This window comes from Myxine glutinosa, chromosome 8 (genome assembly GCF_964187855.1).
Source record: "Myxine glutinosa chromosome 8, kmMyxGlut1.1, whole genome shotgun sequence".
NCBI classification, from domain to species: domain Eukaryota; kingdom Metazoa; phylum Chordata; class Myxini; order Myxiniformes; family Myxinidae; genus Myxine; species Myxine glutinosa.
In genome coordinates this window covers 107,828,964-107,973,142 of record NC_136268.1, presented here as the reverse complement: position 1 = coordinate 107,973,142, position 144,179 = coordinate 107,828,964, and the positions used below count along the sequence as shown (strand labels likewise).

General features: G+C 42.9%; 1 protein-coding gene across 1 annotated transcript; it reads right to left on the bottom strand.

Moving 5' to 3' along the window:
* Positions 1–45,684: 45,684 nt before the first annotated feature.
* Positions 45,685–95,262, bottom strand: LOC144893316 (B-cell receptor CD22-like). The gene is made up of 6 exons (XM_078783658.1): positions 95,108–95,262; positions 93,724–93,866; positions 55,285–55,551; positions 54,304–54,633; positions 46,941–47,207; positions 45,685–46,290 (listed from the first exon to the last, which is right to left on the bottom strand). The coding sequence occupies exons 2-6, from the start codon at positions 93,806–93,808 to the stop codon at positions 45,911–45,913; spliced, it is 1,329 nt and encodes a 442-aa protein (XP_078639784.1). The 5' UTR covers positions 93,809–93,866; positions 95,108–95,262; the 3' UTR covers positions 45,685–45,910.
* Between the last annotated feature and the right edge of the window lie 48,917 nt (positions 95,263–144,179).

Here is a 144,179-nt window from a genome sequence, read left to right as displayed (position 1 = left end):
GCTCATGCGTGCCTCTCCTTCCTCCACTCGTCTCTCCTCAGGTGGGGTGAGTCGCGTGCTCTCCAAGGACTCATCTCCTTCCTCAACTCGTCTCAGGTGCGTCGCGTGCTCTCCAAGGACTCATCTCTCGTGGGGGCGTCCCGCCGCGGGTTATATAGGCCACACCCTCGAACCTTCGCGAACCTCCCCGATCGTTCGCTCTCCGCCCTCTCCAGCCAAACCCCTCGTGCTTGGTTGGTCGGCAAGGGCTCTCCTGGCTCCACCCTCTGATGACGAGGTGGAGACACGCCTTTCCTCTCCGAGGTACAGCACATGGCAATAGCGGCAAATGCAGAAAACCGCCCAATGCAGTTGGCAATGGAGGCTTTGCAGAAACCCGCCCAATGCAGTTGGCAATGGAGGCTTTGGGATATGGAAGGGAACTATCTTATGTCATCTGATGCAATGCAGTGTCAACTAGTGGGAACAGAGCCTTAAAGTACATAGAATAAGGAGATAACTATTTAGAAGGATATATGATTTGCTACGTGCATGTATATGGATTAACTAGGACGACCTTTGACCTTTACACGACGGAAGGTGATATTTACAACAAGATTCATGACACTTACAACAATAAAAAAAAACACAGGATTCTCAAATCTGCAACAATATATATATATATGTGTGTGTGTATGTGTGTGTGTGTGTGTGTGTGTGTGTGTGTGTGTGTGTATATATATATACTGTATATATATATGTGTGTGTCTGCGTGTGTGTGTGTGTGTGTGTGTGTGTGTGTGTGTGTGTGTATATATATGTGTGTGTGTGTGTATGTGTTTATATGTGTGTGTGTGTGTGTATGTGTTTATATATGTGTGTGTGTGTGTATATGTGTGTATGTGTATGTGTGTGTGTGTGTGTTTGTATATATATATATATATATATATATATATATATATATATATATATATATATATATATATATATATATATATATATATAGTATATATATATATATATATATATATATATATATATATATGTGTGTGTGTGTGTCTGCATGTGCATATATATATATATGCATATATATATATATGTGTGTGTGTGTCTGCATGTGTGTCTGCATGTGTGTGGGTGTGTGTGTGTGTGTGTATGTGTGTGGTGTGTGTGTGTGTGTGTGTGTGTGTGTGTGTGTGTGTGTGTGTGTGTGTATGCATCCTGGAAGTGAAGGTAATCCTGTTTGAGCTGGCATTCATTCCAGCGAGGGGTTGGAGAGGAGTGAGGGTTGGAGAGGAGTGAGGGGTTGGAGAGGAGTGTGGGTTGGAGAGGAGCGAGGGGTTTGAGAGGCTCTAGGGGTTGGAGAGGAGCTTGGGGATGGAGAGGAGCTAGGGGTTGGAGAGGAGCGAGGGGTTGGAGAGGAGCGAGGGGTTGGAGAGGAGCGAGGGGTTGGAGAGGAGCGAGGGGTTGGAGAAGAGCGAGGGGTTGGAGACGAGCGAGGGGTTGGAGACGAGCGAGGGGTTGGAGACGAGCGAGGAGTTGGAGACGAGCGAGGGGTTGGAGAGGAGTGAGGGGTTGGAGAGGAGTGAGGGTTGGAGAGGAGCGAGGGATTGGAGAGGAGCGAGGAATTGGAGAGGAGCGAGGGGTTGGAGACGAGCGAGGAGTTGGAGACGAGCGAGGGGTTGGAGAGGAGTGAGGGGTTGGAGAGGAGTGAGGGTTGGAGAGGAGCGAGGGATTGGAGAGGAGCGGGGGGTTGGAGAGGAGTGAGGAGTTGGAGAGTGAGGATTCCCATGGGTGACCCCACTAGTCTATCAATATTGTTGAAATGAAGATCAAATAGCTGAATGTTGAAATATGTTGAAAAAGTCAAAACTTTACTTGGGGTGTACTTACTTTTTCCACATGCGAAATTTGCATTTATGTTTATTTAAATTATACAATGGACTACAAAATGTAAATGTTTCATGATATTTGTGATATTATGTCAACTTTATCTATCAATATTGTTGAAATGAAGATCAAATAGCTGTATGTTGAAATATGTTGAAAAAGTCAAAACGTTACATGGTGTGTACTTACTTTTTCACGTGACTGTAAATATAAAAGGTAACAATCCTCACTGGGTATAAATATAAAAGGTAAGAATCCTCACTGGTTATAAATATAAAAGGTAAGAATCCTCACTGGGAAATAAATGTAAAAGCTACGAATTCTCACTCGGTATAAATATAAAAGGTAAGAATCTTCACTGGGTATAAATATATAAGATAAGAATCCTCACTGGGTGTAAATATAAAAGGTAAGAATCCTCACTGGATATAAATATAAAAGGTAAGAATCCTCACAGGATATAAATATAAAAGGTAAGAATCCTCACTGGGTAGAAATATAAAAGGTAAGAATCCTCACTGGGTATAAATAGAAAAGATAAGAATCCTCACTGGGTATAAATATAAAAGGTAAGAATCCTCACTGGGTATAAATATATAAGATAAGAATCCTCACTGGGTGTAAATATAAAAGGTAAGAATCCTCACTGGATATAAATATAAAAGGTAAGAATCCTCACTGGATATAAATATAAAAGGTAAGAATCCTCACTGGGTATAAATATAAAAGGTAAGAATCCTCACTGGGTATAAATATAAAAGGTAAGAATCCTCACTGGGTAGAAATATAAAAGGTAAGAATCCTCACTGGGTATAAATATAAAAGGTAAGAATCCTCACTGGGTATAAATATAAAAGGTAAGAATCCTCACTGGGTATAAATATAAAAGGTAAGAATCCTCACTGGGTAGAAATATAAAAGGTAAGAATCCTCACTGGGTATAAATATAAAAGATAAGAATCCTCACTGGGTATAAATATAAAAGGTAAGAATCCTCACTGGGTATAAATATAAAAGGTAAGAATCCTCACTGGGTAGAAATATAAAAGGTAAGAATCCTCACTGGGTAGAAATATAAAAGGTAAGAATCCTCACTGGGTATAAATATAAAAGCTACGAATTCTCACTCGGTATAAATATAAAAGGTAAGAATCCTCACTGGGTAGAAATATAAAAGGTAAGAATCCTCACTGGGTATAAATATAAAAGCTACGAATTCTCACTCGGTATAAATATAAAAGGTAAGAATCCTCACTGGGTATAAATATAAAAGGTAAGAATCCTCACTGGTTATAAATATAAAAGGTGAGAATCCTCACTGGGTATAAATATAAAAGCTATGAATTCTCACTCGGTATAAATATAAAAGGTAAGAATCCTCACTGGATATAAAGATATAAGTTAAGAATCCTCACTGGGTATGAATATAAAAGGTAAGAATCCTCATTGGGTATAAAGATATCAGTTAAGAATCCTCACTGGGTATAAAGATATAAGATAAGAATCCTCACTGGGTATAAATATAAAAGGTAAGAATCCTCACTGGGTATGAATATAAAAGGTAAGAATCCTCACTGGGTATGAATATAAAAGGTAAGAATCCTCACTGGGTATAAAGATATCAGTTAAGAATCCTCACTGGGTATAAAGATATAAGATAAGAATCCTCACTGGATATAAAGATATGATAAGAATCCTCACTGGGTATAAAGATATAAGATAAGAATCCTCACTGGGTATGAATATAAAAGGTAAGAATCCTCACTGTGTATAAATATAAAAGGTAAGAATCCTCACTGGGTATAAATATAAAAGGTAAGAATCCTCACTGGGTAGAAATATAAAAGGTAAGAATCCTCACTGGGTATAAATATAAAAGATAAGAATCCTCACTGGGTATAAATGTAAAAGGTAAGAATCCTCACTGGGTAGAAATATAAAAGGTAAGAATCCTCACTGGGTATAAATATAAAAGCTACGAATTCTCACTCGGTATAAATATAAAAGGTAAGAATCCTCACTGGGTATAAATATAAAAGGTAAGAATCCTCACTGGTTATAAATATAAAAGGTGAGAATCCTCACTGGGTATAAATATAAAAGGTAAGAATCCTCACTGGATATAAAGATATAAGTTAAGAATCCTCACTGGGTATGAATATAAAAGGTAAGAATCCTCATTGGGTATAAAGATATCAGTTAAGAATCCTCACTGGGTATAAAGATATAAGATAAGAATCCTCACTGGGTATAAATATAAAAGGTAAGAATCCTCACTGGGTATGAATATAAAAGGTAAGAATCCTCACTGGGTTTGAATATAAAAGGTAAGAATCCTCACTGGGTATAAATATATCAGTTAAGAATCCTCACTGGGTATAAAGATATAAGATAAGAATCCTCACTGGATATAAAGATATGATAAGAATCCTCACTGGGTATAAAGATATAAGATAAGAATCCTCACTGGGTATGAATATAAAAGGTAAGAATCCTCACTTGGTATAAAGATATCAGTTTAGAATCCTCACTAGGTATAAAGATATAAGATAAGAATCCTCACTGGGTATAAATATAAAAGGTAAGAATCCTCACTGGGTATAAATATAAAAGGTAAGAATCCTCACTGGATATGAAGATATAAGTTAAGAATCCTCACTGGGTATAAAGATATAAGATAAGAATCCTCACTGGGTATGAATATAAAAGGTAAGAATCCTCACTGTGTATAAATATAAAAGGTAAGAATCCTCACTGGGTATAAATATAAAAGCTACGATTCTCACTCAGTATAAATATAAAAGGTAAGAATCCTCACTGGATATAAAGATATAAGTTAAGAATCCTCACTGGGTATGAATATAAAAGGTAAGAATCCTCACTGGGTATAAAGATATAAGATAAGAATCCTCACTGGGTATAAATATAAAAGGTAAGAATCCTCACTGGGTATGAATATAAAAGGTAAGAATCCTCACTGGGTATAAAGATATCAGTTAAGAATCCTCACTGGGTATAAAGATATAAGATAAGAATCCTCACTGGATATAAAGAAATGATAAGAATCCTCACTGGGTATAAAGATATAAGATAAAAATCCTCACTGGGTATGAATATAAAAGGTAAGAATCCTCACTTGGTATAAAGATATCAGTTTAGAATCCTCACTAGGTATAAAGATATAAGATAAGAATCCTCACTGGGTATAAATATAAAAGGTAAGAATCCTCACTGGGTATAAATATAAAAGGTAAGAATCCTCACTGGATATGAAGATATAAGTTAAGAATCCTCACTGGGTATAAAGATATAAGATAAGAATCCTCACTGGGTATGAATATAAAAGGTAAGAATCCTCACTGTGTATAAATATAAAAGGTAAGAATCCTCACTGGGTATAAATATAAAAGCTACGATTCTCACTCGGTATAAATATAAAAGGTAAGAATCCTCACTGGATATAAAGATATAAGTTAAGAATCCTCACTGGGTATGAATATAAAAGGTAAGAATCCTCACTGTGTATAAATATAAAAGGTAAGAATCCTCACTGGGTATGAATATAAAAGGTAAGAATCCTCACTGTGTATAAATATAAAAGGTAAGAATCCTCACTGGGTATAAATATAAACGCTACGATTCTCACTCGGTATAAATATAAAAGGTAAGAATCCTCACTGGGTATGAATATAAAAGGTAAGAATCCTCACTTGGTACAAATATAAAAGGTAAGAATCCTCACTCTGTATAATTAGAGAGTTCACAGAACACCTTATTCCACGCATTCTTGAGAAAAAGGATATGGAAAGGGTGTTTTCAAGTCGTGATCTTCGTTTTGGAGCACAATCTATATTTGCGAGCATGATTTATCATTTCTGTTTGAATCTCGAAGATAAGTGTGGCAAATTTAACTGATGAAGACGGTGCAAAGTTTTGCCCAAGTACAACTAAATGAGAGTTTTTGGAAGTGGAAAAAGGCGATTTATCTTCCACAGTGTTCCCATACATAATTCAATAATTGATGGTCGTGGATGCACATTTTTTTACACCACCTTATTGAACTCGATTACATTAGTTCTTCCTGCCTGTTGTTTGCGTGTTGATTGGCATCCCTAAAACAGTAAGTTTCCTGTTTACAATGACTGTACACCGCTCCTTTCCTATGCCATCTCCAGGCATTGCAAAACGTCATTGCCGGGCACCGAAGGGGGCTCGGCAGTGACACACGCTGAAAGGGAGTATTCAGTTTTCACTCTGGTTGTTTTCTTGTTTGTTTGTTGAACACCACACCTTTCCTATGCCATCTCCAGGCATTGCAAATCGTCATTGCCGGGCACCGAAGGGGGCTCGGCAGTGACACACGCTGAAAGGGAGTACTCAGTTTTCACTCTGGTTGTTTTCTTGTTTGTTTGTTGAACACCACACCTTTCCTATGCCATCTCTAGGCATTGCAAATCGTCATTGCTGGGCACCGAAGGGGGCTCGGCAGTGACGCACGCTGAAAGGGAGTACTCAGTTTTCACTCTGGTTGTTTTCTTGTTTGTTTGTTGAACACCACACCTTTCCTATGCCATCTCCAGGCATTGCAAATCATCATTGCCGGGCACCGAAGGGGGCTCGGCAGTGACACACGCTGAAAGGGAGTACTCAGTTTTCACTCTGGTTGTTTGTTGAACACCACACCTTTCCTATGCCATCTCCAGGCATTGCAAATCGTCATTGCTGGGCACCGAAGGGGGCTCGGCAGTGACGCACGCTGAAAGGGAGTACTCAGTTTTCACTCTGGTTGTTTTCTTGTTGTACATCGCACCTTTCCGATGCCATCTCCAGGCATTGCAAATCGTCATTGCCGGGCACCGAAGGGGGCTCGGCAGTGACGCACGCTGAAAGGGAGTACTCAGTTTTCACTCTGGTTGTTTTCCTGTTTTCTTTCTTTCTTGTTTTCTTGCTTTCTTGTTGTACACCGCACCTTTCCTATGCCATCTCCAGGCATTGCAAATCGTCATTACCGGGCACCGAAGGGGGCTCGGCAGTGACGCACGCTGAAAGGGAGTACTCAGTTTTCACGCTGGTTGTTTGTTTGTTTCTTGCTTTCTTGTTTGTTACTTGCAAAATCGAAGATTTTTCAAGTATATGGGTCGGTTGTGTTTGTGGTTCTGTCTGTCTGTTTGTCTGTCTGTTTGTTTGTTTGTCACCGGCCTGCAGGTCACAATTTTCAACCAAACTTCACCAAATGGTAGAGTTGGTCAAAAGCCAGAAGGCGCTTGTTTTTGGGGTCAATATGTCAAAAGGTCAACATAGGCCAAAGGTCACCAACTTTGCTAAATTTCTAAAATCCTCAATCTTCATCCAATTGACTTGAAATTTGAAGAGGACTTGCACATCTGGTCACTGAATTCAACCACCAAGTATTCTTGAGGTCAACATAGGCCAAAAGGTCAACATAGGCCAAATTTCTAAAATCCTCAATTTTCATCCAATTGACTTGAAATTTGAAGAGGACATGCATATCTGGTCATTGAATTCAGCCACAGATTATATTTTAGGTGAACATAGGCCAAAAGGTCAACATAGGCCAAAAGGTCAACATAGGCCAAATTTCTAAAATCCTCAATTTTCATCCAATTGACTTAAAATTTGAAGAGGACTTGCATATCTGGTCACTGAATTCAACCACCAAGTATTCTTGAGGTCAACATATGTGAAAAGGTCAACATAGGCCAAAAGGTCAACATAGGCCAAATTTCTAAAATCCTCAATTTTCATCCAATTGACTTGAAATTTGAAGAGGACTTGCATATCTGGTCAATGAATTCAACCACAAATTATATTTTTGGTGAACATTGGTCAAAAGGTTGGTCAAAATAGGCCAAATTTCTAAAATCCTCAATTTTCATCCAATTGACTTGAAATTTGAAGAGGACTTGCATATCTGGTCACTGAATTCAACCACCAAATATATTTGAGGTCAACATAGGCCAAAAGGTCAACATGGGCCACATTTCTAAAATCCTCAATTTTCATCTGATTGACTTGAAATTTGAAGAGGACTTGCATATCTGATCACTGAATTCAACCACACATTATATTTTCGGTGAACATAGGCCAAAAGGTCAACATTGGCCAAATTCCTAAAATCCTCATTTTTCATCTGAAAAATCGTCACTTTTCATCCTGTTGACCCGGGGCTTTGATCAAGATTGTAAATTTTAATCTTCATGAAATGGACAATTTTCTGTATCAATGGACAACTTTGGGGGGGTGGGGTGGGGGTGGGGGAGGGCGGATTTTGCAAGTATCGTGATACGCATGACGTCTTCTTGTTTGTCTGTTTGTTTGTTTGTCAGCGGGCTACAGGTCACATTTTTCAACCGATCTTCACGAAACTTCCCCAAATGGTAGATGTTGGTCAAAAGCAAGAAGCCTATTGTTTTTGGGGTCAATAGGTCAAAAGGTCAACATAGGCCAAAGGTCACCAACTTTGCTGAATTTCTAAAATCCTCACTTTTCATCCAATTGACTTGAAATTTGAAGAGGACTTGCATACCTGGTCACTGAATTCAACCACCAAGTATTTTTGAGGTCAGCATAGGCCAAATGGTCAACATAGGCCAAATTTCTAAAATCCTCAATTTTCATCCGATTGACTTGAAATTTGCAGAGGACTTGCATATCCTGTTACTGAATTCAACCACCAAGTATTTTTGAGGTCACCAGAGGCCAAAAGGTCAACATAGGCCAAATTTTTAATATCCTCAATTTTCATGTGATTGACTTGAAAATTGAACAGCATTTGCACATTGAGTCACAAAATAGGGAAACTAACTATTTTTGAGGTCAAAAGGTCAAAGGTCAACGCAAGGTCAACCTTCCAAAATCATCATTTTTCATCTGAAAAATCGTCACTTTTCGTCCTGTTGACCCGAGCTATGGTCAAGATTGTAAATTTTAATCTTCATGAAATGGACAATTTGCTGTATCATTGGAAAACTTTTTTGGGGGGTGGGGGAGGAGCGGTAGATTTTTCAAGTATCGTGCTACGCATGCTATCTTCGTGCTATCTTCTTGTTTGTCTGTTTGTTTGTCACCAGCCTACAGGTCACAATTTTCAACCGATCTTCACAAAACTTCACCAAATGGTAGAGTTGGTCAAAAGCAAGAAGCCTATTGTTCTTGGGGTCAATAGGTCAAAAGGTCAACATAGGCCAAAGGTCACCAACTTTGGTCAAATTTCTAAAATCCTCAATGTTCATCCAATTGACTTGAAATTTGAAGAGGACTTGCATGTCTCGTCACTGAATTCAACCACCAAGTATTTTTGAGGTCAACATAGGCCAAAAGGTCAACATAGGCCAAATTTCTAAAATCCTCAATTTTCATTTGATTGACTTGAAATTTGAAGAGGACTTGCATGTCTGGTCACTGAATTCAAGCACAAATTATATTTTAGGTGAACATAGGCCAAAAGGTCAACACAGGCCAAAAGGTCAACATAGGCCAAATTTCTAAAATCCTCATTTTTCATCCAATTGACTTGAAATTTGAAGAGGACTTGCATATCTGGTCACTGAATTCAACCACCAAGTATATTTGAGGTCAACATAGGCCAAAAGGTCAACATGGGCCACATTTCTAAAATCCTCAATTTTCATTTGATTGACTTGAAATTTGAAGAGGACTTGCATGTCTGGTCACTGAATTCAAGCACAAATTATATTTTAGGTGAACATAGGCCAAAAGGTCAACACAGGCCAAAAGGTCAACATAGGCCAAATTTCTAAAATCCTCATTTTTCATCCAATTGACTTGAAATTTGAAGAGGACTTGCATATCTGGTCACTGAATTCAACCACAAATTATATTTTAGATGAACATAGGCCAAAAGGTCAACATAGGCCAAATTTCTAAAATCCTAATTTTTCATCTGAAAAATCGTCACTCTTCATCCTGTTGACCCGGGGCTTTGATCAAGATCGTAAATTTTAATCTTCATGAAATGGACAATTTGCTGTATCAATGGACAACTTTTGGGGAGGAGGGAGGTGGGGGAGGGCGGATTTTGCAAGTATCGTGCTACGCATGATGTCTTCTTGTTTTCTTGTTTGTTTGTCCGGATGATATCTCAGCCATCCTTTGAGCTAGGAAGCTGAAATTTCGGCACAGTAGTGAGCAAGTCCTTTTCCAAAAACGGTATTTTTGTTTTTGAATAATCAATTAATTGAGGAGTTATTTAATTATTCGCGATTAATTAAGTCCTTATTTTAAAAACAACAACAAAAAAACACCTTTAGAGGCCATTTTCCCCGCAAAGCGGGGGTTGGCCTTTTTCGGGCACCGTGGTTGTTGTTGTTTTTGTTGGTCCCCTTTTTGAAGCAGTTTTACGGCCAGATGCCCTTCCTGCCGCCAACCCTTTTTGTCGCCTTTTACGACAAACAGGGAATTACCAGTGAACTGGTACTCAATTTGCCGACCACGGAAGGATGACAGGCTCAGTCAACCCCCCTGGCGTTAATTCAGCGATCGACCGGGATTCGAACCCAGGATCCTAGGATCCGAAGCTGGCACCCTAGCCGCTAGCCCAACACCAGAGCTTCCTTATTTAATTAATCAAATTTCCTTTCTCGTCTGACCATTAACTCAGGCACCTTTTGAGTTAGGAAGCTGATATTTGGACATGCCAATGACCAGTTGATTTGGCTGCAAAGGCTATTTTTGATTTATTCATTAATCAATTAATCGATAAATTATTTAATTATTCGATTAATGACAAAAACTTTTTTTTTTTAAAGTTACAGATTCTGATGAAATGGTGGTGGTTTATTTGTTCTCTGACAGAATTGATTAATAATTTAATTTTTTATGATTATTATTTATTTATTTTCATTAATAATCATTTATTTATTTTCTTTCTCATTTGGCCAATATCTCAGGCACCTTTTGAGCTGGGAAGCTAATATTTGGACATGACAGTGACCAAGTGATGTGGCTATCAAGGATATTTTTGATTTATTGATAAATCATTTAATCGATTATTTATTTATTGATTAATCGATTAATTATTTATTGATTAATCAATTGATTATTTCATTTTTTATTAATGAGTTATTTAATTAAATTTCTAAAAGATACATCTTCGGATGAAGCACTAGTGGTTTAGTTATGCTATTAGCCAATTGATTAAGAAAATATTTTGTGATAATCTTTTATGGATTTTAATTATACAATGAATCAATCAACAAGTACACATACATTCAAAGTACACCGCCCCATGCCAAATAATTAAATATGCTGCAGCGCGGCATTGACGGGGCGCCTCCGGCGCCCGGCAATACCGCAGTGCAGCTCATTGAGGCTGCATTGGGAGGGAGAGGTGTACACTAATTGATTGATTAATTGTATAATTAAAATCAATAAAAGATTATCACAAAATATTTTCATAATCAATTGGCTAATCGCATAACTAAACCACTAGTGCTTCATCCGAAGATGTATCTTTTAGAAATTTAATTAAATAAGTCATTTATAAAAAATTAAATAATTAATTGATTACTCAATAAATAATTAATCGATTAATCAATAAATAATTAATAGATGAAATGATTAATCAATAAATCAAAAATATCCTTGATAGCCAGATCACTTGGTCACTCATGTCCAAATATTAGCTTCCCAGCTCAAAAGGTGCCTGAGATATTGGCCAAATGAGAAAGAAAATAAATAAATGATTAATAATGAAAATAAATAAATAATAATCATAAAAAAATTAAATTATTAATCAATTTGGTCAGAGAACACATAAACTACCACTATTTCATCAGAATCTGTAACTTAAAAAAAAAAATTTTTTTTTGACATTAATCGAATAATTAAATAATTAATCGATTAATTGATTAATTAATAAATCAAAAATATCCTTTGCAGCCAAATCACCTGGTCATTGCCATGTCCAAATATCAGCTTCCTAACTCAAAAGGTGCCTGAGTTAATGGTCAGAAGAGAAAGGAAATTTGATTAATTAAATAAGTACTTAATTAATCGCTAATAATTAAATAACTCCTCAATTTATTGATTAATCAAAAAAAAAAAAAAACGTTTTTGAAAAAGCACTTTCTCACTATTGTGCCAAAATTTCAGCTTCCTTGCTCAAAGGATGGCTGAGATATCGCCCGGACAAACAAACAAGAAAACAAGAAAACAAGTACACATACATTCAAAGTACACCGCCCCCATGCCAAATAATTAAATATCCTTCAGCGCGGCATTGACGGGGCGCCTCTGGCGCCCGGCAATACCGCAGTGCAGCTCATAGAGGCTCCATTGGGAGGGAGAGGTGTACACTAATTGATTGATTAATTGTATAATTAAAATCAATAAAAGATTATCACAAAATATTTTCTTAATCAATTGGCTAATAGCATAACGAAACCACTGGTGCTTCATCCAAAGATGTATCTTTTAGAAATTTAATTAAATAAGTCATTAATAAAAAAATAATTAATTAATTGATTACTCAGTAAATAATTAATCGATTAATCAATAAATAATTAAGCGATTAAATGATTAATCAATAAATCAAAAATATCCTTGATCGCCACATCACTTGGTCACTGTCATGTCCAAATATTAGCTTCCCAGCTCAAAAGGTGCCTGAGATATTGGCCAAATGAGAAAGAAAATAAATAAATGATTAATAATGAAAATAAATAAATAATAATCATTAAAAAATTCAATTATTAATCAATTCGGTTACAGAACACATAAACTACCACCATTTCATCAGAATCTGTAATTGATTGTTTTTTGTTTTTTTTAGTAATTAATCGAATAATTAAATAATTAATCGATTAATTGATTAATTGATTAATCAATAAATCAAAAATATCCTTGATAGCCACATCACTTGGTCACTCATGTCCAAATATTAGCTTCCGAACTCAAAAGGTGCCTGAGATATTGGCCAAATGAGAAAGAAAATAAATAAATGATTAATAATGAAAATCAATAAACAATAGTCATTAAAAAATTAAATTATTAATCAATTCGCTCAGAGAACACACAAACCACCATCATTTCATCAGAATCTGTAACTTAAAAAAAAAAAGTTTTTTGTCATTAATCGAATAATTAAATAATTAATCGATTAATTGATTAATTAATAAATCAAAAACAGCCTTTGCAGCCAAATCATTTGGTCATTGGCATGTCCATTTTTCAGCTTCCTAACTCAAAAGGTGCCTGAGTTAATGGTACGAAGAGAAAGGAAATTTAATTAATTAAATAAGTACTTAATTAATCGCTAATAATTAAATAACTCCTCAATTAATTGATTAATCAAAAAACAAAAAATACTGTTTTTGAAAAAGGACTTGCTCACTACTGTGCCGAAATTTTAGCTTCCTATCTCAAAGGATGGCTGAGATATCGCCCGGACAAACAAACAAGAAAACAAGAAAACAACCAAGAGCCAGAGTGAAAACTGAGTACTCTCTTTCAGCGTGCGTCACTGCCGAGCCCCCTTCGGTGCCCGGTCATGACGATTTGCAATGCCTGGAGGTGGCATAGGAAAGGAGCGGTGTACAACAACCAGAGTGAAAACTGAGTACTCTCTTTCAGCGTGCGTCACTGCCGAGCCCCCTTCGGTGCCCAGCAATGACGATTTTCAATGCCTGGAGAATGCATAGGAAAGGAGCGGTGTACAATTAGTGTACACCTCTCCCTCCCAATGCAGCCTCAATGAGCTGCACTGCGGTATTGCCGGGCGCCGGAGGCGTCCCGGCAATGCCGCGCTGTAGGATATTTAATTATTTGGCATGGGGGCGGTGTACTTTGAATGTATTGTACACCGCTCCTTTCCTATGCCATCTCCAGGCATTGCAAATCGTCATTGCTGGGCACCGAAGGGGGCTCGGCAGTGACGCACGCTGAAAGAGAGTACTCAGTTTTCACTCTGGTTGTTGTACACCGCTCCTTTCCTATGCCATCTCCAGGCATTGCAAATCGTCATTGCCGGGCACCAAAAGGTGGCTCGGCAGTGACGCACGCTGAAAGAGAGTACTCAGTTTTCACTCTGGTTTCTTGTTTTCTTTCTTGTTTTCTTGTTGTACACCGCTCCTTTCCTATGCCACCTCCAGGCATTGCAAATCGTCATTGCCGGGCACCGAAGGGGGCTCGGCAGTGACGCACGCTGAAAGAGAGTACTCAGTTTTCACTCTGGTTGTACACCGCTCCTTTCCTATGCCACCTCCAGGCATTGCAAATCGTCATTGCCGGGCACCGAAGGGGGCTTGGCAGTGACGCACGCTGAAAGAGAGTACTCAGTTTTCACTCTGGTTTCTTGTTTGTTGTACACCGCTCCTTTCCTATGCCATCTCCAGGCATTGCAAATCGTCATTGCCGGGCACCAAAGGGGGCTCGGCAGTGACGCACGCTGAAAGAGAGTACTCAGTTTTCACTCTGGTTGTTTGTTTTCTTGGTTGTCCGGGCGATATCTCAGCCATCCTTTGAGCTAGGAAGCTGAAATTTCGGCACAGTAGTGAGCAAGTCCTTTGTCAAATACGGTATTTTTTGTTTTTTGAATAATCAATTAATTGAGGAGTTATTTAATTATTAGCGTTTAATTAAGTACTTATTTAATTAATTAAATTTCATTTCTCTTCTGACCATTATTAACTCAGGCACCTTTTGAATTAGGAAGCTGATATTTGGACATGCCAATGACCAGGTGATTTGGCTGCAAAGGATATTTTTGATTTATTAATTAATCAATTAATCGATTAATTATTTAATTATTCGATTAATGACAAAAAAATTTTTTTTTTTAAAGTTACAGATTCTGATGAAATAGTGGTAGTTTATGTGTTCTCTGACCAAATTGATTAATAATTTAATTTTTTTATGATTATTATTTATTTATTTTCATTATTAATCATTTATTTATTTTCTTTCTCATTTGGCCAATATCTCAGGCACCTTTTGAGCTGGGAAGCTAATATTTGGACATGAGTGACCAAGTGATGTGGCTATCAAGGATATTTTTGATTTATTGATTAATCATTTCATCTATTAATTATTTATTGATTAATCGATTAATTATTTATTGAGTAATCAATTAATTATTTAATTTTTTATAAATGACTTATTTAATTAAATTTCTAAAAGATACATCTTCGGATGAAGCACTAGTGGTTTAGTTATGCGATTAGCCAATTGATTATGAAAATATTTTGTGATAATCTTTTATTGATTTTAATTATACAATTAATCAATCAATTAGTGTACACGTCTCCCTCCCAATGCAGCCTCAATGAGCTGCACTGCGGTATTGCCGGGCGCCTGAGGCGCCCCGGCAATGCCGCGCTGCAGCATATTTAATTATTTGGCATGGGGCGGTGTACTTTGAATGTATGTGTACTTGTTTGTTTTCTTGTTTCCTTGGTTGTCCGGACGATATCTCAGCCATCCTTTGAGCTAGGAAGCTGAAATTTCGGCACAATAGTGAGCAAGTCCTTTGTCAAAAACGGTATTTTTTGTTTTTTGATTAATCAATTAATTGAGGAGTTATTTAATTATTAGCGTTTAATTAAGTACTTATTTAATTAATTAAATTTCATTTCTCTTCTGACCATTATTAACTCAGGCACCTTTTGAGTTAGGAAGCTGATATTTGGACATGCCAATGACCAGGTGATTTGGCTGCAAAGGATATTTTTGATTTATTAATTAATCAATTAATCGATTAATTATTTAATTATTCGATTAATGACAAAAAATTTTTTTTTTTTAAAGTTACAGATTCTGATGAAATAGTGGTAGTTTATGTGTTCTCTGACCAAATTGATTAATAATTTAATTTTTTTATGATTATTATTTATTTATTTTCATTATTAATCATTTATTTATTTTCTTTCTCATTTGGCCAATATCTCAGGCACCTTTTGAGCTGGGAAGCTAATATTTGGACATGAGTGACCAAGTGATGTGGCTATCAAAGATATTTTTGATTTATTGATTAATCATTTCATCTATTAATTATTTATTTATTAATCGATTAATTATTTATTGAGTAATCAATTAATTATTTAATTTTTTATAAATGACTTATTTAATTACATTTCTAAAAGATACATCTTCGGATGAAGCACTAGTGGTTTAGTTATGCGATTAGCCAATTGATTATGAAAATATTTTGTGATAATCTTTTATTGATTTTAATTATACAATTAATCAATCAATTAGTGTACACCTCTCCCTCCCAATGCAGCCTCAATGAGCTGCACTGCGGTATTGCCGGGCGCCTGAGGCGCCCCGGCAATGCCGCGCTGCAGCATATTTAATTATTTGGCATGGGGCGGTGTACTTTGAATGTATGTGTACTTGTTGTACACCGCTCCTTTCCTATGCCATCTCCAGGCATTGCAAATCGTCATTGCCGGGCACCAAAGGGGGCTCGGCAGTGACGCACGCTGAAAGAGAGTACTCAGTTTTCACTCTGGTTTCTTGTTTGTTTTCTTGTTTGTTTGTCCGGACGATATCTCAGCCATCCTTTGAGCTAGGAAGCTGAAATTTCGGCACAATAGTGAGCAAGTCCTTTGTCAAAAACGGTATTTTTTTTTTTTGATTAATCAATAAATTGAGGAGTTATTTAATTATTAGCGATTAATTAAGTACTTATTTAATTAATCAAATTTCCTTTCTCTTCTGACCATTAACTAGGCACCTTTTGAGTTAGGAAGCTGATATTTGGACATGCCAATGACCAGGTGATTTGGCTGCAAAGGATATTTTTGATTTATTAATTAATCAATTAATCGATCAATTATTTAATTATTTGATCAATGACAAAAAAAAATTTTTTTTTTAAGTTACAGATTCTGATGAAATAGTGGTAGTTTATGTGTTCTCTGACCAAATTGATTAATAATTTAATTTTTTTATGATTATTATTTATTTATTTTCATTATTAATCATTTATTTATTTTCTTTCTCATTTGGCCAATATCTCAGGCACCTTTTGAGCTGGGAAGCTAATATTTGGACATGAGTGACCAAGTGATGTGGCTATCAAGGATATTTTTGATTTATTGATTAATCATTTAATCGATGAATTATTTATTGATTAATCGATTAATTATTTATTGAGTAATCAATTAATTATTTAATTTTTTATAAATGACATTTAATTAAATTTCTAAAAGATACATCTTCGGATGAAGCACTAGTGGTTTAGTTATGCTATTAGCCAATTGATTATGAAAATATTTTGTGATAATCTTTTATTGATTTTAATTATACAATTAATCAATCAATTAGTGTACACCTCTCCCTCCCAATGCAGCCTCAATGAGCTGCACTGCGGTATTGCCGGGCGCCGGAGGCGCCCCGGCAATGCCGCGCTGTTGGATATTTAATTATTTGGCATGGGGGCGGTGTACTTTGAATGTATGTGTACTTGTTTCTTGTTTGTTTTCTTGTTTTCTTGGTTGTCCGGACGATATCTCAGCCATCCTTTGAGCTAGGAAGCTGAAATTTCGGCACAGTAGTGAGCAAGTCCTTTATCAAATACGGTATTTTTTGTTTTTTGAATAATCAATTAATTGAGGAGTTATTTAATTATTAGCGTTTAATTAAGTACTTATTTAATTAATTAAATTTCATTTATCTTCTGACCATTATTAACTCAGGCACCTTTTGAGTTAGGAAGCTGATATTTGGACATGCCAATGACCAGGTGATTTGGCTGCAAAGGATATTTTTGATTTATTAATTAATCAATTAATCGATTAATTATTTAATTATTCGATTAATGACAAAAAAATTTTTTTTTTTTAAGTTACAGATTCTGATGAAATAGTGGTAGTTTATGTGTTCTCTGACCAAATTGATTAATAATTTAATTTTTTTATGATTATTATTTATTTATTTTCATTATTAATCATTTATTTATTTTCTTTCTCATTTGGCCAATATCTCAGGCACCTTTTGAGCTGGGAAGCTAATATTTGGACATGAGTGACCAAGTGATGTGGCTATCAAGGATATTTTTGATTTATTGATTAATCATTTCATCTATTAAGTATTTATTGATTAATCGATTAATTAATTTATTGAGTAATCAATTAATTATTTAATTTTTTATAAATGACTTATTTAATTAAATTTCTAAAAGATACATCTTCGGATGAAGCACTACTGGTTTAGTTATGCGATTAGCCAATTGATTATGAAAATATTTTGTGATAATCTTTTATTGATTTTAATTATACAATTAATCAATCAATTAGTGTACACCTCTCCCTCCCAATGCAGCCTCAATGAGCTGCACTGCGGTATTGCCGGGCGCCGGAGGCGCCCCGGCAATGCCGCGCTGCAGCATATTTAATTATTTGGCATGGGGCGGTGTACTTTGAATGTATGTGTACTTGTTTTCTTTCTTGTTTGTTTGTCCGGGCGATATCTCAGCCATCCTTTGAGCTTGGAAGCTGAAATTTCGGCACAATAGTGAGCAAGTCCTTTGTCAAAAACGGTATTTTTTTTTTTGATTAATCAATAAATTGAGGAATTATTTAATTATTAGCGATTAATCCAGTACTTATTTAATTAATCAAATTTCCTTTGTCTTCTGACCATTAACTCAGGCACGTTTTGAGTTAGGAAGCTGATATTTGGACATGCCAATGACCAGGTTATTTGGCTGCAAATGATATTTTTGATTTATTAATTAATCAATTAATCGATTAATTATTTAATTATTCGATTAATGACAAAAAATTTTTTTTTTTTAAAGTTACAGATTCTGATGAAATAGTGGTAGTTTATGTGTTCTCTGACCAAATTGATTAATAATTTAATTTTTTGATGATTATTATTTATTTATTTTCATTATTAATCATTTATTTATTTTCTTTCTCATTTGGCCAATATCTCAGGCACCTTTTGAGCTGGGAAGCTAATATTTGGACATGAGTGACCAAGTGATGTGGCTATCAAGGATATTTTTGATTTATTGATTAATCATTTCATCTATTAATTATTTATTGATTAATCGATTAATTATTTATTGAGTAATCAATTAACTATTTAATTTTTTATAAATGACTTATTTAATTAAATTTCTAAAAGATACATCTTCGGATGAAGCACTAGTGGTTTAGTTATGTGATTAGCCAATTGATTATGAAAATATTTTGTGATAATCTTTTCTTGATTTTAATTATACAATTAATCAATCAATTAGTGTACACCTCTCCCTCCCAATGCAGCCTCAATGAGCTGCACTGCGGTAAATTGCCGGGCGCCAGAGGCGCCCCGGCAATGCCGCGCTGCAGCATATTTAATTATTTGGCATGGGGCGGTGTACTTTGAATGTATCTGTACTTGTTGTACACCGCTCCTTTCCTATGCCATCTCCAGGCATTGCAAATCGTCATTGCTGGGCACCGAAGGGGGCTCGGCAGTGACGCACGCTGAAAGAGAGTACTCAGTTTTCACTCTGGTTGTTTGTTTTCTTGCTTTCTTTCTTGTTTGTTTGTCCGGGCGATATCTCAGCCATCCTTTGAGCTTGGAAGCTGAAATTTCGGCACAATAGTGAGCAAGTCCTTTGTCAAAAACGGTATTTTTTGTTTTTTGATTAAGCAATTAATTGATGAGTTATTTAATTATTAGCGATTAATTAAGTACTTATTTAATTAATTAAATTTCATTTCTCTTCTGACCTTTAACTCAGGCACCTTTTGAGTTAGGAAGCTGATATTTGGACATGCCAATGACCAGGTGATTTGGCTGCAAAGGCTATTTTTGATTTATTAATTAATCAATCAATTAATCGATTAATTATTTAATTATTCGATTAATGACTAAAAATTTTTTTTTTTAAGTTACAGATTCTGATGAAATGGTGGTGGTTTATGTGTTCTCTGACCGAATTGATTAATAATTTAATTTTTTAAATCATTATTATTTATTTATTTATTTGTTATTTATTTAATTAATTAATTATTTGATTAATGACCAAAAAAATTTTTTTTTTTTAGTTACAGATTCTGATGAAATGGTGGTGGTTTATTTGTTCTCTGACCTAATTGATTAATAATTTAATTTTTTTATGATTATTGTTTATTTATTTTCATTATTAATCATTTATTTATTTTCTTTCTCATTTGGCCAATACCTCAGGCACCTTTTGAGCTGGGAAGCTAATATTTGGACATGACAGTGACCAAGTGATGTGGCTATCAAGGATATTTTTGATTTATTGATTAATCATTTAATCGATTAATTATTTATTGGTGAATCAATTAATTATTTAATTTTTTATTCATGACTTATTTAATTAAATTTCTAAAAGATACATCTTCGGATGAAGCACGAGTGAGTAGTGTAATAATGTTGCTTCTGGGACACCTCCGTTTAACATGGGAAATCCCTATCTAATGTCATTTACCCCCTTGTCTTTTTCAAAAATCATAAACACCTCTATTTCTCCCACCCTCATCTTTATGAACCTTTTGTCTGTAGTACCTATCCTTAATGTTGTTCATTAGACCACTCAAACACTACAAATATTTGTTTTCTCTTATAGACCTATCATCCTTCTTCTACATATCATCTGGCAGATTAATCTTTGACCCACTCAAACATTGACCCATTCACTTCCATATTAATTCTTTCCCTCCCTCATTGCCCCTAAACACCTATATTTCTCTCACCCTGTTCTTTACGAACCTTCTAACCTTTTGACATGTTATCCTTATTCATTAGACCACTTAAACACCTGTGATCCTTCTGACCTCATGGACCTTTTAACCTTTTACTCTTAATATCATCTGGTGAATATAACCCACTCAAACAACGACCCTACAAATATTTGTTTATGCGTGGGAAATAATTTAATTCTCCTACAACTCTCTTCACCATCTAATATATTAACAAAAAATATGTTTGAGTTTGGTTCTTTATTAAGATATTTTAACTGAGCTAAGATAAAATGGTAAACCTCCCTCAATGTTCTTGTTTGAGCGCCTCCAGTGCCACATACCATTTTTAAATTAAAGTATATATTTTCCTGACAACCATCAAAGTTTTCCGTCCACTCAAAAATATTTCCATCTTTTTTACCCAATTCACCGGTATTTAAATTAATTCTCTTATTTGTTTTGTGAACTTTTTTACCAGTTGCCTTTTCAATTATACCTATTTGATATTTTTCACATTCATTATGTTTTCCATTTATATACCAAGGTTGATTACACCTCCACTCTTTAGTCTGGTTGATACTTGGTTCTATCATTTATATAATAGTAAAAAAGGCGGCGGTAGCCCGTTAAAATCCCCAACCCCCCCCCTTTTTAACTTATCACTTATATATATCTTATCACTTATATATATCTTATCACTTATGTATATCTTATCACTTATATATATCTTATCACTTATATATATATCTTATCACTTATATACTTATATAACCATAAGGGAGACTATCAATTCCATTTTCTAAAATAAACCTCTTATCATCAAAAGCCCCCAATGCTTTCTTATTTATCTCTTCTGAATATAATTGATGTTTATAACTTCTTATTCCATTAATCTTTCTAAACTCTTCTTTCTTTGTTGTTAAACAGTTATAATAATCCTTAAAGTTTATTGTTTCTTTAATAACATTTTTCTTTACACCTTTTAACTTCTTATCAGTCTTTTCAACGTTATTCACAATGTATTTATAAGCATAAGCCTTTGACCTCAATCCCACAAATTCACTCATAACATTTCCTCCTAATTCATCCTTGAACTTTCCAATCACCTTTTTATTTTTAGAAGAGAACAACTCACTCTCTGGACTGTAATTACTCGTGTCATAGATATTAATGTCTCTTTTCATGTCTGAATAAACATCGTTGGTATTAATTTTCAAAATAAAACTATCTGTATCCATATAAAGTAGATTAACATCATTTTGATATTTCTTCCTCAAGTTATTATAAAAGTAATCATACATTAATGACTTTGATAAATCAAGAATTGTTGTTCCAATATAAATAGGTTTGTTCATTTCAATACTCTCTTTAATCAAATGGATCGCACAAAAGTTCTCAGTAAAGACCTCAGCTCGAGTAAAACTCGGTCTATTAATTAATTTTGATGCTTGTTCCCAAGATGTTGATAGTCTGATATTTTGTCTTTTCCTCACATTCTCCATAGTCTTACCAAAGACCGCATTATTCATCAATTTATAAAAGTCTTTCTCAAAATCTGTTTTTGACTCTATTCTTCTTTGTGTATTAAAATCAATGTACCCCTTTAACCAATGACTTTGATTGAACTTTAGAACCCTATGGATCTTCTCTACTCTTAGACCTTTTGATAAATATTGTCGCAAATTTCTTTGGTGTAGAACATAATTTTTCTTGTTATATAATGTAGTAAGTAATTTTTCTGTTGATTCACCTATATCAAACGATCGTTGATAATCACTCAACCATTCTTTCTTTGGACTTGCTTTCTCACAAGCAAATGGGAGATCTTTGTGTAGGTTATGGAGTTCCTCTGGATATTTTAAATCAATTTCAAAATAATAACCAACTTTTTCTTCATCCAATTCTTTTTGTGTAGAGATACATACATCTTGTAAAACGTTTTTGTAGTCTTTTTCCTTTACCCATCTAAGTTTTCCATAAGGAAGAGCCTGAGACATTGCCCAGCCATACAGGTTGTTCGCGTCATAGTACATCAAGTAAGAACTCTCTTTCGTTGGATCATAATTTGGAAGATATTTGTTATTTGCTTTTGCGTATCTACTCGAGCAGACTTGTGAAATTCCACCTCTTTTTGCCTTTTCAATCATCAAAAGCATATCAACATCGGTTATCAAATCCAAATCTTGTTTTGTCATTTTCAACATCGCACTCCAGGCCAATCCAGGTGCTGTGTAGTAGTGAGCAGGATCCAATCCATATCCAGTGCGACAAACAGATCTAAAGGCTTCAAATACATCGGCCAATAAAAGCACATCAGTTGTGAGATACAAATCGTGATACTCGCCAAGATTCTTGATGTTATATTTTTCCCAAACATTTTGTGCGTGTACATAATCTTTATCAGATATATGACTATTATTTAATTTGTTATAGAAATTTTCTTTTGAAGGAAGTTGTGTTTCATTGAATCTCTCAAATGAGTCCATATAGTCATAGGGGTAAATTCCCTTTTGTGTTAGAAAATCTTTATCTAAAAAATACTCTGAAAGACATGGAAACTCTTTTAGATTTTGAACCAAGTTAACCAATGGACTTGCCATGAATTTAAATGTATCAAGAAATCTGATATGAGTAATAGGAGATGTGTGAATTGTTTTTGTGAATGAAATGTATTTCTGATCCGTGTTTGGAATTGCTGAGATACTTCCAGAAGTCTTTGAGAGTTCCTTGATAAATAGATGTGTATCATAATGAGCGTTGTTATGAAGAAAGACAGGAATGAAAGAGGGGAGTTGATAATTAATATTACAACTTTGATGAGCCGGACCTCTATATTTACCAGTGAGATGACAATGGTCTCTAACCTTTAGACCTTTACCAATTTTCTCCTCACAAATATGACAGACATTGTTTTTTATAAATTCCCTTTTTTCTTTACTTGTTAAGGACATTGGTTTATTGGTTTCTCTCATTATCTTGGTTAATCGAACACAGTCTTTTTCTAGTCGTTTCACAAACTCCTCTGGGGTATTTGAGCCTCTATACATCTCTAACTTGTTATATTTATCACCAACGGATGATTTGATATAATAACAAAAACCACAAGGAGTATGTTTTTGATATTTATTTGTGTATGATTCTTTTGGATCTTGAGAAGCAGTATCAATTTTTTCTAAAATACTTTCAAAATCAGCATATATAACAAATGGATGTTTGATCTTTTTATTTTCATCTTTGAATGTGATCTTTGAGCCTTCTTTAGGCATATTGATTACCGTTGATTTATGTTCGCCACAATAATTTGAATGTTTATCTAATCTTTCTTGTGAATTGAAGAAGTTAAGACAACGCAAACAAATATATATTTTATTTGTTCTCTTACAGACTTGTGGTTTTATTAATTTAGCAATATCTTTGATGTATGTATAATGTGAATTTTCGTCTGAATTAAAATATAGAAGATTAATATGAGTTTGTTTACAATTGTCAGAAAGCTTTAAAACCTGAATGTTGTTTGTTTCTGTTAGACCATAAACATTAACTGATAAATTATTCATCTTTTCAAATTTAGGAATATCATTTAAAGTCATCGGAAACTTTAGATCTTTCGTATTTAATGTATTCTCATATTTTTTATAATGAGATACTCTTTCATCATGAAAATGTGGAGGATGTAAGTGTGCTAAAATAGACCAGAGAAAACATTTATTGTCTTTATTTTTGATATTGATAACTGCTTTTCTATTTTTGATAACACTGGGTAAATCAATGTAAGAAGAAGCTTTTAGAGGATCTGATTTAAGAATATGAATGTCTATGTAAATAATTTTTCCTATATTGAATCCACTTCCTACGATTGAATTATCCACATCTTGCTCTTGTTTAATAAGTTCATCATAGACTCCTGATGTTTTAAAATCTTGATATGAAGATATAAAGTGTGGCTCAGTTCTCATGTATGGTGCATCTATAACTCCTTCATCCTTTGTCATTTCTAATTTTACTCCCATATAAAATTTAAGTGGTTTCATTTCCTTTAGTGTTTTTTCAATCAACGTTTGAACAGCAGGTTTAACTATTTCTACAGCATCAACTATAGACTCTGGTTCAGGAGGTTTGAAGTTAAAGACTCTTATTTTAATATGTCCTTTGAATGCTCCATCAGAGTTTTTAGTTGTGATAAAATTTGATAAATGTAGATTTGTTTTAAGATGTATTTTGAAGCCTTTCTTGAGGATATTTTTATTACATGTAGAACAGTGTTTTGTTTCAGGTGGAAGAGGGGAAAGTTTGTTTAAAATGTTGTATGTATGTTTTGCGGTGAGAATATGTTGTTTATAATATTTTACTTCCTTCTCGCAAGTATCACAATAAACCATATTTATAGCGTGAGAAAACGTGGTGTTTTATATATATCACTGTGCTTAAAATAAAACACTTTTGAGCTTTACAGCTCCGTTTTATATATATCGCTGTGCTTAAACTAAAACACTTTTTCACTCAGAATCATCTAAGTCATAACTATCACATGAATACTCAGAATCATACTCAGAGTCATCAATAAAGCTACTCTCATAACTATCATTTGAGCACAAACTATTAGTATCATAACTATCATCTGTGTTCAATGAAATACTATCATCACCATCGTCCAAGTTCAATGAAATACTATCATCACTATCGTCTGAGTTCAATGAAATAGTAAAATCTTCACTGCTGTATTGACTCATATTTAATTAGCAAGAAAAATATTCCCATCAATATCTATATACTTTCTTTCATTAACAGATTCAATCTCTACAATTTTTATATCAAAAGTTATCTTTAAATAATCTCTAACTATCATAGAACGAAATGACATTTCACCAGAAATATTAACATCATTCATTTTACTTAGATCTACACCCTTTGGATTATTAAAGAAAATACAAATGTCTCCTCTAGAATTATTAATGGTCTTATCATTCTTTTTCAAAGTATCGTGGTCAATCACTTTTTCAAGCTTTGAATAAATTGCCAGGAGTAGAGGAGAAACTTTTGTTAGATTTACTTTAATGGATGTCTTTCCAGGTATAGTTAGAGCTCTTCCTTTAAATGAAATAGAGGGGCTCATGTTATTTTCCATAACTGGTTTTACCCAAAAATTTCCATATTTATCTTTGTTCAATTTAACATCTTTGACATATTTTTCTATATCTTCCACCGAAGTAGAGATTGATTGAAATTTGTCTTTTGTGCTTTGAAACATTGTATTTATTAATGAATAAACTTGCGTTTAGTTTAAGTAAAAATTTACCACATAAATATGATAAGTTCTGAAGGATATTTAGAATTTCCAGACTCTCCATATGATAAATTAGAGAATTGTCCGGCTTGTGATAGAGTGGGGCTTAATGATGAGGATTCATATAAACAATGTATTTTCTGTGATTTAATTTTAATTAATGATAATAAGAAATATAAAAAAATATATAACTCTTTTAAATTAGAACCAAAAATGAATTACTTTACAAGATTAATAAGAGAGATGAATGTTAAGTATTGTGATGATAATACACCATTTCTTTCAAGGGAAGAGACTAATTGTATTGAGGAAATGTATAAGGGTTTAATGATATTTATTATTCAAAATAATTTTAATGGAAATGTTAATACAAGATACTATATAAATAAAATAATGGATTATTTTGAAATTAAACCCGAACTCAGGATAAAATATAGAGTTTCTCAAATAGCTCAAAAAAAGTTGGATAACTTGTTTTCCAAATATATAAATGAATGATTTTTTACCCGTTTGGGAAAATAAGATAAAATTTAATAACCATAAAAACATTCCAAATTCATTGAGATGTCTAATAGTTGGTTCAAGCGGATGTGGAAAAACCTGTTTACTTTTAAAGATGCTCCTTGGTTCTAATTTTTTAGATTATGATAATTTAATAATTTTTACAAAGTCAAGTTTTCAACCCGAGTATCAACTACTCTCACAGGGTTTTAATGCGGGTCTTAAAAAGGAAGACATTATCGGTTTATTTAAACTTCAAAACAAACTAAATGATTATAATATTGATGATATAATACAATTATTTTGTGATACACAGAAATCAAAATCGAAACCCATAACTTGTATTCTCAGTGATAATACGGATGATATACCTTCACCTCAAGATTTAGATAAATCAAAAAAGAACCTTGTCATCTTTGATGATTGTGTTAATGAGAGAAACCAAACAGTAATGGATAGCTACTATACAAGAGGGAGCCATTCTTCTTGTAATTGTATATATCTTAGTCAATCATATTTTCAACTCCCTCGACGCTCAATAAGAAACAATGCCAATACTTTTATTTTATTTAAGTTAAATTCAATAGATGTAAATAATTTTTGGAGAGATAATTGCTCTACGTTATGTAGTAAAAAAGAATTTGAAAATTATATGAAACACACGATTGGAAAATATAAATATATTGTTGTGAAACAAGATGAGATACTAAATGATATTTTTCAATACTAAATGAATACCGAAGAAAGAGAAAGAAAGTTTAAGGAACATCAACAATTAGTTTCAAAAGTTGTTAAACAACAGGAAGAGATAAAGAAGAAACGGAAACAGAAACTAACTGGTGAAGAAGCCTTTGAAAGAAAACAAGAGAAATTCTTTAAACCACTTTTGAAAACTCAACACCCTACAGTTCCCACGGTAGAATTTACTCCGAAAAAACTTCAAATGCTCAAAGATTTTAGTCAGATAACAAAACAAGAACTTGGTGAATTAGAATATGATGACGAGGGATTATTTCGGAAACTTGAGCAGGTAAATCAACCCCCTAATTATGTTGTGGAAGCTCTTCAAAACAATGAATATTCTGCGGGTTCAAAAACCAGAGCAGGTCTCATTCCAACAGAAGAACCAGCAGTGTTTCATCTTGTGGAAGAAAAGGTATTAATATTTAATGATGAATTGATGTTCTTGAGTTCTACTCAACCAAATGTTAAATTAACTCCAAGATTAATGTTTCTTCTAACAAACCCCGGATTCAGCGGTTCAAAATATTTTGAGGAACCACTTGATATGGAAAGAGAGGAAGATAGGGTATATATTGAGTTGTTAAATACACTTGATTATGGAGTTTCTGTTGCTGGTAAAAGTAAGAAGAATGAGAAGGAGAAACATATTATTGATGCTTTAAGTAAGCTTGGTTCGGGTGTTAGTTTTCTTCCAAATGACCCATCACAATTAGTTAATAGGCTATTATTGTTATTAGGTAGTAAGAAGGCTGGAAACAACAATTGTTTTAATGAATCCTCAGCCATTTTAGATCAGTTGATGAACATGAAAATAATTAATAAATGTCAATACAAAGATATTTTATTAGATATTAAATAAGATGAGAAGCACAATTCTTAGTTTTAATTTCACAACGAGCGATTACACAGCTTCATTCCCTTACCCACTACAACTTGACCCCCTTACCTCATATGAGGCATCTTTGTTGTCAATGGAAACTTACAATACCCTTTTTAATATCACAGAGAAAAACAACAAGTTTAGTTATAATCCAGGCACTGCCTACAAAACTATAACTGTTTCACCTGGAGCTTACGAGATTTCTCAAATATCTTCAGAAGTCTCTCGCCTTATGAAAGAAAAAGGTGATGAACCAAAAAATATTGTAATAGATATTCAAACACACACTTCAAAATCAACTATTAAACTGAAAAATAATTATAAAGTTGATTTCACGATTGAAAATTCGTTCAGAGAGCTATTGGGTTTCTCTTCAAAAAAGATTGAAAATAACGGGACGTTTTACAGTGATAATGTTATCCAAATATCCTCCGGTATAAATTCAGTATTAATTCATTGTGATTTGATTGATGGTGCTTATAACGATGGAATAAGAACAAATACAATATTTTCATTCAGTGCATACTCAACCCCGATTGGTTATAAATTTAATATGGAACCAAAAAATCTTGTCTATTTACCTGTGTCAGGAAAAATCATATACAGAGTAAATTTTAGGATAACCGACCAAGATAATCGTATGATATCCTTTAATGATGAAATTATATCCATCAGAATTCACCTACGTGAAGTTTTTCAATAAATAAATAATGGTTATTGTAAGAAAACACGAGTTGGGAAAATATAAAATAATTACAGGGGAGGGCATGTTCCTTTCACCAGACTATACAAGGTATGTGGGTAAAGGATACTATAAACCTAAGAGACAACGGGGTGTGGGTCATCAATTTCGAAATAAAGGAGATGGGATAATTGATACTCTAATGGGTATTGGTTCAACCATTCTTAAACATAAAGACCTAATTGGTTCAACTGCTTCTCTCATGGGAAATGTAGCAGGTGTTGTAAAGAGTATAAAAGATGCTCAAAAGGAGTCCCATAAATTACAAGCAATCAAAGAAATTAAAAAAGGTAAAACTCAACTATCTTCACAAGAACGACAAAAAATCATTAAAATACTTGGGTCAGGGTTTCAACAATTTTAATACTATATAAATACAAGTATGGAAGCGATTGATAGTATCTATGATTTGGATGATACGATTATCATTTCAAACTCTACTAAAAAGGAAGACTATTTTAAGGTAAATGCTATTACAGGAACCGACTGGAATTCAAACGGAACAAAAAGTTTTGAAATAAATAATCAACAAACTTACTTGAATATAGCTGATAGTTTCTTGCTGTGTAAATTTAAATTCACTAAGGCTGCGAATAATACTAATGCTACACTCGTAAATGATTTCTTCTGGAAAATGTTTGACAGTGTTCGCCTGTATATTGGAACACAAGAGGTTGAAGCGGTTGATTATGTCTCTGCTACATCTGAAATGATGAAATTTACACTATATTCGTTTGGTGATAGAATGGGTAAGGGAGCTGTTGAAGGCTTTATTCCTGATATGTCAACGGGAACAAACACAGACCCTGGTTATAGTCAAAGGAAGTCAATGTATAATGATGACGCAAAAGCTGAGAATAGTTTTACCGTAGCAGTACCTCTTAAAGGTATATTTGGATTTTGTGATTATGATAAAGTTTTGTATGGTCTTAAATTAGATTTCAACTACAAAGGAATGATAATGTAAATAGATTGCTTTTTGGGGCTGAAAATGCTTTTGGCGACAATAATAAATTTGTTATTAATGATTTGTGTTGGTATATCAATGAATATACTCCTAATCTTAAAACGGAGGAGATGTTAAATAGAAGACTTAACTCAAAGAAACCGCTAAATGTATCATACCTTAAAAGAAGATGTCAACACGTTAAACTGGAACACACTACCTACACTTGGAATTTGGGTGTTCTTGAAGGAAAGCCACGATACCTATGGCTCATTTTTAAAAAACCAGATGGAGAGGAGGGTACTAATAAGAATAATGCGCTGAGTGATAATGCTAAGGTGAAACAACTTCGGGTTTCTCTTGATGGCACATTTTATCCGCGAGTAAATTGGAAATTGATTGGGAAAAAAATGATTATGCGGAAGCCTACAAGTCCTACCAAAAAGTGTGTGAAAGTAATGGTAATAATGATCCTATTTTGGATATGGTTGCATTTAAAGGTTTATATACAATCTACGCAATTGACCTGAGTTCTCAAAAGGAAACTATAAAGTCTAATCGAGTGGATACTTCTCTATACATTGAAAGAGGGGAGAATGAAGAAGTTGATGCTTATTGTTTGCTTTTGGAGGAAACAGAATTACAGATTAATACAGATAATGGTGTTATGATTAATATCACATAGGTTTTTTCTCATAAATAAATGGTAGGGGTATATGTTAATCAAATCAATCTTAATAAATTAACATCTTGTATTCAAAATCAAAAGGCTTGTATTATTAATGTTAATACAATTCAAAGAAAAGGAGCTGTAAGAATTGATGTTTTACTCACACACACACAAGTAAAAACACTAAATGATGTTGGATCACTTAAAATTAAAATGACGAAACCTATGTTAAAGAAATATTCAATAGACGAGTCAAGAGGAGGATTTCTCCCGTTTCTAATTCCTTTATTTGCTGGTTTAAGTGCGGCGGGAGCATTGACTGGTGGTATTTCAGCAGCGGTAAAAACTGCTAACGAAAGGAAGGCACAACTAAAAGCTCAAAAAGAATTGGAAAGACATAACAAGGAGTTGGAGAAACAAATTAGTGGAAGTGGTGTAATTGTAGATTTTGCTCACCCACTGCCTGATAAAGCTAGATTCTTGGTTGGTGATATGCTTTCCTCTATCGCTCAAGCGGGTGTTAAACTAACTAAACGGGGTAATGGATTGTATCTTTCTCATAAATAAATGGATAAATGGTTTAAACAATTTGGAAAGAATACAACGTCAAATATAGAACTAGCCAAGTATTGTAAAACACTAAAAATTGATAATGTGGTAATCTGTATGAGAGATGAATTAATACATATAAATAAGAATACAAAGAATATTATTATGAATTTAGACACACAGAATGGTTCTCATTGGGTTTGTATTCATAATAGTCAGGATAAATATTATTTTGATAGTTATGGTATGCCACCACCTGTTGAAGTAATACAATTCTTACAGAATGGTGTTTATCAAACATTTCAAGTTCAAGAAATTAATTATAAATGTTGTGGTCAATTATGTTTATATGTATTATTTCAACTCAACAATAATGAAAATTTTTATAATATCATTTTTAATCTAATATAAATGACTTATGTTGGAAAAGATGGTTCTATCTTTGGAAAATCCTCCCAGGATATTGATTTATCAAATTATTATACAAAGGCACAGGCTGAACGACAAAAATATAGTATAAGTAAAAATATTAATATGAAGAATACTTATAAATTAATCAATTATCCAAACCCTACAGATGCGAATGACTTAATTAGATTCAGTGATTTATCACACTTGTTAAATAAAACAGCACGTTTTGTGAAACAAGTAAAATTTACAACCACAACACCTGGTTATACTGACCATACACCTTTCCTCATTGAATTTAACTACCTGCTTACAATTGAATTTTATAAAGAAGGACATTTAGTTAATATGCGAATTAATAAATGGGGGTATGATATGCCTGATTTAGGGTATAATTGGTCTTTTTCAATAAACTTAGAAGACCTACATGATTTAAATCAGTCTCGTAAAGAAGAATATTATCCACTTGGTGAAGATAAGGATTTATGTGGAAGTACAATTAGTAAACAACAAATACGTGATTTTAAGAAAATAAAAATATATGATAGTATAGCGATGGTTCGCATGACAAAGAAGGAAGGTAATGAGATAAGGATAGAAAGCCGAGGAATACAAACCGATTTGGTAGTGGGAAGATGGGGTGGTATTACCTGTCATAATATTAATCTCACATATATTTCTGATACATAAATGGCAGGAAGAAGACTACAAGAGAATTATAATTTTTGTATTCAAGGATACCTACAAGAAAAGGGTGCTCGGTTTTACATACCGTACGAATTGGAACATACACATGGAAATTTTGTCATTAAAAACTGGCCTTATACTGATATTGTTAAACCCACAAATAGAGACTTGTTTAAAGTATTAAATAAAAATGAACTTCTCAAAGTTATGAAATATAAAACTCTTTTAGAAATCGTCAACAAATCTTATTGGTATCCTATTATGAGAAAAATAATTATAGATACAAGAATATCTCAAAATCCAGATGAGTATATGTATAATATTATTTGGGACTCAAGCTCAAGGGTTGTAAGGGCTAAGGAAGGAATTGAAGAAGAGAAGGAGGAAAGAGAGAAAAAGGAGAAGGAGGAAAGGGAGAGGGAGGAGAAGGAGGAGAGGGAGAAAAAGGAGGAGGAGAGGGAGAAAAAGGAGAAGGAGGAAGGAGAGAAAAGGGAGAAGGAGGAAAGAGAGAAAAAGAAGAAGGAGGAGAGGGAGAAAAAGGAGAAGGAGGAGAGGGAGGAAAGGGAGCAAAGAGAGAGGGAGGAAAAATATAAAAAGATGGAAATCAGTGAGATTCGTAAAAGATTGAGTGTATTACAGCAAATAAATCAATCTCAACGCACCGAAGAGGAAATTAAAGAATTAACAACTCTTATGAAGATAATGGTTTCAAAAATAACAACGTCAATGTCTTCAATTTCAGGGAGGAGATTTAAACGAGAAAGTGGTGAAGAAGAAGAAGAAGAAGAAGGAAAAGATTATGTGATTGATGATGTTGGTGTCATTGACTTTAGTTAGTTTTTATTTGTAAATAAATGGAGGAGAGAGTGAAGGCATTCCTTAGGATTCTTTATGTTTTAAAAATAAAGATTGAAATGTATATGTTGAAAACCAAAAAGGTTTTGATACTCTGTCGGAATTTTTCTGATAAATAAATATGAGTTATTGTCTCAAATGTAAAAAGAAAACTAAATCTAAAAATATCTCTTATGTTAAAGCTAAAAATAATAGAGTTTATCAAAAAGGAATATGTCAAGTATGTGGCTCTAAAAAGTGCCAATTCATCTCTCCTAAAAGAGGAGGAGACATACAAAAGTTTCTGTCAGGAAGTAAATTTACAACAACTGGAATTCCAGGGGAATTACACCTTCCAGGGTATTCTTTCTGTGGTCCAGGAACAAACTTGGATAAAAGATTAGATGAGGCTGACAATCCTAAACCTTGGTCTAAACCTACAAATAGGGTTGACGAAGTGTGTATGAAGCATGATATTGCTTATGGGAAAACCACTACGTTGACTGAAAAACATAAAGCCGACAGCGAAATGTTGTATAATTTGTCTTTGATACAAAATCCAACGTTGAGAGAGAAAGTTGATAGGTTTATTGTGAGAAATTTGATAAATGCTAAATTGAAACTTGGTCTTGGTTATTCCTCAAAAAACTATTAGGCTCTAATGATGCCATCAAGACTGAGGAGCTTTTGGCTGAAGAATTACACAAACCTATAATCACAAAGTTTAAAAGAAGGAAGGTTTATTCTAAATACACTGACCACATATGGTCCGCTGATTTAATTGAATTGAATAATGACAGGGGATACAGGTATGCTTTAACCGTTATTGATTTGAGGAGTAGATTTGCCTGGGTTGTCCCTTTAAAAAATAAAAGGGGTGATACTTTAATGTTAGCCTTTAAGCTAATATTTGATCGGGATAAAAGGAAACCAAAGAAGTTATGGACTGATGAGGGAACAGAGTTCTATAACAAAATATTCATGAAATTTCTTAAGGGGAAGGGTATTAAATTATACAGCACCTTTAATGAAGGAAAGGCAGTTGTTATTGAGCGTTTTAATCGTACTTTAAAAGAGAAATTATATAAAAAATTCACACAACTCGGTTCTCAAAAATGGGTGTATTTAATTCAGGATATTGTAGATAATTACAATAATACAGTTCATTCATCAACACAATCAAAACCATCAGAAACATTTACAAAATTAGAATATGAAAAGGAGATTAATTTGAGAAAGCCCAAGTTTAAAGTTGGTGATATTGTAAGAATATACAAATGGAAAAGTCATTTTGAGAAAGGTTATACACAAAAATGGACTCGTGAATTATTTAAAATCATTGATGTAATGGATACAGTCCCTTGGACCTACAAATTATATGATTTAAATGGAGAAGAAATCTTGGGTTCATTTTACTCACAAGAATTACAAAAAACACAAGTAAGCAGCTAATACCCTTGAAAATAATAAATAAATAAATAAAATGTAATGGGGATACGTTTTTAAATCTGTGAACCCCAAACACAGAATCCCACAACTTTTTAGTTGGGGCTTAACTTTTGTGTGTGTATAATGGGGATACGTTTTTAAATCTGTGAACCCCAAACACAGAATCCCACAACTTTTTAGTTGGGGCTTAACTTTTGTGTGTGTATAATGGGGATACGTTTTTAAATCTGTGAACCCCAAACACAGAATCCCACAACTTTTTAGTTGGGGCTTAACTTTTGTGTGTGTATAATGGGGATACGTTTTTAAATCTGTGAACCCCAAACACAAAATCCCACAACTTTTTAGTTGGGGCTTAACTTTTGTGTGTGTGTGTATGTGCGAGTGAGTCATAATAATATACAAACCCTAACCCAACCCAAGCCCTAACCCAACCCCATCCCTAACCCAAACCCATCCCTAACCCAACCCATCCCTAACCCAACCCCATCCCTAACCCAACCCCATCCCTAACCCAACCCCATCCCTAACCCAACCCCATCCCTAACCCAACCCCATCCCTAACCCAACCCCAACCCTAACCCAACCCCATCCCTAACCCAACCCCATCCCTAACCCAACCCATCCCTAACCCTCACATTCAAAATCCCAACCCTAACCCAATCCCATCCCTAACCCAACCCCAACCCTAACCCTCACATTCAAAATCCCAACCCTAACCCAACCCATCCCTAACCCAACCCCATCCCTAACCCAACCCCATCCCTAACCCAACCCCAACCCTCACATTCAAAATCCCAACCCTAACCCAACCCCATCCCTAACCCTCACATTCAAAATCCCACCCAAACCCTAACATAATCTTTCTTTTCTTCTTTTTTAAATACGTATTTCTTTTTTTTTTTTTCCTCTTCCTCCAATTCTGTCTTTCAAGGCTTTTAAGTTTGAAGAAGTAGAAATGGGAAGAAAGAATTTTCCAGCATTTTCTTCCTCGAACTTTCTTGATATTGCTTAAATCAAGCGTCATTAAATAAAGAACATTGTTCATTGCTTTAGAATCCAAAGAGTCTCCAAGAGGAACCCCACAGGTAGAGTCTCCAAAATAAAACCAACTTTCCAAGTTCCCAAGGTATAACCACATTCCTGTTGAGCCTCCAAGATAGGTATCACATTCCGAGTCATCAAAACAAAACCCCCATTCCGAGTCTCCAAAAATATAACCATCTTTCCAAGTCCCCAAGGTAAAACCACAATTTTCAGAAATATTGGGGGTTTCCGTGATAAGTCTCACATAGTATAACTGCGGACCATCAGGGAAAACTTCCCTTTCCCAATTTTTTTAGGGTTTCTATGATGTGTCTCACATAGTATAACTGCGGACCATCAGGGAGAATTCCCATTTCACAATTTTTTAGGGTTTCTATGATGTGTCTCACATAGTATAACTGCGGACCATCAGGGAGAACTCTCCTTGCCCAATTTTTTAGGGTTTCTATGATGTGTCTCACATAGTATAACTGCGGACCATCAGGGAGAACTCTCCTTGCCCAATTTTTTAGGGTTTCTATGATGTGTCTCACATAGTATAACTGCGGACCATCAGGGAGAATTCCCATTTCACAATTTTTTAGGGTTTCTATGATGTGTCTCACATAGTATAACTGCGGACCATCAGGGAGAACTCTCCTTGCCCAATTTTTTAGGGTTTCTATGATGTGTCTCACATAGTATAACTGCGGACCATCAGGGAGAACTCTCCTTTCCCAATTTTCAGAAATTTGTGGGTCTCCAATGTATGACTTGTATTCTGGCTCATCAAGGTAGAACTTGTTCAGTGGGTTTTGTTTTGATAACTCACAACAAGTATCATCATGGTAAAACTCTTTTTCAGGATTTTGTGGATCTCCAAGGTATAACTCTTTGGCTGGGTCATCAAGGTAGAACTCGTTCTGGGGGTCTTGGTTGTTCAAAATGTCTTCAAACAAAAAAATAACTTCATCCCAAGTTGTGTTAAAAGCAGAATTTTCATTTCGTATCTCAGATACAATTTCCTGTGAAAGAAAATAACAATGTATTAATTTAATACAATATTTTTTATTTGTATAAATCAAGCTCTATGAATATTAAAATAAACTTTGTTAACTCTTACACGAGTCTCATCTTAAAAAAAAAAAAAAAAAAAAAAAAAAAAATTAAATAAATAAATAAATAAATAAACAAACTTACCTCCATTGATAAGAGGTTCGAGTCCAGTTCATCAATCTGAAGGTTGAGTTCTACACAGGTAGTAGGACTCCATGGAATAGCAAAGTTATCCCATTCCATTTCGGCATAGTAGTCCATTCTCAAGTGAAGCAGAAAGTGTGTTTGAAAAAGCCTGTGTGGTCGGTGCCTTTTATAAGGACTGGGTGTGTCTTCCTGTGGAAATTCCCTGGGCGTGTCTTAACTGGAAATGATGTGATGGAAATTCCCTGAAAATGATGTAATGTATTACCTGGAAATGATACAATGCTGAAGAGTTTATAAAGTGGGTGGGACTTAGCAAAAATGGGAGGAGCTTAGCAAAAGTGGGCGGGGCTTAGTAAAAAGTGGGCGTGGCTTAACAAAAAGTGGGCGGGGCTTAGTAAAAAATGGGCGTGGTTTACCAAAAAGTGGGCGGAGCTTACCAAAAAATGGTATGTGGCACTGGAGGCGCTCAAACAAGAACATTGAGGGAGGTTTACCATTTTATCTTAGCTCAGTTAAAATATCTTAATAAAGAACCAAACTCAAACATATTTTTTGTTAATATATTAGATGGTGAAGAGAGTTGTAGGAGAATTAAATTATTTCCCACGCATAAACAAATATTTGTAGGGTCGTTGTTTGAGTGGGTTATATTCACCAGATGATATTAAGAGTAAAAGGTTAAAAGGTCCATGAGGTCAGAAGGATCACAGGTGTTTAAGTGGTCTAATGAATAAGGATAACATGTCAAAAGGTTAGAAGGTTCGTAAAGAACAGGGTGAGAGAAATATAGGTGTTTAGGGGCAATGAGGGAGGGAAAGAATTAATATGGAAGTGAATGGGTCAATGTTTGAGTGGGTCAAAGATTAATCTGCCAGATGATATGTAGAAGAAGGATGATAGGTCTATAAGAGAAAACAAATATTTGTAGTGTTTGAGTGGTCTAATGAACAACATTAAGGATAGGTACTACAGACAAAAGGTTCATAAAGATGAGGGTGGGAGAAATAGAGGTGTTTATGATTTTTGAAAAAGACAAGGGGGTAAATGACATTAGATAGGGATTTCCCATGTTAAACGGAGGTGTCCCAGAAGCAACATTATTACACTACTCGAGTGGTTTAGTTATGCTATTAGCCAATTGATTAAGAAAATAATTTGTGATAATCTTTTATTGATTTTAATTCTACAATTAATCAATCAATTAGCGTACACCTCTCCCTCCCAATGCAGCTTCTATGAGGTGCACTGCGGTATTGCCGGGCGCCCTAGGCGCCCCGGCAATGCCGCGCTGTAGGATATTTAGTTATTTGGCATGGGGGCTGTGTACTTTGAATGTATGTGTACTTGTTGTACACCGCTCCTTTCCTATGCCATCTCCAGGCATTGCAAATCGTCATTGCGAGGCACCAAAGGGGGCTCGGCAGTGACGCACGCTGAAAGAGAATACTCAGTTTTCACTCTGGTTTCTTTCTTGTACACCGCTCCTTTCCTATGCCATCTCCAGGCATTGCAAATCGTCATTGCCGGGCACCAAAGGGGGCTCGGCAGTGACGCACGCTGAAAGAGTACTCAGTTTTCACTCTGGTTTCTTTCTTGTACACCGCTCCTTTCCTATGCCATCTCCAGGCATTGCAAATCGTCATTGCCGGGCACCAAAGGGGGCTCGGCAGTGACGCACGCTGAAAGAGAGTACTCAGTTTTCACTCTGGTTTCTTTCTTTCTTGTTTGTTTGTTTTCTTGCTTGGTTGTCCGGGCGATATCTCAGCCATCCTTTGAGCTAGGAAGCTGAAATTTTGGCACAATAGTGAGAAAGTGCTTTGTGAAAAACGGGATTTTTTTTTTGATTAATCAATAAATTGAGGAGTTATTTAATTATTAGCGATTAATTAAGTACTTATTTAATTAATTAAATTTCCTTTCTCTTCTGACCATTAACTCAGGCACCTTTTGAGTTAGGAAGCTGATATTTGGACATGCCAATGACCAGGTGATTTGGCTGCAAAGGATATTTTTGATTTATTAATTAATCAATTAATCGATTAATTATTTAATTATTCGATTAATGACCCAAAAAATTTTTTTTTTGAAGTTACAGATTCTGATGAAATAGTGGTAGTTTATGTGTTCTCTGACCAAATTGATTAATAATTTAATTTTTTTATGATTATTATTTATTTATTTTCATTATTAATCATTTATTTATTTTCTTTCTCATTTGGCCAACATCTCAGGCACCTTTTGAGCTGGGAAGCTAATATTTGGACATGAGTGACCAAGTGATGTGGCTATCAAGGATATTTTTGATTTATTGATTAATCATTTCATCTATTAATTATTTATTGATTAATCGATTAATTATTTATTGAGTAATCAATTAATTATTTAATTTTTTATAAATGACCTATTTAATTAAATTTCTAAAAGATACATCTTCGGATGAAGCACTCGTGGTTTAGTTATGCGATTAGCCAATTGATTATGAAAATATTTTGTGATAATCTTTTATTGATTTTAATTATACAATTAATCAATCAATTAGTGTACACCTCTCCCTCCCAATGCAGCCTCAATGAGCTGCACTGCGGTATTGCCGGGCGCCGGAGGCACCCCGGCAATGCCGCTCTGTAGGATATTTAATTATTTGGCATGGGGGCGGTGTACTTTGAATGTATGTGTACTTGTTTTCTTTCTTGTTTGTTTGTTTGGTTGTCCGGGCGATATCTCAGCCATCCTTTGAGCTAGGAAGCTGAAATTTCGGCACAATTGTGAGCAAGTCCTTTCTCAAAAACAGTATTTTTTGTTTTTTGATTAATCAATTAATTGATGAGTTATTTAATTATTAGCGATTAATTAAGTACTAATTTAATTAATTAAATTTCATTTCTCTTCTGACCATTAACTCAGGCACCTTTTGAGTTAGGAAGCTGATATTTGGACATGCCAATGACCAGGTGATTGTGCTGCAAATGATATTTTTGATTTATTAATGAATCAATTAATCGATTAATTATTTAATTATTCGACTAATGACAAAAAAATTTTTTTTTTTAAAGTTACAGATTCTGATGAAATAGTGGTAGTTTATTTGTTCTCTGACCAAATTGATTAATAATTTAATTTTTTTATGATTATTATTTATTTATTTTCATTATTAATCATTTATTTATTTTCTTTCTCATTTGGCCAATATCTCAGGCACCTTTTGAGCTGGGAAGCTAATATTTGGACATGACAGTGACCAAGTGATGTGGCTATCAAGGATATTTTTGATTTATTGATTAATCATTTCATCTATTAATTATTTATTGATTAATCGATTAATTATTTATTGAGTAATCAATTAATTATTTAATTTTTTATAAATGACTTATTTAATTAAATTTCTAAAAGATACATCTTCGGATGAAGCACTAGTGGTTTCGTTATGCGATTAGCCAATTGATTATGAAAATATTTTGTGATAATCTTTTATTGATTTTAATTATACAATTAATCAATCAATTAGTGTACACCTCTCCCTCCCAATGCAGCCTCAATGAGCTGCACTGCGGTATTGCCGGGCGCCTGAGGCGGCCCGGCAATGCCGCGCTGCAGCATATTTAATTATTTGGCATGGGGCGGTGTACTTTGAATGTATCTGTACTTGTTGTACACCGCTCCTTTCCTATGCCATCTCCAGGCATTGCAAATCGTCGTTGCCGGGCACCGAAGGGGGCTCGGCAGTGACGCACGCTGAAAGAGAGTACTCAGTTTTCACTCTGGTTGTTTGTTTTCTTGCTTTCTTGTTTGTTTGTCCGGGCGATATCTCAGCCATCCTTTGAGCTAGGAAGCTGAAATTTTGGCACAATAGTGAGAAAGTGCTTTGTCAAAAACGCTATATATATTTTTTTGATTAATCAATAAATTGAGGAGTTATTTAATTATTAGCGATTAATTAAGTACTTATTTAATTAATCAAATTTCCTTTCTCTTCTGACCATTAACTCAGGCACCTTTTGAGTTAGGAAGCTGATATTTGGACATGCCAATGACCAGGTGATTTGGCTGCAAAGGATATTTTGGATTTATTAATTAATCAATTAATCGATTAATTATTTAATTATTCGATTAATGACAAAAAAAATTTTTTTTTTTAAGTTACAGATTCTGATGAAATAGTGGTAGTTTATGTGTTCTCTGACCAAATTGATTCATAATTTAATTTTTTTATGATTATTATTTATTTATTTTCATTATTAATCATTTATTTATTTTCTTTCTCATTTGGCCAATATCTCAGGCACCTTTTGAGCTGGGAAGCTAATATTTGGACATGACAGTGACCAAGTGATGTGGCTATCAAGGATATTTTTGATTTATTGATTAATCATTTAATCGATTAATTATTTAATGGTGAATCAATTAATTATTTAATTTTTTATTCATGACTTATTTAATTAAATTTCTAAAAGATACATCTTCGGATGAAGCACGAGTGGTTTAGTTATGCTATTAGCCAATTGATTAAGAAAATTTTTTGTGATAATCTTTTATTGATTTTAATTGTACAATTAATCAATCAATTAGTGTACACCTCTCCCTCCCAATGCAGCCTCTATGAGCTGCACTGCGGTATTGCCGGGCGCCGGAGGTGCCCCGGCAATGCCGCGCTGTAGAATATTTAATTATTTGGCATGGGGGCAGTGTACTTTGAATGTATCTGTACTTGTTTTCGATTTTATTTGACTGCCAGACAGCCAGACAGACTGAAAGAAATGCCTGGCTCTTCTGTTTGCATTCACACTCGGTATGAGATTCCACGTTCAACTTGCCAAATTCAAACCAAAGTACTGCTAAACTGCAGGTTTGTGTTATGATTCAAGTTTGCCCATCACAAGGCCTCCTAGCCACTCACAGGTAGGGGCTCCAAAAATATATTGTCGGAAGTGGAATCACTGGGAAAGGAGACACCTTTTGACATCTCTCATAAGCTAGAAAGGTTGTATTTTGCTGGGAAACAGCAGGAAGGGAATTCCACTGTTTGACGGTGTGGGGGAAAACTCTGAGGAATAACGTGCTGTGTTGACCTTCGAAACTCGGACAGTGTGGGTGTGTGCACACGTAGCCAAATGTGTAGTGTGCTTTAGAGTATGTAAAGGAGGAACAAGTAGAAGTAGTGAAAGCCCCTTTGAGACCCTTCCATTATAGTACATGCAGGAGAGATGCAGAGAGTCAAACCGAGAGAGGTTCCAAAGATGATGCTAGATCATGGCCTAACAGGTTAACAACTCGTCATTGAATTCTGTCAATAAGGGACAGAAGATGAGTCAAGCACCCACCCAGACGGTGGGTCTTTCGGTAAGAAGGTAAGGGGAAGGTTTAAGTCAAAGTTTAAGTCAATCTTTCGGTAAGAAGGTAAGGACGGGGAAGGTTTAAATCAATCCATCATTTTAAATTTTTTCATGGACTTGTTCATGGAATTAATGGACTTTTCATAAAATTCCTTATCCAAAAAGGTTAATTGTGTTGAACTCTTGGTTTCACTCAGAGCCAAAGCCCTGAGCTACTGATACTACCCATCACAAAATGGCGGTGCAACATAGGGCGGCAGAGGTTCAGTTTGTCGAAAAAGAGGGCAAAATATCCTGCTTACAAAATAAAATTTGGCATCAACATTATGAATGCCTGTTCTTCCATCATTTCAAAAGTGAATGTTGAGCTTTTCAAATGCATCGCGGGAAGCGTCTGCCATAAACGGCAGACGAACACATGGACAGACACCACAGTTCATAATACATAATAGATGACTTCCCTTGCAAAGAATTTCAACACAGAAAGAGACGATTTGGCTCATCGAGCCTGCACAATGGTTGCCAACCTATAACAGCTTTTTTGCCTGCAGAGTGAAGACTCATGGAAGGGCTAGAACACTGAATGGATCAGGACACAACAGGACTAAAGGAGCAGCAGTAAGGAGAGGGGACGCCAACAGTGAAGTTGAAGGACAATAAAATAATACAAAGGACAAACAATGGGGTGGAGAGGAATGTGGTGGACAGGATGAGAACAGAAGGAAAAATATTCTCCCCACCACTTCCTCCTCCCCTATATATATATATATATATACCCTCCCTAACCTTCCTCGTCACCCCCCCCCCCCCCCCCCCACACCCCATTCCCCTCTCTCCTCTATGTGTCTATGTGCTGTCCTTTCTAAATGTTGAGTGTCAAGCAAGGAATCAGCACGCACCATATTTAAAGTAAAAAAGAAAATATAAGGCCTACGCTCATGGCGGACAGGATAGATACAGAAGGAAAAACGAGAGCAATGCAACTGTGTCGCCAATATGCCTCCGCATCGTCCCACAACGGGTAGATGCCCTCTTTCACAGTCCTAAAAATAAACAAGTTTGATTTAAATCCCTTCAGCTGTTTTGAAGTATCACATTTTCACCAGCCTTGACAGGTTTCACATCGATAGGTGAAGCGCTTTCAGAGAAGGGAATTTAAATATCGGCTTTCAAGCTCATATGGCTGCCACACCACATGACATATGCAGTGTGTACATTTTTAATGTCATATGTATGGGTAGAGGATCAGGTTTGTGAAGTTTCGTGTTGATCGGATGAGGTTCGTTTTTATATCCAAGATGGCTGCCAATCCACATGACCGATGATGTTATTCTTTTCAAACTATATGCTACAGTGGTGCAGATGATATTTGTAAAAATTCGCATCGATAGTGTAAGTGGTTTCAGAGATATAATTATTTAATATTTTCCTTCAATCCAAAATGGCTGCCACACCATGTGACCAATGATGTTTTTGTGATCATCTTTTAATCACCATGCCTCGTCAATGACACACGTAAAGTTTTGAGTCAATCGATTTGGTGGTTTGGGAGAAGATGTTTTATAAGGTTTTTGGTTAAATCCAATATGGCTGCCAAACCATGTGACCTATGATGTCATAAATTTAATATTTCAATATAAATGGGTCTCAGATCATGTGCATGGAATTTCAGATTTTAAGGATTAGGAATTCGATTCTAACATTTTTGGCTGGTACACCACTTCACCGATGATGTAATCATTATCATTGTTTGGTTCCCCATTGAGAGTATTTGAAAATGTGGCAAGTTACAAATTTTTCCATTCAGCGGTTTCCGATAAATAATTTTTCAATTATTTGCGTTGATTCCAAGATGGCTGCCATACCACGTGACCGGTGACATCACAATTGTGATTAAAACATTCTGCATGGGTGTCACTCCTACCCTGAAAGTTTCGTCTTAATCGGACATATGGTTGCTGAGAAATACGAGGTTTAGCCCGAACGGACAGACGGACGGAGTACGGGCGGACGGACAACCCGAAAACATGATGCCTCCGGCCACCTTCGGGGGCGGAGGAATAATTATTCTCCCCACCACTCCCTCCTCCCCTATCCACCCTCATCTCTCCCCTATCCACCCTCATCTCTCCCCTAACCTCCTCAGCCCCTTCCCTGTCTCCCCCCTTCCCCTCTCTGCATGTGTCTATGTGCTATCCTTTTTAAATGTTGAGTGTGAAGCAAGGAATCAGCACGCACCATATTTGAAGTATTTTTTAAATACAAGGCCTCGGCTCGTGGAAGACCTGGGACACAACATAACAGAGGGAACAGCAGGAGAAAGGGGAAACGCCAACATCAGGGCAGAGGGAGAAAGAAGACAGAGAGCGACAAACAAGGGATGGAGACAACGATGAGGGTGAAGGGAGAATGAAAGGTGTGGACAAGGTGCATACACAGGTAAAATTTTTGGAGGGATAAGTGTTTTAACGGGTAAGCATTTAACGGGTAACGTTATCATGGCTATGGATAGGGTATTATGACCTGGATGAGGGTGAACAGTTGTCTTGAAGATCCGGAGGGAAGAACGAGATCGACAAGAGTGTCATAGAGAGTTTCATACTGTAACATACTGTGATGTCATATCCTTTTTCCGGACTCCGCCACCTGTTGGGCGCCCCGAGGGCTTTTTCCTGTACCGTCACTTCCTGGAATAAACCGCTATTGGACGCTTGCTGTCTGTGTCTCTGAATCCGTCGATTTGCGATGCCATCAATCTCGAAAGGATTTACAGCGACAGGTGCTTTCTCATGCACAACCTGAGACAGCAGATGAACAACATTACCTGGTAGAGGTTCCTCAATGGCGCGGGAGACGACTCAATGCGTCTGCACAATACATTTCACGTCCTGACCTGCACACAAGCTTGTATTCATAACGAGCAATGGTTGGAGCCCAACGTTGCACCCGACCGGATGAAGTCGGTGATACTACATTATCCTCCCCCAACAGACCAAGGAGGGGTTTGTGGTCAGTTTCCAATATGAAATGTCGGCCATAAAGGTACTGGTGCATTTTACCTGCTCCAAGAAATGCAAGAAAGGTCAACCTGCTCATACCGACGTTCCGTACTTGTTAGTTTCCTCTATGCATATGCAATAGGTTGCAAAAGACCAGCATCGAGCAAACTGTGGGAAAGGAAATTGGGAACCAGTTTCTTCATGAGAAACTCATTAACAGGCTGGGATGGAAATGCCAAACTCATCACCTCATAACTGATTCGGTCAATTCCCTCAATAATTAAGTTTAAGCTCATTTTGACCTCTTTAAAGTTTATTATGAAACGTTATGTTTAGGTCACCATTGCTAAATATAGGTTTATATTTTAAATAACCATCTTGTACTGGAACGTTTGTTAAAAGATTTTCAGTGTGGGCTACTGTTATTAACAACACCGACATGGTTTGTTCAACTTTGTGATGATCCTCATGGTCTGTCAGAGCGCGTCGGGTCCGCAGGAGCAGCTTCCTGAGCAATGGTTACACTGGGTGGTTTGCCATTGCCTTCCCAGCAGTAGTTCGAGCTGGAATTTGTAATCTGTTCATGGTGCCAGCGATAGCACGCCGACTCTTTCTGGAGGACACTGTGGCCTGTGGGATCTTTATCGTCCACCAACTAATGTCAGCAGATGTACGGGACGCTCAGTTTAACATCAATCGGATGGAAGACACACACATTGATTAATTCCTCCACTCTGTGAAACAACGGGATGATAGTTTATAGCTCGGTCGGGATTCGAACCCAGGCTAGACAGCTTGGAGGCGAGTGTGCACACTTTGAGGCCATCCTGTCAGCCCAGTTTGTATCTTAACGCACTGTTAATACACAAACTGCGGTTCCATGTTGTATTTATTCCGTTAAAACGTATCTCGTTTGGTACAAAGCTGTTCTTATGGTAGAATATTGAATATTGAGCTTTGCCTGCATGCGGAGCTATTCAAAAGCAGCGCGGAAAGGGGACGCCGGAAACTGGAGACAGACAAACGTACAAACGCATGGAAGACAAACGTACAAACGCATGGTAGACACCACACTTTTCATGATAAAATAGATCATTTTAACAGGCTGTTATATTCCCTCTACTCTTAGTCTTATCCTTGTACTCACCATAAACTTCCACTCGAATTCCAGATTCCCACGATTGCTCTCTCGGTTCCTTTAGCTTGAAGTAATAAGTTCCAGTGTCGGATTTGATCAGGTTTGTGATTGTTAAAGAACAATTGTTATGCATTCTGGTTCTTTTAAATGTGAAACGATTTGTTGAACTCAGAGAGTCAATATAAACATCCTGTGTATAATATGATGTGCTTTTGATGAACCACTCTCCAGTTGGGAACACTGATCCGACCTGTTTTGGTTCGTACCGGAGTGTACATGGTAACACGACTGTTCCTCCAGTAAATCCGTAAACCTTCACCCCATATGTGACGTCATACACTGTGGAGAGAGAACATGGTACAGGGAGAAAAAAGGGTTAATACCAGGTACAGGTAATACCAGGTATTTATTGAATATATTTAAACGATGCCAGGCATGGTAAAACCATAACATTTAACACTGATTTTCACTCCACACTCTATAATGTGAGACATATTTATTCTTTCTCATCAGAATGAATGATGTTGCAGAAATTGTTTAACAAATCCATTGAAATTTGAAACTGAAACAGAGAAATAAAAACGTTAATTATTGTGAAGTGAAAATTCCTTTGGATCAAAAACATGGAATCTGTGCCAGACCCAGCACAAGATGTTCTGTGGTTTGGACTGTGTATGTTAATAAATAATACAACACATTGTACTATCAACTATATTGTGATTTGTATAATTACTACAACAATCACAGGTAAATCAGAGGTAAAGGAGATACTGGATTGTGGGACCAACATCGGCCGCAGGTGAACAGACCGAGCCGATGTGGGGATTTTGGACAATTATCGGACAATGTGGAATAACCCGATGTACATGTCTTGTCGGCTTGTTTAATCAGTGTTACCCGAGGACAGACTTATGTCGGAGAAGGTTTGATGAAAAGAGTGAATGTTGCTTACTGTGTGATCCATTCTGTGATTATAATGTCATACTTACAGGTAAGTGTGAACGTCGGACCGTCACGGTACCCAAAGTTGTACGTTGCTCTGCAGTTATAATCTCCGGCGTGTTCCCACTGCAGGGGGTTCAGTTCATGAGAGCAAGTATTTCTCTCTTTCGGACAATTTTCAATTCGCCTCCATTTATTGTCCTTGTACAATGAGATTGTGGAGGGAGGGTTGCTCTCCGTTTCACACAACATAGTGAGTGATTGTCCGAGTGCAAAAGAACCCTTTGTTGTCACTGTCGGTTTCTGTGGTTTATCTGTAAGGAGAAGACATAAGAATCCTCACTGGGTATACAGTCACGTGAAAAAGTAAGTACACCCCATGTAAAGTTTTGACTTTTTCAACATATTTCAACATACAGCTATTTGATCTTCATTTCAACAATATTGACAGATAAAGGTGATATAATATAACAAATATCATGAAACATTTACATTTTGTAGTCCATTGTATAATTTAAATAAACATAAATGCTAATTTCGCATGTGGAAAAAGTAAGTACACCCCTACATTTATCACTACTTCAAATACCTAAAATTGGAATCAGGTGCACCAGCTCAGGTGCAAATGATTAGAACATCGTAAGAGGATCTTCGAGGAACCAGTCTTATTTAAACCTCAGACATTTAGTTGGGTTTGCTCTTTGTTGTTGAAGTGTGTGGTGTCACCATGCCTCGATCAAAAGAGCTCTCTGAGGCCTTCAGAAAGAAGGTTATAGATGCCTACGAGTCTGGGAAGGGATTTAAAAAGATCTCCCAACAATTTGAAATCAATCATTCGACTGTCCGGAAGATCATCTACAAGTGGAGAAGATTCCAAACAACTGCCAAATTGTTCAGGCCAGGCCGCCCCAGCAAGTTCAGCCTGAGACCAGACCGCAAGATGCTGAAAGAAGTCTCTAAGAACCCCAGAATGTCATCACGGGACCTACAGGTAGCTCTTGCCACTGTTGATGTCAAAGTGCACGAGTCTACCATTAGAAAGAGGCTGCACAAATTTGATCTACATGGGAGGTGTGCCAGGAGGAAACCTTTGCTGTCCAGAAAGAACATCAGGGCAAGACTAAAGTTTGCCAATGAACACCTAGGCAAAGACCAGCACTTCTGGAACAATGTGGACAGATGAGTCAAAGGTAGAGCTATTTGGCCACAGTACCAGAAGACATGTTTGGCGAAAACCAAAGACAGCATTTGACCACAAGAACCTGATACCAACTGTAAAGCATGGTGGTGGAAATATTATGGTTTGGGGCAGCTTTGCTGCATCAGGGCCTGGGCAGCTCACCATCATATAATCCACTATGAATTCTTAATTGTACCAGAGGGTGCTTGAGGATAATGTGAGGCCATCTGTCGGAAAGTTTAAGCTCAACCGAAGGTGGACCTTGCAACATGACAATGAACCTAAACATACCAGTAAATCCACCAAGGAATGGCTAAAAGAAAGAAATGGAGGGTTCTGGAATGGCCAAGTCAAAGCCCGGATCTAAATCCCATCGAGATGTTGTGGGGGGATTTGAAACGAGCTGTGCATGCAAGAAGCACCTCAAACATCGCACAGCTGAAAGAATTCTGCATGGAGGAGTGGGCAAAAATTTCTCCCAGTCGATGTCAGAGACTGGTCGACAGTTATAAGAAACGCCTACTTGAGGTTGTTTCTGCCAAAGGGAGCAATAACACCTATTCGAGCCAAGGGTGTACTTACTTTTTCCACAGAAGGAAATGGCATCTCTGTTAATTTTTTGTTGAATAAATTATTGCAAAGTCAATTTTCATTGTTTTTTGTTCAATTAGATCACCTTTATCCATAGATACTGTTTAAATGAAGATCTAATATTGATATGTCCACATATGTTAAAAAGATTTTAAAAAACATTTAATGGGGTGTACTAACTTTTTTCACATGTGAAATTTGCATTTATGTTTATTTAAATTATACAATGGACCACAAAATGTAAATGTTTCATGATATTTGTTATATTATATCACCTTTATCTATATTATAATAGGCTACGGTGATTCTGTCTGTCTGTCTGTCTGTCTGTCTGTCCGGGGGTGTGGCTTAATCTGTTTGCAGAGTAGCTCCACCCATTCTTGGAGAGGCTTCATGTGAACAAATATCCACCATTTTATTAGCTCGAATAGCTTTGAGGCCTGTTTAGTTAGGCACGTGCTGTCTTTCTCTCTCACACAGGTTTATTTCAACTCTAATTCGATATATCATTTAATTTTTAACAGTCGCTAGAGAGGCTTGCTTCGATCTCTCCATGGCATCAAAGTTTGAGTGTTTTCCCGTTCGTGTCTTTGTCAAATTTCCGCTGGGTATTTTGTTGTGTATGTGTTATTGTGTGTTTCTATTTGGTTTTGGTTTTGTAGTTGTTGCAAATTTGTGTGTAATTAGTCGTTTTTTTGTTCGCGCCTCATGCGCGACCTGGTCTCTCCAGGCTCCCTCCCCTCCCCCCCCCCCCCCCCGTCAGTGTTTTATGAATATGGGTTCTTTCCTTCATAGTATTTGCTTGTTTCTTTGATTTTCTTTTCTCCCCCCGACCTCTCACGAACATCTTACCCTTTGTCCAGCGTTTTGAAAACAGAACAAACAAATAAACAAACAAAAAAAATTCTATATTAATTCTTTCTCTCCTCCTGGACACGTGCTTGTTCGCTCTCCTCCTCGTCTCGACTTGTGCCCTGCCCCCTATATCTCGTTTTTCTTCCACCTCTGCTCCTGCTTTCTCAAATCCACGTTCTCACTTAGAGACTTTTCCCAGATTGTTTTTCATGGTTTTGTTTAAATATTATTTAAATATGTTTAAACCGCAGCCGTGATGCTGACGCCGCCCCCCCCCGCGCCCCCCCTCCAGAATTTCCATGTTTTAAACGTTTCCCAGTGTGTACCCTGGATTAGAATAGGCACACTGTATCCCTGCGTGTCGTAAGAGACGACTAAGAAGGTTGGCGTCAGGAAGGGCATCCGGCCATAAAAAGATTGCCTCAAAAAGAGAACCATGACAATTACCACTACATATGGGCAGGGTACAGCCCGAAGTGGAGATTGGTTTCTGAGGTTTGGGACATGGAATGTAGGGACAATGACAGGGAGATCAGGAGAAGTGGTGGAAGTATTGGTCAGAAGAAGAGTGGACATATGTTGTGTGCAAGAGACGAGATGGAAGGGAAGTGGTGTGAGAATGGTGAAGGGTAGGCAGGGACAGAAATACAAGTTTATGTGGCAAGGGTGCCTGGAGGGCGTGAATGGTGTTGGTGTCCTGTTTTCTGAGGAGTTTGTAGACAGTGTGGTGAGTGTGACTAGAGTGAGTCATAGGTTGATGATGGTGAAAATGATGATTGGAAAGCTCTTGGTGAACATCATCTCGGGATATGCTCCGCAGGTTGGTCGAAGCGATGAAGAGAAGGACAAGTTCTGGTGTGCGATAGAGAAGCTGATGGAAAACGTGAAAGATGAGGAAGTTGTTGTGGTAGGAGGAGACCTAAATGGACATGTGGGAAGGAGTATGGATGGTTTTGACGGAGTTCATGGGGGTTACGGATATGGTGTGAGAAATGGAGAAGGTGAAAGGATTTTGGAGTTTGCTGATGGAGCTGATTTGTTGATTTGTAACACTCAGTTCCAGAAAGAGGATAATGAGCTTGTTACATACACGTCAGGTCGGTCGACGACAACCGTTGACTACCTGATGGTGCGTAGGCGAGATAGGGGGCACCTCCGGGACAAAAAGGTGAGCCCGGGGGAGGAGGCTGTTTCACAGCACCACTTGGTTGTCTGCGACATAAGGGTGAAAGGTGCGAGGAGAGCTCGGCGGGTGAAGTACCAACCGAGAATGAAGGTGTGGAGGTTGAAAGAGGTGACAGTAAGGAAGGCATTAAAAGAGAGGCTGAGTAGGGTCGAGGATGATGTGGTTGAGCTTGAAAGTGGTTGGATGTCAATGAAAGCTAGTCTGTTGGGAGCCTTTGGTGAGGTATGTGGATGGTCAAAAGGACCACCGAGGCACTCGGAAACATGGTGGTGGGATGATGAAGTTGGAAAGAGGATTGACGAGAAGAGGAAGAGGTTCAAGGAGTGGCAGAAGGCGAAGGGTACGGGAGCAGAAACAGCAGAGCATGAAAGTTATAAGGCAGCCAGGAAGGCTGCAAAGAAAGAGGTAGCAAAGGCACAGGAGGCATGTAGGAAAATGTTCGGAGAACGCTTGGATTCGGAAGAGGGTCAGAAAGCAGTATTCAGGATTGCAAAGCAGATAGCGAAAGAGAGGTGTGATATGATGGGGGTGAGTTGCTTGAAGGATGAAGTGGGACAAATCGTTGTCGACCCAGATGTAATTAAAGGAAGATGGAAAAGATATATGGAAATGCTGTTGAATACAGAGAATGAATGGGATGGCAACATAGAGAGTAACCCAGTTTTAGGACCGGCAGAGAAGATAATTGAAAATGAAGTTGAGGAAGCGATAAAAGCAATGAAGGGTAGAAAAGCGGGAGGGCCGACAGGAGTTGTGGGAGATATGTTGAAGGCAGCAGGAAGTTGGGGTGTGAAGAGAATGACAGAGATCTGTAATCTGGTGGTGAAAGAAGGCCGCATTCCAGTGGATTGGGAACTGAGTACCTTCGTCCCTCTATACAAGGGGAAAGGTGACCATCTGGAGTGTGGCTCGTACCGAGCGATAAAGTTATTGGAGCATGGAATGAAGGTATTGGAAAGGGTGTTGGAGAGGAGGATAAGGAAGAAAGTGAAGATCGAAGAAATGCAGTTTGGATTTATGCCAGGAAGAGGAACGCCAGACGTGCTTTTCATTGTGAGGCAGTTGCAGGAGAAGTACATGGAGAAGAGGAAGAAGTTGTTTCTTGGGTTTGTTGATCTGGAGAAAGCATTCGATAGGGTTCCACGCAAAGTATTGACATGGGCATTGAGGAAGTTAGGAGTGGAGGAATGGTTGATCAGAGTAGTGATGGCAATGTAGAAAAGAGTGCGCACAGCTGTAAGGACGAAGGACGGGAACAGTGGTGAATTTGAGGTGAAGGTGGGAGTGCATCAGGGGTCGGTACTAAGTCCACTACTATTTGTAGTTGTGATGGAGGTGCTGGCTCAGAACGTAAAGGAGGGTTTACCGTGGGAGTTGTTGTATGCAGATTATCTGGTGTTGATTGCGGAAAGTATGGATGGACTGAAGGAAAAGATGAACAAGTGGAAGGAATGTATGGAGACAAAAGGTCTGAAGGTGAATATCGGAAAGACGAAGGTGATGGCAAGTGGTAAAGCATGTGGTGAGGTGGAAAGAACTGGGAAGTGGCCCTGTGCTGTGTGTAGGAAGGGTGTCGGAGTGAACACCATTCAATGTACAATGTTTTTTTTGTTTTTTTTGTATATCAAGATCGAGGCTCGTGATAGAGCTAACATTAATCACACAAAAAGACAAACCGACACACAAAACACAAAAAACAAGGGGAGCGGCAGACAAGATGGGGAGAGAGGGGGAAGGACACAAACACAACATTTGAGAGCAGGGACATCGGGAGGACTTGGGGGGAGGTGGGAGAGGAATAAAACATATGAACACTGCAAGGACTCTGGGGTGAATTACCGGGGGTAGAAAAGATCAAGGTTTTCGATGGGGGAAGTTAAGAGATGGTGGTGAACAGCTGTTTTAAAGACCTGGAGGGAGGAGTGGGATTGAAGGGAGTGGGGGAGTTTGTTCCAGAGGCGGGAGAAAAGGGGAATGAAAGAGTGAAGGTGAGCAGAGAGCCTAGACTTTGGCAGTTTAACCATAAGTTACCGAGAACCGAGAAAGAGGGGATAAGAGTGGTTCTTTGTTATCCTGGCATAACTTTCATTAAATCATTATTTGTTACATTTTAAATCCCTTGTCTTGTCCATTTGTTTGTGGTTCGGAAAACCGGCGTCGCATCTGGCCGTACAGGTAAGCTCTCGCTGCCCTCCAATACCCCCCCCCCCCGCCCCCCGTGTGTCACTACCGCCATAGTTGAGTGTACGGGTCGGAGTTAAAACTCGGTTGGCCATCCGTCATCCAGGGGTGTTAATCCCGGTGAACACGACAATACTTTTTTTAAATAGAAGGCCTTGGCTCGTGGAAGACCTGGGACAACATGGCAGAGGGAACAGCAGGAGAAATTGGAAATGCCAACATCAGGGCGGAGGGAGAAAGAAGACAAACGGACAAACAAGGGATGTAGATAACGATGATGGTGAGGGGAGAACGCAAGGTGTGGACAAGGTGCATACACAGGTAAATTTTTGGGAGGGATAAGAGTGGTTCAACAGGTGTAGAAAATATCATGGCTTTGGATAGGGTATGATGACTGGATGAGGGTGAGCAGTTGTCTTGAAGATCTAGAGGGAAGAACGAGATCGAAGAGATTGAGTGTTGAAGAGAGTCTCATGTAACTCATCAACAGGCCGGGTTGGAAATGCCAAACTCCTCAACTCCTAACAAATTAGGTCAATTCCATCAATAATTAAGTTTAAGCTTATTTTGACCTCTTTGAGGTTTATTATGAAACGTTATTTTTAGGTCACCATTGCTAAATATCGGTTTATATTTTAAATAACCATCTTGTACTGGAACGTTTGTTAAAAGATTTTCAGTGTGGGCTACTGTTATTAACAACACCGACATGGTTTGTTCAACTTTGTGATGATCCTCATAATCTGTCAGAGCGCGTCGGGTCCGCAGGAGCAGCTTCCTGAGCAAGGGTTACACTGGGTGGTTTGCCATTGCCTTCCCAGCAGTAGTTCGAGCGGGAATTTGTAATCTGTTCATGGTGCCAGCGACAGCACGCCGACTCTTTCTGGAGGACGCTGTGGTCTGTGGGATCTTTATCGTCCACCAACTAATGTCAGCAGATGTACGGGACGCTCAGTTTCACATCAATCGGATAGAAGACACACACATTGATTAATTCCTCCACTCTGTGAAACAACGGGATGAGAGTTTATAGCTCGGTCGGGATTCGAACCCAGGCTGGACAGCTTGGAGGCGAGTGTGCACACTTTGATGCCATCCTGTCAGCCCAGTTTGTATCTTAACGCACTGTTAATACACAAACTGCGGTTCCATGCTGTATGTATTCCGTTAAAACGTATCTCGTTTGGTACAAAGCTGTTCTTATGGTAGAATATTGAATATTGAGCTTTGCCTGCATGCGGAGATATTCAAAAGCAGCGCGGAAAGGGGACGCCGGAAACTGGAGACAGACAAACGTACAAACGCATGGAAGACAAACGTACAAATGCATGGTAGACACCACACTTTTCATGATAATATAGATCATTTTAACAGGCTGTTATATTCGCTCTACTCTTAGTCTTATCCTTGTACTCACCATAAACTTCCACTCGAATTCCAGATTCCCACGATTGCTCTCTCGGTTCCTTTAGCTTGAAGTAATAAGTTCCAGTGTCGGATTTGATCAGGTTTGTGATTGTTAAAGAACAATTGTTATTCATTCTGGTTCTTTTAAATGTGAAACGATTTGTTGAACTCAGAGAGTCAATGGAAACATCCTGTGTATAATATGATGTACTTTTGATGAACCACTCTCCAGTTGGGAACACTGATCCGACCTGTTTTGGTTTGTACCGGAGTGTACATGGTAACACGACTGTTTCTCCAGTAAATCCGTAAACCTTCACCCCATATGTGACGTCATACACTGTGGAGAGAGAACATGGCACAGGGAGAAAAAGGGTTAATACCAGGTACAGGTAATACCAGGTATTTATTGAATACATTTAAACGATGCCAGGCATGGTAAAACCACAACATTTAACACTGATTTTCACTCCACACTCTATAATGTGAGACATATTTATTCTTTCTCATCAGAATGAATGATGCTGTTGAAATTGTTTAACAAATCCATTGAAATTTTAAACAATAAAACAGAGAAATAAAAACGTTAATTATTGTGAAGTGAAAATTTCTTTGGATCAAAAACATGGAATCTGTGCCAGACCTGACACAAGGTGTTCTGTGGTTTGGACTGTGTATGTTAATAAATACGACAACACATTGTACTATCAACTATATTGTGATTTGTATAATTACGACAACAATCACAGGTAAATCAGAGGTAAAGAAGACACTGGATTGTGGCACCAACACCGGCCGCAGGTGAACAGACAGAGCCGATGTGGGGATTTTGGACAATTATCGGACAATGTGGAATAACCCGATGTACACGTCTTGTCGGCTTGTTTAATCAGTGTTACCTGAGGACAGATTTATGTCGTAGAGGGTTTGATGAAAAGAGTGAATGTTGGTTACTGTGTGATCCATTCTGTGATCACAACGTCATACTTACAGGTAAGTGTGAACTTCGGACTGTAGTGGTACCCATCGGTGTTTGTGGCATCGCAGTAATAATCTCCGGCGTGTTCCCACTGCAGGGGATTCAGTTCATGAGAACAAGTATTTCTCTCTTTCAAACAATTTTCAGTTCGGCTCCATTCACAGTCCTTGTACAATGAGATTGTGGAGGGAGGGTTGCTCTCCGTTTCACACAACATCGTGAGTGATTGTCCGAGTGTAAAAGAACCCTTTGTTGTCACCATCGTATTCTGTGGTCTATCTGTGAAGAGAAGACATAAGAATCCTCACCGGGTATAAAGATAAAAGGTAACAATCCTCACTGGGTATAAATATAAAAGGTAAGAATCCTCACTGGGTATAAAGATAAAGGGTAACAATCCTCACTCGGTATAAATAGAAAAGGTAACAATCCTCACTGGGTATAAAGATAAAAGGTAACAATCCTCACTGGGTATCTATCTATAATTCCATTAATCTCTGTGTGTATGTGTGTTTGTATGTGTGTATGTGTGTATGTGTGTATGTTTGTCTGTGACCGCTGTTTCTCGACAACCACGGGTCCGATATACTTTAAACTTGCCAGGTATATTGCTGGGGACCCGAGGATGTGCCTTTTCAAGGTTTCATATTAATCGGACAAGTACTTACCGAGCTATGGCGATTTCTTTACCAAACACTGCAAGCCGTTCGCTTTGGACCAAACCATTGCATGTAAATAGAGGGGGGGGTTCTGTGGTCGTTGTGAATGGACCAAACCATTCATGTAAATAGAGGGGGGGGGGGTTCTGTGGTCGTTACTGCCACGTGGTTTCAAAGTTTTTTTTTGTTGTTGTTGTTTGCACGCATGTTTTTTTGCACCCACGTACGGGCACGCCCTAGGATGTTTACACACACACACCCCTACACAAATTGTTTTTTTTTTTTTTTTTTGGCAAGGAACGGGCACCCACGTACGGGCACGTCCTAGCTTATATATAGTACGGGCATGCCCTAGTAAATATAAAAGGTAACAATCCTCACTGGGTATAAAGATAAAATGTAACAATCCTCACTGGGTATAAAGATAAAAGGTAACAATCCTCACTGGGTATAAATATAAAAGGTAACAATCCTCACTGGGTATAAATATAAAAGGTAAGAATCCTCACTGGGTATAAATATAAAGGGTAACAATCCTCACTGGGTATAAATATAAAAGGTAACAATCCTCACTGGGTATAAATATAAAAGGTAACAATCCTCACTGGGTATAAATATAAAAGGTAAGAATCCTCACTGGGTATAAATATAAAGGGTAACAATCCTCACTCGGTATCTATCTATAATTCCAGCAATCTGTGTGTGTGTGTGTGTGTGTGTGTGTGTGTGTGTGTGTGTGTGTCTGTGTGTCTGTGTGTGTGTTTGTTTGTCTGTGACCGCTGTTTCTCGACAACCACGGGTCCGATATACTTTAAACTTGCCAGGTATATTGCTGGGGACCCGAGGATGTGCCTTTTCAAGGTTTTAAATTAATCGCAGAAGTAGTTACCGAGCTATGTCCAAAAAACGATTCAACCAATCAGAGAGCAGCGAGCTATCACGTGTGCCGAACGTGGCGAACAGACTCTGCCTCGGACAGCACATTTGAGAGCGTATTCATTTATTTCCCGTTGGAAAACTATGTTGCCGTTAAACTATGTTTTAAAACTAATTAAAACTAATTTGCGATTCATCGTAACTGCGATTTGCGACCTTCCGGACAGTGAAGACTGCACTTCCGGCAGCCAATCACAGAACGCGTTATTGCGTAGGCGTGGCCGATGTGAGAGCGAGCCGAGCCCAGAGCGTGCGCCATTACGGTTCGTAATTCGATTTCTTCCGGAGAAAATAATAATTTCTCGATTTCTTATGCGCATTATTTCTCCCAATTCAGTCAGAGCGAAGGGCGGAAGCGAAGAGCGTTGTTTTTTTTGTTTACGGGCGTACGGGCGGGGTAGAGCGTACGGGTAGCGTTTTTTTTTTTTTTTGGCAAGGAACGGGCACCCACGTACGGGCATGCCCTAGTAAATAGAAAAGCTAACAATCCTCACTGGGTATAAAGATAAAATGTAGCAATCCTCACTCGGTATAAATATAAAAGGTAAGAATCCTCACTGGGTATAAATACAAAAGGTAACAATCCTCACTCAGTATAAATATAAAAGGTAACAATCCTCACTGGGTATAAATATAAAAGGTAACAATCCTCACTCGGTATCTATCTATAATTCCAGTAATCTCTGTGTGTCTGTGTGTGTGTGTGTGTGTGTGTGTGTGTTTGTCTGTGACCGCTGTTTCTCGACAACTACCGGTCCGATATACTTGAAACTTGCCAGGTATATTGCTGGGGACCCGAGGATGTGCCTTTTCAAGGTTTGAAATGAATCGGAGAAGTAGTTACCGAGCTATGGCGATTTAGCCGTTCGCCGTTCGCTTTGGCTTTGCGAATGGACCAAACCATTTCATGTAAATAGAGGGGGGGGGGGGGTTCTACCGTACTCGCAAGCCGTTCGCTTTGGCTTTGCGAATGGACCAAACCATTTCATGTAAATAGAGGGGGGGGGGGGTTCTGTGGTCGTTACTGCCACGTGGTTTCAAAGTTTTTTTTTGTTGTTGTTGTTTGCACGCATGTTTTTTTGCACCCACGTACGGGCACGCCCTAGTAAATATAAAAGGTAACAATCCTCACTGGGTATAAATATAAAAGGTAAGAATCCTCACTGGGTATAAATATAAAAGGTAAGAATCCTCACCAGGTATAAAGATAAAAGGTGACAATCCTCACTCGGTATAAATATAAAAGGTAACAATCCTCATTGTGTATAAATATAAAAGGTAAGAATCCTCACTGGGTATAAATATAAAAGGTAAGAATCCTCACTGGGTATAAATATAAAAGGTAAGAATCCTCACTGGGTATAAACATAAAAGGTAACAATCCTCACTGGGTATAAATATAAAAGGTAAGAATCCTCACTCGGTATAAATATAAAAGGTAAGAATCCTCACTGGGTATAAACATAAAAGGTAAGAATCCTCACTGGGTATAAATATAAAAGGTAAGAATCCTCACTGGGTATAAACATAAAAGGTAAGAATCCTCACTCGGTATAAATATAAAAGGTAAGCATCCTCACTGGGTATAAATATAAAAGGTAAGAATCCCCACTCGGTCTAAACATAAAAGGTAAAAATCCTCACGGGGTATAAACATAAAAGTGAACAATCCTCACGGTATCTATCTATAATTACAGTAATCTCTGTGTGTATGTGTGTGTGTCTGTGTGTGTGTGTGTGTGTTTTTGTCTGTGACCGCTGTTTCTCGACAACCACGGGTCCGATATACTTGAAACTTGCCAGGTATATTGCTGGGGACCCGAGGATGTGCCTTTTCAAGGTTTGAAATTAATCGGACAAGTGGTTCCCAAGGTATGGTCACCGTACTCGCAAGCCGTTCGCTTTGGCTTTGCGAATGGACCAAACCATTTCATGTAAATAGAGGGGGGGGGGGGGGTTCTACCGTACTCGCAAGCCGTTCGCTTTGGCTTTGCGAATGGACCAAACCATTTCATGTAAATAGAGGGGGTGGTTCTGTGGTCGTTACTGCCACGTGGTTTCAAAGTTTTTTTTTGTTGTTGTTGTTTGCACGCATGTTTTTTTGCACCCACGTACGGGCACGCCCTAGTAAATATAAATGGCAAGAGTCCTCACCGGGTATAAAGATAAAAGGGAACAATCCTCACTGGGTATAAATATAAAAGGTAAGAATCCTCACTGTGTATAAACATAAAAGGTAAGAATCCTCACTGTGTATAAATATAAAAGGTAATCCTCACTTGGTATAAATAGAAAAGGTAAGAATCCTCACTGTGTGTAAAAATAAAAGGTAAGAATCCTCACTGGGTATAAATAGAAGAGGTAATAATCCTCACTGTGTATAAATATAAAAGGTAAGAATCCTCACTGGGTATAAATAGAAAAGGTAAGAATCCTCACTGTGTATAAATATAAAAGGTAAGAATCCTCACTGGGTATAAATAGAAAAGGTAAGAATCCTCACTGCGTATAAATATAAAAGGTAATAATCCTCACTGGGTATAAATAGAAAAGGTAAGAATCCTCACTCGGTATAAATATAAAAGTTAACAATCATCACTGTATATCTATCTATAATTCCACTAATCTCTGTGTGTATGTTTGTATGTATGTATGTTTGTATGTATGTTTGTCTGTGACCGCTGTTTCTCGACAACTACCGGTCCGATATACTTGAAACTTGCCAGGTTTATTGCTGGGGACCCGAGGATGTGCCTTTTCAAGGTTTTCAATTAATCGCAGAAGTAGTTACCGAGCTATGTCCAAAAAACGATTCAACCAATCAGAGAGCAGCGAGCTATCACGTGTGCCGAACGTGGTGAACAGACTCTGCCTCGGATGGCACATTTGAGAGCGTATTCATTTATTTCCCGTCGGCAAACTATGTTGGCGCTATGTTGGCGTTAAACTATGTTTTAAAACTAATTAAAACTAATTTGCGATTCTTTTGCTTTGCGATGCTATTTGCGATTGCGTTAAACTCGCTCGGGCGTTAAACTATGTTTTAAAACTAATTAAAACTAATTTGCGTTTCTTTCGCTTTCCTGCGCATTTGTGCACGCGATGGCGATTTCTTTACCAAACTCCGCAAGCCGTTAGCTTTGGACCAAACCATTTCATGTAAATAGAGGGGGGGGGGATTGTCACCGTACTCGCAAGCTGTTCGCTTTGGACCAAACCATTTCATGTAAATAGAGGGGGGGGATTGTCACCGTACTCGCAAGCCGTTCGCTTTGGACCAAACCATTTCATGTAAATAGAGGGGGGGGGGGGGGATTGTCACCGTACTCGCAAGCCGTTCGCTTTGGCTTTGCGAATGGACCAAACCATTTCATGTAAATAGAGGGGGGGGGATATACTTTTAGATATATATATAGTACGGGCATGCCCTAGTAAATATAAAAGTCAACAATCCTCACTGTGTATAAATATAAAAGGTAATAATCCTCAATGTGTATAAATATAAAAGGTAAGAATCCTCACTGGGTATAAATATAAAAGGTAAGAATCCTCACTGGGTATAAATATAAAAGGTAAGAATCCTCACTGGGTATAAACATAAAAGGTAACAATCCTCACTGGGTATAAATATAAAAGGTAAGAATCCTCACTCGGTATAAATATAAAAGGTAAGAATCCTCACTGGGTATAAACATAAAAGGTAAGAATCCTCACTGGGTATAAATATAAAAGGTAAGAATCCTCACTGGGTATAAACATAAAAGGTAAGAATCCTCACTCGGTATAAATATAAAAGGTAAGCATCCTCACTGTGTGTAAAAATAAAAGGTAAGAATCCTCACTGGGTATAAATAGAAAAGGTAATAATCCTCACTGTGTATAAATATAGAAGCTAAGAATCCTCACTAGGTGTAAATAGAAAAGGTAAGAATCCTCACTGTGTATAAATATAAAAGGTAAGAATCCTCACTGGGTATAAATAGAAAAGGTAAGAATCCTCACTGCGTATAAATATAAAAGGTAATAATCCTCACTGGGTATAAATAGAAAAGGTAAGAATCCTCACTCGGTATAAATATAAAAGTTAACAATCATCACTCTGTATAAATATAAAAGTTAACAATCATCACTCAGTATAAATATAAAAGGTAATAATCCTCACCGGGTATACAGATAAAAAGAGAGAATCCTCACTGTATAAATATTGTTACGGATCTCGGACGTCGGCTTTCCCCTTATCAAGGGGGAGGTTAATCCCCCACCGGCATCCGATCACCTTGGCTATCCATGGCACGATTCAAAATTTAGTTGTTAATAAAATTTCGGCCGCTCGTAATTTTGACCAAATTTGTCCAATGGATAAAAAATTTGGTTCGGGTTCCAAATCCCACTCCCCGACACCAGTTGTTACGGATCTCGGACGTCGGCTCTCCCCTTATCAAGGGGGGGTTAATCCCCTTGTCCTTTTATCTGACCGACGCGAGTCTTGGAAGTTATAACGTCCTTCCCAGCGCGGCGTTAGTTAGGGTTTGTTAGGCCTAGGGGTTTGCTACTGCCTAATTACAAACGCCGACCAGAAACGAGGGAATAACTCCCGCTCGAATCACGGATATGGATGGAAAATGCCGAGCGGATAGCAATCCGTGATCCGAGCTGTTAACAAATGACTAGACCTGATTATAGCGGTTGCGATTGTGCCACGCTTACCCAATTGGAGAAAAGACTGATGCGATCGGATGGAGAGGAAACCAAGAAAATAGGAAGAACAAAGCAATTTATTACAAATGTACAAGAAGGAGAAGAGGAAACGAAAGAAGGGAATGTACAAGGAGGAGGAAGAAGCAGTTACACAGGGCAGCCTTAAACAGTCTTATCTTATTCCCTGGACAAACGGGCCCGTCTCAGACACTCACACGGGGATTGTAGATGGTAGGGTGGAACAGGTTGATGGTCACCAGCATGTCCAGGCTCCAATCCGGCTCCGGTCCAGGCTCCAGTTCAGCGGACGAAACCTGGCAGGCAGCTCTTCAGTGTAACACGAACGGACAATTATATCACGGGGGAAGGCTTGTGTCCTGGTGGCGTACGTAATAGTTGCACACTCGCGCCAAACGCCCCCTCTCCAAGGTCCTGCTTTGAGCTCCCAATGCCAACGAGGCCTCTCTGATCAAACGCATGTACCCACGAGTTCGTTGTAATGTGCGCTCTCCCAATACGTCCTGTCAACACCAATCTTTCAACGAGTCCTCTCAAGGCAAGCTCTTCTCATCAGTCCTTTTGCCAAGCGCATGTACCCACAAGTCCTCTTTAATGAGCGCCGCTGCATAAGTCCTCTGGTAAGTCCTTTCAACCACGATCAAGCGCATTAGTCCTCTGGTAAGTCCTTTCAACCACGATCAAGCGCATTAGTCCTCTGGTAAATCCTGTGAAAGGGCTTTGCGTTCGCACTTTTATAAGTGAACCAGCGATCGCTCCGCCAGCCCAAAAGCCACGCCTATCAGGCGATCTTACTTCAGCCCTGGTTGGCTGGTCATCGCTTACCGGCCCCGCCCTGATGGTGGGTTGACGTGGCCACACCTCCATTCTTGTGCTCCGCCCCCTTTTTCTGGGCCTCACCTCGTGGCTTATGGCGGCGGGCAGCGAAGGCTGATGCTGCTGGCCGAGGAGCGGACCAAATTAGGAGGGCCGTGGGGTACAGACAGGAGGGTGCGCTTAATGGCGTCGTTTGCAGAGGGAGGCTGTCAAAATGGATGGAATGGGGCCTACTCCTTATTTGATTGACACAACGCAGATTCAACTATTGGAAACATGGCCTTATCTATACACATACTAATGAAATAACTGAAGTCCTATGGTGACCTATGTGTTGCTTGTGGCCTATCTATGGGGTGCTACCTTTAACCTTTAATGATGTGATATTTACCAGAAGTGTGGGTTCTCAAAACCGCAACACTGCACCCCTCATTTTGTCAGGCTCCCCCGAGCCAATACATCAGGACTTTCTTTTACATCTACATGTGACACTTAGGTGTAGTTTCCCCTCTACTTTTAACCTACTACCCTGAGTGCGACAGTTTTAACACTAGATATGTCCCCCCTGCTGCGTTGCGTCCTACCTAACTGACTCACGCCCACAATTAACCGAATTACAGAATGGTTTTCAAACTACACATAGAGCCGGTGGGGAGCATTATTTACAAGACCACTACTAATTATTTACAACTACAACCCAGGACCTGTCTTTTGTGGGAAAAAGCAGAATTTTTGAGAAGAGGAAATGCCATTGCAATGCACTGCACCGATACACCATACATCCATATGCACAATAAATGCACCATAATTAAAAACATGCATGAAAAGCACCAAAAATGCACAAAAACAAACATTTTAAAATAACAAGTGAATCCTCTTGGATTGCGCTGAGGTTCGGGCATGGAATTTCTAGGAGGAAGTATAATTTGTATGCAATGAAAGTACATGTAATATGGGATCGAGTAAGATTTGACATATCCACTTTTGTTATTGGGCCGAATCTCGCGCTTCACCAGTGCGCGTGCGCGAATTTACGTCACGTCGGCAGCGAGAAGGGGTTCCCCAACACGAACCAATCAGGAACTGCCACGTCACACTTATATGATCTCAGAATTCCTGTGACAGGAATTCGCGTTACACTGGCTGGAAGTCATTCGCTAGAGGCGCTTCCTCAGCGCTAATAAATGATGTTTTCTTGCGCTTCTCTGCTGGGCCGATGTATCTTGGCTGTCTTCTTGCTTGATGTTCTTTAATTCATTAATAAAAAGGGCACACACCGCGTCCGCTTTTTTTATTTATGGCCAGCAGGGCCAACTTAGGTGGTCCGACTGCTGGGCATTGATGCCACTTAAAAACAGTGGTCCGCAAGCCAGATACTGCTGGCAGCAATGGTCGGTCCCAGCAGAGGTGCCAGGCCACAGAACGTGTGGTCCATAGGTGCCAGGCCACAGAACGTGTGGTCCGTAGGGTGTACCGGTGCAGGCAGGCATGCAGGCAGCAAGGGTGCAGGCAGCAAAAGTGCGGCCGCACAATTCAAGGCACCTGCACACTCCTCTCACACAAAAGACCATGGTCCATGAGTGGGGAAGGAAGACAAAGCAGAGGTTAGCGGGGTCAAGGGCTCAGTAGTGATCTCCCGTGATGTAGTCCTGGAATCTCCCGCGATGAAGCTACCTCCGAGGGCCTTTCACTTACTCACTGCAGGCAGGATGGTGGTCTTTCTGTCTTCTACCGACTCCTCTCCGACCTTGCTCCTCCAGCTCTCTCTGGGCTCTGTCCCCCAAATATTCCTAAAGGTCGCACAAGATCTGCCTGCAACCCTCTTATGGTTAAACTGCCAAAATCAAGACTCTCTGCTCACCTTCACTCTTGCATTCCTCTTTTCTCCCGCCTCTGGAACAAACTCCCCCACTCCCTTCAATCCCACTCCTCCCTCCAGGTCTTTAAAACAGCTTTTCACCACCATCTCTTGTCTTCCCCCATCCAAAACCTTGATCTGTTCTACCCCCACTAATTTCACCCCAAATCCTCTTTTTTGAAATACCATCTTCTTTCCTGGAAGTCCTTGGTGTCCTTGTGCTAAATACTTCTCCCACCCCCCCCCCCCTTCCCACGCCGCCTCCCCCCAAGCCCTCTCCCTCCCACACATTCCCGATGTCCCTCACAAATGTTGTGTTTATGTGCTTCCCCTTCTCTCCCCATTTTGTCTGCCACTCCCCTTTTTATACACTTTGTTTGTTTGTCTGTTTGATTTGTTTGTGTGATAAATGTTAGCTCTTTCACGAGCCTCGATTATGTGTCCCCCCCCCCCAAAAAGAAAAGAAAAAAAAGGGCGCAAAGGTACACATCATACAAGGTAATGCGACATGAAGGGCGCAGGAGAACGAGCTGAGAAAGCTCGTCCCTACTCGTACGTCACCCCCCATGTCACCTACACTACCCTTGCCCTTCCCCGTATTTACACAATTTACAAATCCGTCTCTACTGTCTCGTCCCCCATATCTCCCCTAAACTAAATTCGTCCCCAATCCCTCCCAAGAAGGAAGGGATGGAATAAACACAATGTCAAATCATGCCAAGATGCGTCTTTCATTCCAAATATTTGCCAAAACCTGTTGTGGAGTCCTATCACCTCGGTGAGTGGATGCGGATGGTGCGAAGAGATTTTCTCCAAACTATCCTTCTAATTGACATTAACTCTCTTTACTCTACCCGGGGTCTTGCCCTGCCAATCCATTGGCTATCTTTACTCTATGCCGTTCTAAAAACCAATTCTCATTGACCATCCCTGTGGTGCCTCCCAATTTGGGGTCTCACTCCCCCCCATTTTTCAATCTGTGCCCTCGCACAATTTCGGGGCTGGGTCATGTGGCTCTCCCGGCAGGTCTACTTACCTGCGCACCTCCACCACTGAACGTCGCCACCCGAGCTTGCCTGCTCCTCGCGACTACCTAACTTGGGAAGGCCCTCCCTGGTACTTACCCCCTCTATGCCCCCTCTGGCATTGGGCTACCCGGGTCCTCTCTTTAGGATCCTCGGGCCCCGCTGAACACGACTGAACTGAACACTAACTGGCTCCCAGAGCCTACCTGCGGCCTCACCTGGCCGACAGACTACCAGTGGTGGAGTGCTCAATAACCACATGTACTAACAGGCTCACTGTTACGGGTCCCTCCCCGACCTCCTGGTCTCGGTATACCTCCGAACCCCGGGAGGGGCCACAGCAGAAAAATATCTATTATTCCGTGTCGAAATCAATAAGGAAACCACACCAATGGTTATAAACAAACCAATAATATATTAAAAATCACACAGGAATAACATCCCCAATAACGATAGTAAATCCAGACAATCAAAATCTTAAGATGGTACCATCTTATCTAGTACTTATCTCAAACTCACGGCACTCCCCAATGTCTCTATAACTCTCCAAGGCAAAGTTGATTCGCTCCAGCGATCGTGGGAACAATGTCCGATCAAGATCAATCGAGGCGTACGTGGTCGAAACGACACAGAAGTCACGTGGTCCAACACCCAGCAAACTCGCAGTAGAATGGAAAATCCCCAAAGACGCGCGCCGACGTACCCGTTCGCCGTTCATTCAGCGAACCGCCGTGTAACCTTCAAACGCCGCTTTCGCACACACGTATCCACGGAAGACGGCCGGAGGATGAGAAAAGTTGCCGCGTACCAAAACCTTCTTCGTTGGACGCAGCGTGCGAGGCAGAATGGCGGACGGCTCTCACTCGAGCCGGAGCCTCTTGGCAAGGATTCTCCGGAACCTCAATGCCGATACCTGACTATGCAGGTTCCTCAATATTCCGGCGATAACACCTATCGCACGATATTCCTTTCAAGGACTCAAAGTTCACTCGCAATGTACGCTCGACCACGCTAGGTACGGAGCTTCGCCACACGTCTTCCCCGACCTTTGCCTCACGACCTCTTCTTCTTCGCTTGACCTTTCCGGTGCACGCTCCGATTTCCTGTTTCATTTTTACCATGAGTGCTTTTAACCTTTTAATCACAATAACCATTTCCTTTAAACAACAATAATCGCCGTTTCCTTCCTACCCCGATAAGAATAATAATACCTAACCAGAAATGTTTCACGTGGATGAAAACCACCACCACGGAAGGGCCGAATCCGTAACACTCACACGCCCAGCCATTCCACTTTACTCATGCACCCAACCAAAAACACTACTTTCCACTACCCGCACCACAGATGTCAATATCCAGCCAATTTAGCTACTCCCTCTACCTAACTTTAAACTACCCTCCCCGGGTATTCGTGAAGGGGTCCATCCTTCCCCCATCCACTACTTCGCACCATGCATTCCACTCCACTCATCCCACAATACTCACTCCACACCATTTATTCCACACACCTGTTTCCATACACTCCAAATCTCCACTTGCATCCTATGCAAATCATTCACTCAACACCATTACACTCATCCACAATACCCTCACAATACATCACTTCTCCAAACCATTGCCTCATTCGGCTCAGATTTTCCCACGCTCCAAATCCTCATTTCAACATGCTCACCAGCAAGACTCTCATTCAATTCCTCATTTAATAAACCACACCACAAACACACTGCATCATTTAACTAACTACTGCCCCTCTAAAACTCGTGCTTTCCCTGTCATCCCTTTATATTACTGCACATCCCTCGTCATAAACATCCACCTAATCTCTCTATGTCCCCTCTACTTGTCCAAATGTCACTACTTACATCTCAGTCTCCTAAAGTCATTTCTAGGTCCCTAACGATTATCCTAACCTGCCCTCGGCGAGCTTACACTGCCAAACCCCATAAACCTATAGCTCATGTGCCCCAAAGAGTAATGTGAATGGTAAAACTACCATTCCCCACTACTGCTAGCTGTCCATTCACTACGAGCCTCTCGTGCGGTAATACATTCTTACTGCTCGCCTTCGCAAAGCCCAGCAATGCGTGCGGATGGTCAGTCTCCTGTAGGTTGGGTCCGTCCGGCATTTTCGATTCTGGGGAGTAGGCATACTCAGGCCGAGGTTCCAAGGTCCATCCCGGCACGGAGTCCTTCGGTCTCCGGCCCGATGACCCAACGTCCCCCGGTCGGAACACCGCCCCCGCTAGGGGGCGTAGGTCCGACCTGGGCTTTCTCCCCTGGAATCGTGCCGCTCGCCCCTACGACGTGGCACTGACCATACAGGGCGGAGCTCGGCACGTATCGTACACGGCGCTCCTTGCGAGAGCGCCGCGGCAACGATCCCCGCCGGCCCCCGCAGCACACAAAGAACACCACGCCCCGAGAGCTCGCGTTGGCTGTACATCGGCCTAAGCGCTGCCCCAGTCAGCGTCGATGCTAGAGTTGCATTCTCACATTCACACCTCGCGACCCTTTTCTCACTCGCACATCCCATACACTCCGTCAATTCCGCCACCGCACTCTCTCTCCGTGCATACTCTCTCGTTCCACACTCAGGTGCACACCACTCATGCGCACTCATTCCTTCCACACACTCCATTACGCACTCCCCTCACGCACCTTCTTGCGCACTCTCCTGCGGTATATACTCCGTACCAATCACGGGTGTGCACTCTTTTGCTGCACACCCACTCAGCGCACACCTACCCACGGGTGTTCAATCTCTTGTCGCAGACCCAATCACGCGCTCCCGTGTGCATCCCCGCACACGCTCCTCAACCAACTCAGGTGTGCATCCTCGCACACTCTCTCCATCCATCTCATCCTCTGTGTCACACTCACTCTCACTCCCATATGCTGTTTCACACTCGCGCCTCGGCGCACACTTTTTTCTCACTCGCGCGCCATTTCCTTTCATACAGCGCACCACGGACCTTCCACAAGCGCCCGGGTGACGTCTGGATCCCAAGCGCGCGAAAAATATTTTCGCGCCAAATCTTTTCGCGCCAAACCTTTTCGCGCCATATACAATCCTGCTTACCTTCGGGATCCTTTTCTCCACACGCAGCTGCAAATCATTATTTTGGTTACTAAGCACGGCATCATGATGTGAACACAGACTTTGTACAATTTCCATCTCCTCCTCCTTTATTTCCCTCTTAGTCTCCATTCGTCTCTTTTTAATTTCACTCACCCCTTCTTCTACTTCCTCTAACTTTTGTTTCACCTCTTCTATCTCCCGGTGCACCCCCACAATTTCTTCTTCTAAGGCCACCTTGGTCATCTCTATATGCTTCCTAACTTCTCGTTCTCTCGCCCCCAACGTCTCTACCACTTCGTCCAACCTCTTTGTCAGCCCCTCGTGTACCATCAGGCATTCCTTCTTTGTCGCTATTAATTCCTTCTTTATTTCCCTTTGTGCTGCTTTCAGCCCCCCTATCACGTCCGTGTTCTTACTCACTTGCTCCCCTAACTCCTTTTGTCCCACCGTCAGCTTCACTACTTCCCACGTCAACTCCTCTATACCCCCCTGTAACCTAGCCGTACACTTTGTCACCTCCTTCTCCACACGCTCCTCACCCCGATTTACCTCGTTGCGTACCCCCGCGACCTCTTCGCTCACCCCGCGCCTTTTATCCTCCCCCATCTCTCCCATTTCATTCTTAGATGCCGCCCTCATTTGTTCCAACTCATTCTTTTGGGCGTCCATTTTGCCTACCAGCCCGTTCTTTACCTCCTCTATCTGATCCCCCATTTGTTTTATTTCCCAGGTGGATTTATCCCCCATTTTTTTTTTTTTTTTTTTTTTTTTTTGTATACAAGATCGAGGCTCGTGAAAGAGCTAACATTAATCACACAAAAAGACAAACCGACACACAAAACACAAAAAACAAGGGGAGCGGCAGACAAGATGGGGAGAGAGGGGGAAGGACACAAACACAACATTTGAGAGCAGGGACATCGGGAGGACTTGGGGGGAGGTGGGAGGGGAATAAAACATATGAACACTGCAAGGACTCTGGGGTGAATTCCCGGGGGTAGAAAAGATCAAGGTTTTTGATGGGGGAAGATAAGAGATGGTGGTGAACAGCTGTTTTAAAGACCTGGAGGGAGGAGTGGGATTGAAGAGAGTGGGGGAGTTTGTTCCAGAGGCAGGAGAAAAGGGGAATGAAAGAGTGAAGGTGAGCAGAGAGCCTAGACTTTGGCAGTTTAACCATAAGAGGGTTGCAGGCAGATCTTGTGCGACCTGAAGGAATATTGGGGGGACAGAGCACAGAGAGAGCTGGGGGAGCAAGGCCGGAGAGGAGTCGGTAGAAGACAGAAAGACCACCAACCTGCCTGCGGTGAGTGAGTGAAAAGCCCTCGGAGTTGACTACATCGCAGGAGATTCCAATGATTCTGAAAGCTTTGGCCTCAACAGCGTGAAGCCGAGCAAGGTGTGAGGCAGGAGCACCAGCCCAGAGGGGGGAACAGTATTCCATTGAGCTGTGGATGAAAGCCTTGTATGTGGTGAGGAGCTCAGGTGTGCCAAGGAAGGACTTCGCACGACGGAGGATGCCCAGTCGGCGACTGGCTTTGGAGGCCAGCTTGGAAATGTGGTTTTCCCAAGAAAGATCATGGCAGATAGTGAGACCCAAAAGCCTGAGCGACAGAACTTCTTGGAGAGGATTGTTGAGAAAGTAGATGGGAGGGTTGTCCAGTCGGTCCCTTCGGAAAGACATTGTAAGAGTGTGAGATTTGTCAGGATTGAAAGACATGTTCCACTTGTTTGACCAGTCTGTGATTTTGTCCAGGTTTGCAGAGAGTGAGGACGCTGCAGACTGCCGATCTGAGGGATGAGGAATAGAGCGGCAGATAGTGGAGTCATCAGCAAAGAGATAGAGAGGATTTTCCAGAGAGTCGGAGAGATCATTGATGAAGACCAGAAATAGCACAGGGCCCAGAACACTACCTTGGGGAACTCCAGCCAGAACAGGTAGGGAAGATGAGAGAAATCCATTCAGGGCCACACGTTGCCTACGACCAGAGAGGAAATCCGCAAGCCATGAGTGGAGATTTCCCTGAATACCATAGGAGGTGAGTTTGGTGAGCAGAGCTGGGTGCCAGACCGTATCGAAGGCACGTGATATGTCAAGTGAGACAGCTCTGATTTCCTGTTTGGCATTGAGGACCTCCATCCATTGTTGAGACAGCAGAAGCAACATGTCCAGAGTAGAATGACCTGGTCTGAATCCAAATTGATGATCAGAGATCAAGCCATTGGAGAAGAGGAAGGATTTGATATCTGAAGCAATGATGGATTCCATGACTTTGCTGATAATTGGGAGCAGGCTGATTGGTCTGTAGTTGCAAGGATCTGTTTTTGCACCTTTTTTGTGTAAAGCGGTAATGTTTGCTGATTTCCAAGATGCTGGCAGATGACCTTGAGCAAAAGAGAGGGTGAAAAGAACAGAGAGAGGGTGAGATAGAGCGGCAGAGCAGGATTTTAGGACCCGAGGGCTGATGCCATCTGGTCCAGTTGCAGAATCAGCGTCGAGGTTTGATAAAAACTTCTCCACCTTGTCAGGAGAGAAGGATACAGAGTCCAGGAGCAGTTGGGTTCGACTGGGAAAGGTGGGAACAGAGAGAGATGGGTTTGGGACACAAGATTTTGAGGCAAACACAGAGTTGAGGCATTCGGCTTTGTCACGTGCGGTGTCAACTGTGTAGCCATTTGAGGTAAGGGAGGGGATGGAGGGGGAACAAACACCAGAAACGGATTTGACCAGACGGCACCAGGATTTGGAGGAAGGAGACAGGTTTGAGAGTTCAATCTTGAGTGTGGAGAGATAGTGCTTCCTGGCACTCCTGAAGGTAGAAACACACTTGTTTCGAGCTTGGTGGAAGGAACTGAGATTGCCTTCAGTTGGAATTGCCTTCCAAGATGCAAAGGCAAGTTGTTTCAGGGCAACTGCCTCACCACAAGATTCAGTGTACCATGGACGGGAGGAAGGGTAAGACAACTGAAGACGAGATGGGATAAATCTGTGCATGAGAGAAAGCAGTTTGCTTTGGAAGAATTCCCAGGAAGAATTGATGTCAGAGGCATTAGAGATGGGAGACCAGTCCAGTTGATTGATGGCTGCTTGCAGACCGTGCCAGTCGGCCTGAGTGAAATGCCAGACTCGTCGACGCTGAGGAGGCTCTCTGAGAATGGCCAGAGAGATGTCCACTTTAACAAGCACATGATCAGAAGAACCGATTGGAGCAGAAGAAGAGCAGCAGACATTTGCAGGGAAGTTAGTCATAACCAAGTCCAGAAGAGAAGATACTCCATTGACTGAGATCCGGGTCGGGAAATTGACAGATTGTGTCAGTCCCAATGAGTCGCAGAAGTCCTTTGCTGAGGTGCCATGGCTGGTGAGAGATGAACCCACACCCAGCCAGCTGGCATGATGACAGTTGAAGTCGCCACATATGAGGAAGAGAGAGTTTGGATGAGTTGATAGAAGTTGGTCCATGTTGTCCGACAGAGAAATGTAAATGGAGTCATCACTGTTTGGAGGACGGTACAGAACACATATGAACAAAAGGTGGGAGCGGAGAGGAAGCCGTAGCCAGAGGTACTCCTGTGGGTGGGATGGAGAGAGGGCAGTGCAGGGAGAGTGAGGAAGAGAGTTTTTGATAAAGATAGCCACCCCACCACCAGGACGAGGCTCAGGTCTATCGTACCGGAGGAGGGAGTAACCAGGAAGAGATATTAAGGAATCAGAGACATCTTGAAGGAGGAAAGTTTCTGTTAAGCAGATCAAGTCTGGATTTTCAGAAGCATCCTGAATGGAGAGATCAATGAGGTTTGAGCGAAGGCCCCGGATGTTTGAGGTCCATACCGTTAGTGAGGAGAGAGGGGGAGCATCGGGTGCAGGACAGGGGAGGGGAGGGGTAGGGTCAGATGAAGGGTGAGAGGGGGATGTAGGAAGAGCAGTTGATAGTGTCAGAGATTACAGAAGAGTTACAAGAAAGGGAAAGATGAGGAGGATGAAAGGTTTGATGGTGATGGAATGAGGCACAGTGAGAGTTTGTTTGAGGGGGGGCAGAGGAAAGTAGAAGGTTGGGGGAGGTGGAGGTATGACATAGAAGGGAGACGAAGTGAGGAGGAGGCAGCTTTGAGAAGGAGGTGGGAGGAGGGAGAATTTGGGATGGATGGTTGGGGGGGAGATTTGAAGGGGAGGGGCAAGGGAGGAGTTTAGAAAGTGGATGATTAATGAAAGATGAACATATATAACAAATTGGGTTTGTTGTGATTTTCAAGTTAGCGATTCGTTTAAGAACGATGGAGGAGGGATGGAATGAATGAGAATTTAGAGCATGGAGTGATTTGGAATCAAAAGAGATTGAATATTTTTTTGAAATGGAATGAGTTGAAGAGGAAATTGAAAGGAGCCTTTTAAATAAGAAGAAAAACAGCGTGTTGTAATAAACCACTGAATAAAACACTGAAGGGGATAGTTGAAACATATTTAAACAGAACTGTGAAGAACAATCTTATATTGACAAAAATACCAATGGGGAGAGGAAGCCTAGAGCGACGACCACGAGTCACTTGAACAGGGCAAAAGGTGGAAGGCAAGGGGAAAATGGGGGCGGGGCGAGACAGCGCACGTGGGCAGAGGCAAAAGCACACGAGGAGAAAGGGAAATAAAAGTTTTTTTTTGTTTGTTTTTTTGTTTGTTTTGGGGGGGGGGGTGTGGGGGTTACAACTTTAGACAAATAGTAGATGTTTGGTGAAGCTTGGTGGAGAAGGGGAAATCAAAAAAGCTAGCAAAACAGCGAAGGAAAGAACAACCTTCGACGGGGGAAGCCTTCGGCTGCAAGGCCTTGCTCGTGACGCGGCAAACAAACGATTAATATATGAAAGATAAACACCGAGAAACTTCCAAGGGGGACACTATAAGTTCACACACCGAACGATAAATACAGTTTCGACAAAATACAATTGTGAACAGACTTAACTTTGAAAAACGTGGAGACCGTGTGGACCGTCGAAAACCCCTGCCACCGTCTCCAAGATCTCGCGAGATTTCCCTAAATTGGCCCCCCATCTTGTCTTCTAACCATGCTAACCCGTCCTTCACTCCTTCCATTTGGTTCTCCTGGGTGGCCATCCTGTTTTCCAACCCCATTAACCCGTCCTTCATTTCCTTAATTTGGCTACCCACGTCCTCCAATTGGCCCCCTAATTTGCTCTCCAATCCCCCCAATTTACTTTCTAACCCCCCAATTTGACTTCCCAATTGCTCCCCCATTCTATTTTCCAAATTACTCAACCCGTCTCTCAATCCCCCAATTTGGTTTCCCACATCGTTTCTCAATCCCCCGATTTGGTTTCCCAATTGCTTACTATCGGCCCTCATTTCTCCCATCTCCTTACTCAATCCCTCAATTTGGTTTCCCAACCCCATTTGTATGGCTGCCTGCAGCTGCGCAATGAGGTCCTGCATATTCATCCCTCCCATTTGCACAGCGGGCGCGGCCCTCGTCGCCATGTGCAAGACGCCGCCATTTTGTGCGCCTGCAACCCCTACTGCCACACCCTCTTCAACCTCCTCTTCCATTTCTCCCAATTGCCCCCTTCTTCGCGGGGGTCCTGGGTTGCCTCTAACTCCTCTTCATCTACCCCCACCGGCATCCGATCACCTTGGCTATCCATGGCACGATTCAAAATTTAGATGTTAATAAAATTTCGGCCGCTCGTAATTTTGACCAAATTTGTCCAATGGATAAAAAATTTGGTTCGGGTTCCAAATCCCACTCCCCGACACCAATTGTTACGGATCTCGGACGTCGGCTCTCCCCTTATCAAGGGGGTGGGGGGGGTTAATCCCCTTGTCCTTTTATCTGACCGATGCGAGTCCTGGAAGTTATAACGTCCTTCCCGGCGTGGCGTTAGGTAGGGTTTCTTAGGCCTAGGGGTTCACCACTACCTAATTACTAACGCCGACCGGAAACGAGGGAATAACTCCCACTCGAATCACGGATATGGATGGAAAATGCCGAGCGGATAGTAATCCGCGATCCGAGCTGTTCACAAATGACTAGACCTGATTATAGCGGTTGCGATCGAATCACGGATATGGATGGAAAATGCCGAGCGGATAGCAATCCGCGATCCGAGCTGTTCACAAATGACTAGACCCGATTATAGCGGTTGCGATCGTGCCACGCTTACCCAATTGGAGAAAAGACTGATGCCATCGGATGGAGAGGAAACCAAGAAAATAGGAAGAACAAAGCAATTTATTACAAATGTACAAGAAGGAGAAGAGGAAACGAAAGAAGGGAATGTACAAGGAGGAGGAAGAAGCAGTTACACAGGGCAGCCTTAAACAGTCTTATCTTATTCCCTGGACAAACGGGCCCGTCTCAGACACTCACACGGGGATTGTAGATGGTAGGGTGGAACAGGTTGATGGTCACCAGCGTGTCCAGGCTCCAATCCGGCTCCGGTCCAGGCTCCAGTTCAGTGGACGAAACCTGGCAGGCAGCTCTTCAGTGTAACGCGAACGGACAATTATATCACGGGGGGGAAGGCTGGTGTCCTGGCGGCATACGTAATAGTTGCACACTCGTGCCAAACGCCCCCTCTCCAAGGTCCTGCTTTGAGCTCCCAATGCCAACGAGCCCTCTCTGATCAAGCGCATGTACCCAAGAGTTCGTTGTAATGTGCGCTCTCCCAATACGTCCTGTCAACACCAATCTTTCAACGAGTCCTCTCAAGGCGAGCTCTTCTCATCAGTCCTTTTGCCAAGCGCATGTACCCACAAGTCCTCTTTAATGAGCGCTGCTGCATAAGACCTCTGGTAAGTCCTTTCAACCACGATCAAGCGCATTAGTCCTCTGGTAAGTCCTGTGAAAGGGCTTTGCGTTCGCGCTTTTATAAGTGAACCAGCGATCGCTCCGCCAGCCCAAAAGCCATGCCTATCAGGCGATCTTACTTCAGCCCTGGTTGGCTGGTCATCCCTTACCGGCCCAGCCCTGATGGTGGGTTGACGTGGCCACACCTCCATTCTTGTGCTCCGCCCCCTTTCTCCGGGCCTCACCTCGTGGCTTATGGCGGCATTGAGCAAGCTCACGGGCAGCGAAGGCTGCTGCTGCTGGCCGAGGAGCGTACCAAATTGGGAGGGCCGTAGGGTACAGACAGGAGGGTGCGCTTAATGGCGTCGCTTGGAGAGGGAGGCTGTCAAAATGGATGGAATGGGGCCTACTCCTTATTTTATTGACACAACGCAGATTCAACTATTGGAAACATGGCCTTATCTATACACATACTAATGAAATAACTGAAGTCCTATGGTGACCTACGTGTTGCTTGTGGCCTATCTATGGGGTGCTACATTTAACCTTTAATGATGAGATATTTACAAGAAGTGTGGGTTCTCAAAACCGCAACAATATAAAAGGTAAGAATAATCACTCTGTATGAAGTTAAAAAGTAAGAATCATCACTGTATAAATTTAAAAGTTAACAATCATCACTCGGTATAAATATAAAAGTTAACAATCATCACTCAGTATCTATCTATAATTCCAGCAATCTCTGTGTGTATGTTTGTATGTTTGTATGTTTGTATGTTTGTATGTTTGTATGTATGTTTGTCTGTGACCGCTGTTTCTCGACAACTACCGGTCCGATATACTTGAAACTTGCCAGGTATATTGCTGGGGACCCGAGGATGTGCCTTTTCAAGGTTTGAAATTAATCGGACAAGCAGTTACCGAGCTATGTCCAAAAAACGATTCAACCAATCAGAGAGCAGCGAGCTATCACGTGTGCCGAACGTGGCGAACAGACTCTGCCTCGGACGGCACATTTGAGAGCGTATTCATTTATTTCACGTTTGCAAACTATGTTGGCGCTATGTTGGCGTTAAACTATGTTTTAAAACTAATAAAAACTAATTTGCGATTCATCGTAACTGCGATATACGACCTTCCGGAGCTCCCGTGAGAGCGTGCGCCATTACGGATAGTAATTCAATTAAAAACATAAAAACATTGTCCCAATTCAGTCAGAGCGAAGGGCGTTGTTTTAAGCGAAGAGCGTTTTATTTTTCCCCTTAAATTCAGTCGCCGGACGGTGAAAGCTTTTTTTGGGGGGGCAGCTACTGGCAGCCACGTACGGCCAATCACAGGACACGTTGTTGTGTCGACGTGCCGTGTTGTTTTCCCTCGCGGTTTGGAATGTTTTTCCTTTTCATTTTTTTTCTCTTCCTTACGGAAGTACGGGCATTACCTTAAATTTGCGATTCTTTCGCTTTCCTGCGCGTTTGGGCACGCTATGGCGATTTCTTTACCAAACTCCGCAAGCCGTTCGCTTTGGACCAAACCATTTCATGTAAATAGAGGGGGGGGGATTGTCACCGTACTCGCAAGCCGTTCGCTTTGGACCAAACCATTTCATGTAAATAGAGGGGGGGGGGATATAATTTTAGATATAGATATAGTACGGGCATGCCCTAGTAAATATAAAAGGTAATAATCCTCACCGGGTATACAGATAAAAAGTGAGAATCCTCACTGTATAAATGTAAAAGGTAAGAATAATCACTCTGTATGAAGTTAAAAAGTAAGAATCATCACTGTATAAATATAAAAGGTAAGAATAATCTTTCGGTATGAAGTTAAAAAGTAAGAATCATCACTGTATAAATATAAAAGGTAAGAATAATCACTCGTTATGAAGTTAAAAAGTAAGAATCATCACTCGGTATAAATATAAAAGTTAACAATCATCACTCGGTAGAAAGGTAAAAGGTAAGAATCCTCACTCTGTAGAAGGATAAAAAGTAAGAAACTTCACTAGGTATGTACAAATAAGCGGGGATGCCCCAATCAGCAGGCGCAGTTACGCCAAGAGAATTGTTGATCCACTTTAAGGCTTCGCCCTCGCTAAGGATTTATAAAAGAGCCAGAGGGCAGATACTCGGCAGGCGTTGGTTATGGCTCTGGTCCTGTGCGTTGTTTTTCGTTTTTAGGTCCTCTGCTTGCTTCGTGGTGCTTAAGAGAGAATGATCGTGGAGAGAGGTGCTGCTCACTTGATGGTCGAACTGGGAGCCAACACAGCCAAGCCTTGGGGTGGACGGAGCAAGCACACTGATTTGGGCCAGACCAAGTCACGCTAACACATATCTTCTATCTTCTATCTATCTATAATTCCACTAATCTCTGTGTGTATGTTTGTATGTATGTATGTTTGTATGTATGTTTGTCTGTGACCGCTGTTTCTCGACAACTACCGGTCCGATATACTTGAAACTTGCCAGGTATATTGCTGGGGACCCGAGGATGTGCCTTTTCAAGGTTTTAAATTAATCGCAGAAGTAGTTACCGAGCTATGTCCAAAAAACGATTCAACCAATCAGAGAGCAGCGAGCTATCACGTGTGCCGAACGTGGCGAACAGACTCTGCCTCGGATGGCACATTTGAGAGCGTATTCATTTATTTCCCGTCGGCAAACTATGTTGGCGCTATGTTGGCGTTAAACTATGTTTTAAAACTAATTAAAACTAATTTGCGATTCTTTCGCTTTGCGATGCGATTTGCGATTGCGTTAAACTCGCTCGGGCGTTAAACTATGTTTTAAAACTAATTAAAACTAATTTGCGATTCTTTCGCTTTCATGCGCATTTGTGCACGCGATGGCGATTTCTTTACCAAACTCCGCAAGCCGTTAGCTTTGGACCAAACCATTTCATGTAAATAGAGGGGGGGGATTGTCACCGTACTCGCAAGCCGTTCGCTTTGGACCAAACCATTTCATGTAAATAGAGGGGGGGGGATTGTCACCGTACTCGCAAGCCGTTCGCTTTGGACCAAACCATTTCATGTAAATAGAGGGGGGGGGGGGGGGATTGTCACCGTACTCGCAAGCCGTTCGCTTTGGCTTTGCGAATGGACCAAACCATTTCATGTAAATAGAGGGGGGGGGATATACTTTTAGATATATATATAGTACGGGCATGCCCTAGTATATATAAAACACAGTTTGTGTGTGTGTGTGTGTGTGTGTGTGTGTGTGTAATGTTACCGATAGACTCCTAAACGGAGAGGCTCACGTACTTGATATTTGGCACAGACATGGCCATTGAGCCTGGGAAGAACATGGCCGACCTAAAAATTTATTTCATAATATTTTTTTACCATATTTTTACCTCAGCGCATTTCAGCGAGGAATATTGCTGATTCGCTCAGAGCGATCACGTGATGATCCTTGCCGCCATTAACTCAGTTACGCGTTCGCACATATTTCAGAGCGAAAAGCGATTGCGTTTTTTCACATTTCAGCGAGGAACATTGCCATTCACACCACATAGGTTTTTTTTTCTTTCATCTTTAGATCCATATTTTTTTTCAGCGAGGAATATTATCAGCGAGTAGGGACCCCTTCCCCTTCCTACGAAATTCATCCTGACTTCACCCCTAGGAGGGTAAAGGGGTATCTGTAGGTAACGGGGACCTTTATTTGGCGAATATTTGGCAAAAATTGACCGAGTTATTCAAAATATGGAGTAATATAAAATTGAGTTTTTAAGGCTGAAACGCAGTGATGTCACCACGTCCCACGGCACGACTTTCGATTCTGAGGAGATTTTGTTTCATTGTGCACGCCTTCATTTTATTTCCAAATTAGAATCTGTTTCAATTTCTGCCGCAAACATGACATCCGTGCATCGAGTGCGGTATTTTATTTGGTAAAAATCGGTCGATTTGAAGTGGTGAAAATAAAATGCGATCGTGGAAAGTCGTAGCGAGGGGCCATTTTGAATCGGTTTTCGATTACCACACCGGGTTACTTGTGGGGGATAGGAAATTTATTTCATAATATTTTTTTACCATATTTTTACCTCAGCGCATTTCAGCAAGGAATATTATGCACGGATTCTGACCGGTGGCAGAGCAGCGCGCTGATTCGCTCAGAGCGATCACGTGATGTTCCTTGCCGCCATTAACTCAGTTACGCGTTCGCACATATTTCAGAACGAAAAGCGATTGCGTTTTTTCACATTTCAGCGAGGAACATTGCCATTTACACCACATAGGTTTTTTTTTCTTTCATCTTTAGATCCATATTTTTTTTCAGCGAGGAATATTATACACGGAATCTGAATCGGTGGCAGAGCAGCGCGCTGATTCACTCATTCGCGCTCATTGATGACGATCACGATCACGTGATGACGTGATCACGAATGATGTTCGTGACGCGATCACGTGATGTTCCTTGCCGCCATAAACTCACAGCAAGTAGCATAGATTTTAGCATGATTAGCATTTAGCATGATTTAGCATAGATAGTAGCATGTTTCACATAGATTTTTTTTCAGCGAGGAATATTATACACGGATTCTGACCGGTGGCAGAGCAGCGCGCTGATTCGCTCAGAGCGATCACGTGATGTTCCATGCCCGCCGCCAGTTGGCTTCACTTTTCACGGAGTATGAGCGTTCTATATATTTTCAATTCAGTGTGCCCGACTCGCTCACGTACTTGATTTGTGGCATAGACATGGCCATTGGGCCTTCACGGTGTAATTTGTGTGAGGCTTTTGTCCGAGTGAGCTTGAGTCGAGAGGGCGAATGTACGGGTTGGGAATGTACGGGTCTCCCTTCCCCCACCCGGCAACGCCGGTACTGGAGGGCGTCACAGGATCGGTGAGTCTCCAAAAACCGCTTCGTGCTGTTGCGAAGATTCAGGACGATGTCGCGATTGTTGTGCTGCTCTCCGACCATGAGAACTGCAACGTCATTGTTGACTGGCCCTCCCCTTCCCTCCCCCTTCCCCCCTCCGTCCTCCCCTCCCCCTCCCTTCCCCCTCCACCCTACCCCCTCCCCCACTCCTCTCCTCTCCCATCCCTCCCCCTCCCCCCTCTCCTCCCCTCCCCCCCTCCCCCTCTCCTCCCCCTCCCCCTCCCCCCTCTTCTCCCTCACGTTTATACACGGAATGCCGGGTACTTCCCCCCCCTCTTCTCCCCTCCCCCCTCTCCTCCCCTCCCCCATCTCCTCCCCTCCCCCCCATTCTCTACCCCTCCTCTTCCCCCTCCCCTCCGCTCCCCCGCCCGGCAATGCCGGGTACTTCTGCTAGGTACTTCACAGGATCGGTGAGTCTCCAAAATCCGCTTCGTGCTGTTGCGAAGATGCAGGACGATGTCGCGATTGTTGTGCTGCTCTCCGACCATGAGAACTGCAACGTCATTGTTGACTGGCCCTCCCCTTCCCTCCCCCTTCCCCCTGCCCCCTCCGTCCTCCCCTCCTCCTCCCTTCCGCCTCCACCTTCCCCACTCCCCTTCTCCCCTCCCCCTCCCCATCCCTTTTCCCCCTCCCCCTCCCACTCCCCTCCTCCTCCCCTTCCCCTCCCCCCTCCCACCCCTCAGCCCCTCCCATCCCTCCCCCTCTCCTCCCCTCCCCCTCCCCCCTCTTCTCCTCTCCCCCCTCTCTTCTCCCCTCCCCCCCTCTCCTCCCCTCCCCCCGTTCCCCTCCCCGCCCCTTCCCCCTCCCCTCCCCTCCCCTCTCCCGCCCGGCAATGCCAGGTACTTCTGCTAGTATCTTATAATTCCCACACAGTAGGTTATTTATCTCATGCATTCCTTTCTCAGCTATCTTTCCATTTTATCATTCTCCCTTGAACGCAGACTCACCATCAATAAAAAGGGCATCAACTATTGGCGGCGATGCCGCGGCTTGACTCCTCCTCTGAGTGACAACCACTGAAAACGCACCTTCACCTTCGCAGTTTATTTTGCACCACCCGCATTTCACACACTGCACTCTCTACAGTCACCCACCCGAGACACCCAAGGTATTTCAACTCTCGACCTCCGCTCCCACCCCTCCCCCTCAACCCCCCCCCCCTTTTTAGCATTTGGGTCACAGAAGCGGAGGCACGACTGCTTTCACCCGGGGAGCAAGAAGCCGTGACCCTCATTATTTCGCTGCTCTTTCTGTTCTATCTCCCTCCACGGATGGTCTGATTGGGTACCCATGATGTGTATAGCCGATAGAGGTAAGGAATAGAATTAAGTCTGCATCCTGTCCATTTTCTTGGATAGCATTCTTCTCCCGCAAACTTATGCCTGCCAAGACTTGCTACAGCACCTTGATGAAGAACTGCTCACCATATACCCAGCTATGAAACACTTCCGGTATTTTGTTGAAGGTCGTGATATCTTTGTGTTTACGGATCACAAGCTACTTACCGGAAGGTTGCACAGTAGCAAAGAATACTCGCCAAATCAGGCTCGACATACACTACATGGCCAAAAGTATGCGGACACCCCTTCTAATTAGTCGATTCGGCTGTTTCAGCCACACCCATTGCTGACAGGACAGGTATGTATAATCAAACACACAACCATGCAATCTCCATAGACAAACATTGGCAGTAGAATGGGCCGTACTGAAGGGCTCAATGACTTTCAACGGGGCACCTTCATAGGATGCCACCTTTCCCACAAGTCAGTTCATCAAATTTCTGCCCTGCTGGAGCTGTCCTGGTAAACTGTAAGTGCTGTTATTGTGAAGTGGAAACATCCAGGAGCAACAACAGCTCAGCTGCGAAGTGGTAGGCCACACAAGCTCACAGAACGGGACCGCCGAGTGCTGAAGCACGTACCGCGTAAAAGTCATCTGTCCTCGGTTGCAACACTCACTACCGAGTTCCAAACTGCCTCTGGAAGCAACGTCAGCACAACAACTGTTCATCGGGAGCTTCATGAAATGGGTTTCCATGGTTGAGCAGCCGCACACAAGCCTAAGATCACCATGTGCAATGGCAAGCATCGGCTGGAGTTGTGTAAGGCTCACCGCCATTGGACTCTGGAGCATTGCAAATGCGTTCTTTGGAGTTATGAATCATGCTTCACCATCTGGCAGTCCGACGGACGAATCTGGGTTTGGTGTATGCCAGGAGAACGCTACCTGCCCGAATGCATAGTGCCAACTGTAAAGTTTGGTGGAGGAGGAATAATGGTCTGGGGCTGTTTTTCATGGTCCCAGTTAGGCCCCTTAGTTCCAGTGAAGGGAAATCTTAACGATGCAGCATACAATGACATTCCAGACGACTGTGTGCTTCCACCTTTGTGGCAACAGTTTGGGGAAGGCCCTTTCCTGTTTCAGTATGACAATGCCAGTGTACAAAGTGAAGTCCATACCGAAATGGTTTGTCGAGATCGGCGTGGAATAACTTTACTGGCTTGCACAGAGCCCTGACCTCAACCCAATCAAACACCTTTGGTATGAATTGTAATGCCGACTACGAGCCAGGCCTAAGCGCTCAACATCGGTGCCCGACCTCACTAATGCCCTTGTGGCTGAATGGAAACAAATCCCTGCAGCAATGTTCCAACATCTAGTGGAAAGCCATCCCAGAAGAGTGGAGGCTGTTATAGCAGCAAAGGGTGGGACCAACTCCATATTAATGCCCATGATTTTGGAATGAGATGTTCGACGAGCGCATGCGGGTGTGATGTTCGGGTGTCCACGTACTTTTGGCCATGTAGTGTATGTCCATCGCAGAGTTTTTTTTTTGTTTTGTTTGTTTACAAGATCGAGGCTCGTGAAAGAGCGAACATTTATCACACAGAAAGACAAACCGACACATAACCGACAAACCGACACATAAAACAAATAACATCGGGAGCGGTAGACAAGATGGGGAGAGAAGGGGAAGGACACAAACACAACATTTGAGAGCAGGAACCGAGAGACATGGAGACATCGAGAGATCTGTGGGAGGGAGAGGGCTTTGGGGGGGAGGCATGGGAAAGGGGGTGGGAGAGGCATAAAACATATGGACACTGCCAGGACTACCAGGAAAGAAGTTGGAATTACAAACAAGGTGGATCTGGGGTGAATTAGTGGGGGTAGAAAAGATCAAGGTTTTGGATGGGGGAAGATAAGAGATGGTGGTGAACAGCTGTTTTAAAGACCTGGAGGGAGGAGTGGGATTGAAGGGAGTGTGGGAGTTTGTTCCAGAGGCGGGAGAAAAGAGGAATGAAGGAGTGAAGGTGAGCAGAGAGCCGAGATTTCGGCAGTTTAACCATCAGAGGCTTGCTGGCAGATCTTGTGCGACCTGTAGGAATATTTGGGGGACAGAGCACAGAGAGAGCTGGGGGATCAAGGCCGGAGAGGAGTCGGTAGAAGACAGTTCGAGTTCAAGTCAGATGTCCAACATATTGGAGGCCATGAAAATGTGGTGGCAGATGCTCTGTTATGTTGTCGCGTCAATGCAGTTGTGGATACCATTGACATGTGGCAGATGGCATTGGCACAACCAAACAACGACACAGTCCAGGCATCGCAGACAGCAAACAACACCATGAAACTAGCAGATGTTCCTTTCTCAAGTATTAAACTCGCCCTCCTTGGTGATGTTTCCAGAGGGGCCATCGTGCCGATCGTGCCCATAGCTTTCCCACCCAGCTATTTTCGACATCCTCCAGAAACTGTCAAACCCATGGATGCGTGCAACACAATGCCTCCTCTCGGCACATTTTGAATGGAGCCACAGGTACAAAGATATGCAGACGTGGACACATTCATGTCTTGCTTGTGAAACCTCCAAAATACACCACCATGTGGCAGCTCCTTTCCAACCCTTTGATGAGCCACCAGCTCATTTTTATCATGTCCACATCGACGTTGTAGACCCCCAGCCACCTTCACGAGGATTTTGATGCCTCTTCACATGCGTGGATTCGTTTATGGGTTATGCAATGGCCCAAGGCAATACCCATGGTTACCACGATGACAGAAGACTGTGCCCATGCATTCCTCACTGGCTCGGTGTCCCGCTTTGGTGTTCCTTCTATCACCATCTCGGATCAGAGATGTCAATTTTAGTCCAGCTCTGGAGTTCCTTTTATCATCTTCTTGGCACAGATCGACACAGGACCACAGCTTATCACCCACAGGCAAACAGCATGGTCGAATATTTTCACCGCCTGTTTAAGGATGCACTCAGGGAACATCTGGATGGTCCCAATTGGGCAGATGACTTGGACTTCGTTCCATGCTCAAGGAAGATCTCAACTGCACAGCGACAGAATTGTTCTATGGCCGGCTGCTATGACTGACTTTGGAGTTTGTTTCCTTCAAGTACACCATTATCAGTGACAGGTGACATTGTACACCGCCTCTGCAGCCATTTGCTGCAGTTACGACCGGTGTCTCCTGCCTGGTACGATCAACAAACTTGAACCAAATGCATTTACATGATGACATTGACCATATGATCTACTTCCCAGCTGATGCTGGGCCTGGAAGAAATCTCTTCTTCACGGTCAGGTCAGGCCTGGACGGTCAGGTTACTCTCGACACCCCCGAGTCTGGACTTCAACCCTTCTCTAAGCTTGCACTCATTTCGTTCTGTAATGATCATGTCTCTGGCAACCTGCACGGAGAATCCAGCTTGCTTCACTGGTACGTCACATACTCTGTTCAGCAGCTCATCTCTTGTTTTACATTTCTGGGAATGGACTTGATCAAATCGTTGTGATGCTACATTGTTTTTGTCAATGCACAAGTTTAAAGTCTGAAAAGATTCTGCTGCTGAACCACAAAAACTGCGACGACTTCCACTCTCATTGAAACGATTTCTGGACATGGGCATAATTGAGAAAGTTCATGAATCTCCCTGGGTTTCTTCAGTTGTTATCATTGAGAAGAACCAAGGGGGAATTCGGATGTGAATCGATCCACAGGTGCACAACAAAGCAATAATCGGGGTTTGTCACTCATTGTCTTACATGGGGGAACTTATTGCAAAGCTGAGAGCATTACAGTCTTTTCAACAACTGACCTTGCTGGTGCTTTCCATCAGGTAACCCTGCACGATGACACCCGGGGTTTGACAGACTTTATTACACAAAAACCAACTTTTCTGCAGCTACAGAATTCCATGCACCTTTGCATCAACCCCTGCTGTATTTCAAAAGCTAATGCCGACAATCCTTCAGGGATTACTAGGTGTATAAAACTACCTGGACGACATTATTTTATGGCGGTTTCAAAGTGGATCATGAAAGAAACATCGGTGAGGTCATGCACCGCTTGCATCTCGAGGCTGGACTAAAACAAAACACTCAAAAGTGTTCATTCAATCAAACCATCCTGCGTTGCCATTTCAACAGACAGTCTTCTTGCTGACCCTGACCACATCACAGCTGTTAGTTGCAGTTATGGTTTTAGAGGGAGCAAAGTTCGACTCTTCTTCCTTGAGGTTGGACAGGTATTGATTTCTGACTCTCCTGAGAGTGGACGCACACTTGTTTTGGACTTTTTTGAATGTACTGAGGTTGCCTTAGGATGGATTGGCCTTCCAGTAAGAGAAAGCAAGTTGTTCAGAGCAACTGCCTCACCACAGGCTTTAGTGTACCATGGGCAGGAAGAAGCGTAGGATAATTAGGCGAAGGATAATTGAAGATGATATGGGATGAATCTATGTGAGAGAGAGAGAGAGAGAGAGAGAGAGAGAGAGAGAGAGAGAGAGAGAGAGAGAGAGAGAGAGAGAGAGAGAGAGATATATATATATATATATATATATAGAGAGAGATATAGATATAGATATAGATATAGATATATAGATATAGAGATATAGAGATAGAGATAGAGATAGAGATAGAGATAGAGATAGAGATAGAGATATAGATATAGATAGAGATAGAGATAGAGATAGAGATAGAGATAGAGATAGAGATATAGATAGAGATAGAGATAGAGATATGGATAGAGATAAAGATAGAGATAGAGATAGAGATAGAGATAGAGATAGATATATAGATAGATATATAGATAGATAGATATATAGATAGATAGATATATAGATATATAGATATATAGATAGATAGATATATAGATAGATAGATATATAGATAGATAGATATATAGATATATAGATAGATAGATAGATAGATAGATAGATATATAGATAGATAGATATATAGATAGATAGATAGATAGATAGATATATAGATAGATAGATATATAGATAGATAGATATATAGATAGATATATAGATAGATAGATATATAGATAGATAGATATATAGATAGATAGATATATAGATAGATAGATATATAGATATATAGATAGATAGATATATAGATAGATAGATATATAGATATATAGATAGATAGATATATAGATAGATAGATATATAGATAGATAGATAGATATATAGATAGATATATAGATAGATATATAGATAGATATATATAAAGAGAGATAGATATGGATGGTGGGTGGCAGCGCTCTGAGAACCTATTTTAAATAAGGTGTAATTTTCACTACAAATGAATAATAAACTACACACTTGGCATTTAATATGGAATATTTTTTTTTCTTGACTTGGGTTTACTTTCTGAACTCAGTATATCAATCTGGTGAGTTTCTTTTACCTTTCGGTGATGTCTTTGTTGAAAGAACCATGTCACTGATTGTCTTTCGCAGCAAGAAGTCAATAACAGGATTATATCACAGGTGGCGTGACAAAATGGAAGGACAGGTACATTTGACAATTGGCTTCACAATCGGGTATATAAGGGTTGTTGCGTTCTGTATTAGTGGAAAACAACTGCTGCACGTCTACAAAGGTTATTGCGGCTTCCTCTGGAGATGGTCCGTCAACTTAATAATGCTGTTTGTCATGGAGTGGTGGCTTTATGAAATTCTGGCATGAAACAGCGTGCTATTGCTCGGCAGTATGGCATCACTCAAGGTCAGGTGTCAAAGATCCTGAAACGAAAGGCTCAGAGGGGTGTCCCTACTCCAATACCGAGGCCAGGATGTCCACGCAGAACCACAAGGAGAGATGATCGCCAGCTGCACCGGTTAGTCTGCAATGGCCGTACCAAGTCAGCTAATCGGCTTAGGGCTGTGTGGCAGCAACTGACAAATGTGCCTGTATCCAGAAGGCTAGTCAACCAACGACTGGTTCAAGCAGGCTATTGTGCCAGGCGTCCCCTGAGAAAGCCACGCCTGACCAGACAACACAGCCAGCGCCGATTGCAGTGGGCCAGAGAGCACCGACAATGGCAGCCAGGACACTGGAATCACGTGACCTTCAGTGACGAGTCTATATTTCTGGTCTATCGTCAAGATGGCCGCATTCGAGTGCGCAAACAAGTGCATGAAGCCCACAACGAAGATTGTATAGTGCCAAGTGTCCAACCTGGAGGTGGGTGGGGTGACCGTTTGGGCTGCTTTTCATGCAGGGGGCAAAACTGACCTGGTTGTTCTGAATGGAAACCTAAACCAGTTCAAGTACAGGGTCATTCTGGAAGAAACATTGCTTCCATTTGCTCGTGCAGCCTTTCGAGGAAACTTTGTCTTCCAAGATGACAATGCACGGCCTCTTCATGCTCGCATGATCCAACACTTTCTTGCTGACCGTGGTGTAGAGCATATGGAGTGGCCTGCCATGTCCCCGGATATGAATCCGATAGAGAACTTGTGGGCAGAATTAACGCGTCAAATCGACCACTTGGACCAGCAGCCGACCTCTGTGCGTGAATTGCAGCAGGCTATTGTCACTGCATGGCAAGCGATTCCTGTCCAAACCTTGGCAAATCTCGAGAACAGCATGCCTCGACGTGTACGTGCTCTCGTGAATGCTCGTGGGGGTTACACGAAGTACTGAACTGTAATTTTACTGTCCGTAATCTCAGTCGTAATTTAGCTTTTGTTTTTGTTGAAATATTTTTTGGCTAATGTGAAAAATAAAGAGATACTTCTGGAAAACGTACAGAAGTTTAACACAGTACTGTCCGTGAATTGAGTTCGATATCAGTTTACATCACTTTCAAGGATCAATTTATTTGCTTCGAAATGTCAAATGTGGTTTTTGTTTCTTTTAAAGGTCACATTAACAAAATCTAGAATAATTTCAACATAATTCCAATGAACTTTTGGTTCTAAGTCATCTTGAAAAGTAAGTTCACCCCCACAAAAAAAATATTCCATATTAAATGCCAAGTCTGTAGATTAAACCTGAACCAAAATCGAATCGGCTTGTTCTTCTTACCTAACCAACTCATCCACCAAGTTTAGTCATAACTCGTCGCCAACTTTTTTTAAATATCATGTTATTTATTGCTTTTTACCCAATCACTCAATCGTAAAGAATCACAAAATAATTAAATTATTATCGTATCGAAATACATATTCAGATCTTCACCAAAATCGAATCGAATCGTCCTTGTCAGACTCCCAACCTTTCCACCAAGTTTTGTCCAAATCCGTCAACAACTCTTTGAGATATCCTGCCATGTATCGTTTTTGGCCCAATCTACCAATGGTGAAGAATGACTTCAAAAATTCTACGAGCTGGATCCGGATCCGGATCTTCACCAACATCTAATCATTTTGTCCGTGTCACATACATTACCTCTCTGCAAAATTTCGTTTGAATCCGTCCACAACTTTTTGACATATTTTGTTCACAGACAGACAAACAAATGAAACATCGGTCAGAGACCGAGGACATGCCGGAATGTACTTTTTTATCGGCCATTTTGGACAAATATGGCGGCCGAACCATGTGACCGATGACATCATTATTTGTTTTCTAAACTAATTTATTCCTCGATTATGCTCAAGAAATTTAATCTTCATCGGATGAAGTTTTGTACTTGTCGAATTATGACATCATAATGGAGGGCACCTATGACATCATCATTAACATATTTTATTCCCCTATGGAGAGTTCTTTTCTTTACAATGAGCCATGTCTCAATTTTTTCTATTCAGCACTTTCGGAGATATAGAGGTGCAAATCTTTTTGGTTTTCCAAGATGGCGGCCGAATCACGTGACGGATGACGTCATCATTATATTTTTTTCTTCACCAGTTTATGCCGACATGGCACTCAAGAAATTGCATCTTGATTGGATGAAGTTTTGTACTTATCAAATTATCAAATTATGACGTCATAATGGAGGCCTTGGGCCCAGAGAGTTAAAAATTGGGCACAGTCTATTCCAGGGCAAGATAAATATGTGTGTAAAGTATGGCGATTCTATGTGCAACGGTGTGGACGTAGTGCTGCGCACAAACAGTCAGACAGACAGACAAACAGACAGACAAATCAACCAACCAACATACTTGCAGGAATCTTTTCCGGCAAGTAACAGACAGAAAAACAGACAGACAAACCAACCAACCAACATCCTTGCCGGAATTTTTTCCGGCAAGTAACAAACAAAGAGACAGGGGTGAAAACATAACCTCCATCCATCTTTGGTGGCAAAGGTAATTAATGAAAAAAGTAGAGCTACATTCAAAGGACACTGCCCCATGCCAAACAAATAAATAACATATCCTCCAGCACGGAACATCACCAGAGAGCCTTTTGTGCCTGGCGATGCCGCCATGCAGCACATGGAGACGGAATTGGGAGGGAGTGGTGTACAATAATTGATTGATTAGTTGTGTAATTAAAATAAATAAATAAAAATCCGTAAAATTATTTTGTTAATCAATTGGCTAATAACGTACCGAAACCAACACCGTTTCATCCGAATCTGTCATTTCTTGAAAATTAATTAATTGATTAAACAATCGAAAAATGAAAAAGAAATCGATTAATTGATTTTCAAAAAACGATAATTAAAACGACATTTATAACCAAATCGCTTGGTCAGTGTCGTGTCCAAATATCAGCTTCCTCGCTCAAAACATGCCTGAAACATGCCTATCCTCCATAGACTGTGGGGCAAGCCCATTTAAGATGTTGTTTCGTAGTCCCCTCATTGGCAGAGGCAAAAAACCTCTGTCAAATGTATGAAAAAATATAATAATCGCAAAATCGTTTTGTTCTCTCAATAAACATCCCATCTCTTCTTGAAAATCAATAAAATAAAAGCTTTATTTGGTCTCGGAATATCTGTTAAAATCGGCGATAAATAACCCTGCATCGACGAAATGAACCAATCACAAAGCAGTTATAGCATCCTCGTTCGCGACTGAAGAATACTTGACAACAACATGGCGGACGACGCCACTTCCGCGAAAGCCGTGGTGGCTGATAAAAAGAGATGTTTCATTCACTTTTCTTCAGTAAATGAAGCCGTTCTGAAACCATTTACCAATACAACTTGGTCCAGAGCATTGGAATGTGCTCAGGTTTGGAAGAGTTCTGACGGAGAAAAGGCCAAAATCGCCACCGATTTCATAAGTTCCATCGGCGGTAGCTCGGACTGTGTGCAATTAGATCTACGCAGTACCAGTACGACAGCTACGAGTACGAGTGATCCGAAGCCTCATAATGCTCGATTCCATCGGCGATGCTATCAGAAATTCACCGATACATCTAAGATAGAACAAGCCCAAAGAAAGAGTAGAAAGCCTACAAATGACTGTCCTACAGAACTAATCAAAGGTGAGCTTCGTGGGTATTATATTTACTAATTTAGATGTGATCTCGTGATGATGAAAGCCTAGATAATTTGGCTTAGAAAGGCGACATTGACAACTTCGATCACAGATTTTGAAGTGAAAAAGTGACATTTTACATTTTCCATTTATTTGCCATGGGTGCGGTCAGTTCTGTTTACCAATGTAAATTATGTTTCCCGAACAAAGAGTGATGATCTAACATTTCGTAACGAGCATGACGGAGGCAGTCGCTGCAGTAGACCACTCCACCACCATTTGTCATATTAAAGCTAACCATGTTTTTATGAAATATAATCGATATTCATAGAAACGTATTTAAAAGGATATCAAAAGATTCAAAATCCACCGTGTGGCATAAATTACCATCATATTGATATGGATCCAGCTTCGTCTCTGTGCGAGCGCACGAGGACGACTTTGTGTTTATAGAAGTAAGCTAAGCGTTCAATTGTGCATGTTCTGTCCGAGAATGAATTATAACAACAATACTTTTTTTAATACTTACTCGGTAGGCTTAGTCGGTATGCATTTTCATGGCAGCATCCTTGCAACAACACACCTTGCAACATCCTTGTATGCAACAAGCACCAGCTGGTGAAATTCCTTGTGGCAGAATGGAAGAGATGCAAGGCAGACCAGCTCAAAGGAATTCACTTGGTTGTAGCCCATGAAGACAAATCTCATTCAATTTGTACAGACACAGACGGAACTGTCAAGTTTGAAGCAATAGAAGAATTATCCTGTAATCACGAGGAAGCAGATACTCGCATGCTATTACACGCCAAGTCCATAGCTGCTACAAGTAACAGCCCACCAGTTATCATCAGGAGCCCAGATACAGATGTATTTGTGATCACCTTGGGACTTACTAATCAAATCAGTTCACCGCTGTACTTTTATACTGGTAGAGAGGACAAAGTGCGCACAATTGATGTCGGTGCTGTTCAGCAGGAGTTGGGAGATGAACTGACGGAAGCTCTCATAGGATTCCACTGTTTCACCGGTTGTGATTCGGTCAGTTCCTTTTATGGAAAGGGGAAACAAAGAGCCTTTAAACTACTGCAGAAGAATCCCACCCTTATAGAGTCATTCAAGGAACTTGGTACATCTTATGACATATCTGAAGAGATGGTCAGTCGTCTGGAAGAGTTTGTATGCCTACTGTATGGACAGAAGGAAATTACTTCAGTAAATGAAGTGAGATATCTCATGTTGAAGACAGCAACCAGACCTGAAAGTGTCATGCCCCCAAACCAGGACTCCCTCAAAAAGCACATCCAGAGAGCTAACTATCAAGCCAGCATCTACAAGAAAAGCCTGGTGCAACACCAGGATCTGCCATCTCCTGCAGGCAATGGTTGGAAGATGGATGGCACTGAGCTCACAATTGACTGGATGCACCTAGCTCCAGCTCCTGAAAGTGTTCGAGAACTTGCATTCTGCAGATGTAGGGGATCAAAGTGTAAACCTCCAAATGCTGATGAGTCATGCTGTATCTCTCTTGGACTGAGATGTACAGATCTGTGCCAGTGCAAGAAATGTGAGAACATTCAGCTCCCAACAGACATTGAAGAGACAGAAGACCCCGACAATGGTGAAGGTGATGATGAGGAATATGGATAGGACCTGGAAGTTCGCAAGTAAGGTGCTCAAGTATAAAAGAATATAATACAAACATAAAGTGTATGCTACTCTATATATGACAAGGCAATTTCACCTAGTATATTTTACTAAATAAATTGGTAACTAGAACGGGCACTCGGTAGAGCGCATACCTTCGCCGCAGCTACTGTTCTGTACTTGGCATGGGAGTGTAGGGAACAGAACAGTGAACAGTTTGGTGCTGATTTCATGCAAATCGGATAAGAATTGACCGAGTTATGACAAAAAACGCACATTTTGCAAGGTCGTGACCCCCCTGACCTTTGACCCCCAACCGCTAACAAGGGTAATGTCTTCACTGGGTCATGTCGTATATCACAAGATCGGGCATTGAATTCTGAACATTTTGGCATTAGTTGCATGCCAATTGGATAAAAATTGACCGCGCTATGGTAAAAATACGATTTTGACCTTTTCGTGACCTTGACCTTGACCTTTGACCCGATTGCTCCCAAAATCTAATCAAATGTGTCCCGTATAATAACCAATCATCCCACCAAATTTCATGCAATTCGGTTGAATACTTTTTGAGTTATGCGAATAACATACACACACACACACACACACACAGACATACAAATAAATACACAGCGATCAAAACATAACCTTCCGCTTTTGCGAAGGTAATAACATGATCAGACAAGTTATGTCGCTTTTTTGTGCAGTTTTTTGATTGGGTTTAATGATCTGAATGCGTTTTCATGAACTGTCCATTACAAAATTATAATAATCTTTGGTTAGGTTAACCCATCTAGGACGAACCCCACGTATTAGTGGTTTGGTGAAATAACTGTTACAGTCATAAACATCATACATACATTAGCAGAAAGAGCAAAAAAAAAATACAAACTTTGAGCCCATTTTTGTCACAGTGCGAGATATAGTTCATTCACAGCTATATTTCTTAATGTGAATAGCACTAAATCATCAAATTGGCAACAATGGAACATTCAAAATCACTATTTTTCCATTCAAATTGGCAATTTTATGCTTTGTAATTAAATTTATGTTTATATTTTCATTTCTAATAAACTACATCCCTTTGTAAATACTTTAATAAAAAAATTGCCAATTTGACTAATTAATAGATTATATAATTAATGTGCACTAAAAAATAGGGAACAATGCATTTTCTTTCTTGGTAACTATTGACAATTCAGTTTATAAAGTTTATTTCCAATGCCAATGAGGAGACTACGAAAATATTTATCCAAGACATTAATAAGCCATCGCCCCACTGTCGCCCAGAGAATATTGTGATTTGTCGTTTTGGGATGATGAGTTACACCGATCTGGAATAAACAAGTTTAATCACCTGCATGTACAAGTGTGGAAAGGCAGAAAACCGTCATGAAGACCCGGTGAGATCTATCCAGGTTCACGTTCGCAGCCACAGACATTCTTCCCACCCCTGAATCCACTTCAGTCCTTCAGAAGGTCTTCAAAACGAACAATAACCTTCACGAACAGACAGGAGGGTACACAAAGCTAACATCGTACCTCAAAAAAGGTGATCACTGTACCTTGTGCAGGTAAGCGAGTAATAATTTTATATGATGTGAAATTAAGATAAACGTACAATCACAAGTTTGAAATCAATGGTCACTTGTTATTCGTCCCCTACCGGTGTACACCGTAGGGGAATATAGGTTTGCACGCCGTCCGTCAGTCCGTCGGTCCGTCACGCAAAGAACAGTTTTCCGAACTTTATTTCTAAACTCTTAATGCTAATGATTTCAAACTTGGCACATGGGTTCCTCATGATAAGTTACAGATCGAGGTCGAACTTCACGACGTTTCGATCATTTTTGACAAAGTTATGGCACTTTGAACTTTGGTAATTCTGATAATTCTTATGATCCTTAACTCAGTGCCATTTTAAGTTTTAATTTCCTTTAAAAACCAATTTCTCTGCAATAATAGGGCCGATTCAGATAAAATTTTCACCATATGATGGACTCGGTCTGTAGAATACTTTAATGGTAATTACGACGTCACACGTCACGTGGTTCGGCCGCCATATTGTTTTTCGTGAAAACACGAAAACCCCTTTTTCTCTGCAACGGCTGAACAGATCGAGACCAAACTTTGCAGGCATAATCGCATACCCATGACGAACAAAGAAGTCAGCGAGCATGACGTCATGCGTCACATGGTTTCAGAGTTATGACGTTTGTAAGCATGAACCTTTAAAACCGAGCTCCTCCCTCATTTTTGATCCAATCGAGGGGAAACTTCACAGATCTGTTCAGCACTAAAATGTCCTTTTGGAATTTGCGATAGGACACGTGGTTTGGCAGATATCGTTAATTAAACGAAAATATTTTAAAAATTGATATCTCTTGAATCGCTAGTACCTCAGACCGTGAGTTGGTAATAATTTATATAATTCACACATTGCAATATGTGCAGGCTGCTCCACGGAGCGACCTTGCGGGCTTATCAATGAGGCGAGGCATGACACAAATGTGTCTCAGCATACCTCAGATCAAGTTTGAAAACCAGCATCAACCGTGCATAAATTTGCATATTCGATCATTTTTGACAAAGTTATGGCACTTTGAACTTTGGTAGGGGACATGTATTGCAGCGCAATACTCAGAATGCTTGTTATATTTAATTCATAATAGATTGTATTTTCCCCACAAATAATTTCATAACAATTTGTTTATATTCTGATTGCAGATCCAAAGTCTCACCGGAGGTAGTCGCAGATCGATGGGGTCTCCTTGTGTCCGGGCGACCTTGGTGGACCCTTCACGGTGTGTTGTCCCGGCGACCTTGGTGGACCCTTCCCGGTGTGTTGTCCGGGCGACCTTGGTGGACCCTTCACGGTGTGTTCTGTTTTTGGGGTGAGAAAGATTTGTTAAAACCAGAATTTGGGGAGTGTTTGTGGTTCGAGGTGAGGGAAGTATGGCGGATTTATTTCCACTCGGTTTTCTGACACATCATGTTACTCTTTTCCTTCCTCTATTTGAAGTTGAGAAAAGTTGTTCAGGGAAACGTTAAAGTTAATGATAGAAATTCGAGTTACCTTCGAGGGATCTTCAACACACGAGGAGACCATTGGATCCATCAAAGCCTGCGCTATTATTACCAACCTATGGTTCTTTGTCGGTGCCGGCTAGCCTTTGTAAATTCTGATCATCAAGCAAGTAAGCAGCACACTCGGCCGGGGTTCAAACCTCCGACCCCCAGACTCAGAGCAAACACTCCAACCATTCCACCACCGAGACTGGTCACGTGACGATGGGTTTTCAAACCAAAAACGATTTTACAGTTTTCGTGCTTTAGATAAGGAGGGGAATCAAAGATCACGTCTCATTTTGTACAAGTTTGAATCCATTCCTGCGAATTTGATCTCATCTTTGTAATTGCGAAAACTTGATGATGAACTTTTCACATTTTAAATCTCTGGTGTCTGCAGGTAACAAAATCATAACTATAATTCAGTTAAACATTATATCGTCGGTGTGATGACATTTGTTTAATAAACAATTAAACCTTGACAACAGTTTGAACAAATACAAAACTAAAATAATTTTGAACAAAAAGAAAAACTGGGCACTTCACAACTACTCTTTCTTCTTTCTCCTCTTCTCCTTCTTCTTCTTCCTTTTCTTCTTCTTCCTCCTCTTCCTCTTCTTCCTCTTCTTCTTCTTCTTCTTCGTCTCTTACTCTTACTCACACTGACACTGATACGCAGTTTAGGGGAAGTTGTTTCTCTTTTTATGTTTTAAAGTCACAAGGATATTTCAAAAGCCTGAATTATGTACTCACACCTTCTCTTTACATGAGGGATAATTATTGGGTGTCACCTCTTTGTTGTTCCCTTCTTTGCATTTACCACAAGATGTTGGGATCTCGCAGGTTAAAATTCCAGATACCATGTTGGATTGTCCATTTATTTATTTTTATACGCAAAGTCGAGGCTCGTGGAAGAGCTCAAACTCGTACACTGAATGGATCAGGAGACAAGAGGACAAAGGGAACAGCAGAGAGGTGGTGGGGGGGAGGGGGGACACCCACGGCAGAAGTAGATGGGCAAACAATGGATGTGGGGAGAAATGGGGGGCAAGGGAGGATGGGTGGGGTGGACAAGATGGATACAGAAGGAAGGATAACATGTCCATTGTGCCTCATTAATATATCTCTTATTATAATGGAGCAAACATATATGTCTATGTATGTATGTATGTATGTATGTATGTATGTATTGTTACGTTTTTGGGGGTACGTAAGATAATACAGTAGGAAAGGTAGAATTGCAGATGAAATAGTATGGACTGTGTGACGTGTAGGGCATTTCCATGTAATAAGCTCATGAAATGTAGCTTAAGGTTGGGTTTAAATTTCATCATACGAGGGATGATGATGTGTTAATTAGTAGTAGGGTTTAAGGCTAATTACCCTGTTAGAGATACCCTCTGGGACCATCCCTAACATTTATGGCAGCTGCCGGCCAAGCCAAACGGCAGTCGGCCAAGCTAATCACGCTCCATGGACACAATAAAGTGAAGAGGCGGAGCTACCATAGTTCGGTGGGCGAGGGAAAAGGGCCGGCAGGCCATGCCTCCCGAATGACGTACACGGAGTATTGGCGGCAGCAAGGAGCTTCGCGATTGGTTCGAGGGGCGAGGAAGAAGGAGCACAATTTGGTCTTTGGCAAGCAAGGAGTTTGGCCATTTTCTGCGCTTTTGAAGAGAACGTTTTTTGATGGGATCGTGAAGGAGCTTTGACTGCTGGACTATTCGAGGAGCTGGAGGCCGTGCTGTCTTTCCCCAATACACCAGGAGAAAAGAAAGCGGGCCATCTACGTGCTCGCCACCAGCTCGATAGCCAGCGCTTTTGGGAAGCGGCATTCGATGTTACAGCCATTTTGCCGAGCTTCCCGCATGGGTGGCTATAAGCTTCGACAACTGCCGACCTCACCAACAGGATCCCTTATGGGCCAGCTAAGTGCTGGACAGTGAACTATTATTTTCTTACTTTTACCCATGTGTGTAGTTGTGTCGGTGTGAGAGGATTCTCGAAGTAGAATTTAGTTACCTCAGCTTTATTTTCTTATGTTCTCATTCTACGCTTTACTTGCTTGTAAATAATTATCGTTACATTTTCGTTGTCGTGTATCTGGTTGGGTTTCGGATTAAACCCATGTTTTTGTGTGGTCAAACGCTCCTCATCTCTTCCATCCTGTGCGTGCAACAACCATCATAATTGGGATGTCGCCTCGGGAGTTAAAGCTTGTTAGGCTCATCCATCCAATGCTGGTGTTAACTAGCTACGGGCACAACAGTATGTACAGTGTGTGTGTGTAATTGTGACCAAAACGTCTTCTTCTTCAAATATACACAAAGAATTAAGTTAAGCACCCCTACACAAAGAATTAAGTTAAGCACCCCCTAATCCTGTCCTGAACCTGAACCCCCTCGAGCACGTTTGGGACATGTTGGGACGACAAATTGCGAAGATGGTCCCTCCAATAGCCAATCTGGATGAATTGGAACGTGCATTACATCGGGAATGGAACAACCTGCCACAGCAACGCATACGACGGCTTACAGGGTCTATGAGACGTAGGGTTGAGTCAGTGATCCGATCACGTGGGTCCTACACACGTTATTGACGCAAAGATCGCTAGAGGTCTTCTCAGAACAATGACTGTACGTTAGAAAACATAAACGTCATCCACACTGTCCGTGATGGACCTATAGCTCCATACTTAAATTGAGGTGAAAATATGCCTAAAATTCCCAAAAAATTTCACCTTAAATTATTCAGAATAAAATATTGAAAACGGCATGATTGTTATGTTTTTATGTGACCATAATATCACTTCTCCAGAAAATATAGCAATATCATGGGTATATTACACTGTTTTGACGACAACAAACTTGTAATGTGCGAGGTTGTAAAAAAACGGTGGGGGGGTGCTTAACTTAATTCTTTGTGTATATATATAAAACCGAAAAAACAGTCCGTGAAGCTGTCTGTGAAGCGGTGAAACCGCGCAACTATATATCTATAAATTACTTAAGTTTGAATTTCATTTCCATCCTGTCTAATAATTATGTGACCAAAACGTCTTCTTCTTCTTCATATATATAAAACCGAAAAACACTGTCCGTGAAGCTGTCTGTGAAGCGGTGAGGCGGAGAAGCCGTGCAACTATATATCTATAAATTACTTAACGTTTGAATTTCATTTCCATCCTGTATAATAATTATGTATGTCTATTAATTATGTACTGTTGATGCTAGCATGCACCGCTGATGGGGGAAAGCTGCCGCCGTATATCATCTTCAAGAGGAAGACGCTACCAAAGGATAAATTTCCTCCGGGTGTAATCGTTCGTGCCCAGGCCAAGGGGTGGATGGACTGCGATAGAGAAGCTGATGGAAAACGTGAAAGATGAGGAAGTTGTTGTGGTGGGAGGAGACCTGAATGGACATGTGGGAAGGAGTATGGATGGTTTTGAGGGAGTTCATGGGGGTTACGGATATGGTGTGAGAAATGGAGAAGGTGAAAGGATTTTGGAGTTTGCTGATGGAGCTGATTTGTTGATTTGTAATACTCAGTTCCAGAAAGAGGATAATAAGCTTGTTACATACACGTCAGGTGGGTCGACGTCAACCGTTGACTACCTGATGGTGCGTGGGCGAGATAGGGGGCACCTCCGGGACACAAAGGTGATCCCGGGGGAGGAGGGTGTTTCACAGCACCACTTGGTTGTCTGCGACATAAGGGTGAAAGGTGCGAGGAGAGCTCGGCGGGTGAAGTACCAACCGAGAATGAAGGTGTGGAGGTTGAAAGAGGTGACAGTAAGGGGGGCATTAAAAGAGAGGCTGAGTCGGGTAGAGGATGATGTGTTTGAGCTTGAAAGTGGTTGGATGTCAATGAAAGCTAGTTTGTTGGGAGCCGTTGGTGAGGTATGTGGATGGACAAAAGGACCACCGAGGCACTCGGAAACATGGTGGTGGGATGATGAAGTTGGAAAGAGGATTGACGAGAAGAGGAAGAAGTTCAAGGAGTGGCAGAAGGCGAAGGGTACAGGAGCAGAAACAGCAGAGCATGAAAGTTATAAGGCAGCCAGGAAGGCTGCAAAGAAAGAGGTAGCAAAGGCGCAGGAGGCATGTAGGAAAATGTTCGGAGAACGCTTGGATTCGGAAGAGGGTCAGAAAGCAGTATTCAGGATTGCAAAGCAGATAGCGAAAGAGAGGTGTGATGTGATGGGGGTGAGTTGCTTGAAGGATGAAGTGGGACAAATCGTTGTTGACCCAGATGGAATTAAAGGAAGATGGAAAAGATATATGGAAATGCTGTTGAATACAGAGAATGAATGGGATGGCAACATAGAGAGTAACCCAGTTTTAGGACCGGCAGAGAAGATAACTGAGAAGGAAGTTGAGGAAGCAATAAAAGCAATGAAGAGTGGAAAAGCGGGAGGGCCGACGGGAGTTGTGGGAGATATGTTGAAGGCAGCAGGAAGTTGGGGTGTGAAGAGAATGACAGAGATCTGTAATCTGGTGGTGAAAGAAGGCCGCGTTCCAGTGGATTGGGAATAGAGTACCCTCGTCCCTCTATACAAGGGGAAAGGTGACCCTCTGGAATGTGGCTCGTACTGAGCGATAAAGTTATTGGAGCATGGAATGAAGGTATTGGAAAGGGTGTTGGAGAGGAGGATAAGGAAGAAAGTGAAGATCGACGAAATGCAGTTTGGCTTTATGCCAGGAAGAGGAACGACAGATGCGCTTTTCATTGTGAGGCAGTTGCAGGAGAAGTACATGGAGAAGAGGAAGAAGTTGTTTCTTGGGTTTGTTGATCTGGAGAAAGCATTCGATAGGGTTCCACGCAAAGTATTGACATGGGCATTGAGGAAGTTAGGAGTGGAGGAATGGTTGATCAGAGTAGTGATGGCAATGTACAAAAGAGCGCGCACAGCTGTAAGGATGAAGGACGGGAACAGTGGTGAATTTGAGGTGAAGGTGGGAGTGCATCAGGGGTCGGTACTAAGTCCACTACTATTTGTAGTTGTGATGGAGGTGCTGGCTCAGAACGTAAAGGAGGGTTTACCGTGGGAGTTGTTGTATGCAGATGATCTGGTGTTGATTGCAGAAAGTATGGATGGACTGAAGGAAAAGGTGAACAAGTGGAAGGAATGTATGGAGACAAAAGGTCTGAAGGTGAATATTGGAAAGACGAAGGTGATGGCAAGTGGTAAAGCATGTGGTGTGGTGGAAAGAACTGGGAAGTGGCCGTGTGCTGTGTGCAGGAAGGGTGTCGGAGTGAATTCCATTCAATGTACAATGTGCGCTGAGTGGGTTCATCAAAAATGTAGTGGTCTGAGAGGGTCATTTACCAGTGTGGCAGCTACATTCAAATGTAAGGTGTGCACCGAGGGAGCTGCAGATGGAGGAAATGTTGAGTTGGGTCTTGGAGATGGCGTGAAGCTGGAAGGTGTGAAAACATTTTGCTACCTCGGAGACATGCTGACTGGAGAAGGTGGATCAGACTCGGCAACGGTTGCTGGAGTGAGATGTGCATGGAAGAAGTTTTGGGAACTGAGTGGCATGTTGATGATGAGGGGAGTGTCGTTGAAGCTGAAGGGAAAGGTGTATGCTGCATGTGTGAGAAGTGTTATGATTTATGGGAGCGAGACATGGGTAATGAACGTAGAGCAGCAACGAAGGTTGGAAAGGGTGGAAATGCGAATGGTTCGATGGATGTGCGGAGTATCGTTGAGAGAGAGGAAGACAAATGATGAATTGCGAAAGATGATGGGAATATTGCCTGTGATTGATGCTGTGAAGAGGAACAGGTTGAGATGGTTTGGTCATGTGTTGAGGAAGGATGAAAGTGACTGGTTGAGAAGAGTGATGGAAATTAATGTAGAAGGAAGTAGAGGACGGGGAGGACCGAGAAAGACTTGGCTAAAGATGGTGGAAGAAGAAATGTGGGCAAGGGGGTTAACAAGGAGAGATGCAGAAAATAGGGCAAAATGGAGAAGATTGTCATGGGGACCGCAAGGCTAACCCCCGCTCTAGCAGGGAAAATGGCCTTAAAATGCATGTTGTTGTTGTGTTGTTGTATTAATTATGTACTGTTGGAATATACCTTTTAACCATTTAAACACCCAAAAGACCCCGAAGATACTTAAATATCCCAAAGATGCATAAAGTTCCTCAAGATCCGTAAAGTTCCCAAATAACCCAAAGACTTAAAATATCCCGAATACTGATGCTGATGACTCCACTCCACTCTTTGCTGATGACACCACTCTCTGCCGCTCCATACCTCATCCCTCAAATCGGCAGTCTGCAGCCTCCTCAATCTCTGCAGACCTGGAAAAAATCGTAGACTGGTCTTTCAATCACAGACTGGTCAAACAAGTGGAACATGTCTTTCAATCCTGACAAATTTCACACTCTTAATATGTCTCTCCGAAAAGACCGACTGGACAACCCCATCTACTTTCTCTCGAAGAAGTTCTATCACTCAAGCTTTTGGGTCTCACTATCTGCCATGATCTTTCCTGGTTAAACCACAATTCCAAGTTGGCCTCCAAAGGCAGTCGCCGACTGGGCATCCTCCGTCGTGCAAAGTCCTTCCTTGACACACCTGCGCTCCTCACCATAAACAAGGTTTTCATCCGCAGCTCAATGGAATAATGCTCTCCCCTCTGGATCGGTGCTCCTGCCTCACACCTAGCTCGGCTTCGCACTGTTGTAACCAAAGCTTTCAGAAGCATTGGAATCTCCCATGATGAAGCTAACTCCGAGGGCCTTTCACTCACCTACCGCAGGCAGCTTGGTGGTCTTTCTGTCTTCTACCGACTCCTCCCCAGCCTTGCTCCCCCAGCTCTGTCTGTGCTCCGTCCCCCAAATATTCCTGCAGGTCGCACAAGATCTCGCTGCAACTCTCTTATGGTTAAACTGCCAAAATCTCGACTCTCTATTCACCTTCACTCTTTCATTCCTCTTTTTTCCCGCCCCTGGAACAAACTACCTCACTCTCTTCAATCACACTCCTCCCTCCAGGTCTTCAAAACAGCTGTTCACCACTATCTCTTATCTTCCCCCATCCAAAACCTTGATATTTTCTTCCCCCGTTAATTCACCCCAGATCCACTTTTTTGAAATAGCGACTTCTTTCCTGGAAGTCCTAGCAGTGTCCATGTGTTTTATACCTCTTCCACCCAACCCCCCCCCCCTTTCCCATACCTGCACCCCCCAAGCCCTCTCCCTCCCGATGTCCCTGCTCTCAAATGTTTTGTGCCTCCCTCTCTCTCCCCATCTTGTCTTCCACTCCCTTTATCATATTGTTACAGACGCGGTTGTGGATGTTGGTTTACCGAGCGGTTTGGTATGACCGCGTCTGCACAGTTTACCCGATTATACTCGAACGTTGGCCGAGTCGCGTTACGCTAAATCAATTGAGGAAAGGACACAACGGCTGGGTTAAATGACACGACACCAGGGGTACAGTTCTCAAGACCTCCGGAGGAGGTTATAATATTTCGGAACGTTGAGATTACAAGGACAAGAGGGACAGCATAGGAAGGTAGGCACTTAATCACGGTCTTATAGTAACCCCGACAGACGACAGATAAACGGGACAAGACTGACTCACACCGGGATTGATGGCAAGGAAGGGCAGGTAGTCGAGGCTCAAGGTGCACCTTGGCTCAGGGGCAGAATCGACCCGGTCCGGTCCAGAGATGCGGGAGGTCTCTCAGCGCTCGGAGGTGGCGACTGGTTCTCTTCACTTCAAGCTCGGGGCGCATCTGATCTCACATCCGGTAAGTCGCTGCGTATATCCAGCGGGGAGTGACACGCCCTCGGCTCGTTAGCTCCGCCCCAGATGGAATCGGCCCGTTGCTTCTTATTGGGTGCGGGGGGTTACCAGGCTCCGCCCTTGACGAGGGGCCGACAGTCAGCCCCTTCGTGGTAACCCCGTCGGCGCACATGGGCAATGGCGGCTAACCAAGCCGGTGTGAGGACGCACACTCCCCGCGCGCTGTTGTTGTAGTTGTTGTTGTTGTTGTTTCATGAGGAAGATGGGAGGAGGTATGCGGAGGTCCTAAACTCACTACTGGTGCCATACAATCACATTCTGGTGCAACGAAGAGTCAGAATTAATGGAAACGAGTCCTTAACTGACATAGACTAAGAATAACTAGCAAGATGTCCGAAAGTTGTCTACGTGAGATGCGGTGGACCTGGGCACGACATTTAATGGGGGAAAAAGGGGAAGGTCGGTTCTACAGAGTGTTGTTTACAGACAATGGCACTAGGGAATGGGGGATTGGGGATAGTTGGGGAGTATTGGGGAAATAGGGGAATATTTACAAGCGGATATGGAGGCCAAATCCCATATCCGCAACATTGCACCCTTCTCTACCCTCGGGGCGTCCCGACCCGATAAATTTTTACCTATTTTAGTGTGGCACTCAGATGTAGTTCCCTCTACTATTAACTCTACCCTGAGTGCGACAGTTTTACAGATGTTCACAAATGAGTAAATATGTCCCCCTGCGACGTTGCACCCTTCTCCTCACAGAAACACACCCACAGGATAACCGAATCGCGGAAAGAATTCGCAAACTAAACATACAGCCGGTAGGGAGCATTATTTACAAGACTACGCTGATATTTACACTACGATCCAGGACCTGTTTTTGGAGGAACACATGCAGATGTTATGCATAGAGAGAGCACGCATGCCAGCATCGATACACCAACCCACGAGTGCTCTGTGGCCTTACGGCCTTTAATAATGTGCAGAGCACCCCTTCCAAGCACCAAAAGCACCACCCCATCATGTACAATCAGCACCATCCGGTGCACCAATAAAGTGTTTATAAATCACCGGTGGTGTCGCAGCCGGCCGATGTTCTGCCGCTGGTCCTGCCTTCGTGTGGTGCACTTGGTGTTCTGGCTTCCTTCAAAAATAAAGAAAGGCGCCAACCGCGTCCATTTCTAGGTTGTGGCCGTCTGGTGGCCAACTATTAGTGGTTCACCTGTATGGCATAGGTGCCACGTTGACCCATAGGTCCATCCCCGGGTGGTGCTTGGCCGCAAAAGAACTGCGGTCCATTGTGGGTGGCCACCAAAATTGCGGTCCATATGGTGTATCGATCCCGGCAGCAAGCAGCGAAAGTGCAGGCCCACAACTGCGGAGCCAGCACCTCTCTCTCCTCTCTCTCTGCCCCAAAGCCAGATCCTCGGAGGTGGGAGACAAAAGAAGAAGACAAGTGAGTAAGGTGGTAAGGGCGCAAAAGTGCACGCAACATTAGGTAATGCACACTAGGGGCACATGGGAACCAGGTGAGACAGGTACGTTCCTACCGTATGCCCCCCCCCCCCACCAGGTAACCTACATTGCCCCTCCCTTACCCCTTACTGTATCCACAAAACACAACACTACCCATAAACATCTACTTTACAAATCAACAAACGTCCCTACTGTCTTCCCCGTTCCTCCCATAAACCAAATTCGTCTTCTCTCCCTCCTAACCAATCAAATTTGCCATTTTCAACTCTCATCAAAATTTGCCATCTCCAACTCAACATCATAATTTGCTATCACCAATTCATCATCAGTCCCTCCTAGGGAGGGAGAGCTGGAATCACCCCAATGTCTCATCCACGTCGTGATGCGTCTCACAAATCCAACAGCAATTCTCCTTTCCTGCACACAGAACAAAGAAAACACAGGTGTGGAGTCATCATCACCACAGGTAAGTGGCTGCGTATGGTGCGACAGGTTCATCAATCCTAACTATTTCCTAAATGACTTTAACAACTTTACATTACCCGGGGTCTTTCCCTGCCAATCCATTGGCCAACTTACACTATGGGTTCTAAAAACCAATTCCCATTGACCAAACTGTGGTGCTTTTCAATTTGGGGTCTCACTCCCCCGATTCATCTCCCGGTGCCCTCGCACAATTTCTGGGCTGTGGCGTGTACCTCTCCCAGCGGGTCTACCCACCTGCACACCTCCACCACTGCAGTTGCCTCCGAGCTTACCTGCTCCTTACCCTAACCTAACTACCAGGCCCTCTGGCGCTCTCCCCACTCGGTGCCCTCTCTGGCACTGGGCTACCCGGGTCCGTCCTCCGGATCCTCGGGCCCCACTGACACTAACGGCTCCCAGAGCCCACCTGCGGCCTCACCTGGCCGACATCCTCACAGTGGTGGAGTGCCCAACCAACTACACACACTAACAGGCTACACGCCCAGCCATTTCCACAACACTAATGCACCCATCCACAATACCATTCTGCAACCGCACCACAAATGCCAATATCCAACCACAATTTACCTATACCCTCTACCTAACACTTACACTACCCGCCCCGGGTATCCGTGATGGGGGTCCACTCTTCCCCCATTCACACCTTCGCACCATGCACACCACTCCGTACCACTTACTCCAACTCTCTCCACACCACTCACTTGCACACCTGTGCTCTCACACCTGGTGCCACCTGCACCCTTCTCTCCCCAAGCGCATTCGTGCTGATCCACCACACTCACTACTCATCCATTGCTCCACACACCTGTCCAGTTGCACACCTGTGCGATCACACCTGTTCAATCCTCACACAGCATCATCTCATCTAACTACTCCCCTCTGAAACTTGCGCTTCCCAGTCGTCCCTTTAACCTATTTCGCTCCCTCGTCATTATCATCCACACTAATCTACCTGCGTCCCCACTACAGGTATCAGTCACTAACTAAACTTAACGTTACCTAATGTCATCTTCGCTAGATCCCTAACAATATAACCTAACCCACCCGGGCTAGTTTTCACTGTCATAAACCCCATAATCTAGTGCGCATTTGCCCCACGTCTGTGAGGGATGGTGGATTTGCCATCCCACCACATCGGGGGTCTCTCACTATCAATTTTGCACATCAAATTTCAACAAATCAAAAATTTGCCAATCACTGCCCATCATCTGCCAATCATTACTGCCAATCCTTTGCCAATCATCAAATTTCGTTTTTCTCTAATTTTGGGGCCAAAACACTATCCTCGTCATTACAGTCTACTCACTAATGCCTCTCGGTGCGCCAATTCCTGTCCAAAGCCCGGCTTCGTACAGCCAAGCCATGAATGCGGGTTGTTTGGTGCCAGCGGCTGGATACGTCCCGCATTCGGTGCAGCTGTCTCCCTCGACATATCACGTGCCTTCGACACGGTCTGGCACCCCGCTCTGCTCACCAAACTCTCCTCCTTTGGTATCCATGGAAATCTCCACGCATGGCTGGCGGACTTCCTCTCTAGTCGTCGTCAACGTGTGGCCCTGAATGGGTTTCTCTCATCTCCTCTTCCTGTTCAGGCTGGAGTTCCCCAAGGCAGTGTTCTGGGCCCCGTGCTTTTTCTGGTCTTCATCAATGATCTCTCTGACTCTCTCGAAAATCCTCTCTATCTCTTTGCTGATGACTCCACTCTCTGCCGCTCCATTCCTCTTCCCTCAGATCGGCAGTCTGCTGCCTCCTCACTCTCTGAAGACCTGGACAAAATCACAGACTGGTCAAACAAGTGGAACATGTCTTTCAATCCTGACAAATCTCACACTCTTACTATGTCTCTCCGAAAAGATCGACTGGACAACCCTCCCATCTACTTTCTCAACAATCCTCTCCAAGAAGTTCTGTCGCTCAAGATTTTGGGTCTCACTATCTGCCATGATCTTTCTTGGGAAAACCACATTTCCAAGCTGGCCTCCAAAGCCAGTCGCCGACTGGGCATCCTCCGTCGTGCGAAGTCCTTCCTCGGCACACCTGAGCTCCTCACCACATACAAGGCTTTCATCCGCAGCTCAATGGAATACTGTTCTCCCCTATGGGCCGGTGCTCCTGCCTCACACCTAGCTCGGCTTCACGCTGTTGAAACCAAAGCTTTCAGAATTATTGGAATCTCCCGCGATGAAGCTATCTCTGAGGGCCTTTCACTCACTCACCGCAGGCAGGTAGGTGGTCTTTCTGTCTTCTACCGACTCCTCTCCGGGCTTGCACCCCCAGCTCTCTCTGTGCTCTGTCCCCCAAATATTCCTACAGGTCGCACAAGATCTGCCAGCAACCCTCTGATGGTTAAACTGCCGAAATCTCGGCTCTCTGCTCACCTTCACTCTTTCATTCCTCTTTTCTCCCGCCTCTGGAACAAACTCCCTCACTCCCTTCAATCCCACTCCTCCCTCCAGGTCTTTAAAACAGCTGTTCACCACCATCTCTTATCTTCCCCCATCCAAAACCTTGATCTTTTCTACCCCCGCTAATTCACCCCAGATCCACCTTGTTTGAAATTCCAACTTCTTTCCTGGAAGTCCTGGCAGTGTCCATATGTTTTATACCTCTCCCACCGCCCCCTTCCCATGCCCCCCCCCCAAAGCCCTCGCCCTCTCTCAGATCTCTCGATGTCTCCATGTCTCTCGGTCCCTGCTCTCAAATGTTGTGTTTGTGTCCTTCCCCCTCTCTCCCCATCTTGTCTACCGCTCCCGATGTTATATGTTTTATGTGTCGGTTTGTCTTTCTGTGTGATTAATGTTCGCTCTTTCACGAGCCTCGATCTTGTATACAAAAAAAAAAAAAAAAAAAAAAAAAAAAAAAGGGAAGGAGGTTTACCCGGGCCGAGATCCCACGCACCATCTCGGCACGGAGCCATCCCATGGCTCGATCTCGACCTGCCGGAATGCCTCAACAAAAAGTGGTCGCCATGACGACCCTTCCTATCCAGCCGCCCACTCCGCCGAGTGGAGCACGGACGCGGCCGTTCAAAGCGAGGCCCAGCACGCACCGAGGGCCCGATTCGGCTAAAAGTCGCTCTAACCGCTGCTCCGTTTAACGTCGATGCTTCACCTGCATGCTTACACCCCGCAGCCCGTTCCTTGCTCACACATCCAGCCGTTTCCATGCTCCTCGTACCTTTCCTTACACACCTCGGTACACACATTCCACTCACAGCCTTGGTCACACACCTGACCACCGAACACTTTGGCACACATTCGTCGGTCGCACACCTCACCAACACACCTCTTCGCGCCCCCTCCTCGGTCACCTCCTCTGTGACAATCACAGGTGTGCTCTCATTCGCACACCCAACCACGTGCCTCACTACCAATTCCAGCGTGCATTCCCACTCACGCTCTACCATTCCAGGTCTGCTTCCTTTCTCACCTGTCACAACCAACTCACGCTCCTTGTCACTCTCACTACTCTCACCTCCATTCTTGACAGCGCACTCACCCTTACTCCCGACAGCGCACTCTTTCCTCAGGCACCTGTCCGTTACACACCTTTCTCGCGCACACTCTTGCGCACACTCTCCCGTCACACCCTCTGTAACACTCACCACCGGCGTGCATTCTTCCTTGCCTTTGACAGCGCACTCTTTCCCCATGCACCTGTCCGTCACACACCTTTCTCGCGCACACTCCTGCGCACACTCTCCCATCACACCCTCTGTAACACTTACCACACCGCGCTTCCATGTGCTCCCTCGCACACGCGCTACGACCGACTCACTCTCGCCAGCACCCTCACTCCTTGGCACGCACTTTTTCCTCACACACCCCAGAGTCGGACTTTCTCGCACACCTCCTTTTTCGCACACCAGACCCGTCGCACACTTCACCAACGGCCTCTCACGAACACCCGGGTCCATCTCGACCCCCAAGCTTCTTAAATCACCTGGCGCATCATACGCACGACCATATTGGTCACCACTTACACCGGGTCCTCTTCCTCTTCGCTTCTCCTCCATCACCTGCGAATCCCTCATCCGGTTAATGAGCACATCATCACGATCCGAACACAGACTTCGGACCAATTCTTTTATCTCCTCTTTTGTCTCTTTCTTATCCCCTCTCCGTCGCTTCTTAATTTCGCTCACCCCTTCTTCCACTTCTTCTAATTTCTGCTTCACCTCTTTTATTCCCCGGTACGTCTCCTCAAGCTCGTCCTCCAAGGCTACCTTGACCGTTTCCATGTGCGTCCTCACCTGCCGGTCCTTCGTCTCCATTACCTCTGTCACCTCGTCCAACCTCGTTGTCAGTCCCTCACGTACCATCTGACATTCCCTCTTCGTCGCTATCAAGTCATCTTTTAGTTCTTTCTGTGTCGCCTTTAACCCTCCTAATACCGCAGTGTTCCTTTGAACCTGCTCCGTTAGTCCTTTTTGTCCCTCCGTCAGCTGTTCCACCTCCTGCGTCAGGTCCTCTATGCCCCCTTGTAACTTTACAGTCCCCTTTCTCACCTCCTTCTCCATGTGCTCCTTACAGTGCCTCACCTCCTCGCGCACTCCTCCGACCTCCTCGCGCACTCCTCCGACCTCCTCACTCACTCCTCTTCTGATCTCCTCTCCCATCACTTGCATCTCCTGCCCAGATGCCACCCTCATCTGCTCCATTTCCTCCCTGTGAGCATCCAGTTTGGTCTCTACCCCCATTCTGACCCCCTCTATCTGCTGCCCCATTTGTTTAACTTCCCTTTCCGCTTGGTCCCTCATGTCCCTCAATTTGCCTTCCATACTGTTTTCTAACCCCATTAACCCATTTTTCACCCCCTCTAACTGATTCTCCTGGGCAGCCATTCTGTTTTCCACCCCCGTTAACCCATTCTTTACCTCTTTTATCCCGTTGTCTAACCCCTCACCGGTACCCCTCGCTTCGTCCCTCATTACCCCCATTTGGTTTCCCATTACCCCCATTTTTGCTTCTAGCCTCTCCATAAGGGCCCCCATTTGCAACATAAAAAGGTTCGAATCCACCTGCGGCGCTACCACGGTCGCGGGCATGGTCGCCGTGGCCATCTGTGAGGCGCCATTTTGTGCTCCCGCTACCTCGTGCGTGACGGCGCTATTTTGCGAATCTGCTACCCTCACTGCTTCGCTCTCCTCTTGTCCCTCAATTTGGTCCTGGATCGACCCTGCCTCACTCTCTACCGGAACCCAGCCGTCTTGGTCTGCCATAGCGCGACTTTCAAAATTCGGGTTTTTATTTTCGTAAAACAAAATCTAATTTCGCCGTTATAATTTCGAGCGCGTGAAACGCGCTCCGGATCGAATCCCACTTCCCGACACCAAATGTTACCCTAACGGTACAATTGGTGTTCCAAAATTTGGGCCTAACAAATTTAGTCCCAGGTCCGAATCCAACTCCTCGACACCAAATGTTACAGACGTGGTTGTGGATGTTGGTTTACCGAGCGGTTTGGTATGACCGCGTCTGCACAGTTTACCCGATTATACTCGAACGTTGGCCGAGTCGCGCTACGCTAAATCAATTGAGGAAAGGACACAACGGCTGGGTTAAATGACACGACACCAGGGGTACAGTTCTCAAGACCTCCGGAGGAGGTTATAATATTTCGGAACGTTGAGATTACAAGGACAAGAGGGACAGCATAGGAAGGTAGGCACTTAATCACGGTCTTATAGTAACCCCGACAGACGACAGATAAACGGGACAAGACTGACTCACACCGGGATTGATGGCAAGGAAGGGCAGGTAGTCGAGGCTCAAGGTGCACCTTGGCTCAGGGGCAGAATCGACCCGGTCCGGTCCAGAGATGCGGGAGGTCTCTCAGCGCTCGGAGGTGGCGACTGGTTCTCTTCACTTCAAGCTCGGGGCGCATCTGATCTCACATCCGGTAAGTCGCTGCGTATATCCAGCGGGGAGTGACACGCCCTCGGCTCGTTAGCTCCGCCCCAGATGGAATCGGCCTGTTGCTTCTTATTGGGTGCGGGGGGTTACCGGGCTCCGCCCTTGACGAGGGGCTGACAGTCAGCCCCTTCGTGGTAACCCCGTCGGTGCACATGGGCAATGGCGGCTAACCAAGCCGGTGTGAGGACGCACACTCCCCGCGCGCTGTTGTTGTAGTTGTTGTTGTTGTTGTTTCATGAGGAAGATGGGAGGAGGTATGGGGAGGTCCTAAACTCACTACTGGTGCCATACAATCACATTCTGGTGCAACGAAGAGTCAGAATTAATGGAAACGAGTCCTTAACTGACATAGACTAAGAATAACTAGCAAGATGTCCGAAAGTTGTCTACGTGAGATGCGGTGGACCTGGGCACGACATTTAATGGGGGAAAAAGGGGAAGGTCGGTTCTACAGAGTGTTGTTTACAGACAATGGGACTAGGGAATGGGGGATTGGGGATAGTTGGGGAGTATTGGGGAAATAGGGGAATATTTACAAGCGGATATGGAGGCCAAATCCCATATCCGCAACAATATGTTTTATGTATCAGTTTGTCTATTGTGATCAACGTTAGCTCTTACACGAACCTCGATCTTGTATACAACAACAACAACAAAAAAATGATGACCCAAAATACCCCGAAGACCCAAAGAGAACCATAAGATGCTTTAGACCCATTAGACCAGCTTGGACCCTTGACTATTTATAGGTTTAGGCCACTTCAACCTTTTTAGATAACAAATAAAAACTAGAACGGCACTCAGTAGAGACCATACCTCCGCCTGGTTGGCCATATCACTCGATGGTGAAGAATCATTTTTAAAATTATACTCGCTGGATCCGGATCTTCACCAAAATCGAATCGAATCGTCATTGTCAGAAACGCAACCGGTCCACCAAGTTTTGTTCAAATCTTTCCACAACTTTTTGAGATATTTTGTTCACAAACGGACAGACAAATGGACAAAGAGACAGACAGGGGTGAAAACATAACCTCCATCCACCTTTGGTGGTGTTGAAGATGAGAAGAGGTGTGCTTGTCTAAGCAATGTCCACAGACACCTTCCTTTAGGTTGGAGAGATTTATTACTTATTGGAGAAGAAACTTTGCTTGATAAAGCACTGATTTACCTCACATAATACGTAAGCATACAAGAGTTGAGCAGAGTTCCATGGAAAAGCTCACTTGATTGTAAAAAGCTACAGCACAGTGTACACAATATAACACAGCAAATCAGGTAAGTCTTCTGAAATTCTCTCCCAGAGTTCTCTCTTTTATAAGAGCGAAGTCCTTTGCAGTTCCCCGGGAGGGGCCTAAGGGCATGGAGGGGTTCACTAGGAATGGGACATTCTGGTCCCACAACATCTGACTCTCATTATACTTAGGCAGTTAAGACCGAAAAATAGGGCATATCGTTAATTTTTTCAGGAAAGCACCAAATTTGGCACAGATGTAGTATGGACCTATACAATTGTTTTCCTGAGGGGCGCCCAAAAATTCAGAACCCCTGGTGGCCGCCATATTGAATTTCAACATGACCCTCCTCTGTGACCTATTTCCCTCAATAACTTCTATACTATGAGCGATAACACCACAGTTCCAGTGTCTTACCCCATGTTTTCATGGTCTCTGAATCCAATGGGATCAATTGCATAAAGATTGGCATCCATCATCTTTAATTTCAAGATGGCCGCCATGGTGTTTCCATTTTCCTTGAATCTCTCATAGTATTTTAGGTAAAATTTCAATTCCAAGTGATACACATTGTTTTATTGGTCTCTGATAACAATGGAATGGTATTAATTAATCAAAGTTACACACAGTTGCAGTTTTAACTTAAAATATTGTGGGCACTTGAAAGGTGGAGGCTCTCGCACAGACACGTAGTACTACAAGCACTGTCCATCGCAGTCACACAGTGATGTGCAGGGCAGATTTGCCCTGGAGCATTTACAGTTGCCTTTACAGGCCGACTTACAATGGCAGCTTGTAAGCTCTGAACATGCCTCCTGTATCAGTGGTATTGTGGTCCAAATTGGTGTCCAAGAAGTCCCTGTTTTCATCCAGCCCCAATCAGCTGGTGATGGAAGTTCTGGGTAGGGCACAAGTGCCTGACTCCATACGTGTCCAGCCTGAAAACATGCACGTTTTAGGTGTTGTTCGAAGGTGTCTGCTGTTGGGGGAATGTGATCAATTGTTCTTGCCTTCTTCGTGAACAAGTGTCGGCGCATGTCATTCACTGTCTTTATCTCGGTAGTCCGGTCATAGAGGATGGCAACATATCTTTCTATGCTCTGTAGTTCCATAGTAATAGCGTCCACAGATGGCCTATAAGCGAGAGTATGAAAGGTCTGCGTGATGCTGGGGTATGCCTCCCAAGCCTTCCAGGCTGTCTTTTTCCCAATTTGGGCAAAAAAAGACACAGTGTCGCAGCCAGTGAAGGCATGAAATAATGGCAAAGACTCGGACTTCCTGCGGCCAAGGCCGGTGGCAATTTTATGGATGGCAAGGTAGCGGTAGCTTTTTCCAGTGCCAATGGCAATCCAGAGTTCCTCCACACCATGTGACTGGTAGGTAAAGTAGTGTGCTATTGCCAAGACCACAATACAAGACCAAGACCACTCATAGTATAGAAGTTATTGAGTGAAATAGGTCACAGAGGGCGGTCATGTTGAAATTCAATATGGCGGCCACCAGGGGTTCTGAATTTTTGGGCGCCCCTCAGGAAAACAATTGTATAGGTCCATACTACATCTGTGCCACATTTGGTGCTTTCCTGAAAAAATGAACGATGCTTCCTCTTAACTGCTCTGCTATTATACAAGCCATGAGAACCAGTAGGTATGCTTTTAGATGTCAAACTGAAAGATGTGTTTAAGAAAAGTTACCGCTTGGAGTAATCCCTTGACAAAAGTGTTCCTCTGGAATCATCTGGCAATCATTTTACTGCCATGTCCCAGTGAGTATGAGAGTCAAATTATAGGAATGTACATCTGATTTTAGACAGTGGGGCGATGGCTTATTAATGTCTTGGATAAATATTGTTGCGAATATGGAATTTGACCTCCATATCCGCTTGTAAATATTCCCCTATCTTCTCCGATACTCCCCAACTCTCCCCTTACCCCATTCCCTAGTCCCATTGTCTGTAAACAACACCCATTAGAGCCGATCTTCCCCTTCATTCCCCCATTAAATGTCGTGCCCAGGTCCCCCGCACCACACGTAGACAATTATAGGACATCTTGCTAGTTATTCTTAATCTATGTCAGTTAAGGACTTGTTTCCATTAATTATGACTCTTCGTTGCACCAGAATGTGATGATATGGCACCAGTAGGAGTTTAGGACCTTCCCATACCTCCCCGCATCTCTTCCCATCATCTCAAGCTCCAACAACAACCACAACAACAGCGGCTTTGCGTCCTCACTCCGGCTCGGTTGGCCGCCATTGAACATGTGCTCGACGGGGTTACCCAGAAGGGGGCTCCCTGTCGGCCCCTCGTCAAGGGCGGAGCCGGTAACCCCCGCACCCAATGAGAAGCCATGGGCCGATGCCATATGGGGCGGAGCTAACGAGCGAGGGCGTGACTCCCCGCCGGATATACGCGGCCCCGCGCCGGACGTGACGTCAGATGCGCCCCGAGCTTGGAAGGAAAAGACGCCACCCTCCCGAGCGCTGAGCGACCTCCCCAGCTTGAGACCAAAGTCGCGACCCACAAGCGCTGTGATACCTTCACGCATCTCTGGACACCACCGTACGTGATCCTGCCCTGAGCACAGGTGCACCTGGAGCGATCGCTACCCGCTTTCCTGGCCATCAAACCCCGTGTGAGTGAGCCTTGTCCCGCGTTTACCTGTCGTCTGTCCGGGGATAATATAAGTGTGTTTAAGTGCCCACCTTCCTATGTTTCCCTCTTGTCCCTGTAATCTAAACCTTCCGCAATTGTAATAACAACCTTTGAGAACCGTATCCCTGGTGTCGTATTGTGTGATTGTAATCCAGCCGGGTGTCTTCTTTTTCTTATTGAGCCAGCATAGCGCGATTAGTCAACCCCGGGTGCAATCGGGGTAACTTGTACGGATACGGCGGCCATCCCGCTCGGCCCACCATACCATCAAAGTCGTATCTGTAACAATTGGTGTCGAGGAGTGGAATTCGAACCCGGGACTAAATTAGTTAGGCCCAAATTTTGGGAGGGAAAATCGATTCGGAGCGCGTTTCCCGCGCGAAATTATAACGGCGAAATTTCAATTTGTTTTACGAAAATAAAAAAAATAAAAACCGAGTTTGAAAGTCGCGCTATGGCGGATCAAGACGGCTGGGGTCCGGTAAAGGAGAGTGAGGTAGGGTCGATCCAGGACCAAATTGAGGGACAAGAGGAGAGCGAAGCAGTGAGGGCGGCAGGTTCGCAAAATAGCGCCGTCACGCACGAAGTAGCGGGCGCGCAAAAAGGCGCCTCGCACGAGCGTGCGGTAGCCGAGCCGGCTGTATCAGCGGGCTTTAACATGCAGCCGATTGACATGCAGGCCCTCATTGCGCAGTTACAGGCAGCTGTACAGATGAGTATGGGGAGCCAAATTGAGCGATTGGGTGAGCGGTTGGGGAACCGGATGGATGCTCAGGGTGAGCGATTGGAGGGCCAAATGGGGGTAATGAGGGACGAAGCGAGGGGTACCGGTGAGAAGTTAGACAATAATTTTGAGGAGTTAGACAAGAAAATTGGGAAGTTAGACAATCATTTTGAGGAGTTAGACAAGAAAATTGGGAAGTTAGACAATAATTTTGAGGGGTTAGACAACGGGATAAAAGAAGTGAAAAATGGGTTAGAGGGGTTAGAAAACAGTATGGAAGGCAAATTGAGGGACATGAGGGACCAAGCGGAAAGGGAAGTTAAACAAATGGAGCAGCAGATAGAGGGGGTCAGAATGGGGGTAGAAACCAAACTGGATGCTCACAGGGAGGAAATGGAGCAGATGAGGGTGGCATCTGGGCAGGAGATGCAAGTGATGGGAGAGGAGATCAGAAGAGGAGTGAGTGAGGAGGTCGGAGGAGTGCGCGAGGAGGTGAGGCACTGTAAGGAGCACATGGAGAAGGAGGTGAGAAAGGGGACTGTAAAGTTACAAGGGGGCATAGAGGACCTGACGCAGGAGGTGGAGCAGCTGACGGTGGGACAGACGGAGTTAGTGGAGCAGGTTCAAAGGAACACTGCGGTATTAGGAGGGTTAAAAGTGACACAGAAAGAACTAAAAGACGACTTGATAGCGACGAAGAGGGAATGTCAGATGGTACGTGAGGGACTGACAACGAGGTTGGACGAGGTGGTAGAGGTAATGGAGACGAAGGACCGGCAGGTGAGGACGCACATGGAAACGGTCAAGGTAGCCTTGGAGGACGAGCTTGAGGAGACGTACCGGGGAATAAAAGAGGTGAAGCACAAATTAGAAGAAGTGGAAGAAGGGGTGAGCGAAATTAAGAAGCGACGGAGAGAGGATAACAAAGAGATAAAGGAGGAAGTAAAAGAATTGGTCCAAAGTCTGTGTTTGGATCGTGATGATGTGCTCATTAACCGGATGAGGGATTCGCAGGTGATGGAGGAGAAGCGAAGAGGAAGAGGACCCGGTGTAAGTGGTGACCAATATGGTCGTGCGTATGATGCGCCAGGGGATTTAAGAAGCTTGGGGGTCGAGATAGACCCGGGTGTTCGTGAGAGGCCGTTGGTGAAGTGTGCGACAGGTCTGGTGTGCGAAAGAGGAGGTGTGCGAGAAAGTCCGACTCTGGGGTGTGTGAGGAAAAAGTGCGTGCCAAGGAGTGAGTGTGCTGGCGAGAGTGAGTCGGTCGTAGCGCGTGTGCGAGGGGGCACATGGAAGCGCGGTGTGGTGAGTGTTACAGAGGATGTGACGGGAGAGTGTGCGCGAGGAAGGTGTGTGACGGACAGGTGCATGGGGAAAGAGTGCGCTGTCAAAGGCAAGGAAGAATGCACAGCTGTGGTGAGTGTTACAGAGGGTGTAACGGGAGAGTGTGCGCGAGAAAGGTGTGTGACGGACAGGTGCATGAGGAAAGAGTGTGCTGTCAAGAGTAAGGGTGAGTGCGCTGTCAGGAATGGAGGTGAAAGTAGTGAGAGTGACATGGAGCGTGAGTTAGTTGTGACAGGTGAGCGAGGATGTACACCTGGGATGGAAGGATGCACACCTAGAATGGTAGAGCGTGAGTGGGAATGCACGCTGGAGTTGGTGGTGAGGCACGTGGTTGGGTGTGCGAATGAGAGCACACCTGTGATTGTCACAGAGGAGGTGACCGAGAAAGGGGCGCAAAGAGGTGTATTGGTGAGGTGTGCTACCAACGAGTGTGTGCCAAAGTGTTCGGTGGTCAGGTGTGTGACCAAGGCGGTGAGTGGAATGGGTGTACCTGGGTGTGTAAGGAACGGTACGAGGGGCATGGAAACGGCTGGATGTGTGAGCAAGGAACGGGCTGCGGGATGTAAGCATGCAGGTGAAGCATCGACGTTAGACGGGATAGAGTTTAGAACGACTTATAGCCGAATCAGGCCCTCGGTGCGTGCTGGGCCTCGCTTTGAACGGCCGCGTCCGTGCTCCACTAGGCAGAGCTGGCAGCCCGATAGAAAGGGTCGTCATGGCGACCACTTTTTGGTGAGACGTGCCGGCAGGTCGAGATCGGGCAATTGGATGGCTCCACGCCGAGGTGGTGCGTGGGATCTCGGCCCGGGTAAGCCCCCGTCCTTGCACCGAGTGCCGGACGCATTCAGCCGCTGGCACAAAACAACCAGCATCCATTGCTTGGCTTTACGAAGCCGGGCTTTGGACAGGGATTGGCGCACCGAGAGGTATTAGTGAGTAGACTGGGTGATGAGGTTAGTGTTTTGGACCCAAAATTAGAGAAAAACAAAATTTGATGATTGGCAAGGGATTGGCAGTAGTGATTGGCAGATGATGGGCAGTGATTGGCAAATTTTTAATTTGTTGAAATTTGACGTGCAAAATTGATAGTGAGAGACCCCCGATGTGGTGGGATGGCAAATCCACCATCCTTCCCATGTGGGGGGCAAAGGAGCAATAGCTTATGGGGTGTATGGCAGTGAAAACTAGCCCGGGTGGGTTAGGATATGGTGTGTAGGGATCTAGCGAAGATGACCTTAGGTGACGTTAAGTTTAGTTAGTGACTGATACCTGTAGTGGGGACGCAGGTAGATTAGTATGGATGATAATGACGAGGGAGCGCAATAGTTTAAAGGGACGACTGGGAAGCGCAAGTGTCCGAAGGGAGTAGTTAGCTGAGATGATGCCGTGTTTGTGAGAATTGAACAGGTGTGATTGCACAGGTGTGCAACTGGACAGGTGTGTGGAGCAGTGTATGAGTAGTGAGTGTGTGGATCAGCGCGAATGCGCTTGGGGAGAGAAGGGTGCAGGTGGCACCAGGTGGGAGAGCACAGGTGTGCAAGTACAGGTGTGTGGAGAGAGTTGGAGTAAGTGGTACGGAGTGGTGTGCATGGTGCGAAGGTGTGGATGGGGGAAGAGTGGACCCCTTTCACGAGTACCCGGGGCGGGTAGTGTAAGTGTTAGGTAGAGGGTGCAGGTAAATTGTGGTTGGATATTGGCATTTGTGGTGCGGTTGCAGAATGGTGTTGTGGATGGGTGCATTAGTGTTGTGGAAATGGCTGGGCGTGTAGCCTGTTAGTGTGTGTAGTTGGTTGGGCACTCCACCACTGTGAGGATGTCGGCCAGGTGAGGCCGCAGGTGGGCTCTGGGAGCCGGTAGAGTTGTGGATGGGGCCCGAGGATCCGGAGGATGGACCCGGGTAGCCCAGTGCCAGAGAGGGCACCGAGTGGGGAGAGTGCCAGAGGGCCTTCCCCAGGTAGTTAGGTTAGGGCAAGGAGCAGGTAAGCTCGGAGGCAACTGCAGTGGTGGAGGTGTGCAGGTGGGTAGACCCACTGGGAGAGGTACACGCCGCAGCCCAGAAATTGTGCGAGGGCACCGGGAGATGAATCGGGGGAGTGAGACCCCAAATTGAAGAGCACCACAGTTTGGCCAATGGGAATTGGTTTTTAGAACCCATAGTGTAAGAGGGCCAATGGTTTGGCCGGAGAGAGACCCCGGGTAGTGTAAAGTTGTTAAAGTCATTTAGGAAATAGTTAGGATTAATGAACCTGTCGCACCATACGCAGCCACTTGCCTGTGGTGATGATGATGACTCCACACCTGTGTTTTCTTTGTTTGTTGCAGGAAATGAGATTGCTGTGAGGATTTGTGAGACGCATCACGACGTGGATGAGACATTGGGGTGATTCCATCTCTCCCTCCCTAGGAGGGACTGATGATGAATTGGTAATGGCAAATTTTGATGTTGAGTTGAAAATGGCAAATTTTGATGAGAGTTGAAAATGGCAAATTTGATTGGTTAGGAGGGAGAGAAGACGAATTTGGTTTATGGGAGGAACGGGGAAGACAGTAGGGATGTTTGTCGATTTGTAAAGTAGATGTTTATGGGTAGTGTTGTGTTTTGTGGATACAGTAAGGGGTAAGGGAGGGGCCATGTAGGTTACCTGGTGGGGGGGGGCGTACGATAGGAACGTACCTGTCTCACCTGGTTCCCATGTGCCCCCAATGTGCATCATCTTGTATTGCGTGCACTTTTGCGCCCTTACCACCTTACTCACTTGTCTGCTTCTTTTGTCTCCCACCTCCGAGGATCTGGCTTTGGGGTAGAGAGAGAGGAGAGAGAGGTGCTGGCTACGCAGTTGTGGGCCTGCACTTTCGCTGCTTGCTGCTTGGATCGATACACCATATGGACCGCAATGTTTGTGGCCACCCACCATGGACCGCAGCTCTTTTGCGGCCAAGCACCACCCGGGGATGGACCTATGGGTCAACGTGGCACCTATGCCATACAGGTGAACCACTTTTAATTAACACCACTGAAGACCACAAGAAGAGCAAGAGACACCTGCAGGGTTAGGGGTTGTCGCATTTATTTTTAATCATTGAACAATGGTGACTGCACCGATTGGTGGTGGGGTGGTGCTTTTGATGCTCGGGAAAGGGTGCTCTGCACGTTATTAAAGGCCGTCGGCCACAGAGCACTCGTGGGTTGGTGTATCGATGTTGGCAAGCGCGCTCTCTCTCTATGCATAACATCTGCATGTGTTCCTCCAAAAACAGGTCCTGGATCGTAGTGTAAATAGCAGCGTAGTCTTGTAAATAATGCTCCCTACCGGCTGTATGTTTAGTTTGAGAATTCTTTCCGGATTCGGTTATCCTGTGGGTGTGTTTCTGTGAGGAGAAGGGTGCAACGTCGCAGGGGGACATATTTACTCATTGGTGAATATCTATAAAACTGTCGCACTCAGGGTAGAGTTAATAGTAGAGGGAACTACATTGCGTGCCACACTAAAGTAGGTAAAAATTTATCGGGTCGGGACGCCCCGAGGGTAGAGAAGGGTGCAATGTTGCGAATATGGAATTTGACCTCCATATCCGCTTGTAAATATTCCCCTATCTTCTCCGATACTCCCCAACTCTCCCCTTACCCCATTCCCTAGTCCCATTGTCTGTAAACAACACCCATTAGAGCCGATCTTCCCCTTCATTCCCCCATTAAATGTCGTGCCCAGGTCCCCCGCACCACACGTAGACAATTATAGGACATCTTGCTAGTTATTCTTAATCTATGTCAGTTAAGGACTTGTTTCCATTAATTATGACTCTTCGTTGCACCAGAATGTGATGATATGGCACCAGTAGGAGTTTAGGACCTTCCCATACCTCCCCGCATCTCTTCCCATCATCTCAAGCTCCAACAACAACCACAACAACAGCGGCTTTGCGTCCTCACTCCGGCTCGGTTGGCCGCCATTGAACATGTGCTCGACGGGGTTACCCAGAAGGGGGCTCCCTGTCGGCCCCTCGTCAAGGGCGGAGCCGGTAACCCCCGCACCCAATGAGAAGCCATGGGCCGATGCCATATGGGGCGGAGCTAACGAGCGAGGGCGTGACTCCCCGCCGGATATACGCGGCCCCGCGCCGGACGTGACGTCAGATGCGCCCCGAGCTTGGAAGGAAAAGACGCCACCCTCCCGAGCGCTGAGCGACCTCCCCAGCTTGAGACCAAAGTCGCGACCCACAAGCGCTGTGATACCTTCACGCATCTCTGGACACCACCGTACGTGATCCTGCCCTGAGCACAGGTGCACCTGGAGCGATCGCTACCCGCTTTCCTGGCCATCAAACCCCGTGTGAGTGAGCCTTGTCCCGCGTTTACCTGTCGTCTGTCCGGGGATAATATAAGTGTGTTTAAGTGCCCACCTTCCTATGTTTCCCTCTTGTCCCTGTAATCTAAACCTTCCGCAATTGTAATAACAACCTTTGAGAACCGTATCCCTGGTGTCGTATTGTGTGATTGTAATCCAGCCGGGTGTCTTCTTTTTCTTATTGAGCCAGCATAGCGCGATTAGTCAACCCCGGGTGCAATCGGGGTAACTTGTACGGATACGGCGGCCATCCCGCTCGGCCCACCATACCATCAAAGTCGTATCTGTAACAATATTTTCGTAGTCTCCTCATTGGCATTTTTTTTTTTTTTTTTTTTTTTTGTATACAAGATCGAGGCTCGTACAAGAGCGAAAGAAACTTTGCATTGGAAAGAAACTTTATAAATTGAATTGTCAATAGTTACCAAGGGAAAAAAATGCATTGTTCCCTATTTTTTTTAGTGCACATTAATTATATAATCTATTAATTAGTCAAATTGGCAATATTTTTTTTTTCTTGCACTATTAAAGTATTTACAAAGGGATGTAGTTTATTAGAAATGAAAATATAAACATAAATTTAATTACAAAGCATAAAATTGCCAATTTGAATGGAAAAATAGTGATTTTGAATGTTCCATTGTTGCCAATTTGATGATTTAGTGCTATTCACATTAAGAAATATAGCTGTGAATGAACTATATCTCGCACTGTGACAAAAATGGGCTCAAAGTTTGTATTTTCTTTTTGCTCTTTCTGCTAATGTATGTATGATGTTTATGACTGTAATAGTTATTTCACCAAACCACTAATACGTGGGGTTCGTCCTGGATGGGTTAACCTAACCAAAGATTATTATAATTTTGTAATGGACAGTTCATGAAAATGCATTCAGATCATTAAACCCAATCAAAAATCTGCACAAAAAAGCGACATAACTTGTCCGATCATGTTATTACCAATTTATTTAGTAAAATATACGAGGTGAAATTGCCTTGTCATATATAGAGTAGCATACACTTTATGTTTGTATTATATTCTTTTATACTTGAGCACCTTACTTGCGAACTTCCAGGTCCTATCCATATTCCTCATCATCACCTTCACCATTGTCGGGGTCTTCTGTCTCTTCAATGTCTGTTGGGAGCTGAATGTTCTCACATTTCTTGCACTGGCACAGATCTGTACATCTCAGTCCAAGAGAGATACAGCATGACTCATCAGCATTTGGAGGTTTACACTTTGATCCCCTACATCTGCAGAATGCAAGTTCTCGAACACTTTCAGGAGCTGGAGCTAGGTGCATCCAGTCAATTGTGAGCTCAGTGCCATCCATCTTCCAACCATTGCCTGCAGGAGATGGCAGATCCTGGTGTTGCACCAGGCTTTTCTTGTAGATGCTGGCTTGATAGTTAGCTCTCTGGATGTGCTTTTTGAGGGAGTCCTGGTTTGGGGGCATGACACTTTCAGTTCTGGTTGCTGTCTTCAACATGAGATATCTCACTTCATTTACTGAAGTAATTTCCTTCTGCCCATACAGTAGGCATACAAACTCTTCTAGACGACTGACCATCTCTTCAGATATGTCATAAGATGTACCAAGTTCCTTGAATGACTCTATAAGGGTGGGATTCTTCTGCAGTAGTTTAAAGGCTCTTTGTTTCCCCTTTCCATAAAAGGAACTGACCGAATCACAACCGGTGAAACAGTGGAATCCTATGAGAGCTTCCGTCAGTTCATCTCCCAACTCCTGCTGAACAGCACCGACATCAATTGTGCGCACTTTGTCCTCTCTACCAGTATAAAAGTACAGCGGTGAACTGATTTGATTAGTAAGTCCCAAGGTGATCACAAATACATCTGTATCTGGGCTCCTGATGATAACTGGTGGGCTGTTACTTGTAGCAGCTATGTACTTGGCGTGTAATAGCATGCGAGTATCTGCTTCCTCGTGATCACAGGATAATTCTTCTATTGCTTCAAACTTGACAGTTCTGTCTGTGTCTGTACAAATTGAATGACATTTGTCTTCATGGGCTACAACCAAGTGAATTCCTTTGAGCTGGTCTGCCTTGCATCTCTTCCATTCTGCCACAAGGAATTTCACCAGCTGATGCTTGTTGCATACAAGGATGTTGCAAGGTGTGTTGTTGCAAGGATGCTGCCATGAAAATGCATACTGAGTAAGCCTACCGAGTAAGTATAAAAAAGTATTGTTATAATTCATTCTCGGACAGAACATGCACAATTGAACGCTTAGCTTACTTCTATAAACACAAAGTCGTCCCCGTGCGCTCGCACAGAGACGAAGCTGGATCCATATCAATATGATGGTAATTTATGCCACACGGTGGATTTTGAATCTTTTGATATCCTTTTAAATACGTTTCTATGAATATCGATTATATTTCATAAAAACATGGTTCGCTTTAATATGACAAATGGTGGTGGAGTGGTCTACTGCAGCGACTGCCTCCGTCATGCTCGTTACGAAATGTTAGATCATCACTCTTTGTTCGGGAAAAATAATTTACATTGGTAAACAGAACTGACCGCACCCATGGCAAATAAATGGAAAATGTAAAATGTCACTTTTTCACTTCAAAATCTGTGATCGAAGTTGTCAATGTCGCCTTTCTAAGCCAAATTTTCTAGGCTTTCATCATCACGAGATCACATCTAAATTAGTAAATATAATACCCACGAAGCTCACCTTTGATTAGTTCTGTAGGACAGTCATTTGTAGGCTTTCTACTCTTTCTTTGGGCTTGTTCTATCTTAGATTTATCGGTGAATTTCTGATAGCATCGCCGATGGAATCGAGCATTATGAGGCTTCGGATCACTCGTACTCGTAGCTGTCGTACTGGTACTGCGTAGATCTAATTGCACACAGTCCGAGCTACCGCCGATGGAACTTATGAAATCGGTGGCGATTTTGGCCTTTTCACCGTCAGAACTCTTCCAAACCTGAGCACATTCCAATGCTCTGGACCAAGTTGTATTGGTAAATGGTTTCAGAACGGCTTCATTTACTGAAGAAAAGTGAATGAAACATCTCTTTTTATCAGCTACCACGGCTTTCGCGGAAGTGGCGTCGTCCGCCATGTTGTTGTCAAGTATTCTTCAGTCGCGAACGAGGATGCTATAACTGCTTTGTGATTGGTTCATTTCGTCGATGCAGGGTTATTTACAGCCGATTTTAACAGATATTCCGAAACCAAATAAAGCTTTTATTTTATTGATTTTCAAGAAGAGATGGGATGTTTATTGAGAGAACAAAACGATTTTGCGATTATTATATTTTTTCATACATTTGACAGAGGTTTTTTGCCTCTGCCAATGAGGGGACTACGAAACAACATCTTAAATGGGCTTGCCCCACAGTCTATTTTACTTGCAGAGGGAAGATGCATGCATAGAAAGAATTGCTGAGTTGAATAGTTTCCAGCTCCACAGAGAGTAAAGCATTACTCATTTTCACCACCATCCCTTTCCACTTACTAACACAAGAATACATTTTCCAAATGCACCTATTCAGAGTTGTTCAGAGTATTTTACACAACAACACTCATATCTCTGTGATTTTCCTGCAAAGAAGAAAGTACAAACAGAATTGTGATTAACTACAGGAAAAATCATCCATAAGGATTCTCAATTTGATTAATTAAGTAGAAGCTATACTTCTACAGTGGCGTAGGTAAATATCACCAATGTTACAAATAAATTTGTACAAAACAAGACCGAAAGTCTAACGCTTCAAACAGTAGTCCTAAAGTCTAACGCTTAATCTTTATCCAGATCCTCAGTAGGCGGGTTTGTAAAATATTATAAACCACAAACACGTATGATGAGCTTTTCAAACAGTCATTATTGCTGTTTATAACATTAAACAAAAACTTTTGGAGGAATCCGGACATCCGTGAGGTAAGTTTTACTTACAAAATTGAGGGAAGATCTACTGTAATCTATATACCCCACAATTGTTGGGTAAATAACATGCTATAAAAAAACCAAGGCAAATTCCTCACTTCTGTGGTTGTTGATACCGCACACCGCTTATCATTGATTCATGAACCATACACCGCTTCAAGCCATTGCCTTTGTATTCACGACATTGGGATTAAAGTGTTATGGTCATATTTACGATAATATTATTATTACTATTACGAAAGCGATACTACTGAAACGATACACTACTGTATTTAATAACCCGGGCTTAATTTGTCCAGAGCGGCCCGGAGATGAGGCATGAAACATAAGGCCTATATGTACTGTTTTGTTGTAAGAGCCGTAACACCGACGCTTTGGAATATTTGATGATCATTTTAACAATCGGTTTGTTTGTGCTTCACACAGAATGAAAACGTAAAAGTAGAGCATGGCGATTGTGACATATGACAGGTTCGACGATCTGTTCGGCCTGAACAAAATTGGAATCAAAATTCCGGCGTGTGGAGAGTCAGCCGCCGTACTGCCATAATGGCATCAGACGTAATCACAGCACCCTGTCATGTGACCAGATCCTCAGCTCTGATTGGTATACATTTGAGGGGACATACGGATGGACAAACACTGTTCTAGATGGTGTAGCCCCATCGGCTATGCCATAAAAATGTGTTATGTTTGGTGTAAATCATGAGAACACAGCAACTCAGGTTGTGAGGTCATTATCCTCAGTTAAAGCACCGATAATTCCACACTGGAATATTCCGTTAATCCCACGAGAATTGGTGTGCCACGGGATTTGGAGCAGAAGTTGTGTAAGCCACGTGGGATTGTGGGTGACGTTTGAGACCCGAGAAGACGGTCGGCCATGGTCATTCTCTCCATCTCCTTCCTTTTGCTTTGATTATTTACCTATTGATTTTTGTCTTTTTGCACTTGTTTTTTGTACTCTGTCAAAGCGCCTTTGGGCTTCTTGAAAAGCGCTATATAAAATAAATGTATTATTATTATTATTATTATTACTAGGGCATTGCCCGTACGTGGGTGCCCGTTCCGTGGCCAAAAAAAAAAAAAAACGCTACCCGTACGCTCTACCCCGCCCGTACGCCCGTAAACAAAAAAAGCAACGCTCTTCGCTTCCGCCCTTCGCTCTGACTGAATTGGGAGAAATAATGCGCATAAGAAATCGAATTACGTACCGTAATGGCGGTCAGCTCGTAACGCGCTCAGCTCCGCTCGTCTCACATCGGCCACGCCTACGCAACAGAGCGTTCTGTGATTGGCTGCCGGAAGATAAGTCGTCACTGTCCGGAAGTTCGCAAATCGCAGTTAGGATGAATCGTTTTAATTTAATCGCAGTTTGAATTCGTTTTAAAACATAGTTTAACGGCAACATAGTTGAAAAGCCTTGCCTTGCTGCAAACAGCTGCTGCAAACAACAACAACATGGAAGGCTGCACTGTCCGGAAGTTGGCATATCGCAGTTACGATTATTTTAGTGTTAATGGCCAATTATTCAATTAGCGCCAACGTATTTTGGCTGTTTGCAATTTAATCGCAAGGAAAAGTAGAAAGAGAAGAGGGAAAAAAAGAAAAGCCTTGCATTAACGCATTAACGCTTGCATTGCATTAACGGTTCGGCACACGTGATAGCTCGCTGCTCTCTGATTGGTTGAAGCGTTTTTTGGACATAGCTCGGTAGGTACTTGTCCGATTAATTACAAACCTTGAAAAGGCACATCCTCGGGTCCCCAGCAATATACCTGGCAAGTTTCAAGTATATCGGACCCGTGGTTGTCGAGAAACAGCGGTCACAGACACACAGACAGACACACAGAGATTGCCGGAATTATAGATAGATTATTATGTGAGGGCCTTGCATGTGAGGATCATATGGTGCCATTCCAGTGGTAAATAGACTTGCATTTTTCATTGAAAGACATGATGGAGTACAAAGTAGCACTGTGTGGTGTTTGATTGACGGAATGTTGCACATAATGGCCGGATGGTTTCGGATCTGGTGGCTGAGCACATGTTGTATGATGTTCCAGGGGGATATTCTTGGACGAGATTAGTGCTGGTTGTGACAAGAGACAGCACGGATTTTTTTATGGGTAAATCTGGAGTTTTATCCACCTATGACAAATTATGTCCCGGCCGGGAGAATGTGGGCCGGGGCTGGGAGAATTTAATGGGCCGGGAGAATTTAATGTGTGGGCCGGGAGAATGGTTCTGACGAGGGAATTGTTTATTTTACTTTGTTTCAGGCCATTCGCCATTTTTTGTCTTTGCCACTTTTGACTTTTGTCTTTGACTATTCCTGTTATTTTTCAACTATTTTGTTTTGTAAACTTACCACAGTGTGACGTTGACTTTGTTTTGTGAAGTGTGAATTAAAATTCCAAAAAACTCAATTTTGCGACTAGACAGCAAAATTATTCCAGTGAAGAACCCCGAGTAATTTGAATTTCAACATATACAGTCACGTGAAAAAGTAAGTACACCCCATGTAAAGTTTTGACTTTTTCAACATACAGACTTGGCATTTAATATGGAATATTTTTTTTGTGGGGGTGAACTTACTTTTCAAGATGTCTTAGAACCTAAAGTTAATTGGAATTATGTTGAAATTATTCTAGATTTTGTTAATGTGACCTTTAAAAGAAAGAAAAACCACATTTGACATTTCGAAACAAATAAATTGATGCTTGAAAGTGATGTAAACTGATATCGAACTCAATTCATGGACAGTACTTTGTTAAACTTCTGTACGTTTTCCAGAAGTATCTGGTTATTTTGCACATTAGTCCAATTTTTTTTTAACAATAGTTAAATTACGACTGGGATTACGGACAGTAAAATTACAGTTCAGTACTTCGTGTAACCCCGACGAGCATTCAGGAGAGCACGTACATGTTGAGGCATGCTGTTCACGAGATTTGCCAAGGTTTGGACAGGAATCGCTTGCCATGCAGTGACAATAGCCTGCTGCAATTCACGCACAGAGGTCGGCTGCTGGTCCAAGTGGTCGATTTGACGCGTTCATTCTGCCCACAAGTTCTCTATCGGATTCATATCTGGGGACATGGCAGGCCACTCCATATGCTCTACACCATGGTCAGCAAGAAAGTGTTGGATCATGCGAACATGATGAGGCCGTGCATTGTCATCTTGGAAGACAAAGTTTCCTTGAAAGGCTGCACGAGCAAATGGAAGCAATGTTTCTTCCAGAATGGCCCTGTACTTGAACTGGTTCAGGTTTCCATTCAGAACAACCAGGTCAGTTTTGCCCCCTGCATGAAAAGCAGCCTAAACGGTCACCCCAGCACCTCCAGCTTAGACTCTTGGCACTATACAATCTTTGTTGTAGGCTTCATGCACTTGTCTCCCCACACTCGGACGCGGCCATCTTGACGATAGACCAGAAATCTAGACTCGTCTCTGAAGATCACGTGATTCCAGTGTCCTGGCTGCCATTGACGGTGCTCTCTGGCCCACTGCAATCGGCGCTGGCGGTGTTGTCTGGTCAGGCGTGGCTTTCTCAGGGGACGCCTGGCACGATAGCCTGCTTGAACCAGTCGTTGGTTGACTAGCCTTCTGGATACAGGCACATTTGTCAGTTGCTGCCACTCAGCCCTAAGCCGATTAGCTGACTTGGTTCGGCCATTGCGGACTAACCGGTGCAGCTGGCGATCATCCCTCCTTGTGGTTCTGCGGGGACGTCCTGGCCTCGGTATTGGAGTAGGGACACCCCTCTTAGTATTTCGTTTCAGGATCTTTGACACCTGACCTTGAGTGATGCCATACTGCCTATCAATAGCACGCTGTTTCATGCCGTAATTTCGTAAAGCCACCACTCCATGACAAACAGCATTGTCGAGTTGACGGACCATCTCCAGAGGAAGCGGCAATAACTTTTGGAGACGTGCAGTAGTTGTTTTCCACTAATACAGAACGCAACAACCCTTGTATACCCGACTGTGAAGCCAATCATCAAATGCACCTGTCCGTACATTTTGCCACGCCACCTGTGATATAATCCTGTTGTTGACTTCTTGCTGCGACAGACAATCAGTGACATGGTTCTTTTAACAAATAAATCACCAAAGTGTAAAATAAACTCACCAGATTGATATACTGAGTTAAGAAAGTAAACCCAAGTCAAGAAGAAAAAAAAATTCCATATTAAATGCCAAGTCTATTTCAACATGCAGCTATTTGATCTTCATTTCAACAATATTGATAGATAACGGTGATATAATATAACAAATGTCATGAAACATTTACATTTTGTAGCCCATTGTATAATTTAAATAAACATAAATGCAAATTTCGCATGTTGAAAAAGTAAGTACACCCTGACATTTATCACCACTTCAAATACCTAAAATTAGAATCAGGTGCACCAGCTCAGGTGCAAATGATTAGAACATCGTCAGAGAGGATCTTGGAGGAACCTCTCTTATTTAAACCTCAGACATTTAGTTGGGTTTGCTCTTTGTTGTTGAAGTGTGCGGCGTCACCATGCCTAGATCAAAAGAGCTCTATAAGGCCTTCAGAAAGAAGGTTATAGATGCCTACGAGTCTGGGAAGGGATTTTAAAAGATCTCCAAACAATTTCAAATCAATCATTCGACTGTCCGGAAGATCATCTACAAGTGGAGAAGATTCCAAACAACTGCCAACTTGTTCAGGCCAGGCCGCCCCAGCAAGTTCAGCCCGAGAGCAGACCGCAAGATGCTGAAAGAAGTCGCTAAGAACCCCATAATGTCATCACGGGACCTACAGGTAGCTCTTGCCACTGTTGATGTCAAAGTGCACGAGTCTACCATTAGAAAGAGGCTGCAAAAATTTGATCTACATCCGAGGCGTGCTAGGAGGAAACCTTTGCTGTCCAGAAAGAACATCAGGGCAAGACTAAAGTTTGCCAATGAACACCTAGGCAAAGACCAGCACTGGAACAATGTGCTCGAGACAGATGAGTCAAAGGTAGATCCATTTGGCCACAGTACCAGAAGACATGTTTGGCGAAAACCAAGGACAGCATTTGACCACAAGAACCTGATACCAACTGCAAAGCATGGTGGTGGAAATATTATGGTTTGGGGCAGCTTTGCTGCATCAGGGCCTGGGCAGCTCACCATCATATAATCCACTATGAATTCTTCATTGTACCAGAGGGTGCTTGAGGATAATGTGAGGCCATCTGTCGGAATGTTGAAGCTCAACCGAAGGTGGACCTTGCAACATGACAATGACCCTAAACATACAAGTAAATCCACCAAAGAATGGCTGAAAAGAAAGAAATGGAGGGTTCTGGAATGGCCAAGTCAAAGCCCGGATCTAAATCCCATCGAGATGTTGTGGGGGGATTTGAAATGAGCTGTGCATGCAAGAAACCCCTTAAACATCGCACAGCTGAAAGAATTCAGCATGGAGTTGTGGGCAAAAATTTCTCCCAGTCGATGACAGAGACTGGTAGACAGTTATAAGAAATGCCTACTTGAGGTTGTTTCTGCCAAAGGGGGCAATACCACCTATTAGAGCCAAGGGTGTACTTACTTTTTCCACAGGCGAAATTTGCTTTTATGTTTATTTAAATTACTAGGGCATGCCCGTACTATATATATATATCTAAAATTATATCCCCCCCCTCTATTTACATGAAATGGTTTGGTCCAAAGCGATCGGCTTGCGAGTGGTGACAATCCCCCCCCTCTATTTACATGCAATGGTTCGGTCCAAAGCGAACGGCTTCCGGAGTTTGGTAAAGAAATCGCCATCGGGTACACAAACGCGCAGGAAAGCGAATGAATCGCAAATTCGTTTTTATTAGTTGTAAAACATAGTTTAACGCCAACATAGTTTGCAAACGTGAAATAAATGAATACGCTCTCAAATGTGCCATCCGAGGCAGAGTGTGCCCGCCACGTTCGGCACACGCGATCGTTCGCTGCTCTCTGATTGGTTGAATCGTTTTTTGGACATAGCTCGGTAAGTAATTGTCCGATTAATATGAAACCTTGAAAAGGCACATCCTCGGGTCCCCAGCAATATACCTGGCAAGTTTCAAGTATATCGGACCGGTAGTTGTCGAGAAACAGCGGTCACAGACAAACAAACAAACGTACAGACGTACAGACAGACAGACAGAGATTACTGGAATTATAGATAGACTAGGGCATTGCCCGTACTATATCTATATCTAAAATTATATCCCCCCCCTCTATTTACATGAAATGGTTTGGTCCAAAGCGAACGGCTTGCGAGTACGGTGACAATCCCCCCCCTCTATTTACATGCAATGGTTTGGTCCAAAGCGAACGGCTTCCGGAGTTTGGTAAAGAAATCGCCATCGCGTGCACAAACGCGCAGGAAAGCGAATGAATCGCAAATTCGGTTTTATTAGTTTTAAAACGTAGTTTAACGCCAACATAGTTTGCAAACGTGAAATAAATGAATACGCTCTCAAATGTGCCATCCGAGGCAGAGTGTGTCCTCCACGTTCGGCACACGCGATCGTTCGCTGCTCTCTGATTGGTTGAATCGTTTTTTGGACATAGCTCGGTAAGTAATTGTCCGATTAATATGAAACCTTGAAAAGGCACATCCTCGGGTCCCCAGCAATATACCTGGCAAGTTAAAAGTATATCGGACCCGTGGTTGTCGAGAAACAGCGGTCACAGACAAACAGACGTACAGACGTACAAACGTACAGACAGAGATTACTGGAATTATAGATAGATACAATGGACGACAAAATGTAAATGTTTCATGATATTTGTTATATTATATCACCTTTATCTATCAATATTGTTGAAATGAAGATCAAATAGCTGTATGTTGAAATATGTTGAAAAAGTCAAAACTTTACATGGGGTGTACCGACTTTTTCACGTGACTGTACATGTTCATAATAACTTGTAAACTTGTAACTTGCTTTATATACAAGAGGCTGAGTTAAGCACTGCCCATTTTTCAGGCCTCACCCTCCCCCCTCCTTCCCCTGCGTCACAAGCACCGCCCATTATTAGCCAGGCGACCAGCCGCCCATTATCCAGGACTGGGTTTCTCAACCGGATGTCAAAGGACCCCTAGGGGTCTGCGGAGTGCCGCCATGGGGTCCTCAAGATGGCAGGGGAATATTAGAGCTTCCTTTAGTTAATTTTTAGTACTCGTACACCCACTTACTATGCGAGCGGCAGGGGCGGTCATGTTTGGGAGGGGTGGCAATATCACACACCGCAAAATATCTTTGTTTGGGGAAGGGGGATATTGTTTAGTAATAATATTAATATTATGCTGTTATCAATAATGTTGTTATTACTTTTGTTATAAGAAGCGGCCTTGGAAAAATGCCATGAAAATGTCACGTTACTGGCAGGAAGGGTCGTGTTATTTACCCTTGTGGTGTATATAGACGAATTGAGTGGTGTATATTATGTGGTGTGTATAGACGAATGAACGATTAGATCGGACTGTATTAACCCTTGTGGTGCATTGTGTTTTTTTTTTTTTTAAAGGAGGTGCTTTTGTTATCATTGTAGCAAGAAGGGGAGGGGTATCTTCTCCAGGCCTAGCACTGGGGGTCCCTGGAATATTTTATTGGACACAGGGGGACCACGGAGGCAAGATGGTTGAGAAGCCCTGATCCAGGAGACGCCAGTAGGCCAGAAATTGCCGCCATTTTTTCTCTCCAAATAGCTCTTTGGCGTCATAGCCCATAGGCCTCTGGTGCACATTTGAAGACTGAACAATGTGTCTTCTATCCTCAAATAAAGAAAGGTACCGTTTTGAGAAAACAGTTCATTGCATCTCATGCAGAGGAAACAAGGTAATGCATGTTTTGTTCGCGGCTGTTGTTATTATACACCGCCCAAAGAAGGTACAGTACGTTCTCATTATTCAGAGGAAAGAAAATAGTGGTTTTTTAATTAATAAATAAAAACACTTTCGGTTTTCGTTTGACTTTTCAAAATGTATTTCACATGACCATCTTACCTACTATATAAGAGAGCTATTGGTCTGTCTGTCTGTGTGTCGCCATTTTTCTCAGAGATGGCTGAAGAGATCTTCGTCAAACTTTCAGAAGTTCATCAGTGAGTGCCTGGGAGTGTTTTGGGCAATAGATATATACTGTATATAAATATATATATATACTGTGTATATATATATATATATATATATATATATATATATATATATATATATATATATAATATATCTATACTGTATATATATATATATATATATATATCTATACTGTATATATATATATATATATATATATATATATATACAGACTTGGCATTTAATATGGAATATTTTTTTGTGGAGGTGAACTTACTTTTCAAGATGTCTTAGAACCAAAAGTTCATTGGAATTATGTTGAAATAATTCTAGATTTTGTTAATGTGACCTTTAAAAGAAACAAAAAACACATTTGACATTTCGAAACAAATAAATTGATCCTTGAAAGTGATGTAAACTGATATCGAACTCAATTCATGGACAGTACTGTGTTAAACTTCTGTACGTTTTCCAGAAGTATGTCTTTATTTTGCACATTAGCCAAAAATTTTTTTAACAAAAACAAAAGTTAAATTCAGACTGGGATTACGGACAGTAAAATTACAGTTCAGTACTTCGTGTAACCCCCACGAGCATTCAGCAGAGCACGTACACGTTGAGGCATGCTGTTCACGAGATTTGCCAAGGTTTGGACAGGAATCGCTTGCCATGCAGTGACAATAGCCTGCTGCAATTCACGCACAGAGGTCGGCTGCTGGTCCAAGTGGTCGATTTGACGCGTTAATTCTGCCCACAAGTTCTCTATCGGATTCATATCCAGGGACATGGCAGGCCACTCATGTGCTCTACACCACGGTCAGCAAGAAAGTGTTGGATCATGCGAGCACGATGAGGCCATGCATTGTCATCTTGGAAGACAAAGTTTCCTCGAAAGGCTGCACGAGCAAATGGAAGCAATGTTTCTTCCAGAATGGCCCTGTACTTGAAATGGTTCAGGTTTCCATTCAGAACAACCAGGTCAGTTTTGCCCCCTGCATGAAAAGCAGCCCAAACGGTCACCCCACCACCTCCAGCTTGGACTCTTGGCACTATACAATCTTTGTTGTAGGCTTCATGCACTTGTCTGCGCACTCGGACGCGGCCATCTTGACGATAGACCAGAAATCTAACCTCGTCACTGAAGATCATGTGATTCCAGTGTCCTGGCTGCCATTGACGGTGCTCTCTGGCCCACTGCAATCGGCGCTGGCGGTGTTGTCTGGTCAGGCGTGGCTTTCTCAGGGGACGCCTGGCACGATAGCCTGCTTGAACCAGTCGTTGGTTGACTAGCCTTCTGGATACAGGTACATTTGTCAGTTGCTGCCACTCAGCCCTAAGCCGATTAGCTGACTTGGTACGGCCATTGCGGACTAACCGGTGCAGCTGGCGATCATCCCTCCTTGTGATTCTGCGGGGACGTCCTGGCCTCGGTATTGGAGTAGGGACACCCCTCTGAGCATTTCGTTTCAGGATCTTTGACACCTGACCTTGAGTGATGCCATACTGCCGAGCAATAGCACGCTGTTTCATGCCGTAATTTCGTAAAGCCACCACTCCATGACAAACAGCATTGTCGAGTTGACAGACCATCTCCAGAGGAAGCGGCAATAACTTTTGGAGACGTGCAGCAGTTGTTTTCCACTAATACAGAATGCAACAACCCTTGTATACCCGACTGTGAAGCCAATCATCAAATGCACCTGTCCGTACATTTTGCCACGCCACCTGTGATATAATCCTGTTGTTGACTTCTTGCTGCGACAGACAATCAGTGACATGGTTCTTTCAACAAATAAATCACCAAAGTGTAAAAGAAACTCACCAGATAGATATACTGAGTTAAGAAAGTAAACCCAAGTCAAGAAAAAAAAAATATTCCATATTAAATGCCAAGTCTGTATATATATATATATATATATATATATATATATATATATATATATATATATATATATATATATATATATATATATATATATATATATATATATATATATATATATCTATATTGTTGCGGATATGAGGACTGTATATTTTTTTGATTGTGTTGTATTGTGGTAAATTGGTGTGAATTATTATTATTGTTGTTATTGTTATTCTGTGCCTCCTGCCTCCGGAGCTGTGTAAAGATCAAAAGGGCGTTCCATAATTAGTCCACAAGCATACACGTCAGCCAATCATAGAATATCCATGTTCGATAGTTATATCTTATTCTGTGTTTTAGGATAAGGCTGTGTCTCCCATTAATAGAAATACTCCATTGCACCAGTGAAAGAGATAGATTCCCTTCATTCCCACTCCCAATACTTTCATTCCCACTCCCAAAACTTTCATTCCCACTCCCAAAACTTCCATTCCCATTCCCAAAACCTCCCTTCCAATTGCCTTCCGCATTTTGGGCGGTTTTCTTCAACCACCATTGGCCACGAGGCAGGGTTGGGGAAGAAAGGCGTGTCTCCACCTCGTCATAGAGGGGAGGAGTGAGCCAGCCCCACTCGACCAACCATGAGCCAGGTGTTTGGCTAGAGAGGGCGGAGGAAGAGCGATCGGGGAGGTTCGCAAAGGTTGAGGGGCGGGGGCCTATATAACCCAAGGCAGGGCGTGTCCAAGAGAGATGCACTTTGAGTTGGTCTGAGTTGGTTGGGAGTCGGTCGTCAAGTGCAGAGTGGTGAAGAGTCAGTCAGTAGAGGTGGTGGTCAAGTGGTTGCGTTGGTTGCGGTGAGGAGTCGGTGGTAAAGAGTGAGGGACCAAGAAAGAGAGAGAAAGAGTCCTGAAGCAAGAGAGGAAGTTGTTGAACTGGGTGGGACTAAGCAAGAGAGGAAGTTGTTGGACTGGGTGGGACTAAGGAAGGAGAGAGAACCCGTCACACCAATCCCCCAAGCTCCGCGTTGGCTCCACCAAGCGTTCACCTCCACCAAGGCTCCACCAAGCTCCGCGTTGGCTCCACCAAGCGTTCACCTCCACCAAAGCTCCACCAAGCTCCGCGTTGGCTCCACCCAGCGTTCACCTCCAGCCATCCACATCCTGCCATTCCTGCAATTCCCCGCGTGAGTCAGTGTCTTTTGTTTGTTCTGTCCTGGGTTAATTAAGACTGTAGGTAAGCTAATCATTTTCCCTGTGTCACCTGCGTCTTATGTGCTTGTAAATAAACGTGACTGCTTTCTTTTTGCTTGTGTGTAAATAGTCAATAAATTCAGTCGTATTTCCAAACCTTTCTTGGCCTTCGTTTTCCTCTTTACATTGCGTCGTTTTCGTCTTTTCCCCTCATTGAGCAGCTGCGGTGCGATCCGGCCAAAGTCCTGGGTGAATCGGGTGAGTCAGGGATCCTGTTAGGTCGCGGTTAAATACACCACCGCTCGGTCATCATAACATCTAAACCGCGATCTGTAACAATTGGTGTCTGGGAGTGGGATTCGAGGCCCGAACCAAATTTTTAAAACGAATAGAAAAAAAAAAAAATTGGTCAAAATTACGAGCTGCCGAAATTTGTTTTGTTTAAAGCAAAACCCGAATTTTGAAATCGCGCCATGGCTGGTCAAGGCGACGGGATGCCGCTGGGAGAGATAGAGGGGTTAGGAGTAACCCAGGATCAAATGGAGGGGAGCAATGAGGAGGCGGTTGAGGGAGTATCAGACGCACAAAATGGCGCGCTCGCGCACGTGGTTGAAGAGTCCCAAAATAGCGGCGCCGCGGAGGGCGAGCCCGCGGTGGCGGCTGGGGACGCTGGGCAAACCGGGTTTGACCTCAGATTATTCTTGACCCAACTGAATGCAAAAATGGATAGTATGGGGGGCCAAATGGGGGCAATGAGGGACGAAGCGAGGGGTACCGGTGAGGGATTAGACAAGAAATTTGGGAAGTTAGACAATAATTTTGAGGGATTAGACAAGAAATTTGGGAAGTTAGACAATAATTTTGAGGAGTTAGACAAGAAATTTGGGAAGTTAGACAATAATTTTGAGGGGTTAGACAACGGGATAAAAGAGGTGAGACATGGGTTAACGGAGGTGGAAAATAGAATGGCTGCCCAGGAGAATCAGATAGAGGGGATGAAAAATGGGTTAATGGGGCTAGAAAATAGGATGGAGGACAAATTGCGGGAAATAGGGGAACAATCTGCCAGGGAAATCAAACGAATGGGAAACCAGATAGAGGAGGTGCAAATCGGGTTAGAAAGTAAACTGGATGCTCAGAGGGATGAATTGGGACAGATGAGGGTGGCATCTACAAAAGAGATGGGGGAGATGAAAGAGGAGATACAACGAGGTGTGGGTGAGGAGGTTTCGGGGCTACGCGAGGAGGTAAAGCGAGGTGAGAAGCGTATGGAGAAAGAGGTGAGAAATAATACGGCTAAGTTACAAGGGGGAATAGAAGATCTGACGAAGGGAGTAGAACAGCTGACAGTCGGACAAAGGGAACTAGCGGACCAAGTGGAAAAGAACACTGCAATCATCGGGGGTTTGAAAGCGACACAAAAGGACATTAAAAACGAATTAATAGCAGCACAAAAGGAATGTCAGATGGTACATGAGGGGTTGACGAAGAAGTTGGAGGAGGTGACAGAAGTGATGGAGACGAAGGACCGAGAGGTGAGGACGCACATCGAAACTGTTAAGGTGGCGTTAGAGGAAGAGATAGAGGGGGCGCACCGGGAGATGAAGGAGGTAAAGGAAAAATTAGAGGAGGTGGAAGAGGGGGTGAGTGAAATTAAGAAGAGACGGAGGGAAACTAAGAGGGAGATAAAGGAGGAAGTCATGGAATATGTACAAGGTCTGTGTTCAAATCATGATGAGGTGCTCACTAACCAAATAAAAAGTTTGCAGGTGGCAGAGGAGGTGCGACGACGAAGCACGGAGGTGAGTGGCAATGTATATGATGTGAGGGGAGATTCAGTCGGCTTGGGGGGTGGTGTAGACCCGGGTGTTCGTGAGGGACCAATGGTAAGATGTATGACTGGTCCGGAGTGGATGGACAGGGGAGGTGTGCAAGGAGGTTTGGCTATGGGGAGTGAGGGGGGTGCTGGTGAGCAAGGATGTGGGGGTATGGCGTGGGTAGCGGGTTGCGGAGGGGCGACCCAGGCATCGACACCAGGAGGGGTAGTGTTTGGAGGGACGGGGGACGCGCGGGAGCCCCCCGGGAATAACGTACTGTGGGAGCCCGAACGGGTTGGTCCCGCGTTGATCCCGCAAGGAGTGACGCGCGGGGTCCGACCTTCGGGCGCCCACAAGGTCCCACTCGCGCCGTATGACGGCAAGAGTGATTTGAGGGCGTACCTGGCGCAGTTTGAGTATGTGTGTAAAGGCAACGGTTGGAATCCGGACGAAGGTGGAGTACACCTGGTGGGGGCACTGCGCGGTGCGGCGGCGGAGGTGCTGACGGCTTTACCACCGGGTGCTCTCACCCTGCCAGCTCTCCGTGCGGCATTAATTAATCGGTTCGGCATTGAACAGCAAAGCGAGCTTGTTAAAGCCCAACTTGCGCAGCGAAAACGCAAGCCCCAGGAGACCATCGGGGAACTTGCTCACGATATTCGCCGCGCGGTCGGGATTGCACACGCGGACATGGCAGCGAGTTCCCAGGAAAGCCTGGCGCTGGATCACTTTATTCAGGCCCTTCCGGATCTGGAGCTCCGGCAACAGCTCGCCATGTGGCGCCCGCAAACCATGAGTCAGGCGGCCGACGCTGCAGCCCGTTGGGAAGCAGCGAGGCCCCTGGCCCGGGGAGGCGAGCGCCACGCAGTGGCGGTGCGTCAGATGGGGCCCGTGATGGGGGGCGGCCCCCCAAGGGGGCCCGCCCCCGACGGGGGCCCTGACCTGGAGAGCATGGTCCAGAGGTTAGTGGATCGGCGCCTGGCGGGACCTGGACCATGGCAGGCGGCCCCAGCGGTGGCACCCGGTAATCCCCGACAGAGTACTCCAATTCGGACATGCAGGGGGGGGGAATCTGGAATACCGGAGGCAAGCACCTTACCAGGTGAGGTGCTATAATTGTGCTCGGATGGGTCACCGTGCATGGGAGTGTCGAGCTCCGCGCCGGGACGTTTCCCGCCAACCGATGCCCTCAACTCCGCCCCGTATAGATCGGCCTAGCCGACCTCAGACACCCCCCCCGCCAGGGCCCGGGAAACTAAAACGTGCCGGGCATGCAGGGCGGTGTTCGGCAGTAGGGGATGGGGAGAAGCCCTCGTTGACGCGACAGGTCATTCATTGTGGCCGAATTGGGACGGGTAGTTTGACAATTCGGTGCAAAATTGCCGGCGTGGGGGTAGACGCCGTGGTGGACACGGGAGCCAGCGCCACGATCATCAGCCCCGTGGTCCTTAATTCGAGTGCAGACGGCTGGGGTAAAATCCAGCGTCTGGAAAATCATAGTTTGCAGTTGGCTACCGGGGCAACGGCTCCGATCATAGGGCGTGGTTTTGTGACCCTCAAGTTGGGATCGGTAAAGGAAGAGATAGAGGTTTGGGTGGCGGAGGTGTGCGACCCATGCTTAATAGGGTTGGATTTGTTGACTGCCAGCGGTTGTAAAATCGACTTGAGTCGGGGGATCCTGCGATGGGGAGTGGAGGAGCTACCATTGGAGGGGGTGAGCACGGCCGAGAGGGTGGAGCTGGAGGCTCCTGAGGCCGTGACCATCCCTCCAGGGGCCGAGGCCATCGTGCCGGCCCGATGGTCAGCTCGCCCGACATGGCAGGAATCCTGCGGCCTGGTCGAACCGGTGGCAGCGCTATCCATACCTGGTTTAATCGTGGGCCGTACCCTTGTAAAAACGGACGGGCCGGTGGTGGCCGTCCGAGTAATTAATATTAGCACAGAACCACGCACTATAGTGAGGGGCACGAAGGTAGCTGGCTGCACCCCAGTTAGAGAAGTCGCGTCAGTGAGGGGCGAGAACGTCCAGCCGAGCCGGCCCCAGGGGGAGCCTTCAATAAGTTCTAGGAATTGGCCCGATCCCATTTGCGAGATGGTAAATCGTAGTAGTGTAGAGTTGGGAGGTACCCAGAGGGAGGCCTTACACAAACTGGTTGGGTCCCATTTGGACCTCTTCTCCTTGTCCACCGAGGATATTGGACGTACGGGCCTGGTGAAACATCAGATCCACACCGGTGAGGCCCGGCTTATTCGTCAGGCCGCCCGACGGCTCCCTTGGAGCAAGAGGGCGGAAGCTGACGAGCAGGTTGAAAAAATGCTCGACGCAGGTGTGATCGAGCCCTCGGGAAGTCCTTGGATGTCACCTGTTGTGCTGGTCAAAAAGAAGGATGGGACCACGCGGTTCTGCGTGGACTATCGCCAGCTAAACAACGTGACACTCAAGGACTCATATCCCCTGCCAAGAATTGATGACACCCTCGATGCCGTTGCGGGCTCACATTGGTTCTCGACTTTGGACCTCAAGAGTGGGTATTGGCAGGTGGAAATGGATAGGGCAGGGAAGGAGAAAACGGCATTTTCCACAGGTAAGGGACTGTATCAGTTTACTGTGATGCCGTTTGGTTTGTGTAACGCCCCCGCCACCTTTGAAAGATTGATGGAGCATGTACTAGGCGGCATGCCATGGCAATCATGCCTGGTGTACCTGGATGACGTCCTAGTACATGCCAAAACGTTCCCCCAGGCAGTAGCTAATTTGGACCAGGTGTTCGGGTGCCTCAGACAGGCAGGGTTGAAGCTGAACCCGAGTAAGTGCACTTTGTTTGCAAGAGAGGTGGCCTATCTAGGTCACGTGATCGGCCGCGAGGGGGTAAAAACGGACCCAGACAAAATTAAAGCGGTAGAGGAGTGGCCCGCACCACGTACCATCAAGGAGGTGCGGGGATTTTTGGGACTCTGCTCCTACTACCGGCGCTTTGTGGCGAAATTTGCGGAGTTGGCCCGTCCCCTCCACCGGCTTACGGAGAAGGGGACGCGATTTAATTGGACACGGGAGTGCCACGAGGCCTTCCAAAAATTGAAGGGGTGTCTAACATCCGCACCCCTTCTAGCTTACCCCACTAGTGACGGGGCATTTACCCTGGAGACGGATGCGAGCCAGGAAGGATTGGGCGCAGTTTTGTCTCAGACACAGGAGGGCGTGGAGAGAGTGATTGGTTACTATAGTCGGGCCTTAAGTAGGCCCGAGCGAAATTATTGCGTCACTCGCAAAGAGTTATTGGCCATGCTGGCTGCCATGAACCATTTCCACCCGTACCTGTACGGGCGGAAATTTTTGGTTAGAACTGACCATTCCTCCTTGCAATGGCTCCTTCGGTTCAAGGAACCGGAGGGCCAAATTGCAAGGTGGTTGGAAAAGTTGCAGCAGTACGATTTTGATGTGGCCCATAGGGCCGGGAAGGCCCATGGTAATGCGGACGCACTCTCTCGGCGTCCTTGTCTGGGGGAAAACTGTAAATTTTGTGCGACACACGAGGAGAGGGAGCAATTGGGCGATTCTGCCCCGATTCTCGTCGTCCGGGCAACCCGGGTGAGAGGGCCAATTTTGCCACTAACCGCGGACGAGGAATTTGGAGATTTGGCATGGAGCACGGCCCAGCAGGAGGATCCTGTCCTGGGGCCAGTGTTCAATTGGGTCAAATTGGGGCAAAGACCAAAGGGGGAAGAGGTCACCCCCCTCGGGGCGCAAACAAAGGCGTATTGGGCTCAGTGGCAGACCCTGGAATTGAAAGGCAACATCTTGTATCGCAAGTGGGTGGAGGTTCCCTCTGATAGAACTTCCTGGCTGGTGATAGTCCCTGACAAATTCAAGAATGTCATATTGCAACAGGTGCATGGTACCCGCTCCGGCGGCCATTTGGGCAGGACAAAGACAATATCTCGGGTCCGCCGGAGGTTCTATTGGGTGAATATGGGGCGCGACATACAGGACTGGTGTCGGAGATGCGACGCCTGTTCTGCCAAAAAGGGACCAGCACGGAGGATGAGGGCCCCCCTTCAATTACATCAGGTGGGGGCCCCCCTTGAGCGGGTGGCTATGGATATTCTAGGACCGCTGCCCCGCACCCGCCAAGGTAATAAGTATATCCTCGTTGTAATGGACTATTTCACCAAGTGGCCGGAGGCCTATGCCCTCCCCAACCAAGAAGCAGGGGTGGTAGCACAGGCCTTCGTAGAAGGATTTGTATGTCGGCACGGGATTCCACAGGAGCTGCACACCGATCAGGGACGAAATTTTGAGAGCCAATTACTAAAAGATGTGTGCAGACTCCTGTCAATTCGGAAAACAAGAACCACGCCCTTGCGGCCACAATCTGACGGGATGGTGGAACGGTTCAACAGAACATTGATACAACAACTGGCATTGTTCACCACCACCCGTCAGGATGACTGGGACGAACATCTCCCGTACCTGTTGATGGCCTACCGAACTAGCCAGCACGGGGCCACCGCATGCAGTCCAGCGTTGCTTATGTATGGGCGGGAGTTACGGGCTCCCGCCGACTTGCTATGCGGTCCCGTGCCAGACACCACGGATACACCGCCGAGGGAGGGTTACGCACGTCACCTGGAGGAAGGCATGGAGCGGGTCTATGCCTTCGCCCGCCGCCAGCTCCATCTGGCGGGGGCCAAGATGAAGCGCAGGTACGACGACCGGAGCCAGGGGAGTCAATACGCTCCGGGGATGAAGATTTGGTTCTTTAATCCCCGGAGGCGGAAGGGAAGGTGCCCAAAACTCACCTCCCCCTGGCAAGGCCCAGGAGTCGTCCTGTCGCAAATCTGTGACGTGGTCATTAAGATCAAAATGGGGCCACGGACCCCCCCCTCGGATCGTCCATGCCGACCGGATAAGACCTTATGCCGGCGAGCAGGCGCCCTCATGGATCGCCTCGGCTCTAGATGCCGAGGCAGGACCCAGTACCTCTTGCGACTCGTAGCGTCAGAGGACTGGGGGGATGGTAGTGAGAGATGCCCCGATGTGGTGGGATGGCAACTCTGTCATCCCTCACGTGTGGGGCAAATGCGTTATAGATTATGGGGTGTATGGCAGTGAAAACTAGCCCGGGTGGGTTAGGATATTGTGTGTAGGGCCCTAGAAGATGACAATAGGTAACGTTAAGGTTAGATAGTGACTGATACCTGTAGTGGGGACGCAGGTAGTTTAGTGTGGATGATAATGACGTGGGAGCGCAATAGTTTAAAGGGACGACTGGGAAGCGCAAGTTTCAGAAGGGAGTAGTTAGCTGAGATGATGCCGTGTGTGTGAAGATTGAACAGGTGAGAATTGAACAGGTGTGATTGCACAGGTGTGCAACTGAACAGGTGAATGGAGCAGTGTATGAGGGAGTAGTGGTGATTGTGTGTTGTGTTGACCAACTGGTCCAGGAAAAGGAGGAGGGTGCAGGTGGCACCAGGTGAGATTGCACAGGTGTGCAACGACAGGTGAATGGAGGACAGGTGTATGGAATAAATGGTATGGAGTATTGGAATGGATGGTCGTGGAGTGAGTATGGTGGAAATTGTGGAGTGGAGTGGATGGTGCGGAGGTGTGAATGGGGGAAGAGTGGACCCCCATCACGAATACCCGGGGAGGGTAGTTTAAGTGTTAGGTAGAGGGTACAGGTAAATTGTGGTTGGATATTGGCATCTGTGGTGCGGGTGAAAGAATGGTCTTTGAATGGGTGCAGTAGTGTTGTGGAAATGGCTGGGCGTGTAGCCTGTTAGTGTGTGTAGTTGGTTTGGGCACTCCACCACTGTGAGGATGTCGGCCAGGTGAGGCCGCAGGTGGGCTCTGGGAGCCGGTAGAGTTGTGGATGGGGCCCGAGGATCCGGAGGACGGACCCG

Coding starts and splice junctions, on each gene's coding strand:
- LOC144893316 (XM_078783658.1), bottom strand. CDS start 93,808: ATGTCTGTGGCTGCGAACGTGAACCTGGATAGATCTCACCGGGTCTTC. Junction 55,552..93,723: donor TTCCACACTTGTACATGCAG/GTGATTAAACTT, acceptor TTCTCTTCACAG/ATAGACCACAGAATACGATG. Junction 46,291..46,940: donor TCCGACGTTCACACTTACCT/GTAAGTATGACA, acceptor CTCTCTCCACAG/TGTATGACGTCACATATGGG.